The sequence below is a fragment of the Macrobrachium nipponense genome, chromosome 10, assembly GCF_015104395.2.
Source record: "Macrobrachium nipponense isolate FS-2020 chromosome 10, ASM1510439v2, whole genome shotgun sequence".
Lineage (NCBI taxonomy): Eukaryota > Metazoa > Arthropoda > Malacostraca > Decapoda > Palaemonidae > Macrobrachium > Macrobrachium nipponense.
Window position 1 is genome coordinate 25,868,152 of NC_087204.1, and position 128,369 is coordinate 25,996,520.

Sequence of the window (128,369 nt, forward strand, 5' to 3'; positions counted from 1 at the left end):
TTAATGTGTGTACTGTCAATGCTTTAATTGTTTTCATATTATGCATTATGTTTTTCTGCATTGTCTTTATTTTGTTTAATTAGTTTGAATAATATTCTATTGTGTACATTTTGAATCTTACACTTGTGAATTAACTTGCATTTAATTAAATTTAATTTCAAATTTAATTATTGCTTTATGGTTTAATTTAATTAATTTTCTTGATAAACTTTGATTTAATTTTGCTTAATAATTAATTCAAGAATTAATTAAACTTTTGTTTTCAAGTAATAACAATTTCCCTGAGATTGTGAATTTCACTTATAAATTTTGAATTTATAAATAAATTTTTATATTTAAGATTTATATGATTTTCATTTGAACCACCAGCTATATTTTTACTAGGTAGAAATATAGAGTGATAATTGTGACATTTCCCACAAATAAAACAGAATCAGGTAAATACTTAGATTTGAATTTGCACGAGTGATGCCCTTTAATTAAGATTACCTCACAAATATTTTAATGAACTTAGACTGATTGTTCTCTTGACTGTATTCAGTCGTTTAGTATATGTGATGAAAGGTCAGGTGTCTGTCTGTAGTGAGGTAAGTAACAACCCGGGTACTTGAATGAACTGTGTCCCAAGTACAAAGGGTGTCCCAGAACCATGGAATAAAAGGGTCTCTTGTATTAGCAGGTACAAATGGTAAGTGTAGTAACCAGATACTTGGCAATTTGGGTTAACAAATATTAATGGTGTCCAGGCACAGATCTTTGACTATTTCATGCACCAAGTATTAATGGTATCCAGACCCAGATACTCTTGCCCACTCCCCCCCAAGTATTAATGGTATCTAGACCCAGATACTCTACGCCACTTCGTCACAAGTATTGATGGTGCCCAGACCCGGGATATTTGGCACTTTATGTACCAAGTATCAATGATCCCCAGATATCAGGGAGGAAAACAAATCACATTATCACTCTAGCTTATACTGGTGGTGTTAGGAATATATTCTGTTAGAAGAGTGACCATATATTTGTTTTTGCATTTTATTGTAAGAATTGTATTTGAGAAAAATGGCTCCATTCGATACTCAGGAATTTTTAGCAGCCCCTTCCATCCAAGTGTTGTCTGAAACTACTCTGACTAAGGCACAGTGGAGTGCTCTAGCAGAAGCATATGGTTGTCATGTGTTTAGTAACATGATAAAAGCACAAATCAAATGCATTGCCATGCAAGCATTGATAGACTCTGGTAGAATAACTGATGATGATGAGTTAGAACTAGCTCAAGAGTTGTTGAATGTAGCACAGGCTGATCTTATAAATAAGCAAGTAGAAAAGAAAGAGAAAAGTGATGCAGAGTTAGAACTCAGACGCATAGAAGCAGAAGAAAGTTTGATTAAACTGAAAATACAGGCTGAAAGAGAGAGAATACAAGCTGAAAAAGACAGAATAGACAGGGAAAAACAAGAAAGAAGAGGAAGAGAAAAAGAAAAAGCTGCAGAAGATGAAAGGCAAAGGATAAAAGAGGAAAGAGAAATTGCAAGACATGAAAGGGAGATGGAACTGATAAGAGCTAGATCCACATTACCTGCAACACCGTCTAACCCTAACCATGGTAATCAAGACCCTGCATTTGATGTAGTAAGAGTGCAGAAGTTAATCCCTAAGTTTACTGAAGAGGCTCCAGATGAGTTCTTTGATCACTTTGAGAAAGTGGCTTCAGGTATGGATGGCCAGAAGATAAATGGTCAGTTTTGCTACAAAGTGTCTTGATTGGTAAAGGGAGAAGTGCTTATCTAGCCTTAACAGCTGATCAGCGTAAAGACTATAAGGTGCTCAAACATAATGTGCTACAAGTATACCAGTTGACCCCAGAGTACTACAATGAAAGATTCAGAAACTTAAGAAAGGATGAAAAAGTAACTTTCTTGGATTATGCTTATAAGGTGAGAAGGTGTTTTAAAAGATGGTTGGAGGCAGCTAAAGTTACAACTTTTGAAGAGTTAGAAGAGTTAGTTGTTTTAGAGCAATATTTTAAAGGTATTCCTGAGCATATAAGAGCCTATTTGAGAGAGAGAGAGAGCGTTAAAAAAACTGACAAAGCTGCTACACTGAGTGAGGACTACAATATAATTAGTAGCAGGCGTAATTATAATGTCAAGTACCAGAGTCAACCACGCCCAGGTTTTAAGTCTCATCCAGGTTTCAGGAACAATTATATAAGTGGGAAACCTACAAGTAATAATACTCCTCAGCAAACTAATGTGAAATCCTCATCTAATTTTGCAAAAGCCTAATGTTGTCTGCTTCAAGTGTGGAAGAGCAGGACACTTCAGTCAGGAGTGTTATTGGAATTATCAGCAGTCCAAGCCTGTTGGTCAAATAGTAAGAGGTGACCAGGTCAAACAGACTGTTAAGAACAATGTGGGGAAAAATCCAACTACAGGGAAGACTGAAACTAAACAAGCTGGGTGTTTAGCAACCAGTGGAAATGTAACTTCAAGCAGTGAGTGGCTGAGCAGTTTGGAGTCTTTTAAGCCATATATCTATGAGGGTACACTGGCAACTCAGGAAGAGAGTGTGCAGGTACCAGTCAAGATTTTACGTGATACAGGGAGCAACCATAGTGTGGTGTTACGTGGTGCTCACCCAATGTTGGAAAAGAATCTCACTGGAGATTCAGTTATTTTGAAGAGTATAGGAGGAGAGGAAGTAACTCCTATATGACGCTTATACCTGTCCTGTGAATTGGTGACAGGGAGTGTTGATTTCGCTGTAAAGGACTCACTGGCTGTGGAAGGTGTACATGTTCTGTTGGGTAATGAAGTTGGTGGTGTTCCATTTGTTCCTTGTCCTGTAGTGACAGACAAACCGTTGAGGATAGTCCTACGGTAGAGTTGGAGAAGAATAACCCCCACCTGTTCCCTAGTTGTGTAACTACCAGAAGTATGAGGAGAATTACGACTGTTGGTGAAGAAACTGAGGATTTGCACGCCCAAGATGGATCAAGTGAAGGATCTTTGAACTTAGAACAATTGTTCCATGGGCAGATGCCTCAAGTGGAGCTGACCGAGAAGAGATTTTCCCAAGAAAATGAAGAATCTGTTGTTCCTGAAGAGACTCCGAGTAGTCAAGGTGTTCCTGAAGATAGTAGTGAAACTGCAGTAGCTGAGGTAGCAGATATTGATAGTTCAACTATTGAAGTTGGACAGGTAACAAGAGAGAAGCTAACGGACTTGCAGAAGAGGGATGCATCGTTAGCTGATTTGTTCTTCAGAGTTGTTGATCAGGAAGAGATGCAACAAACTCCTACCTGTTATTATCTGAAGGAAGGTTTGCTGATGAGGAAGTATAAACCTTCAGATATACCCGGAAATGCTGAATGGGGCGAATATCATCAGATTTTTATTCCATGGCCATTGAGAAAGCAAGTGGTAGCAGTAGCTCATGAATCTGGACATATGGGAGTCAGGAAGACTGTGGAGAAGATCATGAGATATTTTTTCTGGCCTGGACTTCATAAAGATGTTAGCAAGTTCTGTCGAGAATGTCATACCTGCCAGATAGTTGGAAAACCTAATGAAACCATTCAGAAAGCCCCCCTACAACCTATAGAAGTTAGAGGAGAACCCTTTAACAAGGTGATTATAGATATGGTTCGGACCGCTTCCGAAGACGAAGAAAGGAAATGAATATCTGTTGACATTAATGGTGCCTGTTACCAGATATCCTGAAGCATCCCTGTCAGAAACATATCTGCCAAGATAGTTGCTGAGAAACTATTGGAGTTTTTCTCAAAGTTTGGTATACCAGAAATTGTACAAAGTGATAGAGGAACGAACTTTACTTCCAAGTTATTCCAGGATGTGATGAACTTATTAGGGGTAAAACAACAGTTATCAACTGCTTATCATCCAGAAACTCAAGGTGCCTTGGAAAGGTTCCACCAGAGATTGAAAAGTATGCTGACAAAGTATTGTTCTGAGTCAGGAAGAGAATGGGATGTTGGTTTGCCCTTAATGTTATTTGAAGTTAGGAATGCTTATCAAGAAAGCATGGGATGTTCACCTAATGAGATGATTTTTGGAAGAGAAGTGAGAGGACCTTTGAAGATTCTTGCAGAAAATTGGGTAGAAAATAAAGAGGAAATCCAAGGAGAGTATGTGAAGAACTTAAGGAAAAGGTTGGAAGAGGTTAGAAAATTCGCTTTAGAAAATCTGAAAATGAGTCAAGAGAAAATGAAAAGGAACTATGACAGAAAGACTAAGCTAAGAAGTTTTAGTGTTGGTCAACAAGTGTTAGTGTTTCTGCCAGTCAAGAGATTTCCCCTTACAAATAAATTTCAAGGTCCCTACAGGATAATTGAGAAGTTAAGTGATAGAACTTAAGTGATTGAAACACCAGAAAGAAGAAAACGACAGAGGAAGATACATGTGAACCTTTTGAAACCTTACTTCTCAGACACTAGAGCTGAAACTGTGTCAATAATACAGACAACTTCATCTACAGAAGACGATGACGACTATGAATTGGGAGCTGAAAGCAAGATGAATAATTCTTCAATTTTGGAAAATTTGGAGGATAGAATGAAACATCTTAATGTTGAACAAGGTGAGGAATTGAGTGAAGTGATTAGAAGCTTCACAGAAATTTTTGCAGATATACCCAGACGTACTAATCTGACAAAACATGAAATCAAGATCAAAGAAGATGGAAAATCGTTCAAGCAAAGAGCTTATCGCTTATCACCTTATCATCGAGATGTTCTGAAGAAAGAAGTTCAGTATTTGCTGCAACATGGATTAGCAGAACCCAGTTCAAGTCACTTCAGTTCTCCATGTGTGTTAGTGAAGAAACCTGATGGCTCCTTTAGGATGTGTACTGATTATAGGAAACTGAATTCCATTAGTATGGCTGACGTATCTTGCCTCTTAACAGATCAGTTACTTGATAACATTGGGCAAGCCAAGTTGTTTTTTTCCAAGATAGACTTATTGAAAGGATATTAGCAGATACCCTTAGATGAAAATGCGAAGTTGCTGTCAGCTTTTATTACTCCTTTTGGATTGTATCAGTATACTGTATTGCCATTTGGTCTGATGAATGCACTAGCCACATTTCAACGAGTGATGGATCAACTGCTAGGATCTATAGAAGGAGTAGGTGTATACCTTGATGACATAGGCATTTACTCTACAACGTGGGAAGAACATCTGCAGATCCTGAAGAAAGTTTTCAAGAAACTACAAGAGGCAGGACTAACAGTCAACCTAGAGAAGAGTGAGTTTGGGAAGGCGACTGTTTTCAGTACCTTGGGTTGAAAGTTGGAAAAGGCCTTCTTTGCTCCGGTGAATGCTAATGTGGAAAGGTATCGTAAGGCTACTTCCCCCCCCCACCCCCCCCCCCCCCCCCTTACTACTAGGAAGCAACTACAAAGATTTTTGGGCATGGCTGGATTCTATCATCGTTTCTGTCCAAATTTCTCAGCCGTAGTAGCTCCCTTGACAGACTTAACTAGTCCCAAAGCTAAGTTTGTTTGGACTCCAGAATGTCAAGAATCCTTTGAGAAGGTAAAAGCTTTTTAACTTCAAGACCCGTGCTTCAAGCTCCAGACTTTAATAAGAAATTTGTGATACAAGTTGATGCCTCTGATTGCGGAATTGGAGCTGTTCTACTTCAAGAAGATGAAAATAAGCCTTTTCTTACACCCTGTGTGTTTCCTGTCTTCGAAACTGAAAAGGCATCAGAAAAACTATGCAACTATTGAAAGGAAAACTCTAGCCTTAATCACAGCATTGAAAAAGTTTGAAGTGTGTGTGAACAGACCTAGGAATGAAGAAGTTTTAGTGTTGTCTGATCACAATCCACTGTCATTCATACAGCGGATGAAAAACCATAATCAAAGACTGACCAGGTGGTCTTTGTGCTTGCAACAGTATAATATAAAGGTTGAGCACATATCTGGTAAGAACAATGTAGTTGCCGATTATTTATCCCGTTGTGAATTGTTGGATTCAACCCCGGAATAACTAATCTTCTGGGGGGAGGAATCTTATAATGTAAGTTTGGAATGCAATTTTAATTGTGGTAATATGATTAATTCACATCAGAACTTGTGTATCATGGTATGAAATGTTTATTTCTGTGTTCAGATTTCCCAAATTTAAAGATAACATGCCTTAAGTGATCCACTTTTCATTTTTAAGTACCGTAACACACAGAGAGTGAAAGCTCATAAGCCTTTGTAACAGAGTTGTTTTTGCTCTTTGAGAATGTCTTAGCCAAGCATTTTTTTTTTATCGATGTAAACACATCGCGGTCGGTCCTGTAATGGAACAAGGGAGCCTTATTCATAGCCATTCCTATAGAGTTGACGTAATATGTTTTTGTCTTAGACGTACACTGAAATACACCCAATCCCTTGATACGAGAGTTACGCATATAAAACGGAGAGTCATTCGCTTTGAGACATAGCGGCGTACGTTATACTCTCTCTCTCTCTCTCTCTCTAAAAATCTCTCTCTCTCTCGCTCGCTCGGTTGCGAGGCTGTTTCAGTAACTTAATGTAACGAGCTGGTCACTCATTTTTATATAATTCTTAGTAATATATGTGTTGTTTGTGGAATCTGAACATAAGTATTATTTTTGTTAAATCTGTGAAGGCGCCCAAGAAAATAGTGAAAAAGTGTAAAATTGTAACAGGCCTTTTGATTGATGCTGCAGCTGTGTATAAGGTATTTTTACAAATGTTGTGAAGTGCACTTCTGGGTTTTATCATTTTTAAACATTTATCTTTTGCTTTGTTCTTCACATTTTATGTTTAATGTGTGTACTGTCAATGCTTTAATGTTTTCATATTATGCATTATGTTTTTCTGCATTGTCTTTATTTTGTTTAATTAGTTTGAATAATATTCTATTGTGTACATTTTGAATCTTACACTTGTGAATTAACTTGCATTTAATTAAATTTAATTTCAAATTTAATTATTGCTTTATGGTTTAATTTAATTAATTTTCTTGATAAACTTTGATTTAATTTTGCTTAATAATTAATTCAAGAATTAATTAAACTTTCGTTTTCAAGTATTAACAATTTCCCTGAGATTGTGAATTTCACTTATAAATTTTGAATTATAAATGTATATAAGATTTATAGAGTATTTCATGGAACCACCAGCTATATTTTATTTTGTTTAGGTAGAAATATAGAGTGATAATTGTGACGTTTCCCACAAATAAAACAGAATCAGGGAAATACTTAGATTTGAATTTGCACGAGTGATGCCCTTTAATTAAGATTACCTCACACATATTTTAATGAACTTAGACTGATTGTTCTCTTGACTGTTCAGTTAGAAAAAGGGATCACTCTTACCTTTAGAGTATTCAGTCGTTTAGTATTTGTGATGAAAGGTCAGGTGTCTGTCTGTAGTGAGGTAAGTAACCACCAGGTACTTGAATGAACTGTGCCCTAAGTACAAAGGGTGTCCCAGACCCAGGAATAAAAGGGTCTCTTGTATTAGCAGGTACAAATGGTAAGTGTAGTAACCAGATACTTGGCAATTTGGGTTAACAAATATTAATGGTGTCCAGACACAGATCTTTGACTATTTCATGCACCAAGTATTAATGGTATCCAGACCCAGATACTCTTGCCCACTCCCCCCCAAGTATTAATGGTATCGAGACCCAGATACTCTACGCCACTTCGTTACAATATATTAGTTAGATAAATAGCGGCGCGGGTATCTTATCTTACCTCGTTGCCAAGGTCGTCGACTACCCACCGCCTACACCCACTGTCATTTGCTTGATCTAAATGCGTTAGGAACCATGAAGGTCGTGACTTGCCTCAATAATAAGTAGGCCATTATTATAAAAAGTCTTATGTGTCGTCCGGGGGTCATTCAAGCCCCCTTGTAAAATAAATAAATAAATAAATAAAACGCTCAGGTAATTTTGTGAGAAAATGTAGATACAAAGACGAATGTATGAAATACAAGACATTCGCAAAACATTGCAGATAGCAATAAGTATGTTTTCAAAAATTCTCTTGGCACAGTTTGGTGACGATCTTAATCCGTTTTACGAACGAAAGAATTTGGTGTCGTTTGTCGTACTTCGAACTGACCGATCGATTTGTATGACGGGTCACCGCGTCCCACAGTTAATGTTTTGTGGCATTCTCTCTCTCACCCCCCCCCCCCCCCCCCCCCCCCCCCCCCCCCCCCCCCCGCCTCCCCCACTCTCTCTCTCTCTCTCTCTCTCTCTCTCTCTCTCTCTCTCTCTCGGCGCTTCCAACAGACCTTCATCCTCGACGGCTGTGATCCATCTTCATTTTCAATTCGTTTGTAAATCCTACATGGTATCAAAACTTTTCAAAAATTTCACCTCGTAACACGTACTGTTTTATTATTATTATTATTATTATTATTATTATTATTATTATTATGATTATTATTATTACTTTCACTCTTTAACTTTTAAACACATTAATAATAGAAAAATTTGAAAAGGACTTTTGGGATTGGCTGGAAGGAATGATCCTGATTGCCTTTATTTCTTATGGGAATATTTGTTTCATATCTCGAACAAATCTTACGTTGATCGTCCCTCTGGAAAGGATTAAGTTTGAACCCTGAGCTACTACTGTGTATTATCATATCAAAAATATGTTGATTGATTATGAGAATAGGAACTTAGACATTTTCATTATATTTATTATATTTAATTTTTTGTTTTCCTCGTTATACAAATTATGAGTACTACATTTTGAAGTATTATCTTCTGAAAATTATATCAAGAGGAGGAACTGAAGTCGAAGAGAGAGAGAGAGAGAGAGATGAGAGAGAGAGAGAGAGATGAGAGAGAGAGAGAGAGAGAAGAAAATAATAAAAATAAGTCTAGATATGTGAGATTTCTGAAAGAAAGTGACGTCACTAAAGATATTTAACACAAATGTTAATTTTTAACGAGCAATGCCAAGATGCCGAAAAGGCACTTTTTCAAATCTTTGATAAACTAATATATATATATATATATATATATATATATATATATTATATATATATTAATGAATGTTTTGTGAGTACTAAGTAATGAGTGTTTAGATGTTTAATGAGAATTCAGGGTTTACCGATTATTTAGTGTTTAATGAGTGTTTAGTGAGTATGAATGTAGAGCAAGTGTTTGTTTAAGTGAGTGTGAGTGTATAGTAAGTGTTTAGTGAGTGTAAGTACATAGTGAATGTTAGTGCTTAGTGATTGTACATTACTGTTTAGTTAGTGCTTAGTGAATGTATGCTAAGAAAGTCCTGTAATTTACACGAACCATTTATGCTAGACACTACTTAGATCCTGTTAATTGATAATAAAATAATATAATAATAAAGATAATAATAATAATGGTAAAAAATATCATTAATAGTAATAATAATAAGATGATAATTATAGCAAAAAAGATCAAAATAATAATAGTAATAACGTATAGTACTATGAGGCATGAGCTGGACTGAAACCTTTCAATATGGCCGCTCGAGGTCACATACACTCTGACCACTCTAGTGATTACGGAGAAACAACAAGGAAACGATTCTCTTTCTCGCCAGTCGCCATTCCCTTCACGAATCACTCGGAGTCTGGTGTCGGACCGTCAGGGCTCAGGCTCGCCGCTCAGTCAGTCACTCACAGTCTCACACACTCAGTCACTTTTTAGACTGCAGCCGAAGTGGTTGTGGGAGGAGCAGTCTTTGTAAAGTTTTCTGTCGGGTGGACAACCGCAGCCTCAGTCGGAGGCAGTGTCCGACACTATTTTTTCGGGTCTCTCTCTCGTCCTTGGAGGGCATAAGTTCCCGTGCTTGCATAAGGCCAAGGGTCAACCAACAACAGAAGACTAATTGTGTGTATTAGTGAGACTATGACAGTGATTTTATCGTGTGGTGATCATACTGACCTCGGTTGTAAGTAGTCGCATTTTACATTATTAATGTTTTTTATAACCGAGTAGTATATAGCATATAACTTCATTAATGCTTTTTATATCTTATTGTTGCATTAAGTATCTCAGTAACTTCGTTGAATACAATCCGTAGTACTAATTTATAATGCAAAGGGTTACTGTGATGATATCCGCCTTAAATACCCACATGGCATTATAACCTTCCTTTAAGAAACTAGCTCTGCATCAAATCACGACTTGGAACTAAGACAATAAATCCTACCGCCCAATGAACCTTAAGCCTTATAATTTCTCATCGTGTCGAATTGAACTTGTGAGCTGTATATTTTAAATGTGTAACACGTTAAAGCCACGATGATGGGTCGCTGAATACTTAGAAACAATGATTCGCTGAATGACCTAGTAATCTAATCCTCCATCAAAGTGGGAGAGTCACATTGCTTAATAATGTATTCCCCAACCACCAACCCAACCTCACCCTCACAAAAAAATGCTTGGCCTCAACTCGTTTTACCTAATGTTAGCGAAATCTGATGTTTCATTTTATTTATATTACTTTTAGTTCGTTTCTCCGCCTGATTTCACATAATTGTCGCTATAGCAACTGATAAGGGTACTGACAGAGTCCTTAGGGCACAGTGAAGACCTTCGATGACGGAAGTGGCTTTGCGTGTAGGGGGGGGGGGGGGGGGGTGGTCGGAGTGAGTGAGATGAGACGGGAGAGGTACAATCACGTGCTTGGGCAGCCACTCATCTCTTGAGGCGAGGCTTAAGGGCAGTAACCAGGCCGTTGCTTGAGAATGTTTCTGCAACCGTTACATCTATATATATATATATATATATATATATATATATATATATATATATATATATATATATATATATATATATGAGGTGAGGTATTTGGTTGGTTATGTAGCTACTATATCACCATTTATTTATGGTTTCCATATTTTTATCTCTCTCACCCTTCTTTTGTTCTTCCTTCTTCTTCTAACGTCTGAAAATAGGATCTGGGTCTGGGCCACTTTCAGTTTTAGGACCCCACAATGTAGTGATAACGGTGGGATAGAAGAAGATAGGATTTATGAGTTCTCTCTCTCTCTCTCTCTCTCTCTCTCTCTCTCTCTCTCTCTCTCTCTCTTTGTTGCTTCCAGTTAGTAAAAAAAGAAAGAAAGAAAAAAGACTGGATGGTAAAATCTACTAAAGCGTTGTTCTTGTATCCTCATATCTTTAATAAGTTACAATATGCATCAGGTCTTGGCCATTATTATTATTATTATTATATTATTGTTATTCAAATGTTTCTTTTTTTTCTGATATTCTTTTTTCATAGAGAGCGAGACTGCTGAGTAGTTGGCCTATTTTAAATATTATTATTTGCCCCCCCCCTCATCCCCCAAGCCCCAAGAAGTAACTAACAGCATGTTTTCTTTTTAAATGTGCAATCATAAATATATGAAATATGCCATTGAAAGAAACTGCTAAAAACTACTGTTATTATTATTATATTATTACCCTTCCTGGTGGAAGCCCTTACAGGCCTATAGCCATGAAAATTATTTCACAAAAGATAAGGCAAAATAATATTGAAGGGACCTTCACTAACCATTTATTTTAAATTCAGTTTCCCCTGAGCGATACGTTCTTTAGTGCTCTGTGCAGCGGAGCGTCATCAGTGCAAAATGACAGCAGCCAGAATTCGAGAAGGCTAACTCACAAGATAAATATTTGCTTGCGTTACAAAACCAGGCTGTTGTCGGTCGTTTTTCAGCAGTTCGTTCTGCAAAAGCGCTGAGGTGGTTCGTGTTTTGCTTTATGGACGAAACTGTATCGCCTGTTTCAGAAAGCTTTTGCATTGCACATGCAAAACTTGATTGGGTTTATCAGCGATTTTTTTTTCTCAAATATTTTGCTTGCTCGGCTAGTTTAGGGTAGTTCATATTCATCGATCCAGACCAGTTTGGGCGTTCTACAGCAGTTGTGTCTACAGCTGGATGGCTTATGAATGAGAGGATGTTGGAAGAGATTGAGGTCACGATTAACCCCAGAAATTTCGGTATCCAATAAAATATTTAAAAATGTGAATACATCAACAATATGTAAAGAATACTTAAAACGAAAAGTAAGGGCACGATGCATTGAATCGTGAAAAGTGAACGAAACTACAACGAAATAACCAATTCTAACGCAAACAGTCGACGAATCATTGTGAGATATGTCACGCATCATACTAATCCGTCGTGTTAAAAAATGCTTCGAGGGAGTCCTAAGCTCTGGCTGGTTAAAATTTCTACCAGGGCAGGATGCGTATGACCCTGTGGCATTAAGGTGCCTACCCTAAGAGATCAAAGGGTGTAGGAGGTCCCCATGGGTGTGATATGATTCCCTTTGCCGAATCCAAGGGAAAAATGAATTATACTTCTATTACTTACCAATGCGTGTCATTCTCCCACTACCTTGAATAGGATTAGATATTTATTTTGATTTTGTGAATGAATTGGTTTCAGTACATTCCTGTGACAAAATACGGGGTCTTCAATTTTTGCAGCCACAACGTTAACTTGGCTTTATTTTATATGCCAGAGAGAGAGAGAGAGAGAGAGAGAGAGAGAGAGAGAGAGAGAGAGAGAGAGAGAGAGAGAGTCCCTTATCCATGGTGGTGGAAGGTCGTAGGCTCAGATTCTAAAGAGAAGAGATAATGTCCTTACCCTTGGTCGTGGTCGTGAAAGGTCGTAGGCTCAGTCTGTCTAAAGAGAGAGAGAGAGAGAGAGCCAACTTTACTTCGCTTACGGTCTTGGAGAAAATCCCGTTTCCATTGGCGTTAAATTTATTAATATAAATCATACCATTATAAAATTACTTTGTCAGTAGACAAGTCACGAATCTTCATCTTATAAATTTAATTTGTGTATTGTATTAAATTGGTTGTGACTCTCCTAGGACTTTGGTCTATAGCCATTTTTTCCCTTACACGGCGGAACCTTAGATTCTGGATTTCGTCAAAATGTGTCCTCATCAAAACTCTCTCTCTACTACTATATATATATATATATATATATATATATATATATATATATATATATATATATATATAAAGGTTTTTTGCCACGCGAGATAGCCAAGTACTTTCGGTCCTGTTCGGACTCTCAGTAAAGGGTCCGAACAGGACCGAAAGTACTTGGCATCTCGCTTTTTCATTTTTTCCTTCGTGGCAAAAAATCTTTATTTATACATAGCATCACGTTTTATATACTTCGTGATCAAGTTATTCATATATATTATATATATATATATAATATATATATATATATATATATATATATATATATATATATATATATACAGAGAGAGAGAGAGAGAGAAAGAAGAGAGAGAGAGAGAGAGAGAGTCTCCAGTCGGCAAAGATAATACTTCAGGGGTACCATAAATACATCAGTAGAAGGCCATAGTTTATTAAGAACGTTTCGCACACAATTCTCGGTGCATTATCAGTCTGTGAACAACAAAAGTAAACACATTATAAAAGGGAATTCACAAAATTACAAGGTAATTAAAAATTTATGGTTTAATGTGTTTACTTTTATTGTTCACAGACTGATGATGCACCGAGAATTGTGTGTGAAACGTTTTTAATAAACATGGCCTTCTGCTGATGTATTATGGTACCCCTGAAGTATATATATATATATATATATATATATATATATATATATATATATATATATATATATCATGATGATATCTTTTCTGATGTGAGGTTTCTAGTAGAAAACACGAAGTATAAAAAATAGTTCTATTCTCTGAGATTACATGATGAAGATCAAATAGGATTGTACAGGTCTTCCAATGACGATGGCTTGATCGCTTCTGCCAATATGATGGCTAATTCTGTTCTCTTCTCACTACCATCTCGGTTACAAGTCATAAAGGAAGCAGACAGTAGCTCGAACATATGAACATACATACAAATGAGACACATTAGAAATCACGTAGGCCGTTTGAATTATAGGTCGCGGTAGTTGTCTCAAGCAGGAAGCTTGGACTAATGTTTCAAAACAAATGAATGACCACAGGTGACGGCATGTCAACTTAGCCTACTTTTTTGTATACGCAATCTTAGAATACTTTATCGTCTCTGGTCTGATCACATTCCTGCAAGCAATCTGGTTGACCTCTTTAGTTTTAGTTTTTTATATATATGGAATAACATTCCATATTTTTATTATGTAATCACTTACATAAAAGCTCGGTCAGCTACAAAACCAACCACTGAATATTACTCAAGCTTGACTTGCATTTGACTTATAGGAGTGTGATACAGACACTATGTGAATATATATAGATATATAGAAAATACTTATAAGTAAAAAAAAAATTTTGTGTACACAAATACAGATTCAAGTAATAAGATATAAGACATAATATGCATATGATGATATTCGTAAATAATAGTGATCATGTGATATATACTGATACAGTTTTTCACTTCATCTCATTAAGATACATATGCTACAGAAAATACTAATGTACTCTGATAATTGCATAGAATAAAGATTAACATGATAAAAATCATATTTTAACTGTTAAAAAATTCATATATGAAGTGATATAAAAATTATTCATTTTTATGCTAACGGATTCATTGATTTTTATGCTAACTTTTATATAACTGGTTCATTAATCCATATACTAACTCATATATAACTGCAGTTATTGGTAAGATAAAAGGTAACAGATTGATTATAGGCTACCTGATTTATTTATACATATGTATATGGATTCATATAATTATGATCAATATATGTGCACTTACATATAATATTAATATATATATATATATATATATATATATATATATATATATATATATATATAATATATCATGCATGCGTCTAATGCGCTTCACTATAGAAAGACAGGATAAACAAGTAGGCCTAATCCTGTTGGGGGAAAAATAAGACTTGGTAATTCCTCTTTTATTTCCTCAGCTGTTTCTTCATTTTTTTTCATAGTGGTTTAGGTATACATCATTATATTTTATTTTTGTCATTGAAAAGAATACAGCTGAATACACACACACACGTTGGGATAGTACAGTTTACTTTAGGTCCCTGGTTAACCCTGGTGTCTGGGGAAAAATGTGACCAGGAGTTGTCAGTTAGAAAGTTTCACACACACACACACGCACATAGAGAGAGAGAGAGAGAGAGAGAGAGAGAGAGAGAGAGAGAGAGAGACGAACAAACACGTGTCCATCGTGACGACGGATTCATTTTCCATGCTTCTCAGTATTTCAATTCGCATCTTGGAAAACACGTAAGTGACGATGCTGTCTAGTTAAAGCGGATAGATGAGAGAAGCGATTACCCGGGAGCAGGTTGTTTCGCAGCTTTGGAAGCTCTGGGGGAGGGTAAATGGGTATCGGTCTAGCCCTTGGCATGAGATGTAGTGATGGGAAAGAAAAGGGCGAGTTTGTTGGGGATGAGGAGAAGTAGTGGCATTTAGGGGAGGGGCAGACGCTAATTTTTCAGAGGAAATTGGAGATCTTTGGTCAGGGTGTTTTAAGCCTAATATTACCACCACCTTGGTCTAGCGTAGTGGCTAGTCCATGAGTAACTTGGTGTTAGTATAAAATAGTTAGGTTGATCTATGTTTTATACTTGTTTATATTTGTTTGTTCTATCTCGCCGTTTTTGCTTTGCGTTTATTCTTTTTCCTGCTTTCTTGAAAACTGTTTTTTAGTGTAGGCTGAACTGAACTTGTTGTTGTTGTTGTTGTTGTTGACTGGTTTGGGACTCTGAGCTGAGCTAAAGAATCGGAACGCCTTCATTGTCAGCAGATTAAAAGAAATGGGTGGGACTTGATGGTGGTCTTCATTCCCTCGAGGTTAAATTATTTATCCGGTAATTACACACACTCTCTCTCTCTCTCTCTCTCTCTCTCTCTCTCGTCTCTGGTAGTCTGGGGATCATATATTCTTCGGATTATGGCGAAAGTTACAGAAATGTTTTGAAAATCTCAGTCTTAGTAGAATGAGACGACAACCATCACATTTTATTGCCGACGTGTAATGTCTCTTTTAGGCTTGGAAATATCCAGATCCGTTAGGCTAATAAATTGTGGTGGTTCTTAACACTCGCTCTCCTTTTCTCATTATATGTATATATATATATACAATATATTATTATATATATATATATATAGATATTATATAATATACTATATATATATAATAGAACGGAATCAGGACCGACAGTGACGTTAGTGATACGGCTAACAAGTGAGGTTATAAGTTTATGTCGATTCTGACCTCGCAAATCACCGTCGAACTCGGTTTTTTCGTAATTAGAAGCGATATGAAACCCCCTCTACCAAGTTAGCCAATTCGAATGTTTGACGCACGTAGCCATATTATGAATAATTATCGCATCACCGTGATTCATATAAATCATTCGAGTTACGAATGTCCTTTAATATCTAATTCGCTTTACCTCGGAATTGATATATTTTTCATACATGTACCGAGGTAGAGCCAATTAGATATTAAAGGACATTTGTAGCTCGAATGATTTATATGAATCACGTGATGTTGATAATTATTCATATATATATGTATATATATAGTATAATTATATGAATTACCAGAGCGACATGAAGGGCTTAACATGGTAATAATATATCATTTGTTACTTTCGTTTCGAATTAATTAATCACGAGAGAGTATGCGATGTTACTCATCGTCACTATACACTATTAATTTTTTTAATGATGTGATGATGACCAGACACTACACACACAGAGACACACACGCACACACACGTATGCTTGTGTGTGCTGTTCGCTAGTGTAATGGTTAATGTGTGTAATTAAGCCCGGATATTACAAGCATTTAGCACAAGTGATAAGGGCGAAAAGTGCTTGTAATATATGTTACAAGCAGAAAGCAAAAAGGCAGAAATAAACTTTTACTCTTCGTTGTCTTAAACCGTTATTTATATGGAACAAGTCCATCACAGGTGCCATTGACTTAAAATTCAGGCCTCTAAAGAATATGGTGATCGTTGGGTAGAAGTAAGAGGAGGTAAAGGAAGATACAGAGAGAGGAGATATCACTTATTAAAAAAATTAATACATTTATAGATATGAATCGTGTCCAGCGACGGTGAGTAACACGCCTACTTGCTCGTGATTGGTTAATTCGAAACAACAGTAACCAATAATAATTGCCCTTGAAGGGAAACTACAATACTATATGATGATAAGCCCCGTAAGGGGTTAGCGCCGTCAGTGCACCTCACGTGGTACACTGTAGGCATGGCTGAAGGTCCTTTGTATCGTCCCTAGCTCTTGCTCCCTTTCATTCCTTTTACTGTACCTCCGTTCATATTCCACCCTCTCTAACAATTGCTTCATAGTGCAACTGCTTCGAGGCTATCCTTCTGTTCAGAACCTTTCTACTTTCGATTTCATTTTCTGCGTTGAATGACCTCATAGGTCAAGTGCTTGGCCTTTGGGCTAAAATCTTATATTCCAATTCTAATTCTACATGAAGATAAGGTCATCGGAATCAAAAACTTACAAAACCCCGAGACTACAATCATTGAAGCTAAGTACGAGTCAGCCGACTGCCGCTACCCAGTCGACCTACTGGGTCATGGCGGATTCCGACAGTTTAGTGTAACCGGGAAGTGTTAATCTTGGCGGCGTCAACGTTGCTGCTACGAATAATTGTTTTGAACTGTATTTGCCTCCCTGTAACGAAAACGTTCCCGGGAACTCGTTTACTTGACCACTGGTCATCGTCATCTCTCTCTCTCTCTCTCTCCTCTCTCTCTCTCTCTCTCTCTATATATATATATATATATATATATATATATATATATGTGTGTGTGTGTTTGTGTGTGTATTTTCTCTCTCTCTCTCTCTCTCTCTCTCTCTCTCATGCAAACACACAAACACTCACGCACACACACACACACACACACATATATATAAGCGAATTCCACAGGAAAATGATAGTCAGAAATCCAAGCGCTTTAGTCTTTCGTCTTTACTAAGACATTGTCAAGGAGTTAATGAGGTACAATTGGAGAGAAAGGTCTCAGGTACAACACAAGATCAAGAATACCAGATGGTTAATTGTCAAAATGGGTAAAAATTAAACAAGAATAATCCCAGGATTATTTCGGATATCACATGGTCACAAACCTAGACAGATTGACCCTAACCAAAATTACAGTTGCTTTACAGTCCAAAACATGTAAAAACTGAATATATTAATTTTGTTGCTTGTATTTATCTTCAACTTTTTTCATTACCTTAAATGTATGGTTTCATTACCTTATATGTATGGTTTAGTCAAGACATAAAATCAATAACCCTATCAGACCAATCATTAGTTCAGTGGGCTCAGTTACGTATAATTTATCTAAATGGCTTGTAAAAATTCTTACTCCTTTGGTAGGAAACATTTCTAACACGAATGTTAAAAACAATGTTGATTTTATAAACAAATTGAATAGTTTAAATTTGAATTTTGATTTTAATATGGTTAGTTTTGATGTTATCTCTTTATTTACAAAAGTGCCTGTAGATGACTTACTTGAATATGTGGAGGAGGAATTAGAACGTCATGACATTCCCTTAAATGTGGCATACCTCATTAGTCTCATAAGGTTATGTATCAAAGATAGTAAATTTTGTTTTAATGGGGAATTTTTTGTACAAAAGTTTGGCATGGCTACGGGTAATCCCTTATCTCCTGTCCTTAGCAATATTTACATGGAATTTTTTGAGACAAAACTCTTACCAAGAATTTTGCCCAAAAAGTTATTTGGTTTAGATATGTGGATGATATCTTCTGTATTTGGCCAGTTCACGAAAATCTCCAGGAATTCCTTAATAATCTCAATAATTTAGTCCCTTCTATAAAATTTACTGTAGAGGAAAAAAGAAATTGTAATTTGAATTTTCTTGATGTAACTGTCCATAGAAATGATAGAAATTTCACCTTTTCAGTCTTTCGAAAATCAACTAACATTGCCTCTTTTGTTCATAACTTCTCCAATCACCATCAAAATGTTAAATTCTCTGTTTTTTCTGGGATGTTTCTAAGGGCTTTACGTGTCAGTAGCCCGCAGTTTATTGATGCTGAAATTAAAACTATTTATGATATTGCAATGAAACTTAAATACCCAAGGACTTTTGTAGATGTGGCATGGAAAAGAGCTAGAAAAACGTTTTATTCAACTAATAACAAACTTGAATTTAGTAAGCATAACATTCTAAGATTACCCTATGATGAAAGGTTTTTAGATATTCCTAGAATTTTAAAGCTTTTTAACATAAATGTTGTTTTCAGTAATATTAATGCCAAGAGTTTAGTAATCAAACATTCTCCTAAAGATCTTCCAGGCTGCATATATGAAATTCCTTGCAAAAAGTGTGATAAAGTCTATTACGGACAGACCGGTAAATCTCTTTCATAACGTCTCAAACAACATCAATATTCTGTGAGAACTGGGCAAATATCGAATGCATTATTCGTACATATGAGAGATTTAGACCATCCTATTAACTGGAGTCAAGCAAGAGCCTTAATCCCATGTAATGACACAGTTAAAAGTAATATCATTGAATCTTGTTTCATCAAGTCAAATAATAGAAATGTTCTAAATTTAAGTCTTGGTTTATTTAAACTTGATGCTTTCATAATGAAAAAAGTTGTAGATAAATATAAGCAACAAAATTAATATATTCAGTTTTTACATGTTTTGGACTGTAAAGAAACTTTGTAATTTCGGTTAAGGTCAATCTGTTTAGGTTTGTGACTGTGATATCCGATAATCCTGGATTATCTTTTTTAATTTTTACCCTTTTGACAATTAACCATCTGGTATTTTTGATCTTGTGTTGTACCTGAGACCTTTCTCTCCAATTGTACTTCATTAACTCCTTGACAATGTCTGAGTAAAGACGAAAGCGCTTGGATTTCTGACTATCATTTTCCTGTGGAATTCGCTTATTTATGAAGTCAAGTGCATCTACTGATATATATATATATATATATATATATATATATATATATATATATATATATATATATATATATATATATATATATATATATATATATATATATATGTAATAGTGTGGCACAGTGTTGTTATTCCAAAGGCAATAACTTAATAATACTTAAGAAAAAGGCACGAAACGGATAATAAGAAAAGAAAGAGGGATAAGAGAATGAAAATAATTAATTTTACGAAGGTATCGTTTTCTCGGACTCGACCCAAAGCGATAGGCGTTAGCCCACAGGCATCTGGTCTGCATCTCCCAGGCATCTTCGAGAAATTGGAATCCAACCCATTAACGCCTCATCTCCGATGATTAAGTGATTCTCTGGCACGCCCGACATTTGTGACACTTCAAGCGTCGGAGAATTAATGTAAGGTGGACCTTTTCAAGAGCCTTCTGTTTAATATAACCAAGGGAAATTCAAGGCTTCCTTGTTTGACTTCTCGTGAGCACAGGCGTTCTTACGTTCTGATAAGGAGTCGGTCTCTCCTTGACCATCGACTCGTTAATGGAAATTTTCTTAAGTACTGGTATATCTTAAAAGTATCAAGTTATGACAGTAATATCCCAAAGAAAATGATAATAAAACAATAAACTGTTTTTTACTAAGTATTCGATCACCAAAAAAATAGAATTTTCCCCAGAAATATTCTCAAGTCTTACGTTACCGGTAAGCGATTCTTAAATAACAACAAAAACCCTCTTAACAGTTCTGGTAAAACGATACTGAACTGACCGTAAACCGTACGCTAACGAGAGACCTCTCGTGAGTTACCCTTGTTATCCTAAACAAACAAAAAAATAAAAACAAGTAAACATTCACTCGACGTAACAAGTAAAAAGCAAATACTAAAACAAAAAAAACAAGTACAAGAAATCACAAAACAACCAAAATCACAAAAAATAACCATAAAATGACACAATCAAAATTAGAAATTAAACTTTAAAAGTTATTGGTTAGTAAATACAAATGTTTCGGGAAAAGGTCTTAGTAGCTGATTAGTTATCAATTAGTAAACTAAAGAAATAATAGTAGTTTCGTTGCACCCAAAGAAAAAAAAAAGGTTCAGAGTGAAAATCTTTTAAATCTTGAAATTACCCGAAAATTGTCCTAACTGAAATGTTAATCGCGTAATTTACTTTCAATAAAGTTTGATGTTATGTAAGTGTGAGGATATTATTTTGGACGTTAACTTCTTTCGTCGTCTTCGACTCCCGGTTTACGTCTGAACAGCTTGCGTTCGCCTACCAGCGCGTTGAATGATGCGTTTGTTACGTCTGCGGGAAGGGGACTTCTCTCTCTCTCTCGATTGCGTTGACTGATGGCGTTTTCGGAATTGTTTTCTTTCCTCTTGATATATTCTTTAGGCGTTCGACAAATCTTGTTCTTCTAGTGGAACGACTGTTCTTGTTCTTCAGAGTGGAGTTTTACTTTCGCAAAGTGTGGGTGGCTTTTTTTGGAGCGCTTTTATTGTTACAACTCGGTAACTGTCTTTGTATTTGGGGAAGCACTGGTAACTGTCTTTGAAACTTTCTTTTTCGAGTGGCGTGAATGGATTGAATCTCTTATGCCGACACTAAACTTTTGATTCCGTTTCGCAGCCGCTGTCTTTAACTGTCATTCGTGTCTTCGTATCACGTCGCTAATCACCATTTCTTGCTGTGTCTGTCTCTTTCCTATCCTATCGACCTCAATTAATCTTGTCACATATCAATCTTTATCTCATCGTACCACCGCTGCCACCAATAAATCTGTGACGGTACTTACCTTTCCGTACACAGCTCTAAGGTAACGTGTGCCGTGGAGGCTGTACTTTGGGGAATTAGCAAAAAGGGTTATCGTTTTGGATGAGAAATGAAGATTGATATTTTTCTTTGCATTAAGTTTATTCTTCGCTGGGGCACTTATAAAGTTTTTCCACCTTCTGAGTTACTGGGCTTTTGGACTGATAAAACTTAATTGGCACTTGTTGCAATTACGAGTCTATAGGCACGAGGGAATTTTACTGAGTATTGATTGTCACTTTCACTGTCTTTGATTGATTCGCACACCACACTTTTGCACCTGTTCTTCTTCTGGGGATTCTTCTGTCTTTCTCTGTTTCACGGCCATGCCACTGCAGTTCTCCCCTCAGGCTCCCCGGTTGTTTCTCTCCTCCTGCTTCTCGTTCCCCTTTTTTTCTCTCTCCCTTTTCTGCTTGCTCTCTCTCTGTCTCGCCTTTTTGTTCAGTTGAAATCTCCTTAGCCCCGCCTTTGGATTTTTGGATTTTGACTGGGTGTGGCATTTTCTGAAAGACTTCTTGTGCCTTAGTGGCTGCAAACATTATACAAGACCGCCTTCCTGTCAGGTCTTCTACAGTAATTCGTAGGCTTTGAATTTGTATACGCCTCCTTCTTCATGTCCTGGCTTCTAAGGGGTGTATCCATTTGGTAGCCTCATAGGTCATTCGTTGATACGCCTTTTGGGCTGTCTTATGACCAACACTCATGGCTTTTGATTCGTCAATACTAGAGGCCTATCTTTGGAAAGGTGGAGCTTAGATTTTCACACGATCCACCTTTGAAACAAGGAAGCCTTGAATTTCCCTTGGTTATATTAAACAGAAGGCTCTTGAAAAGGTCCACCTTACATTAATTCTCCGACGCTTGAAGTGTCACAAATGTCGGGCGTGCCAGAGAATCACTTAATCATCGGAGATGAGGCGTAATGGGTTGGATTCCAATTTCTCGAAGATGCCTGGAGATGCAGACCAGATGCCTGTGGGCTAACGCCTAATCGCTTTGGGTCGAGTCCGAGAAAACGATACCTTCGTAAATTAATTATTTTCATTCTCTTATCCCTCTTTCTTTCTTATTATCCGTTTCGTGCCTTTTTCTTAAGTATTATTAAGTTATTGCCTTTGGAATAACAACACTGTGCCACACTCTGTGCCACACTATTACATATATATATATATATATATATATATATTTGTAGAATCCACTGGTCATTTTTACCAGATTCATATGAAACTGTAATAACCACAATATCTTCATAAACTCTCAAATTCTTTGCTATTTTTTGGATGTGCTTTTGTTACTACAAAGCCTCGAGATCCAACTTAAAAGATATTTTAAAGATGTCATGATGATCGGTAGCGGGAAACGAACCCGCCACACCATAATTCCGTGGAGGTCACCTTGTTGGAGCCAAGGCCAATACAGATTTATTTAGATATTAATTCTTGAATTGAATTATTAGAAAATTACAGATGAGTAATTTATCAAGAAATTGAATTAATCAAGCAAAATTTAAACTATTTAGAAATACTTAACATTTGAAAAGAAATCCGAGTAAATGCAAATTAAATGAAAAATGGTAAAGTGTGAAATTAAGTAAAATATGCAATACTAGAGCCTTAATAAACACTTAAAAGTTAATCAAACAAATAATGAATGTAAAGACATAAGAGCACAAAATATGTCAATGTATCAAATTTACCACAATATAAAATGTGAAAACTAAAAGGCTGTGAACACAGAATATGAAAACACGTAAATTAAAAAGAATTAAACAATTCATAAAACACAGAAAATCAAAATGTGGAAAAATGAAATAAATTTACCAAGTATTTTTAAGTCCTCACTTAAAACTGTAAACATGTCACTTTACCTTGTACCTAAAATTACTTTACAAGTAATTACTTTACAAGTTTATTATAATAGTCCATGAGTAACTTGGTGTTAGTATGAATAGTTAGGCTGATGCATGTTTTATACTTGTTTATATTTGTTTGTTCTATTTCGCCGTTTTTGCTTTGCGTTTATTCTTTTTCCTGCTTTCTTGAAAACTGTTTTTTAGTGTAGGCCGAACTGAACTTGTTGTTGTTGTTGTTGACTGGTTTGGGACTGAGCTGAGCTAAAGAATCGGAACGCCTTCATTGTCAGCAGATTAAAAGAAATGTGTGGGACTTAACTTGATGGTGGACTTCATTCCCTCGAGGTTAAATTATTTATCCGGTAATTACTCTCTCTCTCTCTCTCTCTCTCTCTCTCTCTCTCTCTGGTAGTCTGGGGATCATATATTTCCGGATTATGGCGAAAGTCACAGAAATGTTTTGGAAATCTCAGTCTTAGTAGAATGAGACGACATCCATCACATTTTATTACCGACGCGTAATGTCTCTTTTTAGGCTTGAAAATATCCAGATCCGTTAGGCTAATAAATGGTTGTAGTTCTTAACCCTCGCTCTCCTTTTCTCGTTATATGTATGTATATATACATATAATATATATATATATATATATATATATATATATATATATATATATATATATATATATATATATATATATATATATATATATCATTCGAGCTACAAATGTCCTTAAATATCTAATTCGCTCTACCTCGGAATTGATGTATTTTTCATATATGTACCGAAGGGGAATTTTTAGTTGATAATAATTTCGTCCCCTCAGGGGATCGAACCACCGTCCAACGGACAAGAACGAAATCAGGACCGACAGTGATGTTAGTGACACGGCTAACAAGTGAGGTTATAAGTTTATATTGATTCTGACCTCACAAATCACCGTCGAACTCGGTTTTTTCGTAATTAGAATGATATGAAACCCCCTCTACCATGTTAGCCAATTCGAACGTTTGACGCACGTAGCCATATTATGAATAATTATCACATCACCGTGATTCATATAAATTGATATATTTTTCATACATATACCGAGGTAGAGCGAATTAGATATTAAAGGACATTTGTAGCTCGAATGATTTATATGAATCACGGTGATGTTGATAATTATTCATATATATATATGTAATAAGTGTGGGCACAGTGTCGTTCCAAAAGACAATAACTTAATAATACTTAAGAAAAAGGCACCAAACGGATAATAAGGAAGAAAGGGAAAGGGATAATACGATAATGATTTTTCTTAGTGAAGGGATTTTGTTACTCCAAACATTAGGCTTTTAGCCATTAGACATCTGGTTTTCATCAAACCCCCAAAAAGCCTCTGTCCGTACCAGCGATTAGTGACCAACACAAGAGATTATAGTCGACGAGGGATATCGCCCAGGCACCTTCGAGAAATTGAAACTACTCTCATTAGCGCCTATGACTAATCGGCGTTCCCTTCGTGAACAGGTCAGAGAGAGCCATCTGGCATACGTTAAAAAGGTAATTCTATGACCCCCGTTTGTTCAAAGGAGGGGCAGTGCCGAACTCTTAAGTGCTCCACCCTCCCGAATATAAGGCCTCTAGTATCGACGAATCAAAGCCATGATGTTGGTCATAAGACAGCCCAAAAAACGGGGTATTCAAAACGAATGACGTACTGAGGTTGGTTACCAAGGGATACGCCCCTTAGGAAGCCAGGACATGAAGAAGAGGCGTATACAAATTCAAAGCCTACGAATTACTGTAGAAGACCTGACAGGAAGGCGGTCTTGTATAATGTTTGCAGCCACTAAGGCACAAGAAGTCTTTCAGAAAATGCCACACCCAGTCAAAATCCAAAAATCCAAAGGCGGGGCTAAGGAGATTTCAACTGACAAAAAGGCGATACAGAGAGAGAGCGAAGCAGAAAAGGGAGCAGAGAGAGGGGAAACAGAGAAACCAAGAGAGAGAACAACTGGGGAGCCTGAGGGGAGAACGGCAGTGCATGGCCGTGAAACAGAGAAGGACAGAAGAAAATCCCAGAAGAAGAACAGGTGCAAAAGTGTGGTGTGCGAAGCAATCAAAGACATTGAAAGTGACAATCATACTCAGTAAATTTCCCTCGTGCCTATAGACTCGTAATTGCAACAAGTGCCAATTAAGTTTTATCAGTCCAAGAGCCCAGTAACTCAGAAGGTGGAAAACGTGTGTCCCCAATACCCCTAACGAAGAATAAACTTAATGCAAAGAAACATATCAATTAATTTCTCATCCTAACAGAACCCCTTACCTAATTCCCCAAAGTACAGCCTCCACGGCACACGTTACCTTAGATCTGTGCAAAGAAAGTAAGTACCAGCACATATATATGTATATATATAGTATAAATATGAATTACCAGAGCGACATGAAGGGCTTAACATGGTAATAATATATTATTTGTTACTTTCGTTTCGAATTAATTAATCACGATAGAGTATGCAATGTTACTCATCGTCACTATACACTATTAATTTTTTTAATGATGTGATGATGACCAGACACTACACACACAGAGACACACACGCTCACACACGTATGCTTGTGTGTGCTGTTCGCTAGTGTAATGGTTAATGTGTGTAATTAAGCCCGGATATTACAAGCATTTAGCACAAAGTGATAAGGGCGAAAAGTGCTTGTAATATATGTTACAAGCAGAAAGTTCATCTCAGGTGCCATTGACTTAAAATTCAGGCCTCTAAAGAATATGGTGATCATTTGGTAGAAGTAAGAGGAGGTAGAGGAAGATACAGAGAGAGGAGATATCACTTATTACAAAAATTAATATATTTATAGATATGAATCGTGTCCAGCGACGATGAGTAACACGACTACTTGCTCGTGATTGGTTGTTTCGAAAAACAGTAACCATTAATAATTGCCCTTGAAGGGAAACTACAATACTATATGATGATAAGCCCCGTAAGGGGTTAGTGCCGTCAGTGCACCTTACGTGGTACACGGTACACTGTAGGCATGGCTGAAGGTCCTTTGTATCGTCCCTAGCTCTTGCTCCCTTTCATTCCTTTTACTGCACCTCCGTTCATATTCTCTTTCTCCCTTCTGACTTGCCACCCTCTCTAACAATTGCTTCATAGCGCAACTGCTTCGAGGCTATCCTTCTGTTCAGAACCTTTCTACTTTCGATTTCATTTTCTGTGTTGAATGACCTCATAGGTCCCAGTGCTTGGCCTTTGGGCTAAAATCTTATATTTCAATTGTAATTCTACATGAAGATAAGGTCATCGGAACCAAAAACTTACAAAACCCCGAAGACTACAATCAAAAGTCTTTGAAGCAAAGTACGAGTCAGCCGACTGCCGCTAACCCAGTCGACCTACTGGGTCATGGCGGATTCCGACTGTTTAGTGTAACCGGGAAGTGTTGATCTTGGCGGCGTCAACGTTGCTGCTACGAATAATTGTTTTGAACTGTATTTGCCTCCCTGTAACGAAAACGTTCCCGGGAACTCGTTTAGTTACCCACTGGTCATCGCTCTCTCTCTCTCTCTCTCTCTCTCTCTCTCTCTCTAAATATATATATAATATATATATATATATATATATATATATATATATGTGTGTGTGTGTGTGTGTTTGTGTGTGTATCTCTGTCTCTCTGTCCTCTCTCTATACACACACACACACACACACACACACACACACATATATAATATATATATATATATATATATATATATATATATATATATATATATATATTAAAATATTTGTAGAATCTACTGGTCATATTTATCAGATGCATATGAAACTGTAATAGCCACAATGTCTTCATAAACTCTCAAATTCTTTGCTCTTTTTTGGATGCGCTTATGTCACTACAAAGCCTCGAGATCCAACTTCAAAGAAATTTTAAAGATGTCATGATGATCGGTAGCGGGAAACGAACCCGCCACACCATAATTCCGTGGAGGTCACCTTGTTGGAGCCAAGGCCAATACAGATTTATTTAGATATTAATTCTTGAATTGAATTATTAGAAAATTACAGATGATTAATTTATCAAGAAATTGAATTAATCAAGCAAAATTTAAACTATTTAGAAATACTTAACATTTGACAAGAAATCCAAGTAAGTACAAATTAAATAAAAAATGGTAAAGTGTGAAATTAAATAAAGTATGCGATACTAGAGCCTTAATAAACACTTAAAAGTTAATCAAACAAATATGAATGTAAAGACAAAAGAGCACAAAATGTGTCAATATATCAAATGTACCACACTATAAAATGTGAAAACTAAAAGGCTGTGAACACAGAATATGAAAAACATGCAACTTTACTTTACAAGTAATTACTTTAAAAGTTTATTAGTTCCCTTTAATAAAACGAGAGAGAGAGAGAGAGAGTGAGTGTGTATCACGCACACTACACAGTCTCAGAATAAGAATGCATATAAATTCTCTCTACAGTTCTAATGCAAAACACTTAAATGACGTCATGGAATGTTCTAGAAAAACAATGAAGTCACTTCCAGAAATTGCTTGATGAGATATTCCGCATAATTGTTTTGAGATACAAAAATGGCAGAATCGATTTATTCAGGTTCCCAAGGTTTTCGACGCAAGACCCCATTCTGCCCTTTCAACTAAAGCAATATATATATATATATATATATATATATATATATATATATATATATACACTTATTTTATTTACTTGTTTATTTTTATATCCCAAGTACACATGTTTATTTCTACATTGACAGCATTACTGAGAATTTTGGTCATATGGTGTTATTTAAGTGAAACAGAAACAATTTAAATTTTATTTAAAATAAAAGGATACCTAATTTGACAATTACAAAATGGTGATACTATTTTAACACTTCCTAAGTTCATAACATACTACTCCTCAGATTAGGTCATTACAATATGGTGGTATTATTTCAACACTACTTAACATGCTGCTCAGTTATAACTGCAGTATACAAGTGTCATACTGTACCTCCTGGCGTCTGATATTATGAGTAGCCTACTTTTACGACTGGCCACCATACCCTCGGGGTACCTCAGCGTGGCCACCAAGACGACCTCAGCGACCCCACCTACATGACCTGTTTAGGACCCCAACCCCTGATCTAATGTAATCTTACGAAACACTGTGCAATTGTTATGAGCTTTAGTTAAAAAAAAAAAAGTGAACCATAAGGGTTCAGTAGAACGATTGTTAAATTAAGATTGACATGTTTAAAAAACGGACGACGAACTCGTGACAAGTAGCTTGTATGCAACCGAACGCTTGAGACAGAATCTTATGGTGACGACCGCTATCATGTCAACACACTTATCCAGACTGATGAAAACTCGTACATCTGGTTCGGAACAAAGATATCTCTTCCCATATTACGTTATTTTAGATATTATTGTGAAATCTGAATATATATTACATTCGAGACTTCAGTAACTATCACTATTGCACAGAATACGTGGTAATAACACCGATCATAACGTTTCTGTGAAAGATACATTTTACAAATGTTCCTAGCCGAATTGGTCGTTTCACAAATTCCCTAGGGATTTCGTAAAATTCCTGGATTTCACATGGAAGGATCCACAGTAATAATACTCTTGTCTAGCCAGAAGAAATGTATGTGTAGAAGTATTTACTTAAGCTTTCTTTCATCCTTCTGAGGCGTAGTGATCAAGTCTATGGAAGATCGGACGGAAAGCTTTAAGCTCTGTAAATATTTCTTGCAGGTTTATACATTTTCTTTCCGTTACCATAACTTCATCTAAGCGTGTACTTTCCGGTGTATCATTTCACATCTTCGATTCGAATTAGCCAATGATGAGGTAGTGGGCGGTGATATTCATCGTCAATATTGATGAGATTGTGGGCGGTGTTATTCATCGTCAATATACTCTTATTAATTTTTTAAGGTGTGGCCAAACGTACTTTTTTTTATCCTTTTTCATCCTAATCATATTTGAAATTTCATTACATCACTTGAGTATGTGATCGTAAACTTAACTCGAGTGCATGCCGAACATCTCACATGGATCAAAAAGCTTCTAACCTTTGTGACTGGTACCTCATCATGAGGTCATGTTTATATGACTGGGAGGTCAGTAGGGTAAATGTCTCACCCAGTCGACCACTCAGTTGGCGCCAAACTTCGCCCAGCACTTGCCATAGGACAGGCGCTCGAGAAAATTCCTTGTTCTTTGTTCCGCCCAAATGGGCAACCAAGGGACGTTTACTTTTCATCCAAACCTGGCTTGTGTCACGTGAGCCCTTACCCCCAGCTTGGCACCAATATTTACGACCCATTTTTCGTGTCAAATCCTACTCGGACTAAATTTTTTTTTTTTTTTTTTTTTTTTTTTTTTTTACAAAATGGCCTTAGAACGGGAATGCGAGGGTTCCACGCCCCAGTTAAACGCTCCCAGGAAAATAAAACCTCCCGCCGGAAATTCAAGATGCCAGTGATCTTCGGAGACTGGCAGTGGAGAAATACTTAGGGCCGCGTTTCTTCCAAGATTGGGTTACAGACAAAAATTTTGAGCCTACGAGGTGTAAGCTGGGTTCAGTGGTGGTTAGCCACGACCGAGGAAAGGCGTTCAGTCTACAGTTCTCCAAATCACTGGGAGGGACACTCTCTCACTGTAGCAGCATCCCCTGATGCAGATAAAAGCGACGCTTCTACAGGAAGAGACCACGAATAATCATCGCCCAGGAGAGAAAATGGAAGTGGAGCGGTATACCCCTGCCATCATCGCAATGCCAGTCAGTAGTTAAGCTGTTATAAAATCGTAGGGGCAAGGCTTGAATGATAGAAATGGGTCTGTAGATAGTATGGGCCACTCCGGAGGGAGACTTTATTTCGGAAAAGAAAAAGGGAGAGGTTTTAAAAAATTGAGGAGTGGCAATGATTGTTCACAGATAATTTAATTCATAGTTTTGCATCGCCAGTAGGTATTGTTTTCTTTTTTTTCCATTATATTGTTGCAAATTGTTTTGATTTTAAATTGGACATCTGTGTGTATCTCTCGCGTACTAACTTAGCGCGTAAAAATAACTTATCAGGGGCTTAATGGGGATTTTGATCGAGAACCAATTTAGCATTCTTGTAGAATTCTGAAAAAAAGAGACGAAAACGTTCAGCCAACTTCTGAATGCTGCTCGGGATTGCGCGTTAAGTCTAGTTTTGATACACCATTCTGAAACTGTCTGCGATTTTTGTAGTACAAGCCTTTACTCGGAACGACTTTCTAAAATGCTCTCTCTCTCTCTCTCTCTCTCTCTCTCTCTCTCTCTCTCTCTCTCTCTCTGCGTTTTGCATTTATAGTCAAGGATTGCACTTTTGCAGTCTTTTAACTAGATGACTAGACATTTCACATTGTTTCTTCAACGTGATATGTGTGTCAATGTTTATAATTATAGTCACTGGCGCGCTCCAAACACGGCCACACACCACACGCATACATACACACACACACACACACACACACACACATATATATATGTGTGTGTGTGTGTATGTGTGTATGTAAATAAGTCCTTCCTGTTAAAACAGGATACGTCTTCATTTGTATACAAGCCCATTAAAGCACTCTAGATGAAAGCTAAGGACTATATGTCCACCGAAACATATTCCTTAGCTTTAATCCAGGGTGTTTTAATGGGCCTTTTATACTCGAGATGCAAAATTATATATATATATAGATATATATATATATATATATATATATATATATATATATATATATATAGATATATATATATATATATAGATATATAAATGTAATGTGTGTGTCTGTGTGTTTGTCTGTACGTGTTCAAGCGACCAAAAAAAAGAAATTGCCTCGCTGACAAGAACTTATCATAGATTAGAGGGAATGAGAAGTGGCAAACAGGTTCCCTTTGTATCTTTCGACGAGGAACCGTGGACTCCCTCCACCCGGCCTATCATGTGAAAATAAACCTCAGATGCCCCAGTGAAAACCAGCCATATGTTTTCCATCCAAAACCCATTAGTCCAACCCCCCAACCTCTTAAAAGTTAATAAATGAAAGGCGATTAATAACACCATCCACTTCCAGCAACTGGTGTTTATTCATTGTCTTTCATACACTATTCATTTTCGAAGATGCGGCTTCGAATAAGAACTTTTTTTTGACGGGTTTTCTTAACAGCATCTAAGAATGTGAAAAAAAATAAGTGATCGTTTCGCTGAATGGCCTTTGCTGCCCCAGTGCTTGGTGTTACACTTAAACTTTATGGCCCTGAGCTGAAATAAAAGATATTATTATTGTTATTATTTTATTATTATTATTATTATTATAAAAACCAACTGACCAACCAACCAACCAATCCAAACTCCGCTGTTTCATGAGGAAAAGAAAACAAGGCGTGATCCGACCTCCAGCTTACTCAATGCGCATGCTAAAATCTACGGTTACGTAGAGGTTTGTTTCATCAACGAAAATTTTTAAGCAATACGCAATATTTTATTAAAAATAATTGTTCTGTCCTTTTTAACTACGTGCAGATTAATTAATTATTTTTACTTTTCATTCTAATAAATAAATCATAAATATCCTACCCTAAAATTCCTGTATCTTTACCCCAACGCAAAACACCTTTTTCAGGCCCTTTTAGCCTTTCCTAACCCCCAGCCCCGCCCAGCCCCCCTCCAACGCCGACGACGACAAAGTAGTTTGCAGGCCTACGTCCCGAGGAAGCGACCAGGAAATACGGCAGAGGATTATAATAGGATATTAATCCACAGTCGGCGAGCTGCCTCTGATACACTAAGTCGTGAGGGCAGAGTTAATTGAGGGAGGCTAAGCGTAGGTGCCAGGTGGCCGTGCTGTAAGGTGGGAGATGGGAGATGGGGCGTGGCCACCGAGAGATTATCTCTCGGTGGCCACGGATGGGGGCGGGGTTGTGGCAAGTACTACCTTGGGAACAACTCAAGTACCTTGGGTCGAAGGGATTAGGCCTTTAAATGTCAGATGTCCTTCTCACTCTGTTATCTTGTATACGTTTGGTGCTCTTTTGAATTCATATAGGTCACTGTACTACACATACAAAATCGTGGACTGATAATGTTTGGCTCGCTAATATATAATAGAAACCTTAAATTAATATGCTTGACAGGACTTAAAAAAAATATTCAATTAGCATTTGACCTGGCATTTATTTACAAAGGCTTATTTACAATTTTACAATACATTATTTAATAAAATAACATAGATAGACATAGTAACACATAAGAGTATCTGGCCTCATAATGGAAATGAAAAATACTTAGTAAAAGTGAAATTTTTTTTTTTTTAATTTCATGGCATTATTTAGTTAATTTATGCATATTTTTCTTTCTTTGCCTACTTGATAAAATTTGGGCATTCAGAGCTCTCATCCTAAAAAACATCCGACATCTGACAAAAAACAATATTACTTTAAAATGCAAGGATACACAATTTTCAATATGGCGTGCAAAGTTGCATAATACTCCATTGCCTCCATTACCTTTAATTTTTCAAAAAACACAGCACTTGGTTCCGTTAATTTATTATCATGTCGCTCTACTGCACTAATCCAGGTACCTTTCACTTTTTTCAGTTTACATCCTAAGAACTGATAATCTGGAAATTTAGATGACACATAACCTCCAACATATCGAAGGCCCTCTCCCTCTGCAACATTCTCTAAAGTTCTTTCATGAAATTCATTTTCAAAGTTTTCTGAGTCTTCTTCTGGCATCTTCTCATCTTCAGTAGAGGCAAAGACCATTGCAGAAATCATAAGCTCTCTTTCAAGATCAGTTTCATTTGAATCATTATTTTCACAACTTTTCTCTTTAATGAACATTCCTTCCGACATATTTGAAGAATCGCACTCCTTCATCGAGTTACAATTTTTTCCGGTTATAGAGTTTATTTTGCCAAGTAAATATGACCTTATTCTGTGTTTGACTTCAACTGGCGTAGGATGATCATAAGTTGCACCCATTTGTCTAATTAGACAGCCAAACATGTTTTCCAGTCCATCTTGGTTAAGTCTGGAGGTAATTATATATGATACATCATATTTACTTTTCAACATATCATGCAACCTTGGCAAGGATTTATATTTCACAATAAGTCCCTTTTGGAACTGATAGATCTTATTACTTTTGCAAACTCGCATTGTTTCAGCAGTACACTTCGTATTGTCAAGGATTTTATTCTGTACCGTGAATTGCATCCCATAAGCATGTCTAGATTTTTTTCTGTCATAAGGTACTCTTGAATTGAACACATCAAACCAGGAGTCGGCAAGCTTTATAAAGTCCCTAGTACTTTCCCAGGACTTGCTCTTCAAAAGTCCCTGCCTTCCATAAAAATCTAAAGCTTTAGATGTTGTTTCCGAAAGAAGCTTCACTGCTTTCCTCACATTCATACGTCTGAATTTCATTGCTGGGGCTCGCGATCCAAGAAGTTCCTGCTTTTATATGCATTTTTTTCTTCAAAATGTTGACTGCATATGCGATGAGTAGTAGGGTGAACCCATTTCCGTCTTGTTTCCTCATCACGAAGGAATCGGAAAAAGGATACCTCCTTTTTTCTACTATTTGAATAACAACCAAACACGGCGCAGTTGTTTGGCATTATTTAGATAATAGTTTAGATTATATAAAAAATCAAAACTATGGTTGTATTCGAAGAATGTAAAAATAAATCAATACAGAGATGATTGAAGTGACCTGTGATATGCATTTGAATGAAACGGCAGCTGAATGACTTCTCGCCCTGACCTGGCCTCCAGGTGGCGCGGCTCTCGGGGGGATAAGCCGCAACACCCCACAAATGACTCTACCTGACCATTCTGTATACCTTGGTTTTGACTGGCTTTGGCGATGCGATTACGGTTATATTTTAAGATCGTAAGTTTATTTAAGATCTTAAGTTTAGTCTAGTTACAAACGATCGAGACATATTTCAGATATTATAGTCCAGTTACATAAGGTCGAGACTCCAAAGTTACGTGGATAGGAACCAATGGTTATCTAGCAACGGGACCTACAGCTTATTGTGGGATCCGAACCACATTATATCGAGAAATGAATTTCTATCACCAGAAATAAATTCCTCTGGTTCCGCGTTGACTCTCTCTCTCTCTCTCTTCCAAGTTTTGCCATTATTTCTTTCCAAATCGTTGCAAAAGAAGGTAGATTTTACGGGTTTTGCCAATAGAAGAAAAAAATTGAGAAGGTAGTTTATATTCACCCCTGCAAACCCTCTCTCCTGATGTCTAACCCTCATCTCAAAAGAGAGAGAGAGAGAGAGATGCCTTTTTCTAACTTTCTCGTAGATTGTGAGTTCCACGAAACAAACTAGGAAAATGAATAAGCATTTGATTTTAAGCTTATCACATTATTCTTAACTCCTTTTGGGGGTAACCTCCTTTTTTATCTACTTTTTTTACCTCTTATAATATACTAGCTCTCGCCCCACACTCACACATACAATAATAATAATAATGATAAACTTTATTTCAGCTCAGGGCCATTTACATGGAATATACAAAATACAGACAGTAACATACACAATCTAGATACATGAGACAACACGATAAAAAAAAGTGAATAATCGGCACTTATCCACAAAATAGCTGAGGTAGCATAAAAGATAGTAATCATAATACTGGTAATAACAGTTATAATATTGGTGAGAAAAAAATGCATTGAGAGTTATAACAGTACAGTAGTCAGGTCCAGAGGGCTAAATACGAAAATTGAGTGTAAAAAAACTTTATAGTATTCACAGTACAGTAACAATGAAAAAGTAAAATATCAGCAATAAATATAAATAATAATGACAGAATCTGCAGATGACATCTTGCCAATACAGAGATTAAGTCCTTTAGGGGACAAAGGCCCAATTTTCCCATCTTTCCCACAATTTAGATCATCTTGCTTCACTCCTTAGGATGTATGAGCGAGTTGCTGCTGTTCCTCACTCGGGTTACCAGACTGGACATTGTTCGCCTTACAATGATTTTTAAATTGTCCAGGCGTTTTCTATGAACATCTGTGTGGCGTAGTGGTAGCGGGGAGTGTTTGTGAGGCGTCTCGAAATGTCATTGTTCATAACAGTGAAACAGTGATACGTCTCATGGTCTCTCGGGTATAGTTCGTCCAGAGGGAACACCCATAGATACTGTAGCAGTACGAGGGGAAAAGCAGTAGTTTCACGTCTCGGTGACAGAAGGCAAACCTCCTTGCAATCATGTTGCTAGTTGCACATAGTTTACGACGCCTCTGTTCAATGTCTGCCGTATCTTTTAGGTCGTCGGTGATAATGTGACCCAAATACGGAAATTCGTGCACAAATTCCAGACGATGGTTTCCGAGGAAAGTTTGTGGTTCTGCAATATGCTTAAGCGATCTCGAGAGCAGCGACATGCACTGGGTCTTGGTTTCGTTGTAAATTATATCAAAAACCTCTGCATATTGGCGGGAAGTGTCGATGAGTCGTTGGAGACCTTGCACTGATGGGGAAATCAGAACCATATCATCGGCGTAACAGAGGTTGCTTATAGTTGTTTCATTGACAGTGCATCCGATTGGGAGTGAGTTCAATTTGACATTCAAGGCATCTGTGTACGTATTAAACAAGTATGGAGAGAGCATGCTCCCTTGCCGAAGCCCGTTTAGGGAGCCGATAGTGTACGATAGTACGTTACCCCATTTGACACAGAATTGCTGTGGAGAACCAGCAATGTAAAATGACAATTAGATATAGGGGTGTGTGTCTTTTATGCTCTTCAGGAAGAGCTTCAGGTAGTTTACTCTGTCAAATACTTTTCTCACATCCACAAAGCAAAGGAAAACAAGAGGCTGATGGTAGGTAGTAGTTCAGCATTTCTTTCAGTATGTAGATGCAGGTGTCGCCTGAGTGGTTTGCTTTAAACCCGAACTGGTTGTCAGTGGTGTGTAGAAAGGGGAGAAGTCTCACTAGAAGAACTAACTCAAGTATCTTCGAGGGCGATTGATTGCAATCGGCCGGTGGTTGCCAGGGTCAGCTGCATCCTTTAGCTTGTTTTTGATTAATGGCATCAAGTGAACTAAAAGTAAGGAGTCGGGAAGAAACTGGTGAATTATGCACGCATTGAATAGGGCAGCTAGCAAAATGTAAATTGTCGGATGGGAGAATTTGAAAGCCTCTGCGAGAAGACAATCACAGCCGGGCGATTTATTATTAGGTAGGCTGTTTATGGCATCGCTGATGTTACCTGGCGTAATACGGTCTGCAAAATGAAATTGAATGTTGTCAGTAAGGAGTTTATCTACATTCCTTCGGGAATCTTGATCATTTATGCAATTCAGGATATTGTTGAAGTGATCGGCCCACATACTTGCGATAGCTTCGTCTCCGACTGCTTCCCCTGCTCTTTGTGATAGCTTTTTAGTTTTGGGATTTAAGAACTGGATATCTTTCCAAAGACGAGGAATAGTCACCAGATTCTAAGTTTCTAGGCACTGCATCGGCTCTTAGTTGTTTTTCATTTAATCTGCAGTGCTTAAGAGCAAGTTTGAACTGCGATCTCGCCTGTCTCATTAGTATGCAGTGTGTCCTTCCCTCAGGCTACCATTTTGCCTCCACAGCAAAAACATTTCTTGTGTGTATGTATACAGGTCTTTAACCAAGTCATTCCATCCAGGTATATTACGAGAATTACCTTGACGAAATCTATAGGCAGCCCTGCCCGAAGCAAGCATAGCGGAGATTATGTTCGAATAGAATTCATTCAGATCCCTCCTACGGTGGTCATTTCTACAATTTGTGTTGGTACAAAGTAGGGCGTCTGCAGGTTGAACTATTGACCGCAACCTGGTTTCCGTGGTCGCCCTAAAGTATCTGGTTTTGTTGGTTTATAAAATCCCAGCTTACCGCTGGTGGGCGGTCAGTTAGGGGGTTCACGGTAGGGAGGGATGGGGTACTGAATGACACCTGTAATGGGATGTGATCGTAGCCCGTCGCAAGATCGTAGCGAATATTGCAGGTCATAATAGAATCATGAAGTTGTGGAGATGTGATGCAGTGGTCCAGCCAGGAGGCTGTAATTACGTCCACTCTATTATGTACATATGAATAGGAGGGAGGAGCATTATATCGCTAATTTGGAGAACATGATTTTGATCAATTCCTATTCTAAATCTGAAGCAGTGGGCTATGGGTATTTGGAGATATCTAAAGTAGGCCATAAACCTCAAAAAGGTTGAAGACGCCATCGCACGGGGCACGTGTGACATACACCTTATTATCAGCTTCCACAGGAAAGCTGCGGGGAGCACACCGAGATAACCACTGTTGTACGTAACTATGTATATTCACCTTTCGGCTTGCACTGCCTCTGGTTCGGTCTAACGATGGTAAGAACATCACCTCATTTCACCAGGAGGGGGCGGGGTCGGGGAGCGCCACCCGAGTCGGTCGGTAATGTCACTGAAGTCCTGATTTCGCCTCTGTCCGCTGGTTCGAATCCACGAGAGGACGACGAAAAAAAGAAAAAAAAGATTCGAGGCTATAATGGAACGTTATTATTTAAGACTATACGTAAACATACAGAGAGAAGAACGTGAAAGGTCAGCACGTAGTCACATTCATCACCTGATATGCAAAGTCAGCGTCTAATGCAATCCGTTCGCCGGTCAAAAGGATCTTTGTCCCCTCTCAGGAGGTCCTGCCGTCGCCAGAACAAAAAGTCGCGGACACAGACGTGTTTATTCGTCTGATTTGTGATGAATTGAACGATACGCAACGAATCAATCTACCCAAGAAATCGGATGAGACAAACTACAGAGAGTGAAACAAGAGAAAACGGTATTAAAATTTGGCAACGATTTGCACCCTCAGAGAGAGAGAGAGAGAGAGAGAGAGAGAGAGAGAGAGAGAGAGAGAGAGAGAGAGGCGAGTTTGAACTTGAAGCGGACTAGAACAGTAGCGAATAGGACACGAATAGGACATCAATCAAGGGAGAAGTTACAGAGTGCGATGCGTGAATCGTGTAGTGCTTAGTGCCGACGAATCGAAGAGTACAGTTGTGGAATTGATAGATAAAATTCGTGAACATAATATCTACCAAAGGACAAAGTTCCGTTTATGAATTCGTGGCGTCGTCTCCCAAAAGTCTCCGAAAATTGTGACAGCTATTAAGACACTGTAAATGTATCAAGGAAAAATCATTTTACTTCAGCACCGAACGCACAAAACTGTTTTTAAAATAGTTGGTATCGGAGCACGATAAGGACACACATTAATATGCAAGTTTATCACGAATGATGTGAAAACCCACACTGCAATATTCCAATAATAAATTTCTATAAACATGCGTTAACACGCACACATTTTATATATATATATATATATATATATATAGTATATATATATATATATATATAATGTAGTACAGTTAATTTCTCCCAGAAGCTGTCAATGATGTTGTAGAATGTAAGTTTTTATGTTCAGATTCCCATATTTAAAGATAATATATTTAAATAATGTATAATTCGTTGATGAAAAGTAACATATACTTTCAAACCAAATAGAGAGAGAGAGAGAGAGAGAGAGAGAGAGAGAGAGAGAGAGAGAGAGGAGAGGAGGAGGTTTGTTCTGCCCGTGAGGACAACTCCGTCGTTCAACTTCAAACCACGGAGATAGATTGTTTGTTTTCTAATCATTTGGTCAAACATGTTCGCGACGCAACAGAAAACGAGGTCCCTATAGAGGGCGACTAATAAATTATCTCTTAACCCTTTCAATTTATCGAAGGAGGGCTTATCGACTCGTATGTGGTTAGCTGTACGTTATCAAACTATGTTTACGTCTTCAAGGTATAGATAGGCCTTGACGTCTTGAACGCATTGCGCAACCAAGGGGCCCCCATTCGCCCTGGTATGCCCTTTTCACGCCTATATGAACGCCATAAGATACGCAGTAAAAGGAAATGCATTCGTTCGACTTAGAGACCTTGCTTTGTCAGGGAGGCTGCGTCTCTCTCTCTCTCTCTCTCTCTCTCTCGATCGCGAGTTTAATTGCAATACAGTAACGTAACTTTTAAGTTGGATAATGGTCACTCACTTTGTTTAATTTCTTTTTAGTGTAGGGATAAGCGATTGTGAGTGGAATCTGAGCATGAAATTATTGTTATTGTTTATGGCAGCCACGTAAGTTCGTAACAGGCCTTTCTTTTTTGAGTGAAAAGTTGCAACTATTTAAGGTTGGTGTTTGTGTTTTACATATTTTCCTGAAGTGCTCCTTGACATATATATATATATTAATCATAAGATATATATATATAGATATATAATATCTATATATATATATATATACACATGCATACATATGCGTACATTACTTTAAAACGGAGTCACTTGTAAATCAAAGTAGATATCGTTGTTTTCAGGGTGAAGCACTTTAATCCGGTCATAAACTCCTATTATCCTTCCGAGTTCCCACAACCAAGGGTTTTCCAGGAAACAGAGGTCGTCCCGGGACAACGCCGACATCATTTGCAGTCTCTGAGGAGCCAATAACAATATTTTTTTTTATCGCATTGTATTACCTATATTATCTTCAGTATGTATGTGTTAGGTACCGTCCTTATCCTTCTCTGTTGTCATAACGGATTAACGTGTGATCGCATCTCGTATCGACAGAGGGGAGAATGTTCGTAATGAAACAGTGAAAAACGAGCCGAAGTTTCTCCGGCGCAATCGAGTTTTCTGTACGACGTGTAATGCCGAGTAAAACCATCAACTATGACCGGCACCGGCAGCTCCAGTTGCTCACCAGATGCGGTCGAGTGAGGGCGCGTCCCATGGCTCCGGAAAGCGCTGCTAGATGCACGATCCATGGCTGAATTTAATCTTAAATAAAATAAAAACTACGAGGCTAGAGGGTTGCAATTTGGTATGTTTGATGATTGGAAAGTGGATGATGAAAATGCCAATTCACAACCCTCTAGCCTCATTAGTTTTTTTTAGATCTTAGGGCGGACGGTGGGCAGACAAAGCAGGCAATATTGATTTCTTTTACAGGAAACTAAAATTGCAAGAACGTGATTCAGAGCGGTAACATAAAGGGAGTCTGTTATAAAGGTGATTCATAGCTTAGAGAAAAAGAGGTCTATTCATGGCAGGTGTCACATACATAGTAGGCCTAACTGGAGAGAAAAAGAGGTCTGTTCATGGCAGGTGTCACATCCATAGTAGGCCTAACTGGCCAGGACAATGATGCATTGAGAACTGACTCGGATTCTACTACATCTTGGCAGTCATTTTGGTTTGGCTGTAGGCCTGCTTTCTTTCCTGATATGGAGAAGTTCTCCTACTTACAAGTGAGATTTAGTGAATGAAAACGTAGAAAAAGTATTATTATTATTATTATTATTATATTTATAATTATATTAGAAACGGTGGCTGCATCATGCGAGTTGATTTCATTTTTGTCTTCTCAATTTTCCTCGTAAATCTTTTCTCTTCTACGTTAAAATTGGATAATAACTGGCCAACGTTCTTGTTTCGGTAAAGAGAAATATATCAAGAGCGTTTGTAAAGCAGTTTTTTTTTAACTCTATAAACGCTGCTAATATATTTCTCTTTACTGAAGCATAGCCATTGGCCAATTGCTGTCCTATATCAGCTTTGAAGAGAAACTGAGAAGAATCGATGAAAAATTAACTCAATGATTTATTATTATTATTATTATTATTATTATTATTATTATTATTATTATTATTATTATTATTATTATTATTGGCAAAAGATCCTTTTTCAGGCAAATTCTATTGAAGAGAATGGCAGAATTAAGCGAGTTGATTTTATAGTTTTTTTTTCTAGTTTTCTTATCATCCGCTTTTCTGGCTCAGATACATCGCTGAGCCAGAGAAGTGGATGCTTTACTACTTCTGGTTTTAAGTCGGATTTTGTTATTTCCTGTTGGTTTCCCTCCGAGTCTAAACAAACTTCGCTATCGCTGATTGGAGACGAAAGTCAGACTTCCTGTTTTGCCTACTATGGTTCATGGGTAGGCAAACTGCGACGTTCTCTTCCTGTTACGCCCAGGATTGACTGACCTCGTTAGGTTTCGGCGCTTTTATATATTCCTGTACCTTATAACATTCCTCCCAACCAAAAGTGGACTGCAGTTTCTTATCCGTTTTATTCATCAGATTACAAAATGGTGCCGACGAATTCCAGCTCAGTAGTAGTTTCGTGGCAACTCATTTCAACATTTAAATTGCTCGAGAACAACAACAGCAACAACAACAAATTCTACTTCCTCATTTAATGAAAGTTCTTGCAAGTCCGCCCCCTGCCCCGTACCCACCCACCGGGGTACCCCGTTGGTATACAAACAATAAGCTTCTTTTGCCAGAATGTCGCATAAATCTTTCTTGTTCGAGAAACGTAGGTTAAGGGAATACGACTCCAATTATTATCATCCAATTCGTAATCCCATGACGGAGTCAGAACTGCATAAGTTTTCAAGATTAAGTCCTGTAACCTCATGTGGTGCACTGTAGGCGAATACTTGAGGTTCTTTGCAGCGTCCCTTCGACCCCTAGTTGCAAACCGTACGTACCTCCGTTCGTATTCTCTTCTTCCATCGTACTTTCTTACTTTTCCTCATAGGTCCCAGCGCTTGGGCTTTTGGTCCAATTCTATATTCTATTCTATTCCGCAACTTATTACTGATGATGAATCTGGTTTTAGATCGACAGATTACAAAATAAATAAGATGACATGGTTCGAAAACGTTATATTTCAAATAGTAAAAATCCGTTGTAATTAGACCCATTATCTACTAAAATTTTATAATTTCTTTAGAAATTATAAAATCTTATAAAATTATAAAAAAAACGTCAGGTTCTTCCAAGAAAACTTGCCAAAGATATTTTCCTTTGTCGTGTCTCCCTTGCGCGCGCGTAAACATTCGTAATCACCACAGTAACCACTTGACTTCTCTCTCTCTCTCTCTCTCTCTCTCTCTCTCTGTTTGCATTTCTTAGTCTGACCCATTGAGCTCTTTTGATAGCAGATCAGTATCGACATTTGGAAGAAAAAAAAAAGGGGGGGTGGGCGGTGTGCGGAGAACAAATGTTTACAAGCACAAACGGTTTCGAACGTCAATCTCTCCCTGTTTGCATTTCTTAGTCTGACCATTGAGCGCTGGTAATAACAGATCAATATCGACATTAAAAAAGAAAGGGGTTGGGGGACAAATATGTTTACAAGCACAAACGGCTCCCTCTTTAGTGTGGAGACATTAAAAACCAACAATTTGAGAACGATCTCCGCACCGACTTCAGTCTGAACAAAGATTTTTTCTCGGGAAGACATGGCATAATTTCTATTAGAAAGAGACGCACGCGATAGCGTTATATCGGCAGACAAACACATACATCGAACGACCTGTGTATGACAGACTTTAGTCGCAAGCAAGCAAGCAACCTGGTCGTGACAGATTTCAGCTGAGATCGTTCAGACACGAAACTCCTCCCACTTTTGCAACGCTGCCCACTTTTGCATTCAGACAACCCCAGACACAATGTTTTTACGAACGATACAGACATTCGTTCAGGCAATCGTTCAGTATACGGGTCCCCTTAGTGGAGCGTTCACGAGAGGCTGATGGATACCGACTGGGAGGCTGCGTATTCTTTCAGTCAAAGTCTTCCTTTCAGTATTGAAGAGCCACTTGGACTGTGTGTGTGTGTGTGTGTACTTGGCTTGATAGCCTAGTTGTACATACATTCCTTGAAGTCGATCCGTGCCATATATAGACTGTACTTGATGTGGAGCTCACTCATTGGATCATCTTAATGTACCGCTTAGATTTGATCAGTTTTGTCATTCTCTGCACACTACTGAGATCGAGATTGAGTACAGACATGACATTATAACATTATGATAGTAATTAGTGGGTCACGTGAGAAAACGATATTATTTCATCCTACGCCTAGCGTTGGAATGCTGTGGTATAAAGGTTTCTCTGAAATAAAATGTTCTTTTCAAGTTCGACGTCATGTAAATTCCACTGACGGAAACGAATGTCTTTGTTGTTATTTTAGAACAAAATTGAGCCGTAATACTAATGAATATAATTGAGAAGGTGACTGTACGTTGGGTGTTGTGTCTAGCAAAGTATATAGTCTGGTGTCGAACACGTGATTAATGGCAGACTTCGTATTTCAGTAACCCCGCGACCTCTGCTGTGATGCCGTTGATCTTATCGAGGAACGCTGACCAAGCACGTACGACGAGGCACATACCGGGGTATTCGGTTCCGCTGACATCAGCGAAAAAATGCACGGAGGGAGTTACTGAATTACCCTCCTGGTGAGAAGAGGTTCCTTTGTCCCAGCAAACGTCACAGGTGAGGTTTGAGGTTGTTCGTACCTTTGGTATAATCATTTGGATGGAGATTAAGTAAGCGGTGGTAGAGCTTACAACTTCTGTATAAGTTTGCTTATGTTAGCCATAAATATTGCAGCTGATGACAGTAACGCCTTTAGTATTATTCTCCTTCATTTTTAATAAAATTTAATCTATCAATTAATTTGTTTTTCTTTATTAATAAGCGAGAGCTCTACTTTCTGTATCTCCGCTTACTTTGGCAGCTTGACTTTCAAGACAGTGGCCCCTTTGTTGAGTTTGTTCCATTTGAATAATAATAATAATAATAATAATAATAATAATAATAATAATAATAATAATAATAATAATAATGGAGCTAGATCTTTTGTTAATGTGTATCTAAAAGTAAATTTTCCTTATGTAATAATAATAATAATAATAATAATAATAATAATAATAATATTAGTGTACTTAGGAAGCAGACCCTCTCTCAAGCATACTTTATTAAAAGTAATGGCTACTTCAGCAGCGTTACACTTGTAGAGATTCTTCTCTATTTTGCGAATAGCGGCTTTTTTCCGTGCTACTTAAACAGGCTAGTAGAGCTCCTATAGGGGTCATGGTCAAATACAGGGCCAAAACAGGTGTATATATATTTGAATTTTACAGATAAACTATGATACCATAGTCATCAAAGTCATTAACAATTCTCTCTCTCTCTCTTTCTTAAAGCGAGCTTTCGTCTGGAGCTGCCAGACATCTCCAGACGAAAGCTCGCTTTAAGAAAGAGAGAGAGAGGGAGAGAGTGAAAATTGTTAATGACTTTGATGACTATGGTATCATAGTTTATCTGTGTTATTCGCAAAATAGAGAAGAATCTCTACAAGTGTAACGCTGCTGAAGTAACCATTACTTTTAATAAAATACTAATAATAATAATAATTGTCTTAATGCAGCTTTTCTTATGTAATAGGAAGCAGAGTAATAATAATAATAATAATAATAATAATAATAATAATAATAATAATAATAATAATAATAATAATAATGTGAAAGGAGCTTCATCTTTTGTTTATGTAACGGGAAACACAGAATGACTTGAACTAATTAATTGCTTCCTTTGTTCAGACGTTCGATATTGCAATTATTTTGGGTTTTGGTTGTGTCATCTTCGCTCCATTCACTCCATGGTGCTTCTAAGAAATTTCAGCTAAACTTTTGTATTAGGAATATTTTACCTTCTTGAGTTAAAGATTTCCTATTTCATTTGTTGGAAGGATGTTGCTGCACTTTGCTTTGTTCTTTTTAAATTATGTTTTTGTTTTTGTTTTCTCGCTTACCCGGGGAGTAAGCCTGCAAACTATTTTGTTGTTGGTGTTCTTAATGGGGAGGTAGGAAAAGTCTATGGAAGACACTAAAAAAATAATAAATGAAAAAAAAAATAAAATAAAATAAAATAAAAGTCTTAAAAAGGTGTTTCACCTTGAATTAAAGTTACAGAAATTTTAAAACAAAATAACACCTTAAAGCCGTAGAAATTACTTAGACTAACCGGTGATATAAGTTTCGCTTACTCGGGGATTAAGCCTTACAATCTACTTTGATTTTGTTGTTATGGGGGGGTGAGGGCTAGGAAAGCCCCATGGAAAAGCCTAAAAAGGTCTTAAAAAGGTGTTTTGCGTTGAATTAAAGTTACAGGAATTTTAGGATATTATATTCATGATTTATGTATTAGAATGAAAACGTAAGAGATAAATAACGTGCATGTTAAACAGTGCAGAAAAATTATTTCTAATGAAATATAAAGGGTTTGTTTCAATTTTCGTTGGTGAAACAAGGCTCTATTTGACCGTAGATTTTATCAAGTTTTATCTTACGTTAAGTAAGGAATATAATGTTTAAAACTTATGCGCGAGGGGAAAAGCTTGCACACGTGCGAGTAAGCTGGAGGTTGGATCACACTTTGTTTTAATTTGTATTATTTTTGTGATTGAAGAAAATTGTCCATAGCAATTATTTTTTTTTTTAGGTGACCCGAGATCTGCTGTTGGTAGAGGACCTTCATCTATCACGGGAAAGTTATGCTCCACTGCCATCGAGTTACAGGACGGCGTTGAACATTAAACTCTTATTTTTAGTTAAAGGTAAAGTTTGAATTTGAATACCCTCTCTCTCTCTCTCTCTCTCTCTCTTCTCTCTCTCTCTCTCTCTCTCTCTGATTAGGTAACGTTCGTAAATCATTCTTCCGCCCGAGATCTTATGATCGGCAAAGGAACGAAGGTGTCAGAGCTTACAAATGTACATTTGTCAATGCTGACGAAGTCAGCTCTCGACACAGGCTCCCCACGGGGACAAAGAAAGAAACGCACCCATTGGTGAAAACTTGCTGACCAGGTTTCTCCTTGAATCGACCGTGAGAAACGCCACAGAATCATCTCGCAACGAGCGGAAGTGTGTGCGTAAGTTGGTTCGGTGGATGAAATTAAAGTCCATTTTTTAGGGTGTTGCCTTGCAATTGTTTGACTAACAAGGCACCCCGTTGGTTATTTTCTGACCTGCGATAATATTTACAAGTATCTGTTTGTATATATCACATCTTAGACAAGTATCATGTCTGTGATGATATTTCTTCTAAGTCTCCATCTATCGTTGTTTCTTGTAGGTAGGTTTGGAGTCGGTAAAACACATAGTGAAATAACTAGTTATATTTAACAAGTTTACATCACAATGATAACGACAGGAAGATTTGAATAGGTCTTCCAGCGAAGAGGTATGATAGAAGTCTCATATACAATTGTGCCCTAAGGTAACGTGCACCGATTTGGAGGCTGTAAATTTTCTTACCTTGCTGAATGTTCTCACTCTGGAATTAGCTAAAAGTTATAATTTTGGGAGAAAGTAAATTGATTTGTCCTTATGTGTGTTTATTCTTTGCTAGGAGTTCTTATAAATTTCCCACCTTCTGGGCTCTTGGACTAATAAAACTTATTTCTTTGAAAGGCACCTTGTTGCAATTACGAGTTAGTGGGCACGAGGGAATTTTACTGACTACGTTAGTCACTTATCACTGTCTATTGATTTGCACACCACACTTTGCGCTTATTCTTCTTCTCTGGATTCTTCTTTCTGGCTTGTCTCTGTGTCTTTCTTCTTCACTCTGTTCAGCTGCTGCGCCACTCTTCTGTCTGCACTCGTTCTCCCCCCTTCTCCCCTCTGTCGTTTTCTTTTCTCTTCTGTCCTTCTCTTTCTCTGTCTGGCCTTTTTATTAGGATGATATCTTCTTAGCACCGCCTTTGGATTTTTGGATTTTGACTGGGTGTGGCATCTTCTGAAAGACTTCTTGTGTCTTAGTGGCTACAGACTTTATACAAAACCGCCTTCCTGTCATTTCTTCTACAGTGATTCGTAGACTCTAAATTAGGAAACGCCTCCTGCTTGATGCCTTGGCTTTTTGGGGGTGTATCCCTGGGTCAATCTCGTAGGTCATTCGCTGAGACATTTTCTGGGGTGTCCCACTATCTGGCTGTGCTTCTTGATTCGTCGAAATCCATAGGTCTACCTTTGGGAATGGGAGGAGCTCTCGAGTTTAACACTTTCCCTCTTTTAAACAAGGAATCATAGAATTCCTTTCTAACGTATGCCAGATGGCTCTCTCTGATCTGTCACACGAAGGGAACGCCGATTAATCATGGGAAGTAGGCTGGTGTGGGCATTAATGAGGTGTGATGATGGGTTTTCGGAGTTCCAACCTCTCGGAGTGGTCTGGGAAATATCCTTACCGGTCACTCAACCTTTGGTACTTTGGGTGACAGAGGTTTTCGGCTTGTGTAAAACGATCCTTTTCTTAAACAATTATTTTGTCCTGTTTCCCTCTTTTTTCTTATCCGTACCATCTCTAAGTTCTTTATAAGTTAATGCCTTTTTGTAATAATTTCCTTAATTCTTTAATGACACTGTAACAAATTCTGTTGCAAGAAGATTATTCGAGTGACATATTTTGCAATGTTACACAAACACACGAGTGTACGGATCTAGGTCTGTGACATAGGCACAGACTGTCATGAGAACGTCAACATGTATTTTGCCAATGGGGCATCGGTTGGCGTTACCTTTTCAAACTGATGATCTAGGTGTATTCAAGCGAAGATATGATACAAAGCGTTGTCAAAGCAATGTCAGCTATACACTAACTGTTATTTAGAAATTCTGCAAGATCCTACTGGAATACAAGAGTCATCACATTAACACAAAAACATTTTGCTACCCATAGAATGAACTAATACATTCTAATTAATATGAAATCATTACACATTCACTTAAGGTAGATTCTTGTGCCTACGAGACGTTTGCTTGGCGGCCTCTAATTGGCTGGTACTGGGAGGTAGGCCGCTCGCTCAGTCTCATTATTTTCGTCTGCGGCTTAGAAAACTAGCAATATGTTTATATTTCTTCAATAATCTCACGCTTTCCTCAAGCTAGGAAAGTTTTGGCCATGCCTAAATGATTCGGTGTTAATTGTACAATTAAGTCATCTTTTTCTGAAATCAGTAAGATAAAACACAAAGGAATTACAACGAGTAAAAGTGGAGAGAGAAAAATTTGATTCTTTATACCTTTTTTTACTTATCATCGGATTTTCCATCATTAACACGATCAAGATGAAATAAAACTTTTATTTTCATACAATAAAATCACCCTTAATACGTTGGTGCTTTCAGATTTTGGATGCATGTAGTATGTGAAGAGAAAATGAAGAATATTTCTTTTATGTTGTATCCATAAATGATTCAAATTGACGGTATTGCCGAGAGAATATGATCTGCAAGGCGTCGTTGTGTTGGTCATCTCAGCAAGAGATTTGAGTTGCCAATTAGTGATATAAGAGGTTGCAGTTTCAACAATATTTACCATGTTACATCATTACATTATTTAATTAAATACACAGAATTCCCATTATGACTGCCGAACATTTTCAGTCCAGTATCATACAGTATGTCTGGACATATCTGATAAGGACAATAATATGATCAGGTGGATGCATCTGATAACATTAGCCGAGATCTAGGCGGGAAGCGGGGAATTCAGTCCAGCAAAGACGTTGAAATCTGTGAACATACTTCGCACTCTTCAACTCAGCATATAAACTTTAATCAGGTTGTTTCAGGATATTTGTTTTTAATTTTATTATATGAATATATTTTCAAACTTATTTGAGTGATATGAAATAATCTCAGTGAAGTAATAAACAACAAAGAATTAAGGAAGACTGACTTCCTTTTAGGCCGAGTCAAGTACGGATGCAACATAATAAGACATATTCTTAATTTTCTCTTCACATATTACACGCATCTAAAATCTGAAGGCACCAGCGTATTGAGGGTGATTGTATTGCATGAAAACACAAGTATTATTTTATCTTGATGACATGAATTATTAAAAATCCAATGATAAATAAAAACAGGTATAAAGAATCAAATAGTACTTCTCTCTCCACTTTTACTTGTTGTAATTCCTTTGCGTTTTGTCTTATTGATTTCAGAAAAAGATGACTTAATTGTACAATTAATGCCGAATCCTTTGGCATGACCAAAACTTACCTATCTTGAGCAAAGCGTGAGATTATTGAAGAAATATAAACATATTGCTAGTTTTCTAAGCCGCAGACGAAAATAATGAGACTGAGCGAGCAGTGTACCTCCCAGTACCAGCCAATCAGAGGCCGCCAAGCAAACGTCTACCTTAAGTGAATGGACTATAGTGAAAGGTAGATTTTGATTCCTGAGACAATTATCAATGATTAGTAGACACAGATTTCCCGGAGGAGGTCCCAGGCTCGAACTTCTGTCGAGTGCCAGGAAGGTGAGCAAAAAATAAAAAATAAAAATAAATAAATAAATAAAAAAATAAATAATTTCCAAAGCCCATTTGAACTTTCTCATATTTCTGATAATGTGCATTTTGCAACTATCTTTTTTTATTGTTTCTTGTGACATGTACATTGGAGTCATTTATATTTTTACTTTATTTTTATTTCTTTCTATATTATTCCCCGTGCTTATTTTTAAAAGTGCTCTTTCTTTTTTTCTTTTTGTGTTTCTTAGATGTATTGGTAAGAGGTCACAATATACAGGGAACTTTGACGGTAAAAGATGACCTATACATTTTTGGGATTTCTGGACTTGTATGGTGTGTGATTTTTTTTGGTAGGATGAACGACATAGTGCCTATAGGAGGAATGGTGGTTCAGGGCAGTGTCTTATGTTTATTTCATTCATTTAATTTCAATCTCATTAATTTTGTCTCTCTTAAAAATAAACTTCAGTTTTCATAGATATGGGTTTACTGTGATTTCTACTCCAGTTTGAGAGAGAGAGAGAGAGAGAGAGCATTAAGCTACAAATGTCCTTTAATATCCAATTTGCTCCACCTCGGAATTAATATATTTTCATATATGATAACCGAAGGGGAATTTTGAGTTGATGATAATTTCGTCCTCTCGTAGATTCGAACCAGCGCACTCGTCCTGATTTCTTCTCTGTGCGCCGGTTCAAATCCGCAAGAGGACGAAATTATTATCATATATATATATATATCTACTCACTATAATATTATAATATATATATATCTATATATATATATATATATATATATATATATAATATATATGATATATAAATGTTAGTGACTCCGTCGTATTTACAAACGAGCCACAGAGTTGTACTTTTGGTTTGCATTAGCAAACTTCAGTTGGTATTTTCTATCTCCATCTCAGTTATGTCTCCGTTGAACTGTTGAAGATATTCACTTAACTTAGTAGTCCTTTCTTACTTCCATCGTGGGTAGAGGGTAACTAATGGAAACACAATGTATCCAAAGTACACTATATTTCCAGATTACATCTTGTTAAGAATGCAGAGAGGTTTCTGAATAGATGTTTGAACTAAGAGGAGTAGAGGAAGTCTGATACAATATGTTTACAAATCATAGGCAAGCAAACCTAATCAAAGATACAGTCATATGGACTAACATACTCAATGAGGTTAAGACATGTACGCCTTCTCGTTCTCGTGAGAGCCAAAATGGTTCCCAGGGAAGGTATTGTTGATGTGTTGATGTTCTACATACATTCTGCTGATTAAGGTTCTCACACTCTTGGATTTCGGACAGTCTTTCCTGCATGACCTCCTTGGCCTCTGGCCTGACTCACGTTTACATGCATTACTTCTCAAGAATGTTCACACACATTCTTATTTATAATGTAAGTTATTACATAATTGCTCTGTCACGAACAAAATCAAATACAAAAGAACAGTCAGGTCGGAAAGATTGCCTTACCACATGATGTGTGCAATTGTGATTTCAGATATAAATACACAAGTTATGGTAAACATATAACTACCAAAACAGAATGCTTAAGGAAATGATATTTAAATGGTTATATGTAAAAATCAGATATATATATATAGAATGATTATACGTAAAAAAAATACATGGAGTATAAAGATATAGATCCATGTACAAGACATATGCATATGATATGATTCTAAATACCAAGGATTATATGTGTGATATATTGATACATTTATATAATGCAGTCATGAAGATACATATTCAACAAAAATACTAACGTATTTCTGATGATTACATGACACACAAAGATTATATATTTAAAAAAATCATATATTGATAAAAATTAATGGTATCAAAATGTGATAAGATATAAGGTAACAGGTATATTATAGGTAATACCTGATGTATGCATGCATGTATTTATTAATTCACATTACTGACTCAAATAAGTGTGATTAAGATATATGCACTTTATATAGATTCCTAGTGCGTACACGCACAGATATATTGATTCATTATTTAAATTCTATATGCTTCACTTAGATACCCACTGATATGGGTAAGTGTGTGCTTATTACTTTTATTCAGATACTTATACACATGGAATACATTGTCAATGAGGTTTCTACTACACAGTTAGCCAGCGTCTTGATCAACTTTTCGCGCATTTCACAGTACCAAACAACTACCTTATGCTAAGGTCACACATTCACGTATCAACGCATGCACGCCCATGCATGAGCGGAAATTGGTAGTTGGCAACAGCTTACGTCAGTAAACCGTAAATGTAACGTAAAACATACGTAAAATCGTAGACGTACGGTGACGGGTCGTCCGGTCTCTAAGCTTCGCCCACTAGGGCGCCATAGCCCGCTCCAGTTTTGAAATTTTCAAAACAAGTCGTGGGTGGCCACGCCAAATGTCACCTGACGTAGCTCCAGGCATTGCACGTGGAACCCACAGTGACTGTTGTGGGGCAGGCGCTAGGGTCACCTGCCTTGTTCGCCGTCGTTGTTTTCTTTCCGCCGCGGAGCACGTGGGCCTCCTAATTGCGCTGTAGCCTACGGGGAAACCGATTTGCACATTTACAACCCTGTACGACATGGCAACGCTGTAGCGTGGTATAAAAGGTCAGGTCAGCGCCCTCAGGATTGTTACAGGCTGCTCTAGGATCAAGAGCCCGTGCCAGCACAAGGCTGGCTTAATCTTCAACAACAACCTCAGGTCAGCTGTTGTATCCTCCAAGTACTCTCCACAACGCCCTTCAAGATGCCGGACCTCCTAAAACGACCAAGGAAGGGACCATCAACGTCATTTCTTCTTGCAGGACCTTCTTTTGGCCTGGAGAAGACTCCTACAGCCACTCCTGCAGACACTCAGGTCGAGGAAATGTCATCTTCCACCTACAGGAGTCGGAGTTGGATGAGATACAGAGTGATGACAGCGACACGGAAGACGACTGACGGACAGGGAGAAGTGGATATTGAACATATTCTACTTCCTCAAGCCCCACATCATCCGTCAGAAGAAGCCCAAGATGTTGAGACTGCCAATGGTATGCATATTATAATGTCTGACTTAATTTTTTTTTATTTGTTGAAAATCTACAATACTATTTTACAGTACATGCAGAATTCTACCAAAGTGAATTTGCAACCTGGATTTTCAGAATGCAATATTTTTACATTCTCTCATACATGTTCCATCACTTTATAGTCTGCTCTGTTTACAGGCCGGCCATTTTGTACCCTACAGCCCCACAATGGTGGGCAAGGTCACGACGTGAAGTTGATGTACATAGAACATTACACTATCAGCTTAACCCTCTTACGCCGGAGCGGTAAATAAAAAATTGTCTCCTGTATGCCGGAGGGGTTTCGGAGTGAGCGCAGAAGCGGAAAAAATATTTTTTTCAAAAAATCACAGTGCGCTTAGTTTTCAAGATTAAGAGTTCATTTTTGGCTCCTTTTTTTGTCATTGCCTGAAGTTTAGTATGCAACCATCAGAAATGGAAAAAAATATCATTATCGTATATAAATAATGCGATGTATGATAGCGCAAAAACAAAGTTTCATATATAATTGTATTCAAATTGCGCTGTGCGCAAAACGGTTAAAGGTGACAAGTTACTTTTTTTTTCGTTGTAATGTACACTAAATTGCAATCATTTTGGTATATAACATATTGTAAAACGATAAAAGCAACACAGAGAAAATATTATCACAAAATAATGCATGAATTCGTAACGCGCGGACGTAAACAAATATTTTTTTCAAAAATTCACCATAAATCTAAATATTGTCCTAGAGACTTCCAATTTATTTCAAAATGAAGACAAATGATTGAATATTACTATACTGTAAGAGTATTAGCTTAAAATTGCAGTTTTCGACCATATCTGATGAGTTAAAGTTGACCAAATGTCGAATTTTTTATATATATTTTTTTATATGCAATTATTTCGGAAATAAGAAAAGCTACAACCTTCAAATATTTTTCGTTCTATTCTACATGAAATTGCGCACATTTTCATATATAAAACTTTATGAAATGCCTAATATGAAACGGAGCAAATATTCCGAGAATGGGACGTACGCATTTCGGAGATTTGTGGCGGAGAATCCGCGCGCGGAGGGAAGGAAAGATTTTTTTTAAAATTCACCATAAATCTAAATATTTTGCTAGAGACTTCGAATTTATTTCAAGATGAAGATAAATGACTGAATATTACTAGACTGTAAGAGTTTTAGCTTACAATTGCGTTTTTCGACCATTTCGGTAGAGTCAAAGTTGACCAAACGTGGTTTTTTTCTATTTATCGTGATTTATATGCAAATATTTCAAAAATGAGAAAAGCTACAACCTTCAATTATTTTTTGTTGTATTCTACATGAAATTGCGCACATTTTCATATATAAAACTTTATGTAACGGCTAATTTAAAATGGTGCAAACATTACCACAATCGCACGTATGATTTTTTCTGAAGAGTTACCGCTCGGACGTAAAGAAAATGTTATTATTTAAATAAATTCACCATAAATCGAAATATTGTGCTAGAGACTTCCAATTTGTTGCAAAATGAAGGTAAATGCTTGAATATTACTAGAATATAAGCTTTTTAGCTTACAATTGCGTTTTTCGACCATTTCGGTAGAGTCAAATTTGACCAAAGGTTGAAATTTTGGCAATTATCGTTATTTATATGAAAATATCTCAAAACTGATAAAAGCTACAACCATGGGTTGTTTTTAGTTGTATTGTGCATAATATTTCGCACATTTCCATATATAAAACTTTTTATAACGGCTAATTTTAAAATGGTGCAAACATTACCACAATCGCATGTATGATTTTTTCGGAAGAGTTACCGCGCGGACGTAAGGAAAAAGTTTTTTCATAAATTCACCATAAATCGAAATATTGTGCTAGAGACTTCCAATTAGTTGCAAAATTAAGGTAAATGATTGAATATTACTAAAATATAAGAGTTTTAGCTTACAATTGCGTTTTTCGACCATTTCGGTAGAGTCAAAGTTGACCGAAGGTTGAAATTTTGGCAATTATCATTATTTATATGAAAATATCTTAAAACTGATAAAAGCTACAATCATGAGTATTTTATTATTGTATTTTACATAAAAATGCGCACATTTTCATATATAATACTCCATGTAACGGCTAATTTACAATAGTACAAAAATTATGTCAAAGTGACAAAATAATTTCCGAGATGTGTCACAGATACTTTTTAGTGCGGCAAGAAAGAAATTCGCGCTTGCGCGCCTGCGTAACGATTGTAAACAAAACAACGCCTTGATCCGTTAACTCCCAGCATCCCCCAAGGCGCGTGATTCAAAAGTTTTAGGCTGGTAGGCCTATAAGTATTTTTCCGCGAATTTAAAAAAAAACTTTTGTAAGTCGACGTAAAATACGTCCAGTCGGCACACGAGAGACAAAAAATGTCGACGTAAAATACGTCCAGTTGGCGTAAGAGGGTTAAGTTCCAGGTAGACGTCCGACCTTGCTTTCTTTTCACGTACATTTGCAGTGCAATTTATGGTGCTGGCTTTACGTCCGTCAGCCCGCTTTACGTCCGTCAGCCCGCTTTACGTCCGTCAGCCCGTGTTCTGTTTACCAGCTGTTCAAAGTCATTTCACCGCGATGATGCCCACGATCCACACGTCGTGATACGTGAATGTGTGACCCAAGCATTAAGGGCACAGGGAAGATTGTCTGGACGGTCTCCTACGTTCTGTTGATGAGCCATTCTTGTTCCCTTCATCCTACGCCAAGCGAATACATTCACGGTGACCAAAATCACCACCAACACCAGGGTCACAGCTAAGAGAATATAGTAATGAAGGTCCTCAAGAGACATCGTAAGTGGGGGAAGTATGGTCAATGGTAGCTAAACGCGTCAGCTGCTGGGCTACCTTTTGATTAAAAGGCAGAGGAAGTGCTGGGATATGGTTATTACCCCAGGAGAAATTTGCAAAATATGCTCTCTCCCTTATGATGGTGCTTATTCCTTGGACAGTTTAGTTGGTCGTTGCTCCACTGCAGCCATCCGCAGCAATGAAACGTTGTGGAGATGCAGCTGATTCATCCGGGCATTCGACTTTTAAATTCTTCTGCAGAGAATTGCAGCCAGGTTCCATTGTTCAACCTGTAAGCGAACTTATACTCGTCAAAAGGGTAAAGGCGATGCAGGCAGCGTTTTCGCGTGTGGGAAAGAGTACCATTAAAGGCTAGGCCTAACTCGCATGGACCCTCGGATATCTTGTGGAATTCAAAGGAGTAAGCCGTACAAACCGTATTACCCATGGCTGTGTAACAACGAGCAAACGAGTCCAGGTCTCTGACAACTGTAAAAGTTTCCGTATTGGGGGAACTTAATACGTAGCCAGACAGATTTGATATTACTGGTAATGAGCTTTTTGACATGTAAGTAGGAAACGGAGTTATTTTGTAAGATTTCCATGCATCAGAAGGATCGAAGGGAATATTAATCATGATTCTGTAAATTTCCACGCTTACTGAGATTAGGCTATAATAGAACTCAATCTTATGTGCTTCTAACAAAGGAGTATAACCAAGTTTGTCACGTGCAGTCTCTAAGGTTAATGTTAAATCTTTGATTGGTAAAAGATGCGGCGAAAGACACCCTTTGTAGCTAAAGTGATCGCTTCCACATAGTCTTTGGATTTTTCTATAAAATGTGAAATCTTCATATGTATATGATCCACCTTTGAACTATAATATGCTAAAGTTGCAAGCAAGGACTGCACATCTTTGATCTGATTTATGTTACTGGAATGTTCATTCACCAATGAACTCCAGCTGTCTGTGAAGTTCAGAGAAAATTAATTCATGTTCATGTTGTAAAAATTCAATTCTCTTATTCTGATCGTTTTCTATGTTATTGTGTCTGACGGTCCACATAAGGGGATCGCATACTAAGGATTCCGATTCAGCCGTCTTGTTTTGCAAATCATAAGACAACAACTCGGCAGTACCCAAGGTCTGAGCAAGCGGATTCTCTGGGTTAAAAGGAAAGTAACGCTTGTGCAATTGATTCAGTGACTCGGCAAATCGTGATAAGTCGGATTTAAGATTAATGACATCATTCTCTGGCAAGAAAATCGCTTGCAAATCAACTTCAAGAATTACGTTGCTCACTGTAAGGAATACGTCCTTGGTTCTTTCAATGATCGAGCCATGATTGAATTGGATATCCTTTGTTTTGAAACTCGTCCCACACGACAAAAATACCTGAACAATCAGTACCACTTCAAACAAGATAAGCTTCATGTTAGAAACCTGCAGATAGTTAATTATATGTAATTACTCATGTTTAAATTAGCTACTTCTTACTTAATACAGATGAAAAATATGTGATAAAACATATATATTTTCCATACAAGTTTTATATATACTAGTTTATTATGTAAGTTTTATATTTAGGTATAAATATGTTCCTCTCCTTTTTCTTTCTTCCCCTTACCACTAGCTTCGAACATGAGCCAACGGCACAGTTCTTAGGTCAGTAGGCTGTGCTATGTGCTGAACCTTTAGCCTATATGCCGTTAATATTTCTAGAATACAGAACGGTCCTTCAAATTTAGGCGTTATTTTATAGTTCATAACCTTATGCACGTATATTTGTATATAGAATCGATCACCTACTGCATATGGTTTTGTTTGTTTGGCGGTTTTATCATGATTCTTTTTCATTATTATTTGAGCTTCTTCTAGATTCTTATGAAATATATCATATCTGCTTACGCTTGCATTCATGACATCCCTTAGGGGATTCGTTAAATTGTTTGTGGGCGTTAGGATATGGAGAGGCGTCCTAGCGGGAGTTCCATAAAGTGCTTCATGTGGCGACATTTTTATAGATATGTGGTAAGAATGATTAAGAGTGCTTAGAACCGTGGGGATGGCAATATCCCAAGGATCCATTCCCCCAAGTGTAACTCGTAGGACATTTAACACCTTCCTATTTACCCTTTCCACCAATCCGTTTGACTCTGGGTGATAAATCATGGTATTGATTTTCTTAATGCAAAGGAATTCGCACGAGTTAAGGAAATGACTAGTGAATTCTCCACCAGAGTCGGAGATCATTATGTTTGGAATTCCGTGTTTACAGATGTAGCACTCGTAAAATTTCCTAGCACATTCAATTGCGGGTTTTTTTTCAATGCTATAATTTCTGTGTACCTGGTCAAAGCATTAATTAACACTAAGAGGTGCTTATTTCCTCTGTCAGACTCTTAAAACCCTGTTAATAAATCTAAGTGTACTCTTTCAAAGGGTTGATTTGGCACGGGGTAGGCCCCTAGGCTGACAGGTGTCTTAGTGTGCCCTTTGTTTTCGTGACAAATGTGACAATTAGCTATGTGTTTTTTTCATATTTGTAAGCATTGTAGACCAGTAGAATAGTGATTTGGCTTTCTGTGACATGATAGAGAACCCAGGATGACCATGTAAGGGATTGGAATGCAACTAGTTTAGGATGATTGGTATATGAGAGACTGGTACTACTACCTGGTCGCTAGTAACCTGCGGTGTGCTTCGGGTTTTCCTCATCATGGACCTACACAGAATATTATCTTTGATTATATACGTAATTCTGCTGCGCATACTTTAAATATTCTTTTTCTTTAGGATTTCCATTCAAAGCATCTATTATTTTGCTTGACTGCTGATCTTTCCTTTGTTCAGTCTGTACCAGTTCGGCGCTCCAACCCGGGTCTTCAATGTGTGTGATCGTTTGGACTAGTGAATTTTCGTTTAGATACTGTTTTAACAATGGATACGGATGTTGCTATATCTTTTGGGTCAGCCAATGGTTCCATGCATGATGGCACGGGGTTGTGGGATAATGAATCAGCTATGATATTTGCTTTCCCAGGTAAGTATCCTATCTTGTGCCAAAGTCCTGAATGATCATATGCCACCAAGTTCTTAGGGACTGTGATCAAACCCTTTGAAGTCGGTGAGGGGCTTATGGTCAGTAAGGACCTTAACAGGATAGCAGTAGATTATGAACTTAAAATGTACTAGTGAGTTAATGATACCTAGCCCTTCCTTGTCTATTACAGCATATTTACTTTCAGAGGGCTTCAGTTTACGTGAATAAAAAGCTATAGGGAAGAACTGCTTATCATATTACTAAAGTAGTACCCCTCCTACCCCTTGGTCTGAGGCGTCAGTTGCGATAAAGAATTCCTTACTGAAATAAGGGAATTTTAAGATAGGTAAACTGCACAATTTTTCTTTCAAGGTATCGAACACCTATTGATGTGTTTCAGACCATATAAAATCTACACCCTTCTTCGTAAGATCAGTTAAAGGAGCTGCTATGATTGAATAGTTGCGCACAAACCTCCTGTAATAACCTGAACACCCTAGAAATTGTTGTGTACCCTTAATGTTAGTAGGTACCGGAAAGTTACAGATAGCCAACACCTTATCGTGGACTACCTTAAGACCTTGACTAGTTACCGTAAAACCTCAATAGACTAACTGTCTTAAAAAACTCACATTTGGATATTTTTACTATTAAATTGTGTTGTCTTAGTCTCTGTAGCACTAGTTCTACTTTATGCAAATGTATTTCTAAGGTATGAGAAAAGATTTCAAGATCGTCCATATTGGTAGGAAGGGTATCTCCCAATAAGTCTCCAAACACTATATTAACCATTCTGGTAAATGTGATTGGGGCACAACGTAAGCCGAAAGGCATACGTAAAAATTCATAGTGTCCCCTGGCTGTGCTGAAGGCTTTGTACTCTCCTTAGCTAAGGGTATCTGGTGAAAGCCTTTAAGTAAGTCCAAGCTGGTGAAATAACTATTCTGTCCTAACAAGGATAAGATATTGTCGGTACATGACACCAGAAAACGATTGGGAATCGTTTCCTCGTTTAAGCGACGGAAATCTACACAAATTCGCCAAGTCTGATCTTTTTTGGGTACAACAATTAAAGGAAAATTATAAGGGCTGTTCGATTTCCTAATGACACCTTCTTCTAACATCTTTTCTACTTCGTCATTAATTTCATTCTGAAATTTCATAGGGAGTCAATACGAAGGTACGTAAATAACTTTATGCTTGTCTTTTAACTGTATTTGGTGTTCAATGACATCCGTTTTCTCTAGAGATCCCTCGCTAGTGGAGAAAACATCATGATATTTAGATAAGAGTTCAAAAATTTCTTTTGTATCCCCACCTCTTGAATGTCTTTATTGATTTTACTTTTGATAGATTGTAAGTGGGATTCGTCAACAACAGGTTGAACATGATTAATTTCAGCAACGGTAAGAATGCTGTATTTATACACTTCCATATCCACGATATGTTGATTTTTGTGGATTATTAGATCGCTATTCAAGTGGTTACAGACTTCAATGTTAACCTGTTGCTGTGAGTCAACAGTGTATAATGCTTGTGTCACGGAAAGTCCGTTAATTTTCAAAGTGTCTGGAAGGATTAAAATTTCAGATCCTGGCATGGTTTTCTTAACATGCACTGAGATATACGAGGGTGCATTAGGCTCGAGAGATTGCATGCAAGCTGCCATTATGGGTGTGCGAGAGTTCTGTTGGGTCGCTTGGACAATGTCATGATTCATGAGACAGGAGATTGGTTCTTCAATATAAGTTACTGTTTGATTGTCTGTCTCCTTTTTGTCCAAAACGGATTTTAATGTGTTAGAAGATTTGTAGAATTTTCCTTTGATAAACATGCCATTTTTGGCAGGAACTAGGATAATATTTTGAATGCACATGGATGGATATCCTACAATTACAACTGGATACATGTCAATGTGTTGTATAACTACAAATGTGTCGGTAAGCGTGTGCTTACCCACCTTGTACTGAACCTGAGTTATGCCTACAACACTTAGTTCGTTATTGCTGATGCCCGAAAGTCGTACTCTGGACCTCTCAATAGGGAAGTTCGAAAACAACTAGTGATGAGTCTGTAAGTCCATGATATTATGTGGACTACCAGAATAAAAAAACAATGTAAAGGGCTGATATTATAGATTTATGGCATGTAAAGTAGGGCTTAATTCATCATTACTGATTATAGCGTGAATTCTATGAAAATCTACGGGATCCTGCACTGATTTGTTGGATACGGTCGTGTGATTCATAGGAAAATTCTGTGTTTCACATAAGTCTTCTAGATGATTAAATTTATTTTTTAATTCAAAGGATGTTGATGCAGATAACCCAACATCACTCTCCCCCCGTTGGGAGTTAATTATGTGGTATTTACTTTGCTTTGGACACGGAAAATTTTGCTGACTTTGATTGTTTTGACTAGATGGACCAGGAACCGAGTTTCCTGAAGCCCGATTTGCTTGTTTCTGATTCTGAGCAGAGTTACTGTTCACTTGTTTCTTTTTGTGATAATATGGATTCTTCTTCTTATTATCATTGGCAACTTTCTGTGTATTTTTAGCGTTACCCTGCGCCTGATTGCGCGAAAAATAACGGGCGTATGCATGACTTGAGCTATTATGAATGGAACCATAACGCGTATGGCAATCTGCGATCATATGTCCCGTTCTTTTACAGTTGAAGCAAGTTATCCCAGCTGTGTTACTATTAACTACATTCACTTGCTGTGGTTTATTTTCATTCTTTGCAAAAACTTGAACAAGTGAGGGATCTAAATCTGCACATTTAGACATAAGTATCTTAATTTGTTTATAGATGTCTAGTTCCATGCTGTTGGGCAATAGCTCTTCATCAAAACACCGTACCAAGACTTCTGGTAACATAGCTGTTATGAAAGTTAAGTATATGACCCTGATAAAATCCTTTACAGCCATGTCCGTACCACTAACCCAATTAGATTTATTCAAATTATCCAGATATTCATTCAAACGGTCTGCCATAAGTGCTGCTCTGTCAACCAAGCTAAGGTGAGTCATAGAGACCAGATTAAAAATATTTCTCAAAGCTAAAACCTGTCCAAGGCTTCTTCGCTGCCATATATGGAGCGTAATTCAATTTTAAATTCATCTCATGTCTTTGCCTCTTGAAATGAAACACCTCTAAGGTAGGATCCGGCATCCTCTTTTGCAAAGTCAATGAAGCTTTTAGCTTCCTGTAGCTGTAGGGACGGTAAAGTGATACATTTAGCTTTCAAATGAGCATTCATTGATGAAATCCATGATTCTACCCCTTGAGGCAAAAACCCGTTAATGTGGTCTTGGAAGGGAACAATTGCTGATCTGGTGCTAACTAAAGTTACCACCGGGTTACTGGATGGAGGTGTGGCCATCTTGGTTTTTTATTTTTTTCTATCACTACGATTATTAGCAACCCTATCAAAATATCTGTAGGAATACACACGTCCACTCCGTAAACGCATATGGTATATACACACCTGTGGTCACGGAAATAAAACTAATGTTGTCCCCCAAAATGATAAAGTTAGGCACATAAGATATGATAAAATATTTCAGGAGAACCTCTGAAAAAGAAGGATTTGCATGAAAAACAAAGATAAAAGGCCTGCAGGGACGGTTAACCAAATGATGAAGATAGATTCCTGCAAGAAAAGTGAGATTAAAGGATGTCACGTAACTCACCCGGAAACAGCGATCTCTCGACCTGTGTAGACCGAACACTAAAGTTACACAACGAATGAATAAAGAAGATTTATTTAGCTGGCATATATGGGAGAAACGCATGGTGTTTTCATGACGTCATGGCTCAGCTTGCTTCCGTCCTTGCTTCCGTGTGACACAGTTTGAAGATTCAAGCGGTGTGTTTGTTTGTAGTATGTCTGTTTTCCGTTTCGTTGGTTTGTTGACGATACTCTGCAGACGTCACGTTTGGCGGAAGTTCTCGAAGTTCCACGCTGTCTTTGATGGCCAACTTATGATGAAGAATCCAATATATATCGTATGGCTTATATATTTTAATAAAGATGTGCATATACCAAGGTCGTCTCCGTACGATGAGCTGAGACACGATGGTTAATTGAAGATTTTCCTGTCTTGACATCGTAGAAAGATTCTGATGTATGATAAAGTTTAAGTTCTGCTACTGTTGGTATTCCCACGATTGGTAGTCAGTATAACCACTAGCCAGCATTTGTTAGTGACTCCGTTGTATTTACAAACGAGCCACAGAGTTGTACTTTTGGTTTGCATTAGCAAACTTCAGTTGGTATTTTCTATCTCCATCTCAGTTATGTCTCCGTTGAACTGTTGAAGATATTCACTTAACTTAGTAGTTCTTTCTTACTTCCATCGTGGGTAGAGGGTAAGTAATGGAAACACAATGTATCCAAAATATACTATATTTCCAGATTACATCTTGTTAAGAATGCAGAGAGGTTTCTGAATAGATGTTTGAACTAAGAGGAGTAGAGGAAGTCTGATACAATATGTTTACAAATCATAGGCAAGCAAACCTAATCAAAGATACAGTCATATGAACTAACATACTCAATGAGGTTAAGACACATACGCCTTCTCGTTCTCGTGAGAGCCAAAATGGTTCCCAGGGAAGGTATTGTTGATGTGTTGATGTTCTACATACATTCTGCTGATTAAAGTTCTCACACTCTTGGATTTCGGACAGTCTTTCCTGCATGACCTCCTTGGCCTCTAACCTGACTCATGTTTACATGCATTACTTCTAAAGAATGTTCACACACATTCTATATAATATATTATAAGGGAGGATTTCCACGTTGTACATTGCATGATTGGTGATGCATGATTGTATACAATGCTATATTTCAATTTGTTTGCCATTTTAGGTCTTCAAGAGTTTGTTTTTCTCTTCAGATTACCTCAGCTCATCACGATGGAGGAACAGGTCGTTCTAACGAAGACTTCGTTCGAGATGATGAAGCGTTTATTCAAGGGGAAGCGTATGAAAATACACGAGCTCGAGGAGGATAACGAAAAACTAAGGAAGGCCGTAGAAGAAACGCTTGCGCATCATGCAAAATCGAAAAGAAGTAAAGATTTAATCGAAAATGAAGGATCTGCTTCGTCACCATCTTCTACTCAAGAGCTGCGGCAGCGGCGGTGTTCACAAGAAACTGTGGGCCAAGGAACTTCAGCTCCCTCAATACAGAACCGAATAGGTGTTTCTTACAAACGCACCACACGATGTTCATATTCAACATCTGCCTGCTCTCCATTAGTTTCCTCAGGATATCCAGCAGCAGCAGCAGCAAATGCAGCATGCGTCAATGGGCCGAATTCATCGTTAAACACACCACCAGCCTTTCCGCCATTTCATGAAGTGCACAACACTCCCAGTCAGATTTCGCAGCCGTTACCGAGCTCCCTAGTACAGCAACCCAACCCCGGACTGGTCGTGGGGTATCGAGCATTTACCGAGACGCTTAACAAACCTCCGCCACCATATCAGAATTTTCCGAATTTTCATCGTTCATCAGCATCAGTGTCATTTCACTCAAATCAGACGTTGAGTTATCAGTCGTCAGTGCCTGTGAATAGTTGTCTGTCATCAGTGCCTGTGAATAGTAATCAGTCATCAGTGCCTGTGAACAGTCATCAGCCATCAGTGCCTGCGAACAGTCATCAGCCATCAGTGCCTGGGAACAGTCATCAGCCATCAGTGCCTCCTAATAGTCATCGGTTATCAGTGCCTCCGAATAGTCATCAGCCATCAGTGCCTGTGAATAGTCATCGGTTATCAGTGCCTCCAAATAGTCATCAGCCATCAGTGCCACCGAACAGTCATCAGCCATCAGTGCCTGGGAACAGTCATCAGCCATCACTGCCTCCGAATAGTCATCAGTCATCAGTGCCTGTGAATCGGACTCAGGCAGATTCACAGGTACAGCATCAAACATTCCATGCACTGTTACCGTCACATCATCATCATCCCCACCCATGTTTACCAGTACCCAATCAGTCACATTTTAGAAACTTGCACCATAATCAACCTCAGAATTTTCCTCAAACAGCACAGCAGGGTCCTTCTAGTGTTCTCCATTATCATCAGCAGACGCCTGTGCAAGCACTTCAGAATATGAGCTCTAATGCGCCAGCATACCATCAGCCTGAAGGATTCATGCAACATCAGCATCAAACATATCGTACATCCCAACTTCCACATCCAGGGATCCAGAATGCAAGTCCAAATCAGGCCCAGAAGCACCAGCCACCTAATCATGCCATCCCACGGCAAAGGCTTTATGTCCGACATGATCTGCATTCTGATCAGTCGTTCACAAACAATACTTCACAAAATCAGAGCTCATTTGGTAGAAATCCTGATGTGCTACACAGAACAGTTACAAATCATGGCTATCAGTTGTCTGGGGAACAGAGTCTTCAGCATGCTTCAACAGCTAGCAGGGAAGGATGTTTTAGACCTTTGTGGCAGGCAGCTTCCAAAGAGGCCTCCTTTCCTAATGGAAGTTTTTTACCAGAGAATAATAACTTTAGCAATGTATTGTCACATGACAAAGAGGGAGACACTTGCTGCATAGTTTATGAATCAAAAATTGTAGGCACAAATGAGCCACATGGCCAAAGCCCTTGCACCAAACTTCAGAATAGCAGTAATGCCTATCCAAACACTTTAAGTGGTAATTCCTATCAAACAGATAACCATGGCCAGGCTACTATTACTTCTGAGCCTTTCACTTGTCCAGGGCCCTCGACAGTGAATACTAAGACTGATTCATTGCCCCCAGTCATAACTCCGCCTCTCACACCACCCACTCCAAATTCCTCAAAACCAGTTCAGCTTAATTCAGATGCACAGAGCAATGTTACTTGCAGTCTTTATCCTAATTTAGCGCCTGCACAAAATGTATTTACCCCTCAGCCAGTGCCTTTATCGACTGGAGATCAGCCTCCTTTGAATAATGATTCTTCAAAGGTGCCAGATCAGAGAACTAAACAAAATATAGTGGACATGCCTGATAGTAGTAGAGATTTCCCTTCGATCTCTCTTGGTCCGTATAATTCAGAGTCAGGAAATCTGCCAGTGCCACTGCCTGATATAGATTCTGACAGCATTTCCCAAGGGATCAACAATTCCCCTAAGAACTCGGATCCATCTATATCATCAAAGGAGTTCTGTTTGTCACAGAGTTCTTCATTTATCGCTGAGGCTGAAAATGACGACGAGACCACACAGGTTTCGTTTACATCACAGGCTGTAACAGATACACCTGCTAAAATGACTCTGGTAAAGGATAAAATTTCAAATGGTTCTTCAGAGTCTTGTGGAGACACTCAGCATATAAGGCACAAGGAAAAATTTGACAGGCATCCAGCAATACCTTCTGTGAATAAGAATGCAGCGGTAACTGTTACTTCAGTACCTTCAGTGGCCCTAATGTGTACTGGGAGCAGTGCTCATTTTAATGATCCCGAGTCTGGTACTACAAAGCGGGGGGAGTCCCCTCTCGTGAAAAGTTTGACCGAAGGATCAAACTTTAATTTTCCCAGAGTAAAAACAAATGCGCTCTCTAAAAATCATGAAAAAGGATATCTAGTTTCAGAGATAGGTAAAGCATGCATCCCTAAAAGTCTGACAACAAATTGTTATGTTTGCAGAAAAAAAGATATAAAAGGAAAAGATGTCCTACAGCATTTAATTTTTGGACACCTGAAGTGTAAATTATGTAACTTGCGAATTGAAAGCTGTCTAGCGTTGAGTGATATTGATAAAAAACAACCCCAGTGTGCGGTACCACGCGATAAACCCCATGTTTTTTCTGTTTGGGATCCTAATCCCGTTGACTTTTTGAGTTTTCAGATTTGGCATTTTTCACATAATAGGGCCGAAGGAGCTCCGTCATCCCAAAGAAATACACTTCAAATGCATAACTATTTGAAGATGTTAAGGCCTTTGTGCAATGTGAAGCCTTGGAGCTCAGCGCTTAGAATGTGTTGGCGATATGCAGAGGCCTCTTTGAAGTCAAATCCAGTTCGTTCAAGTGAATCTGATCTTAAAACAAATAATGACCTGCTATCAAGAATCGTGACTGAGTGTGAGATTAGCACGGAGGAAGAGTTAAATAGGGGTACTGTTTCCTCTTCTTCAGAAGGCAACTTAAACAATGCTGGTGATATGAAAGGAAATTCTACAGACTCAATAAAAACAAAGTCGTGCGATATCAGTACCTCAGATAAGGGAGAAATCTGTGGAGGTTCTGTAGATTCTAAAGTCGACTCTGTCAGTACTACATCTATTGTTAGAGAAAGTTCTACAAGCTTAGTAAATTCAAAGCACAGTTCTGCCAGTCCATTGGTTGTGGGAGAAGCCCCTAAAGGCTTGGTCATTCCCGAGTCATGCACCACCAGTTCATCTGTTGCGAGGGAAGGTTCTAAAGAAAAGGTGAAGTCTGAGGCATACTCCACTAACACAATTGATATGACAGAAAGCTGCAAAGCCTCTGTACACGCTAAAGATACGTTTGTTGAAGAGGAAGTAAAGTTCCCAACTTCTATGAAAGGAGAACAAATTGTAGAGGAAGAAACAAACGACGACGAATTCGTTGTCGGAAGCAGGGATGGTGAATTTAAAAGTGTGGACATCATCAAAGCGGCATTCCCAGAAATGAAGGAAACAGAAGGAAGTTGTGCCACTATGAATAATGAATATTTATTGGAAAGTTCTTGCTCATTTGAGTACTTGGACAAAGAAATCGAGTATGTTAATTTGTTGGACGATGTCAGTAGGTCGGAGAGTAATGGTCACAATAGTAAGACATTGTCAGAAGACCTCCCTCGTGATAAAATCAATAAACACATAGAGTCCCAGGGTCAGAATAGTACGTGTATTGATTCTTGCGACAAAAACAGTGATTTTCATAGCAAAAATGATATACGTGTTGATTCTCGAACCAAGTGTGATAGAAATAGCGATTCTCAGGAAGTAACAAAGAATGAGAAAGGCAAGCAAAGTGACTTCCAAGTAGCTACTCTGAATGCTACTTCCGAGGGAGGTTCATCTCCCTGTGATCTCCCTACTTTAAACGACGTACCTCCTCCTCCTCAAGAAGCAAGCAATCTTCACTGTGGTGCAAATTACCTCATTATCAAACCCCAGAAAGATAGAAAAACCGCAAAGTACCCAGAGGAGTGTCCCATGTGTTATACAGTGTTGTGTCCTTCGAGAATTCGTGTAAATTTAGAAATTTTTCGCTTGACTATATGTTGCATAGGCTGTGGTCTGCTCATCATTATTGAATTTGATCAATGCAATGAGCCATGCAAGAGTGAAAAAACTATTAAACGCCCCGGTCCAAAGAGTAAGACTGGTACGGGTTCTGCCAAAAAACCGAACCTTACAAACTAAAACTGGATATTGCTAGTGAAATAAGCAAATAAGTGTTTTTGTGATACATAGCCTTAAGTTTATTTTGGGAGCACCTCAAAGATACGACTAACTTGCATTATTATTTGTAGAATGTACAGTAGTATTCTTGTATTTGTATACTATATCAAAGGATATGAAAAAGAAAAAGTATCAGTCAAGTAAAGATGGGGCCATGGAGGTAAAGAATGTGAAAAAGATTGAGAGGTTTTCTCAGTGGGTGTAGACAAGAATGACCGAGGTGATTTATTTAATCACCTGAGTTCACAAGTAAGGATCTGAGCTATTGTGTGTTCTCAGTAATTAATATGAATTTTCAAATAACGTTCTAATAAGTGGCCCAACGATACGCTTAGTTGAAGTAAAAAAAAAATGTTTATGAAAAAGATTACCTTTAATACCTATTATTTTTAAGGAAACACATTTCATATTTTTATATGTAAAAAATTATTGTACATTAGTTTAAAAGTAAAGAATGTTTTGTCTCTTTGTTTTTTTCATGCAATTACCTTTCCTAAGCATGCCAAGCTCGTGTGGCTTGGAGCCATCTGCAAAGTAATTTTAAATTGACGACGGGGCTGGGAAGAACAAATATTTTTGGTGAAAACAAATTAAGTTATATGGAACTAGATTAGCTTTCTCTGTCTTTCTTTAATATCAGGAGGTCCTAGAGCTTGGTATCTGGCCTAGACCTTGTATATTATTCAAATCCTTCGGACAGCCGTATGAGAGCTGAAAGTTAGCTCGGCAGTTTGGTTAAACTACATTAATAATAAAATGATAATGTAAACCCAAGGCGGCTCCAAATGAAAATCAGCCTGTAGAAAGATGAAAACTCTTATGTTTGTCGTTATTGTACATTTTATGCAAAGAACATTATAAACTCGCTTTACATACGTCTACGCCTCAAGGCAACATTGAGAACTGGAAAAATAAATTTGCCAGATAACTACCCAACAGTTCTAGATGAAAGTCAGCACACGAAGACCACATGGCCAACATACTCCAAACAAAAAAGAAGACTAAAAGTTAAAATACTTGACAGTAATGGCTTCATCACGAAACATTTTCGCAAGATACCAACTTTTTGAGAAACCTACATCGTAATAATATACCCAGCAGTATTACACCCAATTCTTAAAAGTTACTGACGCTTAAAACCGCACCATTTACATGTAAATTAGGAAAACGACGAAAAGTATTCGGTTTTTAAGAAGCGTATTACCAAAAAAATAAATTTAGTTTCTGACTTGTTCGCGTTGGAAATAATTTTCAGTGCAAAATTCCAACACTATGCAACTGAAAAGTTTACACCCATTTGCTAATTTTGCCATAAAATCAATTTATAGCAATTCATCGACTATGTTGCCCAAAGAATTAAGCAGGTGTCAAGATTGTATCAAAATTAAGCAGGTGTCAAGAATGTATAGTAGTAGTAATAGTAGTGGGTGGGATATTCCTTTGAAACGGCTCCCTTGCTTCTTTTATTCCTCCTTCGTTTGTGTTTGCTTGAGCTTCTTCTCTCTGAAATACCACATTTCTTTTATAAAATCTTTCCTATTCTCCACTTCCTCCCTCATTAGTACTACCAATAAGATTATATTTGCTACTAATTCCTCTTTATTTTCTTGATATGGTTGCTGCATAAAGCTATGTCTATTTCTAATTTCATTGTATGCTGGACAGTAAAGTAAGAAATGTTCTAAATTTTCATTTTTTTCCTCACAGTATAAACATTTTGTATATTCTCCTTTTATCCTATTTCTATCATTTAATCCTAGTATACCTAGTCTGGCCCTACTGATCAGCATTGTTTTTTCAGTGTTATCATACCAGATTTCTTCTCTTATGTTTTCTTTATATTTTCTGTAGATTCTTAATGTTGACTTTTCATTCATTCTTTCTGCCATATTTTTCTGTCCCCAATTGTTTATTATTTCTCTTAACTGTTTGTCTTTAACTGCTTCAATTTTACTTAAGTTTATGTTTAGTTCTTTCATATACTCTTTTGCTTGCATTATCCAGGGTTTTTTTTTGTTTTCATACTGATCCATTGTTATCTCATATAGGAGCCTATTTCCACCATTCTTCAGTGTATGTTTCAGGTAGAAAAGTTTATTCTTGATATCTCTAGATTGGCAGGAAGAGGCCCCTATTTCAGATCTTAACGCACAACTTGCTGTGTAACTTGGCGCTTTCAATATTGCTCTGTATACTTTATTATCTATCTTCTGCAATTCATTTATTGTTTTCCTGTCAAGTTTCATGACTTCCATTGCATACATGAATGAAGGCATCGCTAGTCCTTTCCAGTACAATTTTCCTATTTTTAGTACCATGCTACAGCTTTTATTGATGACTGCATTAGCCATATTTGCCATCTGCTTTGCTTTAATTTGGGCCCTTTTTATCTGTTCTCTGAAGCAGTCTTTCATGTTGTTGATTGTTACTCCTAGGTATTTAATATTCTTAACTATTTTTATTCCTTCTATGTGCTCCATATTCTCCACATCATCGATACTGTACCAGTCGTTATATATTAGTATGTTACTCTTGTCCTTGTTTATGTTTAGGCCACATTCACCTGCGATTTCCATAAGGGTTTTTATTGATTTTGTTATTTCTTCTAGTGTGTGCCCTAGTATTAACCCGTCGTCTGCATATAGTAGTGCCACTATCCTTATTACTTCATTTCTGAAACCTGTTGTATTTTCTAATTTTTCTATTATCAGGTACGTTATTAATAGAAAGAATATGGTTGAGCCATTGCATCCCTGTCCCTTATTCCATTAGTTACATTTAGTTCTTTTTATTCTATATTGTTAAGGCATAGGCTTGTTACATCATTTGTATATATCTTTGCAACTGTATTTATTACTTCTGCATGTAGTCTGTATTTCATCATGACCTCAATGAGCTTTTTCCTATTAACTGAGTCAAATGCTTTTTGGAAGTCTATTGATACTACAAATAATGGGTCCTTTCTTCTGTAAGTTTCTTGTATGCAGTATTGTAAGATATATAAATTATCGATTCCTCTCCTTTGTGCGGTAAAGCCGGATTGCAGTTCATTCATTTTTCCTATATTTCTAATATGTTTTTCTATTTTGGTTCTCAGGATCCCCATGAAGATTTTATATGATGCATTTGTTAGAGCAATTGGCCTTAGATCTTTGACTGTGGGGTTTTGTTTTTTGGGCGTGAGTGTTGTTTTTGACTTAAACCAGCTTTTCTGCGTTTTCCTGCCCTTCAGTATTTCATTTAAACATTCTGCCAATTCTTTTTGAAGGTTGTTACTTTGTAAGAGTAATTTGAACAGTACTGGCTTCATTCCATCTGGTCCTGGTGCTTTTTTTTGTCTTCATTTTCTCAAGTTGATTTTTTACATCTTCTTCTGTTATGTTGATTTCTTCCATGGGTCTAATCTCTGTCTCTGTTGGGTCATACACTCCATGCATATGTTCTCTTAAAGATATATGGCATTTCATCTGCTGTCCTAATCTTTTCACTATTGCTTCCATGTCATGTTTTTACTGTTCTTTCTTGCTTTCATTCCATATCTCTCCTATTTTGTTTTCTTCTTTTTGGTATATAGTTTCCCAGAATTTTACCAGCTCTTTCCCTAGGGTTTCGTCCTTCATCTCTTGCTTATTTTCATCGAATATTCTTATCCATTCTTTTTCTGATGTGGTCTTTCCTCTCAGCATGTCTATATATTCCCAGATTTTCCTGTGTCTGTTTTTATCATTCATTATCTCATTTCTAATCTTTTCTTCATATTCTTCATATGCTTTCTTTATTATTATCTGTACTTTTTGTTTTTGTTTAAGATATGCTTCTTCATAGTATCTTCTTTCTTCTATACTTGTGGCTTTCCTTTTTAATTTGTTATATACCCTTCTTTGGCTTATTTCTTTCTTTGTTTCTTTGGTGACCCATACTGGTTCTATTTCTTCTTGCTTTTCTGTCTTCAACCTTCTTTTGATTATCTTCTCTAAGTTATTTGTTTTTGCTTCACTCATTGTTTCTTCCAACTGGGTTAGATCTCCTTTTCTGTCTTGTTGGCTTACTTTATACTCTATATCAAGGTATTTCCTGGTAGACTCTTCTGTAACTTTCAAATATTTGATTTCTTTTGTTTCATTTCTGAATGTTTTCCTTACTTTAGTGTTCATTTTGAATTGGACCTTTATGAGGTGATGGTCTGATAGATCATATTCATATTTTCCCTCATCTATCTCCATACATTCATATTTTTTATACATATTTTGGTTGACTAGGGCAAAGTCTATGGCACTGTTCTGATCTCCTCTACTCCAGGTTATCTCTCCTTTGCAGCTGGGATCTCCATTTAATAGCGTTAAATCATATTTTTCCATCAAGTCCATAACATATTTTCCCTTTTGGTCAAGTTCTTGTGTCCCTAGGAAACCTAAATGCCCATTGAAATCCCCAAGGACTATCATAGGCAGGTCTGTGGATTTTTCTATGGCTACATGTAAGGCGCTTATTATTCGTTTATTTCTTTCTTTATCACTAGTTGACATGTAGACCAGAATTATGTAGAATATTGTTGTTCTATAATTAACCTTTACTATAAGAATGTCTTTGTGTTCCGACTTTTCTTTTTCTATCTGGATCTCTCCTTTGGTTCTGTACATTATTAGTAGGCCTCCTCCTTTGGTGTCATCTTCATCTCTCATTGAGTCTACCACTCTGATGCTTGTTGGGAATAGTAATTTTTGCTGTTTAAGGTGTGTTTCTGTTATGCACAAAATTGTGTTTTCTTTTGTTATCTCTACTAGCTCGATTATTTTTGCTTTTGTCAGTCCTTGGGTGTTTATAAGCTTTATTTCAAGATTTCTTGATATATCTTCTGTCTTGCTCCCTATTTTTTCGCTTTCTCTATTTACAAAATTGCTTCTACCATCTAACCCTTTATCTATCTTTTGCAAACCACTTTTTTCTTCTAGGTCTAATAGTCTAAGATTGTTACTAAAGTTACTTCCTACACCTACCTGCCCTAAACTAATTTCCCTTCTACTTCCTCCCTCAGAGCTCTTAACATTACTACTAGATATTCTATTTTCTCCTAAATCTAATTTATTTACACTCCTAAAAATATTATTACTCCCTATCTCTAAATTATTTACAATTCTATCTACTTTACATTTTCCTACCTCTGACTCATATACACTTCTAACAATTCTTTTGTTTCTATCTATATTCCTCTGGACTTCCTTTTTAGAGCATTCTAGTCGTCTGAAAGTTTTCTCTTTTCTTCAGCTCTCCCTTACTTATGAACCCTCCTTCCACTCAGAAGTAAAATCTAATGAACAAAATGATGAAGAAGATCCATTGTATGACGTCATAGTAAACAAACCCTTCCTTTGCTTGCGGTCCGCACTCCGCAGTTGTAGACTCAGGCTATTCAATGGTTGTGGAATTGTGGTATACAAGTCGGGAAGTTTGGATCTATATTACAAATCAGTGAGGTGGAAGGTAACGCTATTTAATAACTGCATGCTGAGTTTATTTCTTGATATTTTCTCAAAGCCAAGGTCTTGGATGGGTAAAACTTAAAGAGTTTAGATGCGCTGCCTTGTTCCCCTTACTCTCATACCAGGACAGGTTACCGCCTTTTTGTGTGGGTTCAGGGCGCCCCCCCACCCCCAGGTCAGGGCACGTCTTCCTAAGTGAAGTTTTAGTAGGTACCGGATGCCGCGAAACTAAACTCGTTTTACCGGTAAAATTCATATTCTGATGTAGGTAGCTAGGGTAAACAACCGCATGGCCTGGATCAACTCACCGACGATCACGGCATGCCACCCTCCGAAAAAGTACTTAGGGTAGATCACCACGGCAGGCCAACCCTCATCACGGTGGACGGGTCTTATTCACTCGATATTTAATTGGTGAAACAAGAATACAATTGCAACTCTAAGCATACCATTTAAAAGACTGAAGTTTCGTCAACATAATGTGATATAGCTATGAAAGCCCCACACGAACTAAAATAAGCATATGAGCTCTTCGTAAAATATGTTTTCAAGGCAGTTTTGAAATCCAATATGGCGGCTACGTTTTTCATGGAAGGTTCTGATCAGTGATGGCCACCATCTTTCCCCAGCCTTCCCAGCACTCATTTGAACAATGTTAGCGTATATAGCTATGTAACGTTTATTGATCTTACTCAAGATTGCAGTTGTAATCAGCACAATAAAACAACATTTTGTTGCCTATATTAGTGAAAGTATGAAACTTGTTATTCCCGGGGTTATGGTTTGAACTGAATTCATTCTTACCTTGTAATCGGTGGTTTTTATCCTTACTGCCATCACAACTGAAACTCCACAGTGCTTATTTGATTGTTATTATACACATTTTGGTCTCAGTTCACTCCACATTGCAATTTAAACCCGTTGCTGTTTCTGGTTTCTAAGCGCGCACGCGCCATAAACACGCGCGCGCGCCATAAACACAGTTATGAACAGCAGACGACGACAGACAACGAAACTGCAAAGTTTTATTCCCTAAACTGTTTACTTTACTCGTTATTTAGTTTAAATTTACTTTGTTATTTAAAAATTTTGATTTAATTCATGTATATTATCCCTTTTTTGCAACAAAATTACCCCGAAAAATTACAGATATTTCTAAAGTAGATAAAATCAAATGTTTCTAACGTTTTCGAACATCTGGCTGCCGAAAACCATAGAGGAACGAATACGGAAAAGTGCATAGAGGAACGACTACGGAGAAGTGAATTATATACATGTTTTTTTTTTGTTTTTTTTGCTTTTTTGTTTTTGCTAGCACTTTTCATTGATTTCAGTCTTTATTAGTATTTTGAATTTCTTTAATAATCGTATGCCAGAAATAAATGTAACCTTTAATGTTTGCATGCTTTAATGTTTGCATGCTAAGAATGGCAAAATCATCGTTGCCACATTAGTGGAGGCTTCACACATACGCCGTTCCATTATTATAAACTGTTTCCATGAATTCTAGTTGTCATAGTAATGCAATAATGATAAAATTGCTTTAATATTTATGTATATATACTTCCAATACATAGCCTAATTTCACCAATTTCAACGTTTTGTGTGTAGTCTTATACCCAGTTTGGAGGGTTAACACATACCGAATGGCAACAGAGAGAGAGAGAGAGAGAGAGAGAGAAAGGAGGCGGAGGCGGAGGAACGAAGAAGAAAAGGGATGGCGGTGGAGGGGGGGGGGGGGGGATGGGGAGAGGGTAGGTGGAGCTTTATTACGAGTGTTGCTTATCCATTCTGCATAATGGAGTTTTTGTCTCTTGGTACAAGGACAAGTGTCGTTATTCTTTACGATTAGTGATTCACGATACCCTTATAAATTACGGCACTGGGTGTAATGCACTATAGCAAAATCTCGTTCTGTTACGAGTGTTCGTTACAGAAATAGGTATTGCCCAAAAACCTGCTTGCACTGTCTCTGAAACCCATAGTAGACATGCTGCTTAGTTGTCAATCAAGTTTTTATAACCAAGTATTTTTTACAAGCTAGCTATTGAATAAATTTGTATTTTTCTCAGTCAAAACATATGCCCCTCAATGCTAACTTTCTCTTTTAACGACTTTCTGGTCATTGCAAATTCGGCCCCATAATTTCTTATGGTGCGAAAACAGACAGAGGCCCATGGACCGAAAACGATTGCGTCACACTACGGCGATAATCCAGCAGTAAAACATCTTCATATATCCAAAAAGTAAATAATAAAGATATATGCGCATTACGATTATAACAATTACATGTATAGCTGATAACAATCTGCATGAATAACTGGTAAACTGTTCTGCAATGACAGTTGAGTATAGCAATTATTTACAATAGGTACGAAAGTCAAGATGTCGTGACGTCATAATACAGAACTTAAAAGAACGTTCTAATTCAGAAAAATAATTACTTAAATTTGAGTCAGAGTCGAGTTACTTTTTCAATAACGAATATTTTCAAATTAATCATCATAAATATGTAAAATATTGATGATTTTACTACTTATTTTTAAAAATTAGCTAAGAGCACGCTTCTCGTCATCTTCTACCAAAACAGCTGTTTACTCCTGGCTTGCTTGTTGGTGAGAAATCGTGTTTCGATTGTTGTGATGAAAGTGCTCCAGCGTCTGTGGGCACAAGTGGTGTGCGGATTTATCACAGGAAATGGTTAGTTTATTGACACAAGCTACTCCGTAAACATCGAGATGGCGTCAATCTTCTAAATACCTCGAGTTGTAAGTAAAAATGTTGAACGCGTTTTGGTGAGATTTGCACTACGTTTGAGACCGTTTTCAGTACCCTCTGTTTAAATATTAAAATTTGGCCTTAATTTCTAACTTTGGAGAAAATACTTACTTCGAAAGGAGAGTAGAGGTCTTTAGCTCCGTTTCTCACCAACAACAAGTCGCGACTGATGCCCATCTCGGGTGTCAGGACGCGTTATAATGTACTTTTTTGGAGGGTGGCAAGCGTTGAATGTAGGTGGCCTGGTTGGCCTGCCGTGGTGATCTACCCTATAACGCGTCCTGACACCGGAGATGGGCATCAGTTGCGACTTGTTGTTGGTGAGAGACAGAGCTAAAGACCTCTACTCTCCTCTCGAAGTAAGTATTTTCTCCAAAGTTAGAAATTAAGGTTATATTTTAAGCATTAAACAGAGGGTAGTGAAAAGGGTGGCCAACAGTGCAAACTTCACCAAAACGCTTTCAAAATTTTTACTTATGTGTAAATATCTTAGAAGATTGACGCCATCTCGATGTTTGCGGAGTCGCTTGTGTCAACAAACTTCTTATTTCCTGTGATAAATCCGCACACCTCTTAGGGTAAAAAAACTGCATGGTACAGGGGTGGACCATGTACGATCAATGTGTACAACCCCGGAAAACAAGTGCATTAAACGCGCTCCTGACATCGGAGATGGGCATCAGACGCGACTTGTTGTTGGTGAGAAACGGAGCTAAAGACCTCTACTCCGGTGTCAGGACGCGTTATAATGTACTTTTCTTGGGGTTGTACACATTGATCGTACATGGTCCACCCCTGTACCATGCGGTTTTTTACCCTATACCCATAGACGCTGGGGCACTTTCATCACAACAATCGGAAAACGGTCCCTTGCCACAACGTTTTTAATGAAACTACAGTTTTGGTAGAAGAAGACGACGAAGCGTGCACTAGATAATTATTTAGATAAATAGTAAAACATCAATATTTTACATATTTATGATGATTAATTTGAAAATATTCGTTATTGAAAAAGTAACTATTTCTGACTCAAATTTAAGTATATGATTATTTTTCTGAATTAGAAAGTTTTTTTAAGTCCTGTATTATGACGTCACGACATCTCGACTTTCGTACCTATTGTAGATGAATTGCTATACTCAACTTTTTTGCAGAACAGTTTACCAGTTATTCATGCAGATTGTTATCAGCTATTCATGTAATTGTTATAATCGTAATGCGCATATATATCTTTATTATTTACTTTTTGGATATGTGAAGATGTTTTACTGCCGGATTACCGCCGTAGTGTGACGCAATCGCTTTCGGTCCCTGGGCCTCGGTCAGTTTTCCCACCATAAGAAATTAATGGGGCCGAATTTGCAATGACCAGAAAGTCCTTAAAAGAGGAAAGTTAGTATTAAGGAGCATATGTTTTGATTGAAAAAAATACAAATTTATACAATAGCTAGCTTGTAAAAAATAGTACTTGATTAAAAAAAACTTGATTAACAACTAAGCAGCATACCTACTATGGGTTTCAGAGACAGTGCAAGCATGTTTTTTGGCAATATTTCTGTAATGAGCACTCCTATCAGAACGAGATTTTGCTATATAGTGCATTACACCCAGTGCCGTAATTTATAAGGGTATCGTGAATCCCTAATCTAAAGAATAACGACACTTGTCCTTGTACCAAGAGACAAAAACTCCATTATCTAGAAATGGATACGAACACAGGAGTAAAAAGCTCCACCTACCCTCTCCCCCCCACCTCCACCGCCACCCCTGTCCTTCCTTCCATCACCTTCCCTTCTCTCTCTCACAAAACGTGAAAATTGGTGAAATTAGCCTATGTATTGGGAGTATATATACATAAATATTAAAGCAATTTTATTATTATTGCATTACTATGACAACTAGAATTCATGGAAACAGATTATAATAATGCATTGGCGTATGTGTGAAGCTCCACTAATGCGGCAACGATGATATTGCCATTCTTAGCATGCAAACATTAAAGGTTACATTTATTTGTGGCATACAGTTATTAAAAAAAATCAAAATATTAATACAGACTAATAAGTGCTAACAAAGAGAGAAAAAAAAATTATAATCCGCTATCCGTCGTCTGCTCCGCGATGGTTTTCGGCAGCCAGATGTACGACAAGGTTAGAAACATTGGATTATATCTACCTTGGAAATATCTGTAATTTTTCAGGGCAATTTGGTTGCAAAACAGGGACGCTAGACATGAATTAAATAAACATTTTGAAGTTACAAAGTAAAGTTAAACTAAATAATGAGTAAAGTAAACAATGAAGGGAATAAAGCTTTGCACCTCGCTGCTCGTAACTGTGTTTGTGGAGTGAGCGCTTTGGAACCAGGAACAGCAACGTGGTTCAAGTGCAATTTGGAGTGGATTAAGACCAATAATGTGTATAATTACAATCAAATAAGCACTGTGGAGTTTCAGTTGTGATGGCAGTAAGGATAAAACCACCGATTACAAGGTAAAAATGAATTCATTTCAAACCATGACCCCGGGAATAAAAAGTTTCATACTTTCACTAATATAGGCAACAAAATGTTGTTTTATTGTGCTGATTACAACTGCAAACTTGTGTAAGATCAATAAACATTAGATATATGCGCTAACATTGTTCAAATGAGTGCTGGGAAGGCTGGGAAAGATGGTGGATTGTCCGTGATTAGACCGGCCAGCCTGATGATAGCCGCCATATTGGATTTCAAAACTGCCTTGAAAACATATTTTACGAAGAGCATCACATGCTTATTTCAGTTTGTATGGGCTTTCATATATCACATTATGTTGACAAACTTCAATCTTTTGAATGGTATACTTAAAGTTTTAATTGTATTCTTGTTTCACCAATTAAGTATCGAGTGAATAAGACCCGGCCAGTGTGATGACGATGGATCGTCCGTGATTGTTTACCCTAGATCTACCCAGTAGCTAAATTGGAATTGATCATAGGCCTGTTATCTTAACTAGGCTAGGCTATTGGTAGGATTTAGCCCTTAAAGATACACCAGGCCCAATGGCATGAGCATAGTGTCCGTTACCAAACTTTTACAGGCATGAATGGGGAAATAAACAAAAGCGCTGTAAATAGGCCATTCAAGGGTATTAATTTATATTAATAGACCTACCACAACTCTGTAGTATTGGAGTGTTTGTGCTATGCTTCTAAGCTTCCTGCATATGGTTAACATGAAAGGAGCTGATGTTGGATAAATGTCTGGGCCGCAAACATTCAGTCACTGAAAGTTCACATTTTCACTTGATCTTCAGGGTAAATGACAGAGCGGCTTGAAAAAGTACTTAAATCGGTATTTCTATATAAGCATTCCGCATCGTTCATCCCCGCGAAGATGAAAGCCACCAGGAATTAGGGCGTCAAATGTATTTCGCCATGTTTAGTACGAGCCCTTGGGGGTTAATTACAGACTTCTGAATAAATATTACTTTAAATTCTTGTTCAGGAGGTAAAACTGCATAGAAAAACCTGTAACTGCCATAGTCTAGGCCGCCGCAGAATAGTAATATAGATCTACCCTTGAATCCTCTGCCTCCCATGAGCATCAGTCAAGAGTTGTGGCCCAACCAGGCAACACATTGAGACTTCTACTCTCTCGAAGTAAGTTTTCTCCTAAATTACGAAATGAAGGCATAATTTCCGATTAAACAGAGGTTAACAAAGGTCTAGCCATGTGCAGTGCTAACATTCTGTCATGACGCTCTTGATATTTTTACTTAAAAACTCCTTAAATGTAGACAATGGACGCCATCACGATGTTTGCTGAGTCACTTCAGTAAAACTGCCCATTTCCTGTGCTAATTCCGCAAAACATTTGTACCCATAGATGCTGGTACAGTTTCCAACAATGGTGAAAGTTGACGCTATTCGAGATGTGACCTGGAGAAACCTCGAATTTTCGGGGGTGCCAGTATACTAGATACCTAGTACTTATCTTTACATGATTGAAAGTGAAGATTTTGAATACTTAGAATGAGAATTTATGAATTTCCAATACTAATGATATCTTATTCCAAATATAATTTGAGCTTTCATAATGCCAGCGCCACAGGAAAGATTTATCCCCATAAGAAATTAAAAGGCCCAGATTTGAATAGACCATAAAATCCTTAATAGTATAGGGAAGTTAGGATTTAGACCCATATTGATTAAGAAAAATAGCTACAGTATTTATATAATGTTATGTATATAAAATATGAATATGCTGAGTAGTTGTCATTTAATTTTTTGGATAGTCAACAAGCACTTTTTACATACTATTATATATAGTATTTATATTTTTATTAATCAAAATATATGGGTCTCAATGTTAACTTTCTTATATTGATGATTTTCTGGCTGTTTCAAAGTCGGTCTCATTAATTTCACATGGAGCGAAAACAGACAAGTGGCTGGAGCGGTAGTGATTGTGTCATACTTTGGGACTCTAGTCCTAGCATGCAATCATTAAAGAGTACATTTATTTCAGCCATAATTAATAAAGAAAAAAGTCAAAATAGTAATATGGACTTAAATCAATGAAATGTGCTTGCAACAAAATACAAAATTTTTGTAATGAACAATTCACTAATCTGCTCGCTGATGTTTTTGGCAACCAGATGTACAATAAGGCTGAAAAATTGTTCATGCCACGGCTTTGCTGTAAGCAAACCCTCACCTATTTCAAGTGGAATTTGGAGTGAATTAAGAACAAAATGTGTATAGTTACAGTCAGATAAGCACCGAGTTCAATCTTTTTAATTGTATGCTTAAAGATTTAATTGTATTGTTGTTTCACCAATTAAATATGTAGTGAAAAAGTGGTTTTTCTGCGAGTCAACATGTCGCTGCTCGGTCGTTTACCCTAATTGGTAAAACGACAAAATTAAACCAAGCAAACCTTTCAAAAGATTGAAGTTTCATTAACAAAATGAGCTAGATTATAGGAAACTGCCATACCAACCATAATAAGCCTGTGAAGTCTTCTTAAAATAAGTGTTCAAGGCAGTTTTGAATCCAATAGGGCGCCCCACCAAATAACAATGAATTATCATGGCAAGTGGACACTTCCTTCCTAGTGCTCACTTCCTAGTGCACACTTAACGATGCAGTGAACACTAATTGCACATACATGTAATGTTGCCTATACTAGTAAAAGTAGGAGACATGTAATCTGTGGTTTTATCCTTACTGACATCACAACTGGAGCTCCACAGTGCTTATTTTGATTGTAATTATACACATTTTGTTCCCAATTCACTCAAAATGCCACTTAAAATACGTGAGAAGGACTGTTAGCAGCACTTCACTCCATCAAAGTAGCAAAACTATGGCGGAAACAACTTTCCAGCCTTGTCATACATCTGGCTGCCACAAACATCCGAAAGTGAACGATGCAAAATGTGAAGTAGTAATCAACTTATCATGTGAGCATTATGATTATAACAATTACATGAATAACTGGTAAACTTCTCAGACACGTAATGTGTACGTATGAATGTTACCACTTTCTGCAAGAAAGTTGGAGTATGACTACTAGAAAAAGATGTGAACAGACTACGTAAACTAATGAATTCTCAGCTCACTGGAGATTGTAGAGGCTGCACATTCCCTTCAGTTTTGTTCTGGAGGCTGGAGGCTGGAGGCTGTACACATTAGTGTCTTCACGGGAGAACCCGGTTATCAGATTATCAGATTTTGTACTTAGAATTTTGGTCAGTTAGTGTCATTCACACATTATGGATGGAAAGTATTATCGTCAGTGTTCCTTAAGTTGCCCACTTTAGGCAGCGGCAAAGGTATACACTCTTACCACACACTGATCACACTTGGAGAAAGAAAAGGAATGAAAAATAAAAAAAAATGAAATGGATAAAGAACGGGCAAACTGAAAAACCGGCTTTAAATGAGATAGACAGTAACACGTCTTATCTTAAAGGCGGTAGGAAAATAACTGATGGGTCACAGGTAGCCGTGGGCATTCTGGGTATACATGCCCCGTGACCTGGTATAGATGCCATTAGTCCCTGGATCTCACAAGTGTAATTTTAATTCTACCGGTTTCCAGCTTGGCGCTAGTAAATCCTAATGTTAAGACCTCAGGTTTGTTAGTTATGAAAAATACAAATTAGTTACAAATTTGGTATTTTTTCCCCTTACCTATGCCTTCTAAGTTGAAGATAACTTGTCTTATTGGTCTGACAAATCTGTCATGTCACCAAAATAGTATAGATCAAGATTTAGAATTACTACTGTAGACCATACGTTTTTTATTTAGATGATCAATAATGGCCTACTGATCCTGCAAGTTTATGGTATTTATAGTGAAGTGGTTTTTATTTTTAGGACTAACAGCTTAAGAGGAGAATATTTAAAATGCTAATCATAGACCCATGGTGAGGTAGTGCTTATCTTTAACATGTAAGTGACACATTGATTTTATTTGCAGGATATTGTTAATCTGGTTCTACTGACCCTGTATTCTTCATTGCTGCAACTTCTGTACCTGACAGAATGCCGAAGGTAGTTTCTGGTAGTGTCGTCGTCTCTGATGCCAAGGATCAGCAAGAATACAGTGAAGATAAACCCTTAATTGTTTACTATTGTCTTTGTGGACAAATGGCAGTAATCATAGGTTAGTTACCTTTACAGGTTTTTGTGTGTAGTATTTGTAGAATTTTGTCATGTAAAATCAATACCCACTGTAACATTGAAGGTGGACAAAAGTAATAACTGCATTTGGGGAAACAGAAAACTTTTGAAGTTAGTGTTGGATTACACCAGGGGTCAGCATTAAGCCCAGTTTTGTTTGTGCTGATCATGGATGTGTTGGGTGAAGAGATCAGGAATGAAGTGCTGTGGGAGTTGTTGTACGCCAATGATCTAGTGATTACTGCTGAGGAGGACCTACAGAGAAGGGTTGGAGTGTGGCAAGAGTCTTTAGAGAGGGTGGCTTAAAGGTGAATGTGAATAAAACTGAGGTTTTGGTGAGCAGCCAGGAAGATAGAGACAGAATAGTAATACAAGAAAGAAGAGACTTGATTATAAAACAGGCGGAAAGTTTAAATACTTAAGATATACTCTAAGCCATGGGGGAGGATGTGAAGCTGAAGTTTACAGTAGGATAAAAGCTTCGTGAAGGAAGTGGAGAGCTATAGATGGAGTAGTATGTGATAAAATGCCAGTCAAGCAAAAAGTCAAGATCTACTATAGCACAGTGATATGTATGGATTGGAAACATGGGCTCTTAAGAAGAAAAGAGGAAGTAAAGCTTGAGAGAAGGGAGATGAGAATGCTGAGGTGAATCATGGGAATATTGCTGCTTGAGCATAAGAGAGTCACGATTGAGATGGTATGGGCATGTGTTAAGGATGGATGATGAAGGAGTAAAGAGGGCTTGAGAAGAACCTGTTAGTGGGAGAAGGTTGAGAGGGAGACAGAGAATTAGATGGTGACATACAAATTTTAGAAACATCAGTTGGTAACACTATAAGCTAAATTAGGGGTAAATGGCAACTTTTTTTTTTTTTTTTTTTTTTTTTTTTTTGTAAGCAGAATGACAGTCTGACAGAGGACATTGATCGTCACCTCATGCTGTGTTTCAGGCGTTCATTGATAAACAACTGATTTCTGATTTACTTTTGTTTTAATCCCTCATGATGAGCATTCCAAAGTGAAAGAAAAATCTGCCTAAAGAGATATATACTGTATTATCACTACCTATCAGATGATAGAATATCTGTTCTTCATTTCAGATTGCACCATGGAGAAATTACCTCTGCGCAGACGTGATGGTGCCCGAGTCATAGATGGATCCCGCCATGCGCACAGACTCGTCTGTGATCCTGATGAAACAGTTTTCATTCGCAGAACAGAGGGAATTGAAAAGCAGTACAGAAAAAAGTGCAAAAAGTGTGGACTTCTCCTGTTTTATCAACACAACCCTGTTGCCAATGTGGTGTTTGTTGTTAAAGTAAGTCACTAAACATTATATACGTACTTATATATAATTTTTCTTTAACATTGGTTCTTTTATAAATAAAGCTCTAAAAGTTAAAAAGAAATTGGTTCTTTTATAAATGAAGCTTTAAAAGTTAAAAAGAAATTTGGTTCTTTTATAAATAAAACTAAAAGTTAAAAAGAAATTTGGCACTTCTCATGATTATGGGGGTGGGGTTGCAAAAGATATATTTCATTAATGCAGTATTTAGTTATTGAGCACTATAATTGTTTCTCAAATCTCAATTCACTTTGTATGTAACCTAACGGTTTTATGGGTAGCACCTATTATTTACAGTGAAGATCCATTTTAGGCTGAACTAAAGAATCTTTGCAGCATCTCTTTGGTTCCTGTGTTCTCTATGCTTCATTTGCTTTTTCTCAACTGTTTTCACTCCTCTATGAAGAACAATTCTTGTCAGGTGTGCCTTATGAGAATATAAATATGTTCCCTGATTTGCTAGAAAGTTAATTAGTATGTAATTTTTCAAGTTTTTGGTCTTGAAACATTTTTGGGAACACTTGTAACTTTCATATGAAATAATTAAGCTTTGCTCCGATACGTATACAAACCCTTGGTCCTTTAACAATAGGAAGGTACTTAGCGGCAGCTGAACCGGCCGTAAGCTTCGAACAAGGGGGTTTGGTAGTTAACTACTTATCCGGCAGTTGGCGGTCAGCTGGACTGCGAGGAGAGGAGTCACTTTGCTTTCGGTCGTGTAGGTGGATGGATGTGTTGCTCACCTCTCTGCCCACTTCTTGTCGTATGCTTTGTTTGCTTCACTGCATGAAGGTTTTTTCTTTCTCTCTTACTGTGTGTTTGTTCCGATACGTAATACAAACCATCGGTCCTTTAACAATAGGAAGTAGCAAGCGGCAGCTGGAACGGTCGTAAGCTTCGAACAAGGGGAGAACGGTAGTTAACTGCTTGTCCGATCGTCGCGCGTAAACAAATCACTTTTGCTTTCGGCCGTGTGGAGATAGGACGTGTTCGTCATCGCTCTGCCCGCTTTTGTCGTTTGCTTTGAGTATCAGCCCTCTTTTCTGGTTTAGTTTTGAGTGTGGATGATTGTAAGTACTTGTACATTTCTTTATTCATTATTGCTGCAATTATGACTTGATCAAGAATGGAGATTTCGCCGCCGCCCAGCCCCCCAGTCGCCCGTAGAGTGTGTCCCGGGCTGGAGGGGCGTAGATGCGGCGGATTTAGATCATTCGTGGACGTGGATCCACATGAGGTTTGTACTCGTTGCCGGGGGCGAGAATGCTCCCGGAACGAACCATGTATAACTTGTATGAATTGGTCCGAGGCGCAGTGGGTTCTGTACGAGGGCAGGAAGAGACTTAGGCCTCCAAAGAAGTCATCGGAAAGCTCTCCAGTGACTCCTTTGGTAACTGACACTTCGTCTTCCTTCCTGCCTCCGGTCAGCCCCCACGTTTTCACTGCCTTCCCCTGCGGGGGGGTAGCGGAGTCCTTCTCCTCACTCGATCCGTCGAGTGTGGAGGAGGGCGCCCGCTACCCGGACGTCCAGTTGTATTCGGGGTCTTCCGTCCGCTCTGGGTGGGGTTCTTCTCCCCCCAGGCGCGAGGAAACCCCTCGTACTAACCCGACTGTTGCTTCCGCAGATGTGCCACCAGCGAAGGACGACCTTGGACAGGTGTGGGAGTCGCTGGGACTGCAGGGAGTGCCAAGTATTTAGGGGTTTGCTTCAGCGGTTGGCGGGGTCGGCAGTGGTCACTCATGGTGCGGTAACCACTACTAACTACCACCATATCAACACCAGCATATGACATGCCGCCGCACCTTGTGTACACGCCGCATGTAATGACGGTGACACCTACTGGGGGCTGCGGTGCACAAACCCATTACTGCCGTACCAAAGAGGACGGTGCCACCGCCACCTGGTTCTTTTGTGTTGCCGACCCCGGACTTCCGCTGCCCTAGAGTACCCCCCTAGACCTGCCGCCAGTGCCGAGAATGACGGTAGGCTGCCGACAGGACGCCTGGCTCTCCTGTGGTTCCTGCCGTGCCTGCCGTACCTGTTGCTGTCCCTGCTGCTCCTTCCTTTTCAGATGCTGTACCTGCTGTTCCTGCTGTTCCTGGACCTGTTCCTGTCGCTCCTGCTGTTGGTGGTGCTGCTACAGTCTCAGGTTCTTCCGGACAGGTGCAGTGGCGGGCCCTGTTGCTTCGGCAACTGCCCCGGCTCACCCCTCCTTGGATGGAAGACCCCCTGACGTCTGTCCTGCGGAGCCTGGCGAAGAAGAAGAGGAAGGTGTCGTCGTCGTCTTCGTCGTCTTCTTCGTCGTCTGCTGCCTCCTCTTCCCCTTCGACTTCTAAGGCTAACCAGCCGAAGAAGAAGAAGGCTGCCTCCTCCCCCCTAAGAAGACTCCTTCGGGTATCCTTCTAAGGGCCCGTCTCGCTCAGGCAATTCGGGGAGCTCTTCTGCTGGTCCTCCTGTTCCTTCGGGAACGGGGCCCGTCTCTTCCTCTGCAAAGAAGAAGACGACGGGGACCAGAGGTGTACCAGCCTCGGCTGGTACGTCCTCACCTGGTGGTTAGCGGTTTCTTGCCCGCCAAATCCAGGTTTCCCAGTTCTCTGGCCGCTTTCGCGATTAGCGAGAAGTACCGACCCGTGGACGCTATTCCACGGGAGACCGTCCAGCCAAAGTTTTGACGCCCGAGCTCGCTCGCCGTCAAGACCGCGGCGCGGAGCAGAAGACTGGCGAGAGTCGTGCACACGACTCTCGCCAGGCCAGTGGACGCTCTCCAGCAGGCGACCAACTGGCTTGCTCCGGGTTTGACGTGACGGGTCGCTGACCAGCCACGGGTTGAGGCGAGGAAGGGGTCCCCGCGGCCGTCGGTACCAGCCACGGCTGGTACCAGCGGCTCGACGCGCCGAGAGGACGCTGGCCGGTCTCGCCGCGACAGAGAGCCTAGCAGGTCACCTGACCGCCGCTCCCATAGGGACCGGGGGCGGAGACGGTAACCAGCAACAGCTCGCCTGACGCTAGAGATCAGCGTCAACGTTCTCAGCCGAGCCACTCGCCCAGGCGAGCGGCAAGGCTAGGCCTGCTGCTCGATCGCCACCGCGGGGGTTGACGATCGAGCAGCAGCCCTCCACGCACGCTGGTCCTGCCAGCGAGCGAGGGGGGGAGCGTCAGGTCTGCCTCTCCCGTACCTTCAACCTCCTCGGGCTATACCGGGAGGAGCGAGGTACCGAGGAGTGATCGCGAGAGGTGCGCCGCTCGCGATCCCGCTATGATGCCGTATGGATCAGGCACGGTTCTAGACCGGACCGCCAGAACATACGCGCAAGTAGTTGGAGGTGACCGTCAGGGGTCTGCCGCTGTTCCTCCTTCTGAAGGAGGAGTATCACGGATCTGTTCTTTGCTGGGGGAGGGGGACCTGGACGGTCCCTACGCCGCAAGACGCAGTTACTCCCTGAGATACAGAGGAACTTTGCAGAGGTCATTAAGCTGATTCATCAGCATAATGACCTTGCGGAAGGATCGCCGCTACCACCGGCAGAGAGCCCACTCCCGGCTCGAGTCATTTTGGGGTCCTAAGAAGGAACCCAAAATGATGGTGGGTTTACCGCGATCAGAGCTTGCAGACTCAGTCCTGGATCAAGTTGAGAATCTCGTCTCAGGACGGGAGGATTCGCTGAAATCCGGACGGTCCTTCTAAGCTGCTTCCTCCTCCTCTACAGCATCAGAGGCGATTTTATGTGCCTTCGGAAGACCCGATACTGCCGAAACAGGTTAACCCGGAGTTAGCGAGGCTGACTCCAGGTGTGTCCCTGCAGCAGCTCCTGTCGGAGAACCTCTGGTTCTCTCAGCAGGAGGCACTTGCCCTGGAATCTACCGCTATGGCAGCATTCCAGGCAGTCTCTTGGCTGGATTTGTGGTCCCTCACAATATCCAAAGTAGCGGCCGGCTCTGGGAGTTCTGCTCTCGAAGACGACGCTTCTTTCAGGAGACTGTGCCAGTCTGGAGGAAGAGCGATCTCTTACCTCGCCCATCAGACTGCTAACCTGTGGGCCAACTTGGTTCTTCGACGTAGGGACGCAGTCCTTACCCGAGTGACCAAGGGGGCCGGGCGTGAGGCGGCACTCGGGCTTCGCAATGGACGCAGAATTAAGGAGTTTCCCCAGCTCTGCTTTCCCCCCGGAGAGATGAGGTGGATTTGCCTGCGGTGGAAAGGCGGTCCGCACTGATGACAGTGACCGCTTAGTTCACCAGGCAGTCTCGAAGGTTACTGGGCAATCTCAAGCGACTGCGGCTAAGCCAAAGAGCTTAGCTAGCGCTTCCACGGCGGCGAAGACGGTTGCACCGTCCAAACCCCGTGTGAAGACTCCTGCTGTTTCGACGTCTGCTAAAGGAGGCCGTAACCAGCCCTCCTCCCAGCCCTCCTTTCCCCGAGGAGGTGGTGGGAAGAAGTTGAAGCGAGGAGGGAAACGCTAGGGACGGCGTTCCCCCTCACCTGCTGCCGGAAGTGGGGTGGTGCCTAGCGAGCCATTGGGCAACTTGGCAGCGCTACAGGCGCCGAGAACTGGATAGTAGACGTCCTTCGGGAGGGATATCTACTACCCTTCTTCGAGTCTCGGCCCCCCCCTCATCTCCAACCGGTCCACCTACAGACCTATGTCCGGGGATCATCAAAGGACAACGCTCTTCGACAGGAGATCAAGACCATGCTGGCGAAAAGAGCTGTAGAAATCGTGGAGGACCAGTCACCGGGTGGGCTTTTACAGCCGCCGCTTCCTAGTGGAGAAGGCATCGGGGGGCTGGCGTCCGGTGATAGACCTCTCTCCCCTGAACCGCTTCGTTCGCACGACGCGGTTCACGATGGAGTCGGCACGCTCGGTGCTCGACTCGATCAGGGGGAACGATTTCATGCTTTCAGTGGACTTGAAGGACGCGTATTTTCAATACCCATCCATCAGTCCTCCAGAAAGTACCTCCGCTTCATCTTCGACGGGACGGTGTACCAATTCAGGGCACTTTGTTTCGGTCTGTCAACCGCCCCACAGGTGTTCACGCGAGTGTTCACTCTGGTGTCAGCTTGGGCCCATTCGCACGGGATACGTCTTCTGAGGTATCTCGACGATTGGCTGGTCCTGGCGAGCTCCCGCTCGCAGTTGCTGCAGGACAGAGATCGACTCCTCAAGTTTTGTCGCGATCTGGGATCGTGATAAACTACGAGAAGTCCGATCTCGAACCCAAGCAGAAGATGAAGTACCTGGGTATGCTGATAGACACGGTAGCAGGGGCCCCCAAGGTCCTTTCCCGCAGACTTGCGTATCAGCAAATTCAGGGAGGCAGCCGGCCGGTTCCTGTCTCGGCAGGAACAGTAGGACAGCAATGGCAAGTCCGTGATCGGCCATCTGTCGTCACTCTCGAGAAGTTAGTCCCTCACGGGCGTCTTCACCTGCGGTCTCTCCAGTGGAGGCTAAGGGAGAGTTGGTCTCAGGCCAAGGATCCTCCTTACTTTCCCGTGGCTCTCACGGACAAGGTGAGGCAGGACCTAGCCTGGTGGCTCGACGACAAGAACCTCTTAAGAGGAGTGCCCATACGCACTCCCCCCCCCACCGGAGATGCTTCTGTTCTCAGACGCATCAACCGAGGGATGGGGCGCACACCTGGAGGAGTTGCTGACTGCAGGTGTGTGGGACCATCACGAAAAGCACCTTCACATCAATGTCCTGGAACTCAAGGCGGCGTTCACGCTCTCCGAGAATTTCAGGACCGCTTGGTGGGACACTCAGTGGTGTTGATGTGCGACAACACCACAGTAGTGGCATATGTCAACAAGCAGGGGGGGCTAGTGTCTCTTCCGCTCCATCAGTTGACGGTGCAGGTGCACGAGTGGGCCACGGCTCACTCGATAGAGCTGTCAGCACGCTACATTCCAGGCAAGAGGAATGTAGTAGCGGACAAGCTCAGCCGTCGGGATCAGGTGATAGGGACGCCGAATGGTCTCTACACCAAGACGTGGCGGAAAAAAGGCTCTTCAACCTGTGGGGGCGACCGTCGTAGACCTGTTCGCCACCCGGCACAACAGAAAACTTCAGGTTTTCTTTTCAGCCGTGCCGGACCATGGGCAGCTGCAGATAGGACCCTTCGAGCCACTCCGCCTAGTCGTCAGACAGGGATCTGACCCTCAAGACCCTCTTCTTGCTGGCCCCTGGCATCGGCGAAGAGAGTAGGGGAACTACATGGTCTTTCTTATGATGTTAAACACACCAGAGGCTGGGGATCTGTGACGCTCGATTTCGTCCCGAACTTCGTAGCCAAGACTCAGAATCCGTCGATCCCTGACGACAAAGGTTCGAGTCTTTCACGCTATTCCTCCCCTGCTGGACTTCACCGATAACGATGCGGATGAGATGCTGCTTTGTCCTGTGGGCGCTAACGGCGCTATCTGAAGAGAACTCGACACCTCAGGCGCCTGAGTGTCGACGCCTCTTCGTTAGCACTGGGGTTACCAAGAAAGAAGTTTCCAAGAACACCGCTTTCTTCTGGCTACGTGAGGTGATCAGGAGAGCGTACGAGGCTGATGGTAGCGACGACATCCGTACGCTCCGACCGAGAGCCCACGAAGTCAGAGGTATCGGACCCTCCTTAGCGTTCCGTAAGAACTTCTCCGTGGCGCAGGTCCTGAAGGCAGGTGTCTGGGCCAACCAGACCACCTTCACGTCCTTCTACCTTCGGGATATAGCCCACAAGTCCTTGGATACTTTTTCCTTGGGACCTGTGGTGGCTGCTCAACACGTTGTGTAAGCTTACCCAGCACCCGAGCAGGCAGAACAGCATCGATTCCTGGTATGACTGGGAGAATGAATGTGTGAATGAGAGTGTGACTGGCATCTCTTCACCATCTTTCTCTACCTCTACCTGTGGGCAGAGGGATACGGTCGTCACCACGCTGGAAGGGAGTCAGATGCAGGTAAGCTACTCGACTGAGCTCCATCCTATCCCTTTAACTAGGGATAGGAGTGTATATCCACCACTTTCTCCTACAAGGGGGAGGAAGTGGATGCCTACATGAGACAAACCCATGACTTTATATTTGCTCATGTACAGGAAAAAGTTCTTACAATGCTGGTACGAAGAGATACGCTTGCCTCTCTCTTAGTACTCGGCCCAGAGGTCTGACCATTGATCCTGCGGTGCACACCCCGATCAATCGGACAGAGGCTTGGATCCCTCCCTCGCTCTTACGACCAGGGAGGCATTCCAGGGATGGACGAACACCAGTCTGTTCATCTAAAAGACTCAGATTCCTCCCACCAAGAAGTGAGTCTTCCTATTGTTAAAGGACCGATGGTTTTGTATTACTATCGGAACAAATGACAATTTGTCGAAAATTGCATTTTTCCTAACTATACAAACCTGAGGTCCTTTACATATAGTCCTCCTCATGCCACCCCCCCCCTCACTCTGCGTATTTTGCATGGGCCAAAAGCAAAAGTTGATTTGTTTACCTCCCAGTGACGATCGGACAAGCAGTTAACTACCGTTCTCTTCCCTTGTTCGAGAGCTTACGACCGTTCCAGCTGCCGCTAGCTACTTCCTATTGTTAAAGGACCTCAGGTTTGTATAGTTAGGAAAAATGCAATTTTCGACAAATTGTCATATTTGTGAAAGGATATACGTAAGTACGTGTGTGTTTTTGTACATCATACTGTGATTATTGTGATTCGAAATGGAATCCAGCTCTATTGTGATTCGAAATGGAATCCCAAGAGCTGGAGAGACCCCCTCACTCCCCCATCAACCGCAGATTGTGCCCTGGTGTGAAGGGCCATAAGTGTGGGGCATCTCGATCATCTGTTGAGGTTGATCCTCATGAGTTTTGTACTCGGTGTAGAGGGCGGGAATGCTCTCGCACCGAGACATGTGATGTTTGTCAGAGGAGCAGTGGGAGCGCTATCGGGGGAGGAAGAAGCCGCGTAAGCCGGCCAAGGAGTCGTCGGAGGGTTCTCCGGCTATGCCCTTGGTTACGGACACGTCGTCGTCTTTTCTCTCTCCATCTCAGCTCCCTCATATGGCTCCTTCCCCTTCGGGGGAGGTTTCTTGCTCCTTCTCCTCTCTTGGTCAGTCAGGCGTGGAGGGGGGACGAGATACCCCGACATCCAGTTGTACTCGGGGTCCTCCATTCGCTCGGGGTGGGAACTGTCCCCCCGGGCTAGGGGAGACCCCCCCCCCCCCCACTAACTCACCCGACTTTTCCTTCCTCAGATCTGCTTGCCACGGGGGACGATCTCGGACGGGCCTGGTACACGCTGGGGCTGCTAGGGACACAGACGGTCCAGGGGCTGCTGAGTCACCTGGCGAGAGGGGCCATGCCAGTAACGCACGGCCCGACCACCACGACTACCACAACGGTGTCCACGCCTGGCTACGCTGCTCCGCCGCACCTGGTGTACACCCAGCACGTAGCCACGGTGACCCCTACAGCTGCTGTGCAGGCGCCGCTGCTGGAGGTTATGATGCCCGCTGTGACGCCACCACCTGGTTTTGCCGCTCCTGCTGCAGCCCCGGACTTCCGGTGTCCCAAGAGCTCTCCCCTGGACCTGCCTCCTGTGCAGAGGATGCCGCTGGTTCCTGCCCCGCCTCCTGTTCCTGAGTATGCTGCCGCTCCAGTTCCGGTACCAGTTCCTGCCGCCGTCGTTCCTTCCCGTGGTGTTGCTGCTCCCACCCCAGGTCCTTCCGGACAGGCGCAGTTGGGCCCTGTTGCTTCAGCAACTGCCCCGGCTCCGTCCTGGATGGAAGACCTGACAGTGGTGCTGAGGAAGCTGACGAAGAAGAAGAAGAAGGAAGAGGAAGGTGTCGTCGTCATCTTCATTGTCTTCTTCGTCGTCGTCTGCCGCCGCTTCCCCTTCAATTCTGAGGCCCCACAGCCGAAGAAGAAGAAGGTTGCCTCCTCCTCCCCTAAGAAGGCTTGCCCTGAGACTTCTAAGGGTCCGTCTCACTCCAGTGGGATGGTTGGGACTTCCGCCGGTCCTCCTGTTCCTTCGGGAACGGGGCCCGTCTCTCCTTCTGCAAGGAAGAAAAAGACCGGGACCGGAGGAGTGCCGGCTAACACCGGTACCTCCTCGCCTGGCGCCAGAGGTTCTGCCTCGGCGCCAGGTACCGTCTCGGCCTCTTGTTCGTGAGTTACCGAGTGTATGGTCACCTGCGGGTGACTGTACAGCCAAGACCCAGGCAACCGAGTCCGCTCGGCGCCAGGATCCAGGCACGGAGTGGAAGACTGGCGGGGGTCGCTCAGGTGGGGGGACTCTCACCCAACCAGCATCGCTCTCGCAGTGATACGCTGGTACCCAGAGTTGACGCAACAGTCCCAGACCGCTCGCGGGCTGAGGCGAAGAAGCAGTCCCCTCGGTCGCCTGAACCAGCCTCAGCTGGTCCAAGCGGCGTGATGCGCTATGAGGACAGGCCTCTTTCCATCGCGACAGCGGACTCTGCAGGTCCCCTAACCGCTGCTCCTACCGGGACCGGGCGGAGAGGGGGACCAGCAGCAGCTCTTCTGACGCTCGGGACTGTCACCGCTGTTCTCAGTCCAGCCGCTCGACCAGGCCTGCAGCTCGATCGCCACCATGGGTTGGTGATCGCCTTCAGCCCCCTCAGCACACCGGTTCTGACGGTGGGCGCAGGGGGAGCGTCAGGTCTTCCTCTCCGATCCCTTCAACTTCCTCGGGCTTCACCGGGAAGAGCGAGGCTTATCAGGAGCCTCGCGATCCCGCCACGACGCCTTACGAACCTGGAACGGTCCTAGGACCGACCAGATCGTATGTGCAAGTGGCAGGAGGAGTCCAGGAGGGGTCTGTTGTGGTTCCTCCTGTGGAAGGAGGAGGGTCTCGGGGGGGCATTCTTGCTGGACGGGCTTGACGGTCCATCTCCGCAGGATGCAGTCACTCCTGAGATCCAGAAGTCGTTCACGGAGGTTATTGCGCTTGATTCGTCAGCACAACGACCTCAGGGAAGGATCGCCGCTCCCACCTTCCAAGCCCACATCGGGCATGGAGTCATTCTGGGGACCTAAGAAGGTACCCAGGACGACAGTGGGTCTGCCGCGATCGGCCTTGGCTGACAGCGCACCGAGCCAAGTGGACGCTCTCGTCTCCGGACAGGAGGGTTCGGTTCGGTTCGGTCCGGTCCGGTAGGTCTTCCAAGCTCCTTCCTCCACCTCTACCGCGACAGAGGACCCTCTGCTGCCCAAACAGGTAAACCCGGAGCTAGCTAGGCTAACTCTGGGGGTGTCTCTGCAGCAGCTCCTCGCAGCAAGAGGCACTTGCCTTGGAATCTACCACAATGGCAACATTCCAAGCAGTCTCCTGGATCGACCTGTGGTCCCTCACAGTGTCAAAAGCCACGGCCTCCTTGGGGAACATCACTCCTGAAGGGGACCCGGCTTTTGTGAGACTGAGCCAGTCTGGAGGTAGGGCCATCTCCTACCTGGCCCACCAGATGGCTAACCTGTGGGCCAACCTGGTTCTCCGGCGTAGAGACGCTGTTCTCACCCGAGTGACCAGGGCTGCTGGGCGTGAGGCGGCCCTGGGTCTTCGCAATGGACTGGTGTGGAGTTCCTCCTCTCTCTTCCCCAGAGAGATGGTGGACGTTGCGGTGGAACAGTGGCGCACTGACGACCGTGACCGTCTTGTCCATCAGGTAGTCTCCAAGGTGGCTGAGCAACCTCGGACGACTGCGGCTAAGCCCAAGAGTTTAGCTAGCGCTTCCTCTGCGGCCAAGATGATCGCCTCGTCGAAGCCAAGAGGAAAGACTCTGCCTTCGACTTCTGCATGAAGGAGTGATCGCATCCAGCCCTTCTCCCAGTCCTTCTCTCGAGGAGGATCTTGGAAGAAGTCGTCGAAGAGAGGAGGGAAATGCTTGGGATGGCGTTCCCCCTCACCTGCTGCCGGAAGTGGGGGGGGTGCCTGGCGAGCCATTGGGCAACATGGCAGCGCTACGGTGCGGAGACCTGGATAGTGAACGTCTTTCGGGAGGGATATTTACTACCCTTCGAGTCTTGGCCACCCCTCACCTCCAACCCGGTCCATCTGCAAACCTATGTTACTGGCTCGACCAAGGACGTGACTCTTCGGCAGGAAGTAGAAGCCATGTTGAGCAAACGTGCTGTGGAGATCGTATGGGATCAGTCGCTGGGCTTCTACAGTCGACTTTTCCTGGTGGAGAAGTCCACGGGGGGCTGGCGCCCAGTGATAGATCTCTCTCCCTTGAACCGATTCGTTCGCCAGACTTGGTTCACGATGGAAACAGCACGTTCAGTGCTCGATTCCATCGGGGAGAATGACTTCATGCTTTCGGTGGATCTGAAGCACGTGTATTTCCAGATACCCATCCATCAATCCTCCATGAAGTACCTCCGCTTCATCCTCGACGGGACGGTGTACCAATTCAGGGCACTTTGTTTCGGTCTCTCAACCGCCCCACAGGAGTGTTCACACTGGTGTCGGCTTGGGCCCACTCGGTAGGGATACGTCTTCTGAATTATCTCGACGATTGGTTAGTCCTTGCGAGCTCACAGTTGCTGCAGGACAGAGATAGACTCCTCGAATTCTGCTGCGATCTTTGGATCATAGTGAATTAGGAGAAGTCAGACCTCGAGCCCAAGCAGAGGATAAAGTACCGGGGCATGCTGATCGACACGGTAGCAGGGCGAGTCTTCCCCGCAGATTCACTGATCAGCAGGTTCAGGGAGGCAGCAAGACAGTTCCTGTCTCTACAGGAGCAACCAGCTCAGCAGTGGCAGGTCGTGATCGGTCACCTGTCGTCTCTCGAGAAGCTAGTCCCTCACAGGCGTCTTCACCTGGGGTCTCTTCAGTGGAGACTAAAGGAGTGTTGGTCACAGGCAAGGGACCCTCCCTGCTTCCCGTGTCCCTCACGGAGGAGGTGAGGCAGGACCTAGCCTGGTGGCTGGACGACGGGAATCTCGCACTCCCCCCCCGGAGATGTTGCTGTTCTCAGATGCATCCACCGAGGGATGGGGCCCACACCTGGAGGAGTTGCTGACTGCAGGCATGTGCGACCATCGCGACAAGCACCTTCACATCAACGTCCTGGAGCTCAAGGCAGCATTCCTCGCTCTCCGAGAGTTCCGGGACCGTCTGGTGGGACACTCGGTGGTGTTGATGAGTGACAACACCACGGTAGTGGCGTACATCAACAAGCAGGGGGGGCCTAGTGTCCCTCCCGCTGCACCAGTTGACGTTGCAGGTGCCCGAGTGGGCCGTGGCACACTCAGTAGAGCTGTCAGCCTGCTACATTCCAGGCAAGAGGAATGTGTTAGCCGACAAGCTCAGCCGTTGGGATCAGGTGATAGGAACCGAATGGTCCCTTCATCAGACCGTGGCGTAAAGGCTCTTCAACCTATGGGGGCGTCCAGTCGTGGATCTGTTCGCCACCCGGCACAACAGAAAACTCCAGGTTTTCTACTTGGTTGTGCCGGACCCATGGGCAGCTGCAGGGGATGCTCTTCAACATCCGTGGGACAACCTCTTCGTTTACGCCTTTCCCCCGTTCTGTCTGATTTGCATAGTGATCAGCAGGGCGCTGTGATCACCGCGAACCTTCAGATAATCCTGGTGGCACTCAAACGGCCTCAAGCCATTTGGTACCCAGACCTGCTGGCTCTGCTTGCCGAAGCGCCGAGAGAAATTCCCCCCTGGCACAACCTCCTGTGCCAGCCACACGTAGAACAGTACCACCGGTCCGTCGAGTCCCTGTGTCTTCACGGCTGGCTGTTATCCACCATCTCTTGTGAGCGAGAGGCTTTTCTTGCAGCGCAGCAACAGAGATGGCTGGATACCTCAGACAGTCCTCTGCAGCTGTCTACTAGGGGAAGTGGTCCGTCTTCTGTGGTTGGTGTCGTGGACGGGGTGTCTCTCCTCTCAGATCCACTCTTCAGCAGGTAGCGGATTTCCTTTGCCGAGAGAAGCTCCTCTCCGTCTCCGCAGTTAAAGGATACAGAGCCATCCTGGCCCTAGTCCTTGAACTGCGAGGTGTGGATATCTCCTCTTCTTTCGAGATCTCCCTCCTGATGAAGAGCTTTGAGAGGTCTTGCCCACCCAGGGAACTCAGGCCCCCGGGATGGGATGTGACTCGTCCTTAGGAGTTTGACTCGCAGACCCTTCGAGCCACTCCGAGTCTCGTCAGACAGGGATCTGACCCTCAAGACCCTCTTCCTGCTGACCCTGGCATCGGCGAAGAGAGTAGGGAAACTTCATGGTCTTTCCTTCGACGTCAAGCATTCCAGGGGATGGGGATCCGTGACGCTCGATTTCGTCCCGAACTTCGTAGCGAAGACTCAGAATCCTTCGGTCCCTGACGACCGGTTCAAGTCTTTCACGATCCCCTCCCTGAAGGATTTCACCGATAATGATGCAGATGAGATGCTGCTTTGTCCTGTAAGGGCGCTACGGCGCTATCTGAAGAGAACTCGGCACCTCAGGCCTGAGTGTCGACGCCTCTTCGCTAGCACCGGGGTTACCAAGAAAGAAGTTTCCAAGAACACTCTTTCTTTCTGGCTGCACGAGGTGATCAGGAGGGCATATGACATGGATGGTAGTGACGACACCCGTACCCTTCGTCCGAGAGCCCACAAAGTCAGAGGTATTGGTCCAACCCTTGCGTTCCGCAAGAACTTCTCCCTGGCGCAGATTCTGAAGGCAGGGGTTTTGGCCAACCAGACCACCTTCACTTCATTCTACCTTCGGGATATTACCCACAGGTCCTGGGACACTTTTTCCTTGGGACCCGTGGTGGCTGCTCAACAAGTTGTGTAGTCTACCCAGCACCCGAGCGGACTGAACAGCATCGCATCCTTGTGTGATTGCATGAATGGACAAGTGAAAGAGAGTGTGACTGGCTTCTCTTCCTCCTTAGTTCTTCTCCTCTACCTGTGGGCAGAGGGCCGCGGTCGTCACTACGCTGAACAGGAGGCTGATGCAGGTAAGCTACACAACTGAGCTCCATCCTATCCCTTTCAGTAGGGATAGGAGTGTTTATCCGCCACTCCCCAACGGGGAGGGGGGGGGGGGAGTGGAAGCCAACAAGAGATAAACCCATGACTTCATTTTGTCTCTTGAAGTAGGAAGTAGTTCTTGCCTTTTGCTATTTATAAGAGGTACACTTGCCTCCCTCTTATAAATTTGGTCCAGAAGTCTGACCACTGATCCTGTGGTGCACGCCCCGATCAGCTGGGCAGAGGCTAGGATCCCTCCCTCTGCTCTTATGACCAGGGAGGGAGCCAAGGTAGGACGAACACCGGTCTGTTCATAAGACTCAGATTCCACCCACCAAGAAGTGAGTCTTCTTATTGTTAAAGGACCGAGGGTTTGTATACGTATCAGAACAAATAACAATTTGTCGGAAATTGTAATTTTCCTAACTATACAAACCTGAGGTCCTTTACATATAGTCTCACCTCATGCCACCCCTCACTCTGCATTTCCTGGGCCTAAAGCAAAGTGATTCCTCTCCTCACAGTCGAGCTGACCGCCAACTGCCGGACAAGTAGTTAACTACCGAACCCCCTTGTTCGAAGCTTACAACCGGTTCAGCTGCCGCTAAGTACCTTCCTATTGTTAAAGGACCTCAGGTTTGTATAGTTAGGAAAAATACAATTTCCGACAAATTATTATATTTATACAGGTGATAAATAACTCTAGATAGTGAATTATTTGCATTGATTTTTTCTTTCTATCTTCAGGGTAGTGTATTCTTAAGTGGTGGCAAATCAGTGGCACAGCAAGTAGATGAGAAGCCCAAAGAAAGAGTCATGATTACTCGTCACACAAAAAATATGGGAAAATTTTCATCTGTTACCGTTTCAACAATTGATGAAGAGGAAGATGAGATTGAGGCTGTAAGTATAAAGTTACATACATATACAGTACCAATATTTGTAACTAGAATATAATCTGTATGATTTGAATAAAGTAGAATAAGTAGAATTTTGCAATAACTTTGGATTTATTATGTATATGCATATAACGCGTAGTGTTGAAACAAAAAGTAAAAAAATATAAATTATGCGAATACATAAACATGTTATATACATTACTACAAAATTGCATATATTACTACACATGGCAAGATACCAAGAGGTCAAGTTAAATTTCATTATAGAGGTTAATGTTTCTAAGGAATCCACAAATACTTAAAACCTATCTAAAAATGCTTAGAACTGCCTATTTAGATAGTAGTAATTGCAAGAAAACCCTCTGAAAATGCTTAAATCACAAAAGTTCAATTAGTCACATCACAAAAACAATATGAAAATACAGTAATTTGTGAATATTTCTCAGTGAAAAACACCGCGTAGAGGCGAATTTTTCGCAAATAATGGGTATAAAAAAATCCATGAATAGGCAAGTTTACGAATAGTGGGGGGGTTTACTGTACATCAGGACCAAGCAATTCTGCTATATCCCTGCCCACTAACCCATGTCTTTTGCATGCTGCAGCATACCTACAGCAATGTAATAATGTGTTCCATGGTAAAAGGAGAGTCACACTGTATACAGGTTGGTAGTTCCCCCCTCTAAAAGGAAGCTGTGGGTCAATTGAGTATGGCCAGTTCTCAGACGGCATTATACAATTTCTACCCTATGGTTTAAATACTTTGTCTGATCTTTCTGTCCTTTTTCTTGTGGCCAGAAGGGGAGAAGACCAATGTGCCGGTTGTTTTTGATATACAAACAAATAATTCATTTCATATTGGTAGTGGGAATTTGGTGGAATACAATGTCATCTTTAGTAATGACATTTCTCGCTTTATGGTCAGCAAGTTTGTTACCTACAATGGCTACATGAGCAGGGACCAAAAAAAAAAAAAATGGACTAAATGGAATTTGGAAGCAAGAGTATACAACCATTCTTGAATATAGTATATATTGAATAATTGGATATTTATGGTTATACTACTACTGCTAAATGGCCATGAGTGCACTTTGTATAGGAATCTGAGAATATGATGAAAGTATTACTCTGTAGAGTAGAAACAGTCTAGAGAGATTTTGCTAATGTAGTTAAGTCAGCTTCAAAGATAGAGGTATTAGTAGATAGTATACCTGCATGTGAGCTATTACCAAGAACAATAGCACAACCACCAACACCACTTGATGTCTTTGATCCATGAGGGAATAGTTTAACAGAACCCGAATGTATTTGGTCATGATAAAGAAAACAAGCCTTTACTTCCTGGACATTACCTGATTTTTTAACAGCAGCTTTTGACAGTGATGATTCTTGGGTCAACCAAGGAGGCTGCTTAAGAGCAATGTAGCCTTAATTTTAATCGTCAACTGCAGCATTAATTCTCACATTAAAACGTTTGGATGCTCTAGTGTTTGCAAACTGATTGGGATCGTTTTGGTTAAGAATGGATGCTGCATGGTTTTCAGGGAACCTCTTATTTTGATCATATACCAGAGTCCCAGTTCCTCTCAACGGAAATCTAGAAGGATCTCTTCACTCTCAGTATATAAGCTTTCAACTGTTGATGTCTTAAATGCACCAGAGCATTTTCTTAGATCAACTTGGTGAACTACATCCAACACTCTAAGTTTGCTTGCACTTGAGAGTAGAATTGGTAACCGTAACCGTGAAAGTGACCTCTTATCAGCACCCCAGTTAAAACCCGAGACTACTTTTAAAATGTTAAGGATTTCTTTACCTAATTTTCTTTTAGGACAATTGGTATGACCAGCCCATGTTTGCATATGAAAAATCATCTCCAATAACTACACCTCCTCTTTATATGGTATTAGGTGTGTCTTTCAGTTCAATATTTGAAATGGTTTCCTTTCAGGTTACATACACATCAATACACTGCTTTGTGGGACAACCTTCCTCCAGCTCAAAAGCATTGGAAAAGTTATTTCCAATTCTAACTTTAATATACCTATCACTTAGAAATGAGTTGATGAAATTAGAATATTACCTTGTATTCTCATGCCATGCAGCCACTTAATGATACCAAAATGCCAAGTAGTGTCATAGGCTTTTTCGAGGTCGAAGACAACTCCAATAGTCTGACAGCGTTTTGAGAAACCTTGCTGAATTTGGGATGATAATGTTAGTAGTGGGTCCAGAGTGGAACGATTTCTCCTAAAGCCAAATTGGACAGATGATGATAAACCATTTTTCTCTAGATGCCACATTAGAATTCACCATTTTCTTTTCTCAAACAATTTGCATATTGGTTTCTTAAGGAGACAACAACTGCAATCTTCCTGGAAGGGGGAAGAATACCAATTTCCAATATTTTGTTAAAGATTCTAAGAAGATAAGATTCTGAATCTGGAAGATTTGAGAGCTTGCTATAATGAATTTTATCATTCCTGGGGGATGTCGATTCAGATTATGATAGAGCATCCCTTAATTGTCATAAAGTTAACTTGGCATTACAAGATTCACAATTTCCAATATTTTGTTAAAGATTCTAAGAAGATAAGATTCTGAATCTGGAAGATTTGAGAGCTTGCTATAATGAATTTTATCATTCCTGGGGGATGTCAATTCAGATTATGATAGAGCATCCCTTAATTCTCATAAAGTTAACTTGGCATTACAAGATTCACAATTTCCAGAATTTAAATTAAGGGAAATGGTTGAATTTTTAATATTCTGGAACCAAATTGAATAGTTCCTGGAACTCGATACTTCGGAGAAATGCTCACCCAGTTTTTCAGCAACTTCATTATGCTTGGTGACAAGGTCTCCATTGATTTTTCAGACAAGTCGTTAGCAACAACGTATTTTGTCATTTAGTTTTCTTATTTTTGTCCAGATTAACATGTTTGGGGTTTTAGAATTTATGCCATTTATATAAAAACCCGGAATTCTCTTTATAATTTTTAAAAATATTTTCTGTTTTGCCATAGCTCGTTGGCAAATAGATTTTGCTGTTGCAGATTGACTGGATTTATAATGCCTGTAATATTTCATGGAAATTTTCCTCAAATTACCACAGGTTTTATCCCACCATGGAACAGCAGGGCTGTGTGGTTTCCGTTTTGTCTTAGGTGCATGTTGATTTTCAGAGGCAAAGTACTCATAAGCCTTTATATGGGACTCAAATTCTTGGGGTAGACTAACACCTTGAAATTTGACCCAATCTGCTTCCTTTTCCTTCCATTTAACAGGAAAATTAAAGGGGACAGTTCTCACAAACTTCAGATGAATGGAAAGTGATCGCTGTCATGTAGAAATTCATCTACAAACCAGTTAAAATCCAGATAGAGAGAAGTGCAGTAAATACTTCAGTCTATAGCAGATGAATCACCTGTATAGGTATTATGATATGGCATAGTACCATCATTAAAAAGGTGTAAGATCATCATTAAACAACGTCATCAGTGATCCTATCCGCTGTCTAAAAAATTACCACCCCAACGTGGATGGTTAGAATTAAAATCAAGTAGTAAAAAAGGTGGAGGAAGTGGATTAATTAAACCTTGAATGTCACTTAGAGTGAACCTACATCTCGGGGAAATGTAACGAGAGCAGATTGTGATTTCAGTCGAAAGTAACCCGCATTCTACTATTCAGAGTAACAATAAAATGTAGCGATATTTTAGCAGTAATTATTGCAGCACCTCCATGGGCATGGTCCCCATCAGTGGGGCTCATCTTATAGATCTCAGTTTAGACCAGAGTTGTTTATTAGCTCTGATACAGAGCATAGTGGGACTTGTGCTTACTATTTTCTTAGTATCTTAGGAACTTGATCCTTGGGTATTCTGAGGCAAAGAAGCACCCTCATTGTTGGCCTCATTCATGTTATATGGGGTTTTCGAAGTCTCCTTATTTTGAGCAGGTGAATGAGAGGATGAAGGAGTTCTTACTCTGTGGACTTTTAGTTTGTTCTTCTTTGGGAAGGGTTTCTTGTTGCAGACCAATTGGAGATGATTATACTGTATAAGTAGGCACATCTTCCTTAAAGAGGGGTTCTTCAGCTTTAGCAGGCTGAGCAGTTGGACCAGATGACTGGGTCTTAGTCTCAGGGGTTCTTATTTTTACAGCAGGTAAAGGTGCTACATTGTTGGCTTGAGTTTTTATAGCTGCTACGGAATTGAGACCCATAGCATATGTCTTTATCTGACCAGTTAATTTGTTTAGCATTACTGATGCTTATATGTTCAGCATTAGCTTTACATATAGCTGCCTTTTCATATTTATATTGGCTGCAATTTTAATTGGATGGGATATGATCCGGTTTGGAATTATTATATTTTAGTTGTTTCAAAAAAGAACTTGTGTTCAGGGGCTGATCAATTATTACAAATTTTATTGGTTTTGCAGAATCTAGATGGTTGATCATATTGAAAACAGTTATTTGTGGTCTAATTTCTTTTATTGTGTCATCTTTCTTAAACTTCTCCAATGTCAGCGTATATGATTGGTCTTTGATTTGGTGCAAATAAGGACACTGTCTTTACCACACCTGGAGATGTTACCTTTATCAATACCCTCAACCCTTTTTTTGGATGTATCTGCTAAATTTGTAGTAATTGTAATTTTATGTATGCAACTTACCAAGTAGTTACATAGCTATAGTTTCTAAAACTGTCGGCAGCTAGAATTTTTGAAATTCGCGGAAATGCTAGTGTGTTTTGATCAGGTGATACCCCACTATCGGGGGAGTGAGGAACCAACACCGTCTGAAAATCAGTTGTTTCTGCCGGCTGGTACTGTCAACACAGTTTCAGTAGCAGCTGAATTTTTTTAATTCTTTGCTGTCGCTCATTGTTGGAGTTATTTGGTGAAGTACTCTGAATATTGGAAGTTTTGTTTTTGGTGATAGCTATTTAGGAATTGAAATAGTTTTAAATATTTTTGCAACAAAATTCACTAGTTTTGAATTGGTCTACATAATGTCAGACACTAGTTCATCTGGGATTAGGTACTGTAGTAAAGGCTGCAATACTAGGATCACTAAAGCGGGTAATGATCCACATTCAATTTGCACAGGTTGTAGGGGACAGACTTGTACACCAGATCAAACGTGTGGGGAGTGTATTAATTGGGATCAAAGAACTTGGAAGATCTTGACTAGTTAAACGAACAAGTTAGAGAGATAAAAAGAGAAAAGCAGCTTCTTGAGCTAAAGCAAAAAGCTTAATTAGTCAGGAATTGTCTTAACCCTCTTACGCCGACTGGACGTATTTTACGTCGACATTTTTTGTCTCCCGTGTGCCGACTGGACGTAGTTTACGTCGACTCACAAAAGTTTTTTTTTAAATTCGCGGAAAAAAAAATACTTATAGGCCTACCAGCCTAAAACTTTTGAATCACACGCCTTGGGGATGCTGGGAGTTCACAGATCAAGGTGTTGTTTTGTTTACAATCGTTACGCAGGCGCGCAAGCGCGAATTTCTTTCTTGCCGCACTAAAAAGTATCTGTGACACATCTCAGAAATTATTTTGTCACTTTGACATAATTTTTTGTACCATTGTAAATTAGCTGTTACATGAAGTATTATATATGAAAATGTGCGCATTTTTATGTAGAATACAACAATAAAATACTCATGATTGTAGCTTTTATCAGTTTTGAGATATTTTCATATAAATAACAATAATTGCCAAAATTTCAACCTTCGGTCAACTTTGACTCTACCGAAATGGTCGAAAAACGCAATTGTAAGCTAAAACTCTTATATTTTAGTAATATTCAATCATTTACCTTAATTTTGCAACTAATTGGAAGTCTCTAGCACAATATTTCGATTTATGGTGAATTTATGAAAAAACTTTTTCCTTACGTTCCGCGCGGTAACTCTCTTCCGAAAAAAAATCATACATGCGATTGTGGTAATGTTTGCACCATTTAAAATTAGCCGTTATATAAAGTTTTATATATGGAAATGTGCGCAATTTTATGCACAATACAACTAAAAACAACCCATGGTTGTAGCTTTTATCAGTTTTGAGATATTTTCATATAAATAACGATAATTGCCAAAATTTCAACCTTCGGTCAACTTTGACTCTACTGAAATGGTCGAAAAACGCAATTGTAAGCTAAAACGCTTATATTCTAGTAATATTCAAGCATTTACCTTCATTTTGCAACAAATTGGAAGTCTCTAGGCACAATATTTTCGATTTATGGTGAATTCATAAAAAAAAAAAATTTTCTTTACGTCCGCGCGGTAACTCTTCCGAAAAAAATCATATGTGCGATTGTGGTAATGTTTGCACCATTTTAAATTAGCCGTTACATAAAGTTTTATATATGAAAATGTGCGCAATTTCATGTAGAATACAACAAAAAAAATAATTGAAGATTGTAGCTTTTCTCATTTTTGAAATATTTGCATATAAATCACAATAAATAGAAAAAAACCATGTTCGGTCAACTTTGACTCTACCGAAATGGTCGAAAAACGCATTTGTAAGCTAAAACTCTTACAGTCTAGTAATATTCAGTCATTTATCTTCATCTTGAAACAAATTCGAAGTCTCTAGCAAAATATTTAGATTTATGGTGAATTTAAAAAAAAAAATCTTTCCTTCCCTCTGCGCACAGATTCTCCGCCACAAATCTCCGAAATGTGTACGTACCATTCTCGGAATATTTGCTCCGTTTCATATTAGGCATTTCATAGAGTTTTATATATGAAAATGTGCGCAATTTCATTTAGAATAAAACTAAAAATATTTGAAGGTTGTAGCTTTTCTTATTTCCGAAATAATTGCATATAAAAAATATATATATAAAAAAATTCGACATTCGGTCAACTTTAACTCGTCAGATATGGTCAAAAACTGCAATTGTAAGCTAATACTCTTACAGTATAGTAATATTCAATCATTTGTCTTCATTTTGAAAGAAATTGGAAGTCTCTAGGACAATATTTAGATTTATGGTGAATTTTTGAAAAAAATATTTGTTTACGTCCGCGCGTTACGAATTCATGCATTATTTTGTGATAATATTTTCTCTGTGTTTCTTTTATTGTTTTACAATGTGTTATATACCAAAATGATCGCAATTTAGTGTACATTACAGCGAAAAATAGTAACTTGTTACCTTTAACCGTTTTGCGCACAGCGCAATTTGAATACAATTATATATGAAATTTCGTTTTTGCGCTATCATATATCGCATTATTTATATATGATAATGATAATTTTTTTCATTTCTGATGGTTGCATGCTAAACTTCAGCCAATGACAAAAAAAGGAGCCAAAAATGAACTCTTAATCTTGAAAACTAAGCGCGCTGTGATTTTTTGAAAAAATATTTTTTCCGCTTCCGCTCTCACTCTGAAACACCTCCGGCACACGGGAGACAATTTTTTTTTACCGCTTCGGGGTAAGAGGGTTAATGATAATTTGTCTCTTTCTGAACCTTCCCCTCCACCTGTCCTTCTCAGTCCTAATCTTGGTTCTCTCACACCCGTACCCAATGCTGTGGCCAATTTAGAGGCAAGAGTCGATCAGAAATTTTCAGTCATGCTTCAAGCAATGGAGAAATTAGGAGCGTCCGTGAAAATGGACAAGGTAAGTGGTGAAGTGAGTGCAAGTGTAAGTGTGGTGGAGGTGGCGGCTGTTTGGCCCACTGATTCTCCTAGGCAAAGGTCCTTGTCAAACTCCCCAGAACCTGGGAGGAGGCATGCTGGTAGCCCAAGGGAGGTTAGTGGGGTCTGCCCACAAGCAGTCGCCCCCTCAGGCTATTCTGTTGAGAAATCCCAGATTGCAACAGAGCGCCATTGGAAAGGCGTCTCTAAAAAGTACCGTTGTCGTCTAGTGCTTTCCCGCTCCGGGGAGTCCTCTCCCAGGCGCCAGTGGCGATTCCATGACGAGTCCCATCCAATGAATAGGAGGGCTCGTAAGTTGTCTCCCTCTCCAGTCCCCTGTAAAAAGGCTAGCCCTTTACGGAAGGGACAGCCTTTGTGTAGTTTTTGGGACTCTCCAGAGAGATTCTCTCAGGATACGGCAGGAGAGGGACGTCGTAGTGAGAGGATCACATCCTCTAAGTCGAAGTCGTCGTCGAGAAAGTCTTCCTCTACCAGACGTTCAGAGGTGAAGAGTACGGGGAAGAGTAGACTTCCAGAGATGTCTTCAGCACTGGTCCACACCTGTGATACTGAAGGACAGGTAAGACTGCCATCAGTCCCTCCTGTAATTCCTGAGACTTCTGGGAGACATCTTCAGCGTTCAGAGCATGAGAACCCGCCGACTCCTGAGCGCCCATTGGCGCCACAGTTTGCCCGCTCGCCAGAGCAGCCTTTGGCGCCCGGAACTTTTGTGGCGACGCTAGAATAACCTTTGGCTCCTGAGCGTCCATCGGTGCCCAGGAATACAGTTGCAACCGAGCGTCCACTAGCGCCAGAGAATCCACGAGCACCCGAGCGTCCAAGAGCGCCCACTAGCGCCCGAGCATCCACAGTTATACATATATGCAACCAAGTGCACAGAGGGACCAGTCTGAAGCGCTCGGACAGCCTATGTCATCAATTTCACTTTCGGGCCTACAGACAGGACTTCAGGTGATGGCTGTCTCCGATCATTCTCTGTCAGCCATCCAGAATAAGTTGAACAGCATTTTGGGCTTTATTCAATCTGTGGCGCCCCCTATCCAACCTGTAGAGACCTTATCACCTATTTCTTCAGCTGAAGAAGAAGAGAAAGGAGAAGAGGAGGATAAAGAGTCTTCTCTCACTGCCTTATATAAAGCCTTGCTTTTTTACTTTGTAGACAATTTTTCAGATTCATTCTCGCCAGTAACCCCTACGTCTCCAGTGTCTTTTTACATGAGGGACAACCAGGAAGATTCCAGGAAATTACCGAAACTAGTACTGTCCTTTTCGGCTCGAAAAGTGATAAAGGAAATTAACCTTTGGCTTGAGGATAAGAGGGATCAGGACAAGGTCAACTTCTGCTTCCCTCCTCCTCGTCTTTCAACTAGGAGACACTTGTGTTATGAAACCGGAGAAGCTCTCTCTTTGGGTGTGTCTGTCTCTGCCCAGGGAGACTTCTCCGCGCTTACTGGCTCGGCGAGTAGATCGGCTTTCAACTCGGCCAAGATAATGTTTACGGCGTCAGAATTAGACCACCTCATTAAGAATATCTTTAAGGTATTCAAAGTTTATAGTTTCCTGGACTGGACAGTAGGAGCCTTGGGACGCAAACTGAAGAGCTATTCAATGTTGAGTGAGGAAGCTTTTACAGACATTTCGGGTATCCTAAAGAAGAGAGAACTATGGTGTTCTTTTTCATCCAAGGGAGTACTATCTCGTACCCAGAAGTCTGCCTTGTTGTATTCGCCCTTGGATAAGAAGCACCTGTTTCCAGAAGAGACAGTAGTGCTAGTTGCCTCCGAATTGCAGAAGAAAGTAACACAGGATCTTCTCTCGCATTCCACTAAATGGACTAGAGAAAATATCCCTAGTGTACGCCCCTCCCCAGCCAGCCGAGGACAACCCTTTCGGGGCAGGGGATTCGGTAGATATTTCCCAAGATAAAGGGGCAGAATACGTTTCACCCTTAAATCTATTAAAAAATCCTCAACCAACCGCTCGACCAAGAAGTAGTGTATCAGTCCTTCGTGCGCCAGTAGGAGCGATGCTCCATCAGTTTTGGGAAGAATGGGAAGCAAGAGGGGCGGAACCTTGGATCGTAAAGGTTTTAAGAGAAGGATACGATATTCTGTTCAAGAGAAAGCCACCATTATCAGGCTCTCCGATAGCTTTGACAGCTTACTCAGAAAATTCAAAGGAGTTCATCGCCCTTTCAGAAGAGGTTTTATCTCTCTTGCAAAAGAAAGCAATAGAGTTAGTAGAGAAGCCACTAACACCGGGGTATTACAATCGTCTGTTCGTTGTCCCCAAGTCATTGGGGGGATGGAGACCCATATTGGACGTAAGCACTCTGAACCTTTATGTGCAAAAGACAAGGTTCAAGATGGAGACGAATCAGTCTGTCCTTTCATCAATCCGTCAAGGGGATTGGATGATCTCCATCAATATGGAGGATGCATATTTTTACATCCCAATACACCAAAACTCAAAGAGGTTTCTGCGTTTTGTCTTCAAGGACAAAATATACCAGTTCAGAGCACCGTGTTTTGGGCTTTCGACCGCACCACAAGTGTTCACTTGAGTGCTAGCTCCCATTGTGAAATGGTTACATCTAGTCGGGATAAGGATATCCCTTTACTTGGACGATTGGCTTCTCCGGTCACAAAGGAGAGGTGCATGGAGGACCTTCAGAAAACTATGACTTTAGCTCAGGATCTAGGACTGATAATAAACAGACGAAAGTCTCACTTACTCCTCAGTCAGGAATTAGTCTATTTGGGGATGAGGATCAACTCTGTGAGTTTTCTGGCTTTTCCATCCCCACTAAGAATAGTCATGCCTACAGAAGGTAGTGAAATTTTTAGTTCTCCAGGAATGCTCTGCAAAGGAATGGATGAGTCTTTTGGGCACTCTATCCTCAATAGAACAGTTCGTAACACTAGGAAGATTGCATATGAGGAACCTACAGTTCTTCCTCAGAGCGAATTGGAACAGAAAGAAGCTTCCGGACTCTTTTGTGTTCCCTATCACACAGGAAATAAAAGAGGACCTACAATGGTGGAAGTTAAGAGACAGACTTGCGGAAGGGAGATCCCTCCTCCCGCAGAGCCCCAACCTAGTGTTCTTTTCAGACGCATCAGATCAAGGTTGTGGAGCGATTTTAGGGGAAAAAGAAGTATCAGGCATTTGGAATGCAGAACAAAAACAGTGGCATATAAATTGGAAGGAACTGACCGCCATCCACTGGGGATTGCTGAAGTTCGCAACAAAGTAGTGGCGATACACTCGGACAGCACGACAGTGCTCTCCTACGTAAAGAAACAAGGAGGGACACACTCGTTTTCTCTTTGCGAGACAGCAAGGAGCCTGCTGGTATGGTCGAATTGGAATCAAACCACATTAATTCCGAGGTTCGTTCAGGGGAAACTCGATGTTCTCTCGGACAAACTGAGCAGCAGGAGGCAAGTACTTCACACGGAATGGATGATGAACCCAGTGGTATGCCTCGAATTGTGGAAACTCTGGGGGAAACCTATGATAGATCTGTTTGCCACAGCAAAAAACCATCGTCTCCCCCTTTACTCTTCACCAGCCCTGGACCCAAAAGCATGGTCGACAGATGCGATGCTTTTGGACTGGTCGAACAAAGACTTGTACGCTTTTCCTCCATTCAAGATGGTGAGAGAAGTCATCAACAAATTCGGAATGCATCACAACGTTTCGATGACTCGCATTGCTCCATTCTGGCCAGCACAGGAATGGTTTCCAGATCTTTTAGATCTTCTAGTGGATTGGCCAAGGTTACTTCCTCAGAGAATAGATCTGCGGTTTGTGCATTAACCTTGGGGTTTTTGGCAAAAAAAGAGATCCCGTCCAAATCGTGGCCTCGTTCGTTCAGTATCAAAAACCTCACGGACTTGGTAGGACTGGAAGAAGAAGAGAGGTTGCTCTGCCCGGTCAGAGCTCTGAAATGTTATTTACAAAGGACAGAGAAAGTTCGGGGCCCGTCCGATCGTTTATGGTGTTCGGTAAGGAATCTGGCGTGCCCGATGTCTAAAAATGCCCTAGCGTTCTTCTTACGTAGCGTGATTGTAGATGCTCATTCACAAGTGAAAGAAACTGACTTTAATAACTTTAAGTGAAAGCTCACGAGGTAAGAGCAGTGGCAACCTCTCTCTCGTTTAAACACAATCTCTCTTTGGACTCGATTATTCAAGCAACGTATTGGAAATGTAAATCAGTGTTCGCCTCGCATTACTTGCGTGATATTGAAACAGTATATGAGAATTGCAGTACCCTAGGTCCGTATTTAGTGGCGGGCACAGCATTGGGTAAGGGTGTGTAGGAAGTCATACCTTCCTAGCCTATCTCTTCACCTTGAACGAGGTTGTTGAGTTTTTTAGGGGAGCCTGTTTAGAGGACGAGCCATGGCTATACAGCCACGTCCCTATGAGTTAAAATGAGCGACTTCCAGAGGCAGTAATCAAACTGTTCAGCTCTCTTACCAGGTAAGGAACCAACAAGCATCTTCATGGATGCTAGCTCTAAATATATATTTTGTATTTATTAAATTTTAAAAAGTTATGAGCATATCCATGGATCCCACCTCCTACAATGTGGGATTCAGCTATGTAACTACTTGGTAAGTTGCATACATAAAAATGGCTTTTTTATGATAAAATAAGATTTTATGTATACTTACCAAGTAGTTACATGATTAAAGCCTGCCCTCCTCCCCTCACATGGATAATAGGGCATAAACAACTGATTTTCGGACGGTGTTGGTTCCTCACTCAAAAATTCTAGCTGCCGACGGTTTCAGAAACTATAGCTATGTAACTACTTGGTAAGTATACATAAAATCTTATTTTATCGTAAAAAAAGTAATTTTTCCTCCCTGGCAGGCACTACCAACGAACAACATTGGAGGTTCGGTAGTTCTTTTGAGAGTTATTGTCCTCCAAATTTGGCTGAGTCACTGGCATTCACTGATGTCTATAAATATCCATGTTTTTAAGGGTCTTGTCAGACAGAACTCCTTTGACAGTCGATTTACAAATGTTAATATTATTGATATTGCTGCTGACTTTTAGTTCAGCTTCATGTTTTTCAAATTACCCATGCTTTCCATTTTCCTTCATTTTCATCAAAGTTCATTCTTAACTCTTATTATTTTACCGTAACTAGCAAAGATAACACGAGTTTTGTAGTCACATTCCAAGGGAATGTGCTCTACATGTAACACTTTCCAATTATCCATTCCCACACTGGTAGGTTTTCAATTTGTGATGACTACCCTGAGAGGTAGTGCCACCACTGGAGCATTCCACATCCATGGTCAGGTTCATGCCAAGAGTTGTCATTCGTCTCAAGGACTTATCAGAGGTTGTCATCTGTACCAAATCATCATCAAAGGCCCCAAGGGTACTTGAATCCTTATAGTCACTGGTCACAAAGGATCAGATAAAAAAAAAGAAAAATTCAACCTGAAAACCTTAAAAAGATATCATCAGCCTTTCATGAAGTTTATTTTTCCACCAATGGCACAAGTGTGAACTTACTCCCAAATGTTTTTTTTTTTTTTTTGTGTCCATACCCTACACCACAGGGGATGGCACATCATAATTAGAGTAGCCTAACTGTAAGCCAAACTTGCTTGTTAGGACTGAGACTATTACAAGAATACAATAATCCGTACTCTAATAATGTTATGGGCAAACCAGATAGAATGCCGAGTCTTATCCCCAGAACCAACACCCTCTTGAAATCTGTGGTCCAGCCCTGAAGAATAGTTCTACCCTTGAGCTATCAATCTAATATCTCTCAGGTCCAAATATTATCGGGTAGTTTATGGTCCTAACACAGTTCCCAGTATTTAGTTTCAGACATAAACCCAGTCTAGCTATGGTATACTTGCCTATTTATCAAGTCCAATGGATTTTAACAAAAGTGGCAAATTCCAGAAAAATTAATCTGAAGAAATATATAATGATCTATGGGACTTTTGGACTCAAACCTGGGAACAAATTCCTGGGTTCAAGAGCCCCTTCACCATGTCAAGGCTTCTAAGCAGCCTCATTTACATTGCTTTTTGACTATGACTTCTCTCTCATTGTCTTTGGGTTTGGTGATGATGATGTTTTTGTACACCAATGATTAGTAAATTAGTGCACTGATTTTATAGATTTTGTCTTAATTAAGCTGCTGTATTTCAGAGGGAAGTTGCCGATTCTTATGCCAACAATGCAAGGATTATTGAGAAACAACTTGAGCGCAAAGGTATGAACAAGAGGAAAAGCTCCATTTCCAATGAGGAAGGAGTGCCGACTACAAAGCAAGTTCGTGGAACCCTCATCAACCAGTAGAGAAATTTTTTAGCTCACAAATTTATATTTTTGTAAGTTTTGTAATGTAAATATGACTATGTAATTGTACAGTAATTCATGTCTGTAATAAGGATTAGCCTTGTAGTTCCATGCACCAACCATTGTCGAAATTTACATGGAAGTATACATTTTCTTGGTGATATTGCATTGTAATTAGAGAAAATATCCTTTTTTATTGTCTATTACGTTTAAGAGGTTGAATTAGATACCGTATAGAGAATATAATAATTATTTTATCATCATATCTGTATATGTAGGTGCACTACCCCTATATCCACTATCATTTGGAGGTTTTTAGTATTTATTGTTATTAAAAATTAATAGCTGCATCAACATGGTTTATTTTACATTTCACCTTCTGTGTTTGCCTTATTCCTTTTTAATTCAAGAGAGTTGAGAGATTGTATCATCAGGATATTTCTGTCATCAGGACATTTATGAAGGATATGAACTACATCACAAAAGTAAGTGAAGCATGGTTTATGAAATGAGCTTTGTGAATGGTATTAATATTTCAGGAAATGATCTTATTGCATATGGAACATAGTGGATTACTCTAGACTAAGGGGATACTCAAATGGCATTGGCAAACAGAAAAGTTGTCTTTGATGTCATCTTTATTCTTAGTGCTGTCTTACCTCAAGATGCCAGTTTGATGTGATGGCTGTGCTGCTGCAGTCTTGACTGTTGAAGGGGAGTGAAGATGTCACTGGTGTTCTGGGGGTTTGCCTTTCACACTAGTTCTCAAGGGTTTTCATTCTGGGTACATGTTGAAGGTTTATGTGAGGTGTATCGGATATGTCTAGGATGCCAAGGTGACAGGTGTCAAGTGTCATGTCCGTAGCTTAATAGCTAGAGTGAAGCAGTGTTTTGTTGAAATATTACCATGGGTATCTATGCATTGGTTCTTAATGGTAACCTCTTGAATGTGGAAAAATGTCTACTGGAAGTAATGCATTGTTCTAGTCACAAATGTAGGAACTTTGTAATCTGTAAATAGCTCATTGGTGTTGGTAGACTCTGCATATTTTCTTTATAGTATCATGCCAGGTGGGCCAGGTTTTTTTTTTTCAATAGGAGACACTTATATTTTTATAATAAATGATGAGCTTGATAGTTTAGTACAAGTTAGAAGGGATGACATTGGAGGTGATGCTACATCTCTTAACACTTGGAGCACATGTGCTCTCTGTACAGTGTTTTTATTTGTAATATTTCCTATTATGTTAGGAAAAGTATGACTATGACACATTGAGGGCCTTTCAATTTATTTATCAGTGTCATGATAGGAGTATCTGTTATCAACTGGAACTTGTGCTGTACAGCCAGATTGTTGACAGGTGTTGTGCCAGGAGGGGCAATAAGTAATCTGTCTCATTTGTAGGCACAGGTGGGACTGTGCTTGTAACTGCCAGGGTATTAGCTCCATCCACTGAGACCAGATACCCAGGTTGTACCCTCACTGGGACATGAGTCAAGGAAAGGAAGTTGCCTCTCTGCAGTATAGCAGAAATGATACAATCCTTGTATAGCTCGATGAAGAATTATTAGTATTCAGTAATTTAGTCACACATGTATGACAGAATAATTCAGTGGTCAGATTAAGATAATGATTGATATGACAGAAGTTGAGTAAATGCTAATAAATGTGATACACACTTTGTTCCAAAATGCTACTATTATGTTGATTCTCATTGGTCATATAGTATTTAACTTTGAAAATGGGTATAGATAAAAGTAAACATCCAGTTTTTCATTTAGAAACACTATTTAAGAAGTAATTTTTATGAGATATTTAATAATGGAAAAAGCCTACGTAACAAAAAAGGGGACTATTTTATGTGTATTTATAGCGTTAAATGTATGAATAGTATCTATGTACAATTTATCCATAAAACCAAGTAACTTGCTCAATTATACTTATGCATCAGCACATGGATAAAACAAGTTTGCCCTATAGGGGGTTTAGTGGCATCAGTCATCAGTGCACCTCTCATGATGCACTGTAGGCATTATTTAAGGGTCTTTTTAGTGTCCTTGTGGCCCTTATCTACCAACCTCTTTCATTCCTTGTACTGTACATCTGTTCATATTCTCTGTTCTTCCTGTCTTCCTGCAACTGCAAGGTTTTCCTCCTGTTACACTTTTCAAGCCTTTCCACTCTCAATTTCTGTTCCAGCACTGAATGACCTCATAGGTCCCAGTGCTTGGCCTTTGGCCAAAGCGTTATGTACCATGAATCTATATTAGAAAAAAATCATTTATTTTCTTTATATACAAGTCATGATCATTGCTTGGTAAGACTCCCCCAACTAACAGATCTTATCCAATGGTTTTGTAGTAAAAGGTTCTATTCCCACTGCCTTCCATTATGCAGTCCAACTGCTCTTAACCAGTATATACTTAGAGCAATTATGGAGTTTTCTCAGAACTCCTATTTTTTATTTTTTCACCGTTTTAAGCATGGAATCCTTGAGAGCATTTATACACCATCTGTGGTAATATGAAGTCTGTACTAATTGAGCTTCCTTCACTCCTCATTTTTTTTATTCATTTTTTTTCTTGCCTGATCTAGATAAAGGCAGTTGATAGCCTTATTTTAAAGATATTAGCTCTGTAATGTAAGGACTTTTTTATGCCATTGCACGCTTAAAACAAATACTACATAACAGCAAACATCCATGTATTTAAGTATATTGGCCTTTATTGGTTTAGTGTGCATATCTAGGCCATATATACAATACAGTATTGAACTGGAGATTGACAGGAATTAAAAGTATCCAAGAAATTTCTAGAATTTTCTTGTAGTTAATTCTTTCCTGTAAGTTGCTAACACTGTACGTATTTAGATTTTTTGAGCATAGTACTCTGACACAAGGAGTACCAGCTCAAGCTTTTAATCGTGAAAGTAGAATTAATGAAGAATTGTGTCTTTTAGAAATATCAAGATGTTTTATATAGTATACTACTGTAATTGCAGAGTTGTTTCATCTTTTCTTTACTTATAAAATAGTGTAGCTATGCTTGTCCTGTAACTTTGGTATTTTGCTTGCTAAACGACTTATCGGATCATTTTATTGGTAGAAAGTATTATTCTTATATCAAAGATAAATCCTCTGTAATATATGATGCCGTGCTGAAATTTAGTAAAATGTTTAATTTTTGCTTGGTATAGATTTTCTGAAAGTTAGATGGGAAACAATATTTTGTGGACAGAACTTTAATATATTTTTGGCAAAGCATTTTACTCATTCTTATATAAAGTCGTATACAGTATTAAATGCATTAATTCATGGACTGACATTTAGTTCTGCTCCACGTAAGTTGTGTTTTTAAAAGGCTGCTTATTGACTTTAAATGTGCATTTATCATCTGTTTACAGTAAACCTTAACAGACTTCCATACTTGGGTGTCAGCTACATTATCATAATTTTTTTTTATGTCAAGCAGTTTTAAGCAGCTCTCTTAAATTGAATGTTAAGTGTAAAGCACAGATAACTTTAGATTATGAAATGTGTGTTATTGCTGCAAGATATCTAGAAAATGTAAAGTGGGGCCATAATTCAGGTGTGCTCAACAGAAAGCCCGACTCCCATAGTGTCTGTTAAGTTGTGGTGCAACTGTAATAAATTATTTACACTTGTGTTGCTTTTATCAATCTTAACTCATTTTTCTTGACTCAAAGTTGCTTTTCTCTTATGTTATTTTGATTTTTTATATAATTCTCTCTCTCTCTCTCTCTCTCTCTCTTGGAATGAGGACTAGTTTTTAATTAGGCCACTGTTTCTCTCTCTTCAGTTTTTGTGCTCTACTTTCCTCCTTTGAGTGTAAACATGCATCCCTGTTTTTCTACACCTTTTGCACCTGGCTCTATTGGTAATGGAAAGGATCTTAGTTGTTCTAGCAAGGTCTGCATGACAAGAAGTATTAGAAATGTACATAAATTTTAGGTAAGTTTTGGAATGAGTTTTATATTTTTATGTAGGACGGTTTGATGATTTTGTTTTATGCAGGGGAAGGGATAAGGCTGGAAATAATTTGTTAAATTTTTTGTGACTGTACCTGTATTATTATTATTAATATTTTGTTTATTGTCTGGCTGTGTATAATTTTCAGGCAATGAAAATAGTAGGTTATTGAAAACCAGACAGTGGACCACTAAAGTTTTGATGAATGTTTTTTCTTTTTTTTTTTTTTTTTTTTTGCAAAAATATCTTTCTATTGAGTGCTGATGTTACAAACTGTCATTACTACTGAAGGTCCATGATTGACCTCCCTTTACTTTAGTTGCATAATCGGTTTTCAAATAAAGTGGGTTCATTCAAGGTCATCATGCTGAACCAGTCAAAGTGGCATTTGCTGTAAATTTTTTCCTAAGTAAGAAAACAGGTATTCATGTACATTTAGTGAACAGAATGCAGGGGAATTCAACTGCAAATTGAGACGGTACCAACATACTGTTTGCCATGCGTGTCATTTTTCCCAAGACTTCATTGATGTGTAAAAGTTAATTTGATTTTCCTTTGTTAGAGGTTTACATAGTTCTTGAGGTCCCTTCAGGTGGGCTAAGTGATTGGCTTTTAAGTTCTGCATTCTGCATCAAAATGTGACTTTTTTTTAGATATATATATAATAATAAAAAAAAAATATATATATATATATATATATATATATATATATATAGATATATATATTATATATATATAGATAATATTATATATATATATATATAATACTAAAAGGTACCTACAAACCTTGAGGTTTGGTATTAGTTCCCCCAAGATAGGAGAGATTGAAGAGAATTCATTTCTTGTCTACCCTCTGAGGAAAAAGTTGTCGTAAGGCCTTCCTTGCAGCTGGTCATTTTGGCAGTGTGCCACTCAGGTTTTGTGCTGACTTTAAGGCCTTTCTGTATTGATGATTCTGCTCATCTGTTAGTCATTTACTGTGCAGGAGGGCTTGAACATTCTGCTAAGCAACTTTGTGGCTGAAAGAACGAATACTAGCAATGAAAATTGAGGTTTGCATCGTTAGGAATGGAGTGAAGAGTGTGTGTGTGTGTGTGGGTGTGTCACAGTACAGATATAAAATTTTTGAAGTGAAAATATTAAAATGTTTCTAAGAATGTAAATTTTGCATTAGCATCATATGAGCCAGTTTTTGTCCCCGACTCTTTCCGATACACCTTTCAAACCTTTTACTGTCAATTTCCATTTCAGCATTGAATGACCTCATAGGTCCCAGTGCTTGGCCTTTGGCCTAAATTCTATATTCAACTCAATTTAACTCATTAGCATTCAAGACGGGATGGCTTTCAGTGCAGTTGTTCGATCAAGTGTTTACAAAACTTGAGAAATGTATGAAGTATTTTTTTGTTTCTAGTACTGTGTATGATAAATTGTAGTTGCATTGAATCGTTTTGAGGATTACACCATTCAGTGAATATAGTATTAGCTATTAGTAGTAGTTGCTCTTGAATTAGCATAAGTATGACGAATATAATGACTTGCCTTTCTCGATTAACTGTAGCAAAGACTTTTGTATTACTGTATTTCTAAATAATCCAACACTTAATGTGAAATTAAATACTACAGCAACAAAAATCCAAATGAAAGTTCCCTGTAGGGGGTAGTGCCATCAGTGCACCTCATGCGGTTCACTGTAGGCATTACTTGAGGTTCTTTGCAGCGTGCCTTCGGCTCTAAGCTGCAACCCCTTTCATTCCTTTTACTGTACCTTCTTTCCTATTCTTTTTCACTATCTTACTAATTGATTCATAGTGCAACTGCGAGGGTTTCCTCTTGTTACACCTTTCAAACCTTTTACTGTCAATTTCTGGTTCAGCACTGAATGACCTCATAGGTCCAAGTGCTTGGCCTTTAGCCTAAATTCTATATGCAATTCAATTCTAATTAAAGTTAAATGTTTAAGTAACTAAAATCATTCATGATATACCAAGAGAGGGAAAGCTGTTAACAAGAACCATTGTTTGTATTGAAATATACTATAGTTGGAACACTATTAACTACGCATCCGATTCCCAGCAGGTGTTTTGGGGATGAGGCTGCCAGGCCCATGCCTATTACCACCTAATGTGTCCCACCTTTCCAAGGAGTTGAACCCAATCCTCCTTCCCCCCCTCCCCTCCCCCCCCTCAACTGCTGGACACAGTGTCCCATAGAATAGTGTATTATAATTAGTATACTGTATACAGCTAAAAGAATGCACATCTGGTCTAAAAAAAAATATTTGAAAATATATGAAGCAAGGAATATAGTTCATATTATTCTGTTATTTACTAAACCTAACTCTAAGGGCAAAGGTCATGATAACAGGCCTAAAATACATAAGAGAACAGACTGAATGAGTAATCATTGTAAAAATATTAATAATTACTATAGAAATACATGGGGATTAGGAGAGTAGTATCTGCAAGTAAATAAAGATTACTGGTGACAGCACCAGCTGCTGATAAATCTGAAATTTAGTGGAACTAAATTATGATAAACGTAAGACATTATATTATAGACGAGGCGTCTTACTATTTGAAATTGCATACCTGTAGTAATGTCATCATCTGTAAATCCATAATGTACACAATACAAGTTGGCTCAGAATTAAGATTGTTGTATAACAGTACGATTGTATAACAATATGAACTAACAGTTGAATTTTTGTCATGAAAAATAAAGCTATTTATCATAGTTTTCTTGTCAGGTCTTTTAAACGGTTAGTCCACCCCCCCCCCAAAAAAAAAAAAAAAAAAAAAAATTTAGATCTAGGTAATAACTGCGTCATGTATTTCTTTGGAAATTACAGTTTCCTATAGTATTCGGGTTGTATATTAAGAACCGTTATTTTTGGGGGGTCGACTGCAATTAACCGCCAGGGGCTAGTACTAAACACGGCGAAATAGTACATGACGTCCCAGTCCCTAGTGGCTGTCGTATTCGCGGGAACGTTCCTTGCAGTTCGTGCGGAGTTACTGTCTAGTATTATCACTTCACCAACTGTAAACTGTTACCAGAGGTAACAGTTGGGCAAGAGAAATATTCAGTTACTCAAGCTATCTGGTACAATTTGCTAGGACACTTGTTAGCAGAATTAGACCACTAGATAGTTTTCAAGTTTCAGCAGAACGTAACCGAAGCACTGAACAGAACAGTGTTGAATTTAGGTCAAAGGCAGAGCGCTGGGACCTAAGGAAATTGCGAGTATAAAGGTTAAAAGGTGTAACAAGAGGAAAACCTCAAAGCAGTTGCACTACGAAACAATGGCGTGGTTGGTTTGGTGTTTGCTTCTCACCTCGGTGGTCGCGGGTTCGATTCTCTGCCATTCCATTGAGGAGTGAGAGATGTGTATTTCTGGTGATAGAAGTTCACTCTCGACGTGGTTCGGAAGTCACGTAAAGCCGTTGGTCCCGTTGCTGAATAACCACTGGTTCCATGCAACGTAAAAACACCATACAAACAAACAAACAGAAACAATTGTCAGGGGAGAGTGGTTAGTAAGATGGAACGAAGAGAATATGAACGGAGATACAGTACAAGGACTGAAAGAGTCTAGGCACCAAAGGGACGATACAAAGACCCTTTATAATGGCTACAGTGTACCGACGGCACTGCCCCCATACGGAAGTAACTAATGCACTGATGAGGAAGATAACCGGAAATAAGCAAGTATCGAGTAGACGCTGCAGAGAAGTACACGGCCCAGTGTTCAAAAGATTATACGAAACAAACAAATTTTGTTGAATAACCTGTAGATACAATACAATTCCTCATGCCGAGTTCCCCTCACGTAGGAAATTTTTTTTTTTTTTTTTTTTACATCATGCAAAGTAACCTTTCATGTCTATAGTTCTACTAAAAGTTTTTTTCCCAGCTAAACGTATTAGGTATGAACCACTTACCTCCATTTATTATCAAGGGCCACGTCTTTCCCGCCGGCGTTTGAGAGCGCTCAGCTGCTCCTTGATCTCGCTCCTTTTCTTGCATTTTCTGCCAGGCGGCTCCCTCCCGCCGAAGGATTTCGTGTCGATCCTCCGAGGCAGAGCTTCCCCTGTGCTCTCGATAACAGTAACTTTGTTTTTCGAGGACCACCTGACGAATTTTTACGTCCTCCTTCAGCCGCCTTATTTCTTCGGCTTGTTTCCTCACCTTTTCCTTGCGAGGGAGTCCCTGTTCAAGGTCCTGTGAATCCTTTTTGGGTTTGTCTCCGTGAAACTGTGCCAAGATGAATAGGAGGAACTTGGCTTTGTAGTCACTGTCACACATCGTCAAGAAAGACTTATGAGACGGGCGATGCACAGAGCCACAGACGACAAACTTAATTGTTAGCCACTCAACAGACGCCAAGAAATGCTGACGCGAATGTTGTCCTAAACGCTGTCAAAACAAAAACGCCGATTTTGAGAATCACGAGAAGAGAAAGAACTGGTGTAGTAGTTCCCGTGACAGCTTGTTTACAACTGAACGTAAACGGGAACTTGAGGTAAATTAGGATTTGGCTCTTCCAAAGAACAGTTGACGACTTTCTCGTCGACCAAAATTTCTTGAACGAACGACGAGTGAATCGGTTGTTAAGGCAGCAGAGGAACGCTCTCTCTCTCTCTCTCTCTCTCTCTCTCTCTCTCTCTCTCTCTCAAATTGATATTAGCAATCGGTTAGTTCTCAGGGCAGATTGGAGAGGATTTCGGAGATATCAACAGGGAAGAACAACGTATCTCGATGTATGGAAAGAGCTGCTGCTAATTGAAACTATTATTATTATTATTATTATTATTATTATTATTATTATTATTATTATTATTATATAAATTGTGACACCGCCCATCCCTCTATAAAAGCCGATCTGAACGTCGTATTATTATTATTATTATTATTATTATTATTATTATTATTATTATTATTATTATTTGTGTGCAGTAATGGATCAGAATTAGGTCAACGGAATACACCGAGAGCCAATAGGATTTATTTTTATTACTCTTGCTAAACTGATTACTGTTGTTAGTCAGAAATGTAGTATTTTTTTATATTATCCGTGTTCATGTAGTTTCATGTTTCTCGAGTCTTCGAACTATTATTATTATTATTATTATTATTATTATTATTAATTATTATTGTTTTGTTTTTTTTTTTTTTTTTTTTTTTTTTTTTTTTTTTTTTTTTTTTTTTTTTTTTTTTTTTTTTTTTTTGCTCTATCACAGTCCTCCAATTCGACTGGGTGGTATTTATAGTGTGGGGTTCCGGGTTGCATCCTGCCTCCTTAGGAGTCCATCACTTTTCTTACTATGTGTGCCGTTTCTAGGATCACACTCTTCTGCATGAGTCCTGGAGCTACTTCAGCCTCTAGTTTTTCTAGATTCCTTTTCAGGGATCTTGGGATCGTGCCTAGTGTTCCTATGATAATGGGTACGATTTCCACTGGCATATCCCATATCCTTATTATTATTATATTATTATTATTATTATTATTATTATTATTATTATTATTATTATTATTATTAGTATTATTATTATTATTAGTTTGTTTGTATGGTTTTACCTATTTGTGGTGGCTTGTAATAAATGGTCATGGTGTGTTTTCCATGTGAAGATTATTATTATTATTATTATTATTATTATTATTATTATTAAATAAAAACTGAAGGCTTAGCAAACTTAACTTTAACTTTAACGCAAGAAAGAAAACTGAGCGAAGAACAGAAAATCAAAGTAACATAACGTTAACATTAAAATAGAAATGACCAGTCAAAGATAAAGAAAGTATCAGGCAAAATATAGTTAAAACGGTAAAGTCGCGAGGGACTCTCATCTCTCGCTCTCTCTCTCTCTCTCTCTCTTCTCTCTCTCTCTCTCTCTCTGTGACTTAAATAACATTCGAACATGAGCCATGGAAAAGGTGTAGGCAAAAAAAGATATACAGATAAATAAAAAAACGGGAATTAGATCATGACATGCGGTTAGGTTAAACAGCATCCTTGAATAACCAGTAGATAGAATACAGAACCGAGTTCTTTCCTCTAAGCATATTACTCTCGGTACATTGTACACGTCTCGGTGCATCGTATACACGCCAAGGTCTAGAGAATACTTTTCCTCTACAGTTGCATTTCTGTATTTAATACCGGTTTATCGTAATTTATTCTTCCCCTGTGATCAGGTGAGGATAATTTCAATGCTAAGGCACCGCCTCTCTCTCTCTCTCTCTCTCTCTCTCTCTCTCTCTCTCTCTCTCTCTCTCTCTCTCTCTCTTAATGTATTAGTGCTACGGAGTATGTCTCTCATCTTGCTCTTACTTTTATTTCAGATTTCATAAGTACGTATGTCGCAGATTTTATAAGTACGTGTGTCGCAGATTTCATGAGCGCGTGTGTCGCAGATTTCATAAGTTTTAATGTCGTAGATTCCGTTTGTATCGTATCGTGCATTTGATAAGCTTGTGTGTCGTAGACTTTTGCTTGGATTACTATTATAGTGGATTGTTCTTTATGTAACAGTATTCCAGAAATATCTTCCGCTTTATCAGCGACAGGAAATAATAATAATAATAATAATAATAATAATAATAATAATAATAATTAATAATAATAATAATAATAATAATGCTGGGTTTTCGGAAATAGAAGGTTATCCACTTACTAGAAAAATTCACAGAAGAAATGCTCGTGACGACGCTGCGTGTGTTAGGCCGTGATGGGGAATTTCTCTCTCTCTCTCTCTCTCTCTCTCTCATCTCTCTCTCGCTCTCTCCTCTCTATCTCTCTCTCTGGGGAAGCCCCGCCGAGGTGTATAATTGAGAAACAGAACCGGAAATTGATTGATATGTGTAGAGACAATCCGTCTTTTGTATTTCTTGCGAGTGGGCTTATGAATAATGAGTGGTTTGTATATATCACGTATTATTTGTGGCTTTCGATATTTATACAAGTAATTTTAAAATTACGGTTCTGTATTGCTTTTGCTCAATGGGTCCATGTTATTAAACAATTATATTTCAATAATAATAATAATATCACTCATTGATGTCGCAATACCATGGGACACCAGAGTTGAAGAGAAAGAGAGGGAAAAAATGGATAAGTATCAAGATCTGAAAATAGAAATAAGAAGGATATGGGATATGCCAGTGGAAATTGTACCCATAATCATAGGAGCACTAGGCACGATCCCAAGATCCCTGAAAAGGAATCTAGAAAAACTAGACGCTGAAGTAGCTCCAGGACTCATGCAGAAGAGTGTGATCCTAGAAACGGCGCACATAGTAAGAAAAGTGATGCACTCCTAAGGAGGCAGGATGCAACGCGGAACCCCACACTATAAATACCACCAAGTCGAATTGGAGGACTATGATAGAGCAAAAAAAAAAACAAAAACAAAAAAACAAATAAATAAATAATACTATGACTGCTGTTGTTTTTGTTGTACAGTCTTGCTCTATACGAAATATTTCCATGCGAGTTTCGTAATCATTTTTCGATCGAAAGTTCATAAAGGTGCATTGAAATGCATATGACTAAGCAAGCTCATCAGTACCAAAATTTCAGTTGAATCGCTTATTGAAAAAACCATTCCCTCATTGCTGATCAGTCTTTCAACTCTTTTCCTTGGAATCGTACAGACTGAAAGGTGACTTTTACTGGAATAACTGCGTCACTTTAGTTTGTGGTCTCAGTTACAATATTAGATTTTTTATTTTTTTTTTATTTTTATTTTTTTTGTTTTTTTTTTTTTTTTTTTTTTTTTTTTTTTAAAGTCTCACATTGCTCTTTTTGGATGTTTTGCTGCTGTTAACATTTGGGAACCGTATAACCAGTCACTTAATCCTCGGACTTTACCGGAGTTACTGCACCTTGATTTTCCACAGTCGTGGCTGCCGTTTCCTTTATTGAGAATACACACACTTACATGACTTACTTTGTATCCTTTACACATATACCCCGTGGGGGGCTGGGGGAAGGGCGGTAGTGCTGTCAGTCCACCTCACGGGGGCCAGCATCCCTTCGGGCTTTAGCTGCAACCTCTTTGATTCATGTTACTGTACCTCCGTTCATATTATCTTTCTTCCATCTTGCTGTCCATCCTCTCCTGGCAATGATTTCACAGTGCAACTGCTTTGAGGTTCTCCTCCTGTAACACCTTTCAAACTTATGACCGAGTCCCGTGACAAGAGGTATGGAGGAGCCTGAGGGAGAAGATGGTGCCAGAGAAGTATGTGCGATTGATACAAGAGATGTACCGGAATGTATTTACCAGAGTGAGGAGCAGTGTTGGGGAGACAGAAGGTTTTGAGGTGAGAGTAGGATTACACCAGGGGTCGGCTCTGAGCCCATTATCTTTAACATAGTGATGGATGCTTATAATAGAGGAATAAGTAAGGGAGACAGTACCATGGAACATATTGTATGCGGATGATATTGTTCTGTGTGCAGAGAGCAGGGAAGATCTGGAAGTGAAATTGGAAAGATGGAGACAAGTACTGGAGGACAGAGGAATGAGAATAAGTAGATCCAAGACAGAATATATGTGTACCACCACTGAGGGGGATGATAGAGAAAGTATTCAGCTTGGTGGAGAGCAAATAAGGAGGGTTGATAAGTTTAAGTATTTGGGATCTTTTGTTAACGCTGGAGGAAGTATGGAAGAAGAAGTAAAACATCGGGTACAGGCAGGCTGGAACAACTGGAGAGCGGCCTCGGGAGTTCTTTGTGACAAAAGAGTGCCGCTTAGGTTAAAGGAAAATTTCACAAGACGGTGGTAAGAACAGCAATGCTGTATGGTACGGAAACAGCAAGCATGAGAAAAGCAGAGCAGAAGAAGATGGATGTGGCAGAAATGAGAATGCTTAGGTGGATGTCTGGGGTAACAAGAGTGGATAGGATCAGAAATGACTACATAAGGGGGTCAACTAAGGTGGTGGAAGTATCAAAGAAAGTGCAGGAGGGGCGGCTGAGATGGTATGGACACCTGTTGAGGAGAGATGAGGACCACGCTGGGAGACATACTATGGGGGTGGAGGCGCAAGAAGAAAAAAAAGAGAGGGAGACCAAGAAAGAGATGGAAGGACTGTGTGAGAGGTGACTTACATGAGAAGGGAATTGATGAGGCAGAAGCACAAGATAGAAATAGATGGAAACGGCTCATCCGAAACGGCGACCCCATATAAAAATGGGAACAAGCTGGGAAGAAGAAGAAGAAGAAGAAGAACACCTTTCAAACTTACCTACTCAGAATTTCCTCTTAGGTCCCAGTGCTTGGCCCATGGCCTAAATTCTATGTTCCATTTAATTCCTTTACACATTTACTTATTTATTTTTTCCGACTATTTTTTCAGTAATAGTAATATAAATATGCGAACGTTATTTTGACCAGTGACGGGAGATTTCTGTCTGGCCATGTTTCGGGAGTTTTATTTCGAAGAACTTCCCTAGTGAAGGAGAACTTACCTAGTGACCCTCACAGCAATACTCAAGCCCTAGTCAAGGGTTAGTGCGTGCTAGTCATTCCGCTGGGCGTCAGGTGTTGGTTCTGCTTCAGAGTTCTACGTCGAACCGCTTAACGTTTTGTTTTCATTTGGTCAACTGTTTTTGCGTAGTTTTTGTCTTGTTAATTTGAATGTAATATTTTTTTCATTCCTTATTTGTATATTGCCATACTTCTTGAGGTGTTTGTCTCTTTTCATTATATGGGCTTTCTGTTTTTGGGAAGTTTGTCCCCCTCCCACCCTTTTTTTGGGCTGGTTCCATAATTTACCTTCAGAGAAAGATCAGATAACTTCCGGTTGAGTTTTACGGCTCTTTTCTCTCAGTATTTACTCTTTAAAATTTATCCCTCTCTTCCTCCCTTTCAGAATAGCTTGTGTCTTTAATTCAACGTCTCTGGAAGCAGGGTTTATCATATCACATATCGATAATCCTACTTCTTGCCTCTTCCCTCTCATTACAGTCGAGACAGTTTGCTTCTCAATCATCCTGGAAACTGGGCTTGTTGTCTTAGTATAGTCCCCCCAAAAAAAAAACTCTTAATCAAGGGATGTAAAGAAAACGAGAGACTTAATGCTAAAATGTATTTACTAGTTCCTATGGTTAGAGAAACGAAAAATATATATAATATATATATATAATGATAATTATAATGGAATAAGGTAATAATAATAACACTAACAAAACGCAATTTCAGTTGTTTGTTCATCTTATCATTATGATTAGTGACACATCTATTTCATTATACATAAGATGAGTGTGACAGACTCTGTGATAACTTAAGAACGCAACCTTTTTTTGTTTTTTGTTTTTTACTGACCTAAGGCTTCTTTTGAAAGTTTTTTTTTGTGTTTTTTTAAATTACACAAATACATTCATGAGTACACGAAGAAAGAGCATTTACAGTTGACGTGGAAAAGGAGAAACAGAACGGAGAGAGGGCTCACACACACACACACTCACACACACACACACACATAAGGTTGAGGAAGGGATATGAGTTGAGGAAAGTCTTCAGTGTTGAAAGTTGAAATTGTGAACAATTAATCAATGTTAATTAAAAAGCTTCAATTTAGAATCAAAATCGAGATGTTTGAGCTTGAGAACAAGACTTCACTGTTCAGAGGAAGGTCACGGGACTCGTCTTTTTTAAAGCAGTCAAGTTTCCCTATAGTGCAATAATGAAAAGAATAATTACAAATGCACAGTGAAACTGCCTTCATTTTTATAATCAGTTATGTTGCTGAACTGTGGAAATCACCAATTTACAAAAAAAAAATAACAAATAAAAAGCACGAAGCATTTAAACAGAGTAAAACAGACGAATCAGTTTAG

At 39.7% G+C, this 128,369-nt stretch overlaps 2 protein-coding genes across 7 annotated transcripts; both read left to right on the top strand.

Moving 5' to 3' along the window:
* Positions 1–9,616: 9,616 nt before the first annotated feature.
* LOC135223493 (uncharacterized) lies at positions 9,617–68,794 on the top strand. Of its 6 annotated transcripts, none has more exons than XM_064261930.1 (4): positions 9,617–9,951; positions 43,940–44,120; positions 46,131–46,245; positions 63,780–68,794. In XM_064261930.1, exon 4 carries the CDS (start codon positions 63,799–63,801, stop codon positions 68,287–68,289), a length of 4,491 nt encoding a protein of 1,496 aa, XP_064118000.1. In that variant the 5' UTR covers positions 9,617–9,951; positions 43,940–44,120; positions 46,131–46,245; positions 63,780–63,798; the 3' UTR covers positions 68,290–68,794. The 6 variants fall into 6 exon arrangements, with proteins under 6 accessions (XP_064118000.1, XP_064118001.1, XP_064118003.1 ...); XM_064261931.1 differs by lacking the exon at positions 9,617–9,951 and adding an exon at positions 42,970–43,730; XM_064261933.1 differs by lacking the exon at positions 9,617–9,951 and adding an exon at positions 42,970–43,722.
* A 4,880-nt stretch (positions 68,795–73,674) lies between these two features.
* LOC135223495 (STING ER exit protein-like) lies at positions 73,675–113,902 on the top strand. The gene is made up of 5 exons (XM_064261937.1): positions 73,675–73,809; positions 83,055–83,240; positions 84,361–84,578; positions 99,338–99,493; positions 113,378–113,902. Exons 2-5 carry the CDS (start codon positions 83,120–83,122, stop codon positions 113,525–113,527), a joined length of 645 nt encoding a protein of 214 aa, XP_064118007.1. The 5' UTR covers positions 73,675–73,809; positions 83,055–83,119; the 3' UTR covers positions 113,528–113,902.
* The last annotated feature ends 14,467 nt before the right edge of the window (positions 113,903–128,369 follow it).

Bases quoted from the DNA above. Each gene is read 5' to 3' on its own strand.
- LOC135223495 (XM_064261937.1), top strand. From the start codon at position 83,120: ATGCCGAAGGTAGTTTCTGGTAGTGTCGTCGTCTCTGATGCCAAGGAT. The intron at 83,241-84,360 runs GTTAGTTACCTT...TCTTCATTTCAG, and splicing joins ACAAATGGCAGTAATCATAG to ATTGCACCATGGAGAAATTA. The intron at 99,494-113,377 runs GTAAGTATAAAG...GCTGTATTTCAG, and splicing joins AGGAAGATGAGATTGAGGCT to AGGGAAGTTGCCGATTCTTA.
- LOC135223493 (XM_064261930.1), top strand. From the start codon at position 63,799: ATGGAGGAACAGGTCGTTCTAACGAAGACTTCGTTCGAGATGATGAAG.